Raw genomic sequence first — 144,179 nt, forward strand, 5'->3', positions numbered from 1 at the left:
CTGCTTGCACGATAGTCCGAGCTAAGCTCAGACTTAAATGGTGTCTTTAGTAAGACCAGACTGCTTTAAGACGTCTCGTGTTCACCAGAGTGGCTTCCCTGAATCCCTCAGCAACCACTTGGGGTATTTGTCCTCGTAATACAATCTTAATCTGCAAAAAGCAATTCCACGTATTTTACACACTACAATATTGACGGAATGTTTAAATCCCCGTGTTTCCCGAATTTCTCTACTTAGGTACCTGGCGTCCTTGTGTTTTAACTAAGACGGCACTAGAGTCGTAATCGTACAAGCGACTTATTTATGTCAGGACTGAAGCCCAGTCTTGACTCCAGTCTGACGTCTTGCCTTTCTAGCGGCCTATATATCCTTCAGACTCCAGTTATTTCTGGACTTAGCTAAGAGAATCTTAAGATAATTAGCGGGCCCTGGTGTTGTTTTTACGCGGCTTTTGCTGCAGTAAACCGTGCAAGAATCAACAATGTTTGTATTCATCATGCTACTTGCAGGCATTTCAACAACCTCCACTTCTCAGTGCGCTCAGCGTGCTCCTTGGCAACTAGCTCTCTTTCCTGCCTCCCTCAATTTAGCGTCACTGAGCCTTCACTTGACAGGCGCGCCTTCTACTCCAGCAGTTCTTTCATAACCTCCTTGGTTATCACTTCTATCCTTAGAAGTCCGCAAAGCCTATGAAGGCATTTATCAGCGCCCAACTGTTTCATATCTGCATTCATTCTTTTCGTTATCTCATCAGACACTCCGTCAGTACATCAATCTAGAGGATTTTTTTTTTGCCCCTTTGAGTGTGGTTTTGGCTTTGAATATATCTTAACACGCGCTTTTCAATACATATCCATTCTGGCCAGGATACATATCCTTTCTGGGCGGCCGATGGATGGCGCAGAAATGGCCGCTCCGCTCGCTGTTCTGTCTGTTGCTATGCGGTGGCCGCGTCAGCTGACACTTGTCGGTGGCGAAACCTAACAGACTGCCCCGCCGGGGAAGGGAGATCCCGAAGGGCAGGGGACTGCATCCGCTGTCCGGAGGGATCAGGATGTTGTTGCCAGCCGGGGTCGTCCGACTTTGCTTCTCTTGAGCCAGTCAGCCTGAAGAAGTCCTTGGCAAGTCCTGGTTTCCAAGGCACTCTGCAACTTGTCTGCGGGAGAGTTTTTGGACAACCACAACGTCACAACCACGCTAAAAACTCAACCGGTCAGCCAGCAAGCACGGCACAATCTTCACTAAGTTATGCCAGACTATTTCCCTTTTATGCCCCCATCTATATTAAAGGGCAGCTCAGCAGCACTTGGAACGCGTCCACTAATTTGAAAAACGCATTTTCAAAACATCACTTCAAACAGATAATGAATATAAATGTTCAAAACCCTATGCAAGGAAGAAAAACACCAAGAAGTGAAACAGGCTTCTTCTCACGTTAGGGGCTCCGACTTAAGCCATCGGCGTTACCGTTGAGATCACCCTTTTCACTAAAGCTTCGGCTGTCCGTTTCACGCAACAACCGTACCTTCCTGTTTCTGTGCCAAGGAACGCATGAGCATGAGTCGCTCACTTTTCTAAACAACCTATCCCTCTCCTTACGCTTTGCGCACCAGTCACACATTTTCCCGGCCCGGGCGCATTTGTGCGTTTGGGATAATCTCTTTATTTTTCGCGATAGCTTGAACTTGCTCCATTCTTTCTCGCGCCTGCCTTTCCGCTTTTTTTCTGCGGCAGCACTGGAACACAGGCTTTCCGCTTTCTTTTTGCAATCGTTTGAGTTTGCTCTCCTTACGATGGCAGCAATTTTTCTCGCGCCTGCCTTTCCGCGTTTTTCGGTGACAGCACTTGAATACTAGCTTTCTGCTTTCGTTTGGCGTCATCTCTGACAAGCTAGCGGTAAACGTTCTAGCGGTAACCGGAGCTAGTAGGGCACGGGTGTCGTCGAAGTGAGGCGCCGCGTCTGCATCGTGGCCAGTAGCGCATGACTCACTTTTAGTCAATTCCGAACAACAACGGCTGACGTCAGTTGCGTCAGTCTCCCTTCGAGGCATTTGTACTGGCGACTCGCCACTCAGTGCGTCGCCTCGCTCAGAGCTAACCGGCGCACGATCAAGCTCCTTCGACAGCTGGGGCGCTTCGGATTGTGTGAGGGCCATGTATGCCACGTCCGCGTTCGCACTGGGGTTGTTTTTCTCGTGAAAACAACTTAGCTTGGTATCGGGGCACGAACGATTCTGACACTGCTCTGGTCATTCGCTGTCGCCTTCGCAAGTCTCGCTCTCTACAGCGGACGCGCACTCCTCGTCGGTCTGCCCCGGCTGATCACAACTCGCGGGCTGCGCAGTTTCCCTGATTGGCACTCCGTTTTTCTGCGTGCCCTGCTCTACGACACAGCTGATTTCGGAAACCTAAATTTTCTCATTTCCTAGCTCGTTTCCATCTCCGTCGCGCTCTACACAAGCTTCTTCTTTCAACTCGAGAGGTGGTTCAGTTACTGATAGTTGCCCACACTCATTTGGTGGAACTGTATCACATACAGCTACGTGGGTCGGCGTGCCGTTCAGCTCGCTTAACAGCGTCACTTCGGACTTCGCGCCGTTGGAGCCGGCGCTAATCTTCTCAGCTAGTGGCTTGACCAGGGTAACACGATACTCCTCTGTTCGAGGCTCAGTCGGCCCGCTACTACGGTCACGTTGCTCGGCCGCTTCCCCAAGCTGTAGATCAATCTCTGGTACCTTTGACTTGTCAGGCTCACTTGTCTCTACAGCGTACGTGGTCTTAATCTCAGCGTGCTGTGCCTTCGACCCTTTCTCATTCGTTGACAACCTCTCCGGAACTACCGCCTTTGTAGCAAGCTCCCGAGCTCTAGATCTGGCCAAGACCTGTACGCTACCCTCTCCAACCACAAGGCCATTTTCGCGCAAGAGGTGATCGGACTTGTTTGAAAATAGGTACGGGTACTGAGGAGGAAGCACAGATGACACCGCCGCTTCTGTCTCAAGTGCCCCAAAAAGTCCCTCAATAAGCACTTTGGCTATTGGCAAACGCACGCTGTGAGCTTCCACGGCCTGTTTGATCCACGCGCACTCACCCGTGAACATCTCTGGTTCTACGTAAGAGCGTTGAACCACATCCATGGTAGCCGCAGAATCGCGAAGCACTCGACACTGTTTCTCGTTCACAAGGAGGCCTTGAATGTACGGTTCGAGAAGCTTCATGTTCTCGTCACTTCTGCATAACGACAAAAACACGATCTTTGGTTCTGTCTCTGGACACTGCGCCGAAGATGACCAGGCTTCTGGCACGTATAACAGATGCGCGATTGCCTTGCCTTGAACCTCTTTTTCCGTTCGGCTTCGGCTACCACCGTCGCTTTATTGTCGGCCGGACTGCTTTCACTCGCATGCGCACCATGTTTATTCTCTTTGGCTCTAAAGGGCTTGAACGTCGGCCTCTCAAACTTAGAGCCGAATTCCCCCTGTGGACCGTCCTTAGCTCCACGAGCCTGACGCGTCACAAACTCTTCAGCTAGTTCGGCGGCTCTATCCACCGTACTAACATCTGGCCTATCCATGACCCAGTACCGCACGTACTGGGTCATGGATAGGCCGACTGTAAAACTGTTCCAGCCCGAAACACTGCAGAACCTTAACGTGGTTACCATACGATTTTTCTTCTTTGAGCCACTCATACATGTTTGACATGATCTTGTAGGCAAACTCTGTGTACGACTCACTTTTGCTGTTCTCATACTCCCGAAAATTCCGCCGGAATGCTTCTGCTGACAGCCTGTATTTTTTTTAGCAGAATCGATTTCACTTTGTCGTAATCCTCTGCTTCCTCTTTTGTCAAGCGAACGATTATGTCTGCCCTATCACCGGGTAACAAAGTGAGCAAGCGCTATGGCCACGTTTCCCGAGAAAACCCTTGCTTCTTGCACGTTCGCTCGAAGTTAACCAGGAGCAAACCAATGTCCTCTCCAAGCTTAAAGCGCCGCATCAGGTCACTCATTTTGAACGATTTCCGTTCTCCTGCACCGTGAGCCCGACTTGCACTACCAGCGCGTCCCGCGTCTATTCCGAGACGTTTCATTTCGATAGCGAATTGACGGTCTCGCTCCTCGTTCTCTAGCCTTTCCTGGCGTTCACGTTCCTCTTTCTCGTGACCTTCTTCAATGATCTCAAGGCATTCTGAAAGCTCGTCATCTTCAGCTTTCAACTCAAGAATAGCATTTAACACTTCTGGTTCTCTGAGTTTGTCTGGCAAATTCAGACCCATCTCCTTCGCAAGCTCCAACAATTTCGGTTTGCGCAACAACTTCAAATACAAACCCATGGCTGTTGCGAGTGCTGCCTTCTCTACTGCCCACTATTGCCTTGCTGCAATTAACCCAGTAAGAACGACAACACAATGACCAGCTCTGTTCTCTAATTAATAAAAGCCTGGCAAAACTCAGTAAAAGCAAGTCCATCATCATCATCATCATCATCATCATCATCATCATCAGCCTGATTATACCCACTGCAGGGCGAAGGCCTCTCCCATATTTCTCCACTTAACCTGGTTCTGTGCTAGCTGCATCCACTTGACCCCTACGAACTTCTTAATCTCATCCGCCCACCTAACTTTCTGCCGCCCCCTGCTACGCTTTCCTTCCCTTGGAATCCAGTTTGTTACCCTCAGCGACCATCGGTTATCCTCTCTTCGCACTACATGTCCTGCCCATGCCCACTTCTTCTTCTTAATTTCTACTAGAATGTCGGTAACTTGAGTTATTTCTCTGACCCACTCTGCACGCTTTCTATCTCTTAATGTTACCCCTACCATTTTTCGTTCCATAGCCCTCTGAGTTGTCCTCAACTTAAGTAGAACTCTCTTGGTTAGCCTCCACGTTTCAGCCCCATAGGTGAGTACAGACAAGATGCAACTGTTGTATACTTTCCTCTTGAGCGATACCGGTAAGCTGCTAGTCATAATCTGCGAGTGCTTGCCAAATGCGCTCCATCCCAATCGTATTCTTCTTGTTATATCCTTTTCGTGGTCCGGATCTGCGGTTACTACCTGTCCTAAGTAGACATATTCGCCTACTACTCCCAGTATTTCGCTACCTAATGTAAACTGCTGTTTCTTCCCGAGGCTGTTGAACATTACCTTAGTCTTCTCCATATTGATTTTCAAGCCTACCTTTCTACTTTTCCTGTCTAGGTCATCAATCATTATTTGCAGTTCATCCCCCGAGTTGCTTAGCAAGGCAATGTCATCAGCAAATCGCAGATTACTGAGGTGTTCTCCATCTACCCTTATCCCTAACTGCTCCCATTCCAAGTCTCTGAATACTTCCTCTAAACAAGCTGTGAATATTGCTGGGGAGATTGTGTCTCCTTGCCTAACACCTTTCTTTATGGGAATTTTGTTACTTTCTTTATGCAGAACTATGGTTGCTGTGCAGCCACTATATATATCTTAGAGCACTTTCACGTACGGCTCGTCTACCCCCTGATTTCGCAATGCCTGCATCACCGCCGAGGTTTCAACTGAGTCGAACGCTTTTTCGTAATCAATGAATGCTATGTATAAGGGCTGGTTATATTCCGAGCATTTTTCTATCACCTGATTGATGGTATGAATATGATCGATAGTAGAGTACCGTTTCCGAAACCCTGCTTGATCCTTTGCTTGATTGCAGTCTAAGGTTGTCCTGATTCTATTAACGATTACCTTAGTAAATACCTTATACGTAACAGACAGTAAGCTGATTGGTCTGTAATTTTTAAAGTCCTTAGAGTCCCTTTCTTGTGAATGAGGATAATGTTTGCATTCTTCCATGGTTCCGGTACCGTCGATGACACCAGGCACTGCGTATATAGGGTGGCCAGTTTTTCTAGCACGATATCCCCCCCGTCCTTCAGCAAATCTGTAGTTATCTGATCCTCTCCAACTGATTTACCCCTTTTCATAGTTTCTAGTGCTTTCTTCACCTCGTCCTTCGTCACTGGTGGAACGTCTGACTGTTTTTCCCTACCGCCAATCTCATTACGGTCCTGACTACTTTGGCTACTGTAGAGATCTGTATAGAACTCCTCGGCTACTTTGACTATCTTTTCCATATTAGTGATGACGTTGCCCGCCTTGTCCCTTATCGCATACATCTGGTTTTTGCCTATGCCCAATTTCTTCTTTACGCTTTAAGGCTTCCCCCGTTCTTTACAGCATGCTCAATTTTCTCCATGTTATACTTCCCTATATCGGCCACCTTGCGCTTATTGATTAGCTTTGATATCTCGGCCAATTCGATCTGGTCTGTTGGATTGGAAGCTTTCATACTCTGGCGTTTCTTAATCAAATCTTTCGTCTCCTTAGACAGCTTGCCGGTATCCTCTCTAACTATCCTACCGCCTACTTCTACCGCGCACTCAGTAATGATATCTCTGAAATTATTGTTCCTTGCCTCTAGGGCAATGTCGCCATCCTCAGTTAGAGCTGAAAACCTATTCTGTAGCGAGATCCTGAACTGTTCTGCCCTCCCCCTCAGCGCTAATTCGTTGATGGGTTTCTTTCTTACTAATCTGTTGCGTTCCTTCTTCAGATTTAGGCTAATTCGGGACCTCACCATCCTGTGGTCACTGCATCGCACTTTCCGGATTACCTCTACATCTTGCATAATGGCGGGTGTTGAACACATTATGAAGTCGATTTCATTTTTAGTCTCTCCGTTAGGACTTTTCCATGTCCATTTCCGGTTCTTCCGTTTGCTGAAGAAGGTATTCATGATTCGTAAGTTATTGCGCTCTGCAAACTCAACTAATAACTCCCCCCTGCTATTCCTAGAGCCAATGCCATAGTCACCTACTGCCTTGTCTCCTGCCTGTTTTTTCCCTACCTTGCCATTGAAATCGCCCATTAGTACAGTATACTGCGTCTTTACTTTTCGCATTGCCGATTCTACATCTTCATAGAAGCTTTCAACTGCCTGGTCATCATAACTACATGTAGGTGCATAGGCCTGTACAACCTTCAGTTTATACCGCTTATTAAGCCTAATTACGATGCCTGCAACCCTCTCATTAATACTATAGAATTCATCTATATTACCCGCTGTATACTTATTGACAAGGAAACCTACTCCTAGTTGTCGCCTCTCTGGTAAGCCTCGATAACACAGTACATGCCCATCCTTCAGTACAGTATATGCCTCATTCGGCCTCCTAACCTCGCTAAGCCCTATGACATCCCATTTCATGCCATCTAGTTCCTCTAACAGCACTGCTAAGCTAGCTTCACTAGCTAGGGTTCTAGCATTAAACGTTGCCAGGGTCAGTTTCCAATGGCGGCCTGTCCAGCGGAGCCAGGCTTTCTTAGCACCCCCTGCTGCGTCACAGGTCTGACCGCCGCCGTGGTCAGTTGTTCCGCAGCCGCTGGTGACTGAGGGCCGGGGTTTTATGGAGCTTATCATAGAAGGTTGCGGCCAATTACTGCACCAGGGTGGCCAACTCCTGTTCTGGTGAGGGAGTGCGTTGCCGGAGGTGTTCACCGGCATCAGGTCGCATTTTCATCCGGTGGAGAATTGCGCGGTACCGGGATTTGAACCCCGGTCATCTTGCATGCGAGGCGGATGTTCTACCGCTACGCCACCGCTGCACTAAAGAAAAGCAAGTCCGACACTCACCAAACCTCGCAGCCAAGAATCCAACGCGGTCGTTCCGCTGCAGGCAACCAGTCATCACACAGGACTCCTTGCACTGCTCCCGGCTTTCCGCTGAGCTGCTTGTTGCACGGGTCACGCCTGGGACATCTCCGCTCTTCCCACCAGATGTTGCACCTCGGTCAGGCCTGGCTCGTTTCACCGACCACGTTCACGGCTTGGTCGTCCTCGTCCCTCCGCTGTTGACCAGTTGTTAACGACAGTATCGCCTGGCTCGTTTGACTCGTCCCATCGTCCTCGGTCACGGCTTGGTCGTCGTCGTTCCACCGCTGCCTCCAGTTATTACATGCGGCTCGAGGGATCAGCCCACAGCTTATGCTAGTTGTTAGGTTTAGGGTTGCGCGTGCTTGAGTATCGCACCGCTGCCAGCAGTTTTTACATTCGGCTCGCGGCCCCTCGGTAGCGTTGGCCTGACGGCTCCGTGGCTCGGCGGACGGCATCAACGCTCCCAGCAAAGACGAGGCGTCTTCTAACGAAACAATCTTTACTACAACATCATGAAGGAATGGGCAGAGAAGCTGACCCGGAGAGAATACAGACACTCTCACACAGCTGGTGCCTAACGTCGTCTATACGGCGCGTCAAAGTAGTCTCTGTCGCAGCGGAGTCTGCCGCTGCTTTCTATAGGCTTGCCAGTTCACAGGGAAAAGGAGAGCCCTCACAGGGAAATGGAGAGCCCAGCAAGTATGGGCAAGACGGGATGACTCAATCGCAGGTGGCCCGACCGCATCTCCTCCACTTCCTGCAGACGGGCGAGGGCGACGCACTCTCCCTCGAGCTCCGGCCTTGGCCAGCGTTTGCACACACACGCACGCACACACATTTGGCGCGTGGCAAGATCACCTCGAGACTTGCCCGCGGGAGGAAGCGTAGGGCGGCCGATGGATAGCGCCGAAATAGCCGCTCCGCTCGCTGTTCTGCCTGTTGCCATGCGGTGGCCGCGTCAGCTGACACTTGTCGGTGGCGAAACGTAACACCCTTTATTACGAATATGTTACTCTATGGTTCAGCTGCTCTCAAACTTGCAATAGACAAGCGAGGTGCGATGCAGTCTGACAGGCTAAGTGGAAGCGAGCAACAGGATGTTCTGCCACTTGTACGCATTTGAGCCTCTCTATGTTGCCAAACGGCACAAATGCATTTTGCTGACCGGGCGTCGCAGAAGCGGCAAAGCCTCCAATACTGCGAAGGAAGAAAATTTTCGGACTCTGCTGAAAGGAGGTGATGCTCGGTAAGCATCATCATTTAACACTGTCATCCGACGAATACTGCTCTTTTGTCACCTTGCCAGTCCGCAGCAGTGGGAGGCTGTTGTGTCGAGCACCAGGCTTGATCTCGAAATTCGGCTGGTGACCTAGGCAAAAGAATTCGCGACTATAGACGTGGCCTGGACGACACAAAAGAGCAATAAGGACGCCTGCAACGCTGCTACGTAATCTTTTTATTGCGATGGCAATACTACGCCAGGTTTCGGGCCGTCGCCTAGTCCGTGGCCGCAGTCACAAATGACCTTCAGCCGCAGCAGCGAAAAAGACGAAGCACAAGACGAACGCTCGGTCACCCCCAGGTAATGCTTTAGTTCCATATTCGGTTCAGCAGCTTTGAACCCTTTTCATTCTTTCCACTTCCAGCCTCCTTTTAATAAACTTTTTTCGCTACCCATACAAGGAATAATGGAGGCGCAGATGCATACGACCGGAGCTCTTCCGCTTTCCCATAAAATAACAAAGCCACGACTAGGGTAGATTCGGCCCCTTTCACAGTCGAGCTCGACGTTCCATGCCCAACCTAATAGAGTTGTACGTACCAAACTTACATTTAGGTTTGGGAGAGAGAAAAAATAGACTATCAACGTTCAGAAAAAACAACTGCAGGATTACTGATTGCTCAAATAGAGGCAAGCTTAAGTAAAAAGTATATTAATAGTAGTGTCTAAGTGGTATGCACCACCCCCGCTCTATTCAAAGGGTGTACAATTATTCTGCTATCCATTTATTCATAAAAAGCGAGCAGTGACAGGAGCACAACTCTCACGATTGTGGAATTTTCCCAGTTGAACTGACGCTATCTGGCGAAGAAGCGCAACCGCATGCATTAAACTGCGTGATGCATGCGAAAAAGAAATTAAACAAACTTATAATTGCGGCTTGCAAGTTGTGGTGGCCAACTGCAGCGGGCATCTCTGAAGCTGCCCAGCTTCACCGTCTCTGCTTGGCGTGTTGAGAGCGAAACTCGGCCACAGGGGACCTTGGGAGTGTAGTATCGCAACTGTCATTATATTCTACTGTTTCACCTTAGCCGCAGTTACAGTAAAACCAACCTGATCATTCATTGCATGATCATTACACTGAAACACACGCACAGCTATATATATAGTGTCACGCACTTCTCACGGTCCTGTATTAGAGAAAGATGAGGTTTGGCGGTATAAGCAGAAGAGGAAGTAGAAGTTGGGTCTGTCCGCTATGGCGTGCTAATGTCCAATGCATCGTAACATCCATGTAAATAAACCCCGTAACAGGTGTAGTGGAGCTTGCGGGGTTAGATCCTTACGGAACCTCTCCTACACCGTCGAAGCAGAAGAATTGTTGGGCTACCACCCCTACGGACGGTAATGGCGCGAGCAGATGTTTCAAAACAGCCCATGCCAGCAGCACAACCGACCATCACACAGCCTTATCGGGAACGCCGGAACTATTATGGCAAGCCTGGGGAAGACGTGAATGACTGGCTCACCCAGTACAATCTGGTGAGTAAATATAACCTCTGTGATGCGAATGCCAAGCTTGCAAATGTGGTATTCTTTCTTGCAAAAACTTCGCTAACATGGTTTGACAATCATAAAGCATCCCTTGCCACCTGGAATTGCTTCATGGAAGAAATGAGAGCGGGATTTGGCGATGCCGATGCTCGAAAAAAGAGCGCTGAACAGACCCTTGCTCAGCGAGCGCAAGTACCGAGGGAGACCTGCACAACTTGCATAGAAGTAGTCATCAAGCTGTGCAGAATAGTAAATTCTCAGATGACTGAGGAAGGCAAATTGGGCCACTACGTCAAGGGAATAGCGGAAGACGTGCACAGCCTTCTCGTCAGCAAGGACAATTTGAATACCCCCGCTGATGTAACACAACACGTTTTAAGGTTTGAAGCGACGCCGCATCATCCCAAAATTTGGTCGGTTGCCTAATGTCACAACTGTCGCCAGTGTGGAGGTGTCTGAAGCGCCGAGCATGGCAGATTCAATTCAACAGATCGTCCGCGAAGAGTTTCGGAGGCATCAAGATATTGGGGGCCATGTCAGACTCGTCTACAGCGGGACTTCTTCTGCCTGTTATGCTTCATCTGTTACATCTCCTTGGGACATCCGATGCTCTTCTGGTAATCGCCCGAACATCCAACCTCTCATCATCAACGTCTATAACAGCGAGCACTCTCGTCCTCCTCTTCGACTACATCCAGAACAGGAAGCGTTTAATCCAAGTGACGATTAGCTTCATTCATCGAATGAACATGAGCCGCCAGTGTGTTATGCTTGTGGAATTATTGGCCACATTTCGCGTTTTAGCCGCGGTCGCCGTTCGTACCAGCAGTATTGCCGACAATGAGTGAACTTCCGCACAAGGTTTCCTGCTGACTATGATGATTTATATAGAACAACACCTGGCCGAAATGAGTACAGAGCAACAGCTAGCCGACAAGAACGCAGAAGGGCGCTGAGCCGAAACGAATCACCGACCTCTGACCGTAGCCTGATACCGCCATCTGGGTGCCTACAATACTCCCATTCTCCTCGACGACGGTCACCACTTCCGTGAAACTAGTGAGTGCGGCCGATGGAGTTGAGGTCGCAAATGATTCTAGCTTACATATGCCTCTGCCCGTTCGTTGTTCAAGAACCGAATTGAAGTGTTTGTGGATGGTGTACGTGCTATGGCGTTGGTGGACGCAGGTTAAACAATTTCAATTATAAGCCCCGCTTTTAAAAACTGCCTTAGTCGTAAAGTTATGTTTGGTTGAGATAGTGCGGCGATATTGTGTGGTGCTGGTGCCGAACCACTTAACGCACTTTAAGTGAATCTTATCACCGGCCACACATTCCGAACTGAATTCGCAGTACTTTCTCGATCAACGCATGACGTAATTCTTGGTCACGCTTTTATGTAACAATCTGGGGCCACTCTCGACTTTCGCAACAGAGACATTTTGTAAGTACTCGAATTGAATCTCCTTTGTGTGAAAATTCGAGGACCAATCCTAGAACACTTTCCGTTTCGGACGACATAGTGATTCCTGCAATGTCAGCAGAATTAATACAAGTTGTTATTTCAAGCTGTGCAGTGAGGCGTTCGACGCTGTAGTTTAAGCACTAACCCTCAACTGCGTGAAGATAAGTATTCTGATGCCCCGCTACATCATCTCAGTCATAAAGTGCCATTCTTCTTTGTGGTCGACTAACTGCTCTAAAGAGCCTGTTGTATTACAACGTAGCCTTAAACTTGCCATCTTTAATGAAGATGGTTTTAAATCAGTGACAGTGCTCAGCACAGACAATTCCTAGCCTACCGCATGCTCAGAAGTAAAAACGACAAAATCTCTTGCCATCATTAACAAATCCCTGCCAACAAGTGACCGTCAGTCACAGTTTATGGAACGTTCTGTCGAAACATACTGCGGTTTTCGATTTCTCTCGGAACTCGCCACCATGGATTCCCATTCCCCGTACTCAGCATCGAATCAATACTGGGACTGCTGATGCAATCTATCAGAAGCCTTATCGTGTATCCCCATCAGAGCGCCAAACAGTCGAAGAGCAAGTTAGTGATATGCTGCATAAGGGCATCATTCAGGAATCATCTAGTCCGTGGGCTGCCTCTGTGATACTTGTCAAAACGAAAGATGGCACATGGCGTTTTTGTGTTGATTATCGGCATCTGAATACTGTTACCAAGAAGGACGTGTATGCCTGGCCGTGTATTGATGACGGCATTAATTGATTACATTCTGCCTCCTATTTTTCCTGAGGTGACCTGCGATCAGGCTATTGGCAGATTCCCATGCATCCGAAAGATAACGAAGAAACGGCATTCATCATCCCAGATGGACTGTATGAATTTGATGTGATGCCGTTTGAATTATGTAACGCTCCAGCCACCTTCGAAAGATTCATGAATACAGTTTTGCGCGGACTAAAGTGACACATTTGTATGTGTTATTTGGATGCTGTAGTGATATTCGTGGCTATTTTTTGTTAACACAACAGTCGATTAGAGATTGTTTTCGAGTGTATTGAGAAAGCTGGTCCGGTACTCAATTGCAAAAAATGTCGTTTTGGAGAACGCCAGACAGTGGTACTTGGACATATCGTAGACAAGGATGGGTCAGGCCTGATCCGAAAAAGATAGAAGCTATCGCTTGGTTTAAACCACCGAAATTGTTAAAACAGCTCCGGCATTTTTGGGGATTTTTTCCGGTGTTTTGTTTCGAAGTTTGCTGATCTAGCATGTCCCCTCACTTGTCTTCTGCAAAGATGTGCCTTTCAAGTGGACTGCCAATTATGACCCCGCCTTTCGTCAGTTAACATTTATTTTGACATCAGGACCTGTACTATGCTACTTCTGCCCATCAGCTCCAACAGACCTTCACACTGACGCCAGCGCAGTCGAAGTTGGTGCTGTGCTTATACAGCGCCACAATGGCAATGGACATGTCGTTGTATATGCAAGCCGTTTTTTGAGCAAGTCTGAGCGTTATTACACTAATTGAACAGGATTGCTTAGCTGTTGTTTTCGGTGTGCAATGGTTTCGGTCATATCTTTATGTATGTACATTTAAAATTGTGGCGGACCATCATTCATTATGTTTGCTTGTAAACCTTCCTGACCCCTGTGGACGCCTTGCACGGTGGGCTTTGCGACTCCAAGAATTCAATTTTACTGTGTCTTTTAAGGATGGTCGTAAGCACGCTGATGCTGACTGTCTGTCACGGTTGCCGCTTGAAACTACTGATTGCGAGGAACGACAAAGCATTGGCGCCGCTTTTTTGATGCAGCAAGTTCCCGGAACACTACGACCTCATTCTTCATTCGTGTCGGTCTACTACACAGGAAGAACTACTCGTCAGCTGGTGCACGGCTTCTTCTGGTAGTTCCTACAAATCTTCGGTCTCAGGTTTCAGATAGCATAAATCCCGAAGTTACCCTCCTTTTACACTCTTTTTTTTTAGAGTGCAGAAATGCGATTTCTTGAGCGATTTCGGTGAAGGGGTGCGGGGTTGGTTGATCTACGCATGTCTGGTCATAGCTATACATTTCAGGTCTTTTCAGTGCAATAAACTAGATGTAGTAGCGCCTGTCCCGTGTTCTTTCTTTTCTCTCGTGCGCGTGTGTGTTTTTCTGCGCTAAGAATGCTGTTTGAAGCTGAAAACCATCTAGCCCGTCTGCAAGTTATTTTAGACGCAAGCCAGCAGCTGCTGCAGGAAGCATGGCCCGAGTTTGCATCGTTATCGAAAGTGTCGTTGTCTGCCGGACATCGAGTCACTTCGTTCGTGGAAACGCCGGAACCGGAAGTGGTGGCAGTCAAACTGACATCCGGTTTCGGTGTTTCCATCATTCAGATGACGCGAGTTTAAGGAGGCAGGACACTTTAAATAACGACACAAACTCGGAATGCGGCCCCAGGCATCGAGCACCTTCCAAATGCTTACGATCGTAACAACTGCACACCTCAAGTGGATCCTGTTTAAACGCTGCTTCTTTTTTAGAGGCAGCAGAAATATGCTCCAAGCATCCACGCTTGTAACAAACCAAACAGCTTCTCCAGAAAGCACCTTAAAAGGGTTTACTATAGTTCTTCACCGCCCCAGAAGGGTCGACCACGCCCTTTGCACGACACGTAGTAAACAACACCTTCGTTGTTGACTTTCATTCTCCAGCTCACGTCGCTGTCCTCTAAATAGCCGAGGCCTTTGCACGACACGTAGTAAACAACGCCTTCGTTGTGGACTTTCATTCTCTAGCTCACGCCGCTGTCCTCTAAATAGCCGAGGCCTTTGCACGACACGTAGTAAACAACGCCTTCGTTGTTGACTTTCATTCTCCAGCTCACGTCGCTGTCCTCTAAATAGCCGAGGCCTTTGCACGACACGTAGTAAACAACGCCTTCGTTGTGGACTTTCATTCTCCAGCTCACGTCGCTGTCCTCTAAATAGCCGAGGCCTTTGCACGACACGCAGTAAACAACGCCTTCGTTGTTGGCTTTCATTATCCAGCTCACGTCGCTGTCCTCTAAATAGCCGAGGTTCGTGTCCACTGCCTCCTGCCACACAGGTGCCTAGAGAAAGGAAAATAAAAAGTGCGTAAGAAAAGCTGGCGAACAAACAAAATCAAAACATTTATATGAAATGTTTTTTACGCAACGAAGCCCTTCCTACAATAAACGCCAGCAACCAAACAACCTATCCTAGTTTTAAGAAAATACCACAATCCCTCAGTACTCTAAATGGCCATGAAACTCCCGCCGAAGTCTGGTTCGGTGACAAAAGCGGCCGCGAAGGGCGCCACCGCCGATTGTGGAGCCATGAGCGGCCCACCGTGCCGGCGGCGTACGGTGTGTTTGCATCCGAAAATCCCGCTTTCCCGCCTCTGCTATTTTTTCGTGTTTTTATTGCTTTGTGTGAAACTGAAGCTGAGGCCCTGTATCCGCTGCAAATGCGTAACAGTAGTACAGTTTAAGCTTGTATAATGAAGGCACTCCTGACGGGAGATTTTTTTTATGTGGCACACTAAACCATTGCCGAATAGTGCGGTGTGCTCATTAACCTACAACACACGAGTGACCTCGGAGCAGGTCAGGGCAAGGCAAAGGCCGTGTTAGCAAGCACCACTCAGTGGATTCATATTTACCTTGTTGCTCGCCCGGCTTGCCCAAATGGTCATCCGATATTAACAGAGGTTTCACATTACGTCACTTCGACGTTGATAACTATAAGCGCCCGAGACTGCAGCTCGAGAACATGCAAAAATGCCGCACTCGTTGCTGCGGTGCACGGCATTCAGGCGCTGACTAGTGCATTCTGTAGCTCGCGATACTTGAACAGCACAAAACACCTTCACTTCTTCTTTTGAGTTTAATGTTGTACACTATTGCGCACATAGGTTTGCCATTTTGACGGCGTTGTTCTATGCGTTGTAAATTGAATATTCTACGACACAGTATCGCCAAATTCTCCGACCCCGATCAAATAACAGAGTTTTGATTTCGACGCGCCTAAATACACATTGCTCCTTTGTACCGAGGTATTTAAAATTATTTTCTCCAGCGTAGTCACATCTGGCATGGGCGGTGCACAAGCGCAAACTAAAAGATTCTCCTTGTACAGAATGTACGAAGTATTCATATACTCTCACGTAAATCAGAAGTCAGGAAAAAAAAGCTAAGGTTTTCAGAACGAAAATTTTATAGGGGCTAGCAAGCACCAGCAAAGAATCGCACACACAGCAGTGAAGATAGCAAGATAGTACTTGGGGCTCAATAAAGAGCGGCTAAACGACCGTAAAAACTTTGCTTCTCTCTGGGTATTTGAATGCCCTCCATCTATTTAGCGACGCGCGTGGGGTTTAATGTCATGAAGCTCCTCAAGCTGTGAGAGATGGAGTGGGCTCGGGAAATTTAACTTACATCGCAAGCAGCTCACGGCCGCCTTGCTTTTCGCTCCAACAAAACGCCACGCCCGGTATTCGATTCTGCGCCGTAGGGCCCAACAGTCGAGCACCATAACCACTGCATCACCGCGGCGGGGCAGAAGTTGCAAAAACAAAAACTGATAAGAGGTACAGCTGTAAAGTAACCACGTAAAGTAAGACCAAATTGGTAGACATCAGAAGACCTACGAAATGCAGAGCGAGCTCATAACGGAACTATGGCACGAAACACTCAATGCTTTCGCAACTAGTCGACATTACCGGCTGCTATATGCGATATATCTTGTCAATATTATTTACACCTGCTTCACCGTTCCTCTTTTTCATAACAAAGTGTCTTTTTACATGCCGCTTTAAGCGCATTTTTTTCCTTTCTGTGCTGTGTTATTCTATGTATATTTCCTCCCGCTCCCTTCTGCAATGCCTTCTAGCTTTGAGCTTATCTAAAGATGAATAAATATATGCTGTCTGCCTCCGCTGGGTGGGCATTTATTATCCACAGTCGCTTTCAAAGCGTTGATTTTTTATCCGAGTGTAAACATTTACGAGGCATTTCAGAAATAATAAAATACGGTGCCATTTGAAGACAGGGTGTGACTCTGTCATCATTAAATACCGTGGGATCTCTTCGAAAGTTTCCGTAACTGCTACAGTTACCATTTTTGGGAGTTTTTCAAAAACACAAGTTTGCATTTGCATCGAATTTATAGTAACGCACGATGCATGATGCCTAGAGATCGCCCATTAAAACAAACGTTTGTTATGCCAAATCAGAGGTCACAAATTTCTTGTTCGTGGATGGCGCATATCCACGCCTGTCGTAATTCGATGCCATACATAAAACTACGAAGCGACACCTTTTCATCCATGCTACTAGCACTAGCCCATCACGCAACAAGCTGACATCATCGTTCGCAGAACGCAATGGCTTTACGAAAACAAGCGCATTCGTATACTTTGGCAAAGCGCCAAAAGAACAGCCGCGAAGCGAAGACCCTACAAAGTATCCTGCAACACATCACTTTTCACGCAGATGGACGCCTGCTCCGCCGTCCGCAAACACACGTGCCGCCGTGCGCCCGCTCTGGGCGGCATACCAAGCTCTCCCACAGAGTGACGGAGAAGTTTCATGAAAATAAAAAGTACAGACGAAATATGATAATACTGATTCACTCATCCATTTGCTACAAATCCCTGTTTATCACCAGCACACTTCCAACAGGTCTCTCCCAATTCAATTGGCCCTTTAAAATAATTGACACTTAGTTGAAAAACCCCAAATATGTACAGGGGTGGTAAAAAGTTCCCAGGCCACATGGTCTTCTTCTGAACAGTATAGTGAGGCAGCTACGACTTCCCCAAGTCTCGGGCTGTCTGTGCACGGTACAAGAAGCATTATTATAACCTCCTATATAATTGATCCTTTAAATGGGATCTCAAGGGGCGGAATATGCTGACCAGAAGCAGAATTTGCGGCCTGGGAACTTTTGACTACCCCTGTACATTCATTTTTCTGTTCCAAAGGGTGTACCAAACCGTTTTGAGACAAATTTATTTATTTGAAGATGATGATAGCCTTATATATCCCATTTATCGGTACACATCGAAGTTTCCAGAAAAGGTGGTTTTGGGAAGTTGGCATTATGTCATCGGCACGGCCAAGTGGTGCCAGTGGTCCTTGAGATAGTCTGTGCGGTGTACATGGGTGACTACAACTAGCCAAGCTTAATTTATGTCTTAATCCCCGCAATCTGCCTTAATTTTAATCCTAATCAATCTCAGGCTTTCGCATTCATAGTACGTAGGTTATGTTCGGTTCCGTCAGTCAAGTCTAAAGAGGCAGGATGAGAGGGACTGGCGCTGATAGCGCTAAGGTATCAGAATGCGGCTGCTGATGTCAGCTAACTCTAAAATACGCTCAGCTACGTCGCCATGCTTTCCTTTATTTTCGCCTCAACAATACTTCATAATATTTGCGGCCTACTCTTCTCCTCCTTTGTAGGCACGAGCATGAATGATTTGCGGGAACGGTATACCACACACCGGAGCAGCTTCTGCCTGCTACCCACATACTTCGGTTAACTTTCAAAAAATCGTTAGGCGACTTCATTCGGTTTTGTCCTGTGGCCTCAACAGACTTGCGACAGTATAATATCGTCAACCTGCCAAGCGCATCTTTTCTGCTGCGTTTAACTCAATATTCGAAAGACGTTTCATAACTGACATACTGGATGCCCACTCTCGGACTGCAGTGTCATTGTCGCTGCCGCAGTCGTAGTCAGCGTAGTCGGCGCAACTGTGGATGTAGCATGCTACCTCTCACTTGTGGCAGGGGATAGCATAACTACCACCTGACATGGCTTAGTTAATGCAAACAGTAGAGGTGGAAATTTCCTCGTTGCATTTTGGGGACACGGGAGGGGAAGAGAGGGGAGGTGCAACAGGCTTAGTCTGTGTTGCGACAACGAAGGTGTGCGTCATGGGAAGAACCCGGAAGGCGACTGCCGCGGAAGGAAAACGTTGTAGCAAAAGTCGACAAATGCTCAACCTGAAATTAGCGCTAGAAGAAGCTGAAAGGCGACCGTCGACATGAAGAAGGGTATAGCGAGAGCACGTAGGAGCGCACTTCACAGCTGTCCGAGAATAAAAAGCGGAGGAGCTGGAGGTGGCTGTAGAAGGATGAGGTTCATGTCGGAAGAAGCAAATGTGGAACGGTAAGGAGGAAAGTAGATGAGCAATGTACTGCGGATGCGAGAGTGAAAGCGGTCGTAGTGCTGCGTTTGTTGTGGATGATGCGTTATGTTAGCGCGGCAGAACTATAGAGCTCCAGTCCAGCGGAAACCCCGCAGTGTCACTGCTGCAGTCGCCGTTGTGAACGAACAAATCACGGACCTGCCTCGGGAATGTGAAATTTCAACAGCTTCCAAATGGAGGTTGAATGTGCTTCAAACCCAGCACTCAGACATCCAAACCCTCGATAATGCAGGAACGGCTGTGTGCAGGGCACTGTTGTAACGTGGCTTTCTACCTAATGACAGTGGTCTTTAACACAATGACTGTAGGATGAAGGATGGCTACACAGTTCGAAACAGGCACTGAACAAGGGTTAAAGGAGAACGAGGACTTGAAGAGGGACCTCAGTTCGCAAGCGGATCCAACGTTTTAGCATCGGAATTTGTCGAAACGTTGGCTCGGCTTGCGAACTCTGGTTCCCTTCCCGCTTTGCTTTTGAGGGAATCACTGACGGCCTTCCCAGGCTCCGTGTTAGATCCGGGTTCGCCTTTATCCTCTTTTCAACGTAATTAATCAGGACTTATACCCTGAATGTTTCCCTGTAATCCCATTCTTCTCATGTCGCTTAGGCTGCGCTTGAGCCGAGGTCGATGAGACACAGCGTGGCAGCGCTAGCAGGCTTCATACCGACCCCTTTGTTATAACAGTCGCAAACTGGAAATAAATTCAGTTCTATTTAAACGGAGGTTATGCGGGAAAGCATATGGTAATCACTAACTGCAGATAACGACATCCCTTTACTAAATTTCTTACCTGAGCGTAGCGAAAAAATAAACGCATGAACCGCTTCCCATGTTGTTAATTTACAGCGTATTGTGTGAGTATCCCAATGCCCCCACCCTTTGCGTGATCGAAACACAAACGCTCTCAGCGTGTCTGTCGTAATTACGTGTTCCGGTCAAGTATTTCGAATTGAATCATGCAGAATTGGCTTCAACCTCAGACGCTATTGTTACTGTAGCGCGGGAGGCAACAAATGGAAGGTCTACCTCAGCGTTCCTTTATTTGCAGTTACGTAAATATTTATTGGCTTTGAAGTTGATTTGTCGTGGACTCATTTCTTCAAGCGAGCTAGTGGCCATGGTTCCTGCGCATGCGCGACCTACCAGCTAGACTTTGTTGTCAAAGGCTCCCCTCGACTATGCGACCTTCCATTGCTCGGGTGGAATCAATATGAAAGATACATAAGTGACGGAGTCACGTTCTGAAAAAGAGCTGAACAAGAGCAAATGGGTACGCCTCAGCTCTCGCAGATGAGCCGACGTTTTGAAAAGTGGACTTGTCTTCGTCTGGCCATAGCGAGCATCCCTGGCAGGGGTTTAAATGCGCTTTTGCTTCCGAAGAAGAAAAGCTGGGGAGGGAAAAGTGGGTGTGAAAAAGTGAGGAAGAGAGGATGGGTGAGAAGAAAGTGGGTCATGAAGGAACAGAAAAAAAAATCTTCAGTATGTACTTGTCAGCCTGGAACCAGGGATTCTGTGGCCTGCGAAAGGAGTAAAAGCAGCAGTACCAGGAAAAACGACAATGCCGGGTAGGTGATTAGTCACTATTTAAGCTGGTTTGGTGCAGATACACCTTACAAAGGGACAGGCTATGCAATGGGCCCTGATAAGGCATATATCTAGGGGACAATTCTTAAAAGGAGGGGGTAGGAGAGAAGTACTAAGTCACAGGATATTAACTGCACAGTGAGCCACAACTGACAAATAACATAAAATAATAATCTTAAGCATATATCTCAACCTGGAACCAGAGATCCTGTGGCCTACAAAAGAAGTAAAGGCGGCAGTACCAGGAAAAAACCCACCGTACCGGGTAGACGATTAGTCACCACTTAGGCGGGTTTGGTGCAGATACACCTTACGAATGGAGGCGTTGCGAAGGGCCCTGATAAGGCATATATCTAAGGGGGACAATTCTTAAAACTTTCTGCAAAGGGCGTCGGGGGGAGAAGTACAAAATCACAGGATAATAACCGCACAGGGAACCGCAACTAACATGAAAATGTTTGAGGACAAATTCAAGCAACAAGTGATAAGGAAGAAATGTTATAGCAATAGCATAACCATGAAAGGTTATGCTATTGCGGAAGGGAATAGAGTGTACATGCGTTGTGAATAAACTGTACAATTAACGCTATGTGAGATTGTTTTCCTGAATAGTTATGATGTATAGGGAATATACCTAAGGGATTCTAACGTTCCCTTAGATATATTTATCCCTGCTGGTTCCAATGTTTTAAATTTATGAATTAGATATGCCTCTTTATATTTTCTGTCCCTTGCAGATTTAAAGTCTGACTGGAGAATATATAATTTAATTTCTTCGAACTTATGGTCTTTCTCATTGAAATGCTGGGAAACTGCTATCGGGTGGTTTTTGCCTACGTCTGCCCGATGTCCATTAAGCCGTATGTTCATTCGTTGTCCTGTCTCTCCGATGCACTGTTCATGACAGAAGGAGCATTCCAGAAAGTAGATAACGTTTCAAGATGTGCAGTTAATGCCTAATTTTATGTGAAAAGTGAAATCGCTTGCATTAATTTTAACCATGGCGTCTTTTTGTATATGACTGCACGTCTTACATCCAGGTCGAGGGCAAGGCTGTGGCTGTGTTGGATGCTTGTTGTCGAGTTTAGAATGTACCAGAATATCTCTGAGATTTGCGTTACGTTTGTATGTTACCCTTGGTGCCTCCGGAAATATTTTCTTGGGGCGTTCATTATAGGTTAGCATGGAATGCTATTTCCGCAGAATATTGTTTATGTTTCGAAGAGCATTGGAGTATTTAGTTAGAAAAGAAGGCTGGTGTTCAGTGTTGGGCTTTGATCGTTTCGTGAGCACATCGTTGCGATTTAAAGTGCTTGCTTTTTCGAGGGCTGTATTAAGGGAGTTACCGGGATGGTTTCTCTGGATTAGTGTTGCTTTCAATAAATGTAGTCGTTTAGGTAGTCACCATTATTGCTACATAATCTTCTAAGCCGTGTCGCCTGTCTTACAAATATTCCTTGCTTACAATGTCTCGAATGTTGACTCGTAAAATCTAGGTATTGTTGCTTATCCGTTGGCTTTCTGTACAAAGAAGTTTTAAGTGTTCCATTTTCCACTGACACCATGGTGTCGAGAAAGTCGACTTTTAATTGCGACGACCGACAAGTGAATTTAATGCTAGTGTGCTAATTATTAAGGTACGAGACGAACGATGACGTGATTCTGATCCATGCTGCCATATCATGAAAATATCGTCAATATAGCGAAGGTATATAGGTGGCTTTTCCGGGAATGAATTTAGTATGTTGGATTCTAGAACTCCCATGAATATATTCGCGTAAGTCGGCACGAATGGAGTACCCATGCTGGTTCCAAATATCTGCAAATGATAGGGTGAATCAAACTCGAAACAATTTAAATTTAGGACTAGTTTAAGGAGCAAGAGATAAAATTCAGAGGCATGCGGATGATGGTTGTTGAATAATACTTGGGAGAAGGCGTCGATATCTTCATTGATAGGAATATTAGTGTAGAGTGCCGCAACGCCAAGTGTGACATGTATACAATCATCTGCAAGATTGGTGGTGTTATTAATACGCTCAATAATTTGGAGAAAGTGAGGTGTGTCCTGCACAAACGAAAGAAGCTGGGTCGGGAGGGCTGCTAGGTGGTGATTTAGGAATATTGAGAGGTTTTCTGTGGGCGTACTATTGTTAGAAACAATTGGTCTTCCTGGTATGTCTGTGGTAAACTATGCTTCTGCGGAAGTCTTATGGATCTTGGGCAGTAGGTAAAATCGACCTGCTTGTTTGTTTGACGGCTGAAGGAATTTATGGTCCATCTCTGTAATTAGTTGTCTGGCTAATAGATCTCTTATTTTATTCAGGATGACTTCACTGAACTGTTCTGTCGGGTCGGTATTTACCTTTTCGTAGTGGCAAGAGTTTTTAAGCTGTCTATACGCCTCTTTTTTGTAATTTTCAGCAGGGAGAATCACTATGCTACCACCTTTGATTGCAGGCTTGATAACTAAGTCAGTTCTAGATGCTAGGTTGTCAAGAGTTGCTCTTTCAGCTATAGAGAGGTTTTTGGGCTTTCGAGATAGCTTTGTGTTTTCAATATTTTCTTTTGAGACGGATTTAATGTATAGGTCTAGTTCGGGGCTGCGCTCTGCATCAGGAAACCATGTGCTGGGGGCTCTGAGTTGGTTAGAGGCTTCAGGTACATTCTTTGGATTTTCAGCGAAGAATTCTTTAGTACGCATTCTTCTTGCGAATTCCGTTAAATCTCGGTGAAGTTCATATTCATTAAAGCTGTTATTCGTTGGGCAGGTCAGGCCTCGCCTTAGAATCTGTTTATCACTATCGCTTAAAGATTTAGAAATGTCAATGCATGTTGCTATCGTCTGTGTCCTGTCTCGTAGGTGATATCCGTCCTTGTTGTGAAACTGCAGAAGGTATTCTTCGCTGCCAAGGTGTGTCATTATCTACCGACTGCTGATCCCTTCTGAATTTACGCGGATTTTAGCCTGAAGTGTTTGCTCTTTCCTTTTCACGAATTATTTATTACTTGATGCTCGTCCGCGGTTAGTGCTAGTTTGGCCATTTCGTCGTTAAGTTCATCTATTTCTTCCTGACAGTGTTGTTTTAAAATGGCTATCAAAGCTAATGACGTGTCATCTAAAATATTTTCCAGCAAATGAATAGTTAAGGGCGAAGTGTGCCGAGAGCGCACTTTACATTTATCTTAAGTCCTTTCGGTACCATTGCTTTCGTTAAATAATGTTGTAAGTATCTAAATGCGATGTGTAGTTACTCTGCTTTGCGGCTAATTTCCTAGCAACAAGAAAAGCGCGACGTTTATGCTGGGCGATTTCGTCTCTAGGATCGAGTAATTTCTTCTTCTTGTTCCTAGTGGACCTCCTGACATTCGTTACGTGTTTGGGGGTAGCTGACTTAGGGCTGGTGTTCGTGGTGAAGTCCACTTCGGTGTCCGCCTGGCAGCTGGTGTTTCTCCTAGAATGGGTGGGTGTCTGTGTGAAGAAACTGCGGTATGTCTTCGGGTCTGTGCGCGCGTGTTGTTCCACTGGTGTTGGTTCCATGGACTCCGTTTGTGTGCACATGTCGCGGGTACTGGCAATGGGAGGTCGTGGGCGTTCCGGTTCGTTGTCAGTTTTGTGTGTGTTCAGTTGATCCGTGCTGGCCAGAGGGGTTCGTGTGATAGGTTCACATGGCTGCGTCCACTTAAATGAGTTCATGATTCTATACGTGATCATGTTTGCCATTAGTCGGACGCCTCGAATATTGGGGTGTAGACCATCTCTGGCCAGGTGTGCCTCAGTTTCATAGTGAATTTCTGTGTAGTGGATGACATCTACGTGTTCATGATTGAGTTCCATGTCAAGCAAGAAGTGGTTAACTTTAGATGCGTTCTCTGCGTGTGCTGCTAGGGTGCGTGACTTGGTACATGTACGTTTGGTGATTGTTTGTTAGCCTAGGTAGGAGGGTCATCAGTGTGAGTCTTGTGTCTGGTCTGTTGGCATGAACATCGTGTATGAGCGTTTGCATAGCCTGAATCGTCTGTTCTCCGGTGCTGTTTCAAGTCAAGTCGTTAGTACCGCAGTGAATGATGAAATAGGTAATGTACCGTGGTGAGGCGTATAGACAGCTTAACAACTCTTGCCAGTACGAAAAGTTAAATACTGACCCAACAGATCAGATCAGTGAAGTCATCCGGAATAAAATAAGAGATATCTGTTAGCCAGGGAACTAATTACCGAGATTGACTATAAATTTCTTCAGCCGTCAAACAAACAAGCAGGTCGATTTTACCTACTGCCCAAAATCCATAAGGTTTCCGCAGAAGCATTGTTTACCACAGACATACCAGGAAGACCAATTGTTTCTAACAATAATACGCCCACAGAAAACCTCTCAATATTCTTAAATAGCCACCTAGCAGACCGCTCGACCCAGCTTCCTTCGTTTGTGCAGGACACACCTCACTGTATCCAAATTATTGAGCGTATTAATAACACCATCAATCTTGCAGATGATTGTATACTTGTCACACTTGACGTCGCGGCACCCTGCACTAATATTCCTATCAATGAAGGTATCGACGCCCTCTCCCAAGTATTAATCAACAACCATCATCTGCATGCCTCTGAAGTTTATCTCTCGCTCCTTATACTAGTCCTAACCTTAAATTATTTCCAGTTCGATTCACCCTATCATTTGCAGATATTTGGAACCAGCATGGGTACTCCATTCGCACCGACTTACGGGAATATATTCATGGGAGTTCTAGAATCCAACATATTAAATTCATTCCCGGAAAAGCCACTTATATACCTTCGCTATATTATATACCTTCGCTATATTTCATGATATGGCCGCATGGATCAGTATCACGTCATTGTTCGTCTCGCATCTTAATAATAATCACACTAGAATTAAATTCACTTCTGAGTCGTCGCAACTAAAAGTCGACTTTCTCGACAGCATGGTGTCAGTGGAAAATTAAAAACTTAAAACTTCTTTGTATAGAAAGCCAACGGATAAGCAACAATACCTAGATTTTACGAGTCATCATCCGAGACATTGTAAGCAAGGAATGTTTGTAAGACAGGCGAAATGGCTTAGAAGAATATGCAGCGATGATAGTGACTACGTAAACGAGCTACATTCATTGAAAGCAACACTAATCCAGACAAACTATCCCGGTAACTCCCTTAATACGGCCCTCGAAAAAGCAACGACTTTAAACCGCAACGATGTACTCACGAAACGACCAAAGGCCAGCACTGAACGCCAGCCTTCTTTTGTAACTAACTACTCCAATGCCCTTCCAAACATAAACAATATTCTGCGGAAATACCATTCCATGCTAACGTGTAATGAACGCCTCAAGAAAATATTTCCGGAGGCACCAAGGGTAACATACAAACGTAACTCAAACCTCAGAGATATTCTAGTACATTCTAAACTCGACAACAAGCATCCAACACAACCACAGCCTTGCCCTCGACCTAGATGTAAGACGTGCAGTCATATACAAAAAGGCACCACGGTTAAAACCAATGCAAGCGATTTCACTTTTCACATAAAATCAGGCTTTAACTGCACATCTTGAAACGTTATCTACTTTCTAGAATGCTCCTTCTGTCATAAACAGTACATCGGAGAGACAGGACAACCAATGCACATACGGCTTAATGGACATCGGGCAGACGTAGGCAAAAACCTCTCGACAGCAGTTTCCCAGCATTTCAATAAGACCATAGGTTCGAAGAAATTAAATTATATATTCTCCAGTCAGGCTTTAAATCTGCAAGGGACAGAAAATATTGAGAGGCATATCTAATTCATAAATTTGGAACATGGGAACCAGCAGGGATAAATATATCTAAGGGAACGTTAGAATTCCTTAGGTATATTCCCTCTCCATCATAACTATTCGGGAAAACAATCTCACATAGCGTTAATTGTACAGTTTATTCACAACGTATGTGCTCTCTATTCCCTTCCGCAATAGCATAACCTTACAGGTTTCTCTAAACACATTTCCTCCTTATCACTTGCTTGAATTTTTCCTCAAACATTTTTTTATTATTATTGTTTATTTTTTTTTTTTTCATGTTGCAGTTACCTGTGCGGTTATTATCCTGTGACTTTGTACTTCTCCCCCCGCCACCCTTTGTGGAAAGTTTTAAGAATTGTCCCCCTTAGATATGTGCCTTATCAGGGCCCTTCGCAATGCCTCCCATCGTAAGGTGTATCTGCACCAAACCCGCCTAAGTGGTGACTAATCATCTACCCGGTACGGCGGGTTTTTTCCTGGTACTGCCGCCTTTACTTCTTTTGTAGGCCACAGGATCTCTGGTTCCAGGTTGAATTACATACTTAAGATTATTGTTTTTTATTTGTCACTTGTGGTTCACTGTGCAATTATTATCATGTGACTTTGTACTCCCCCCTACCCCCTCCTTTTAAGAATTGTCCCCTAGATATATGCCTTATCAGGGCCCTTTGCATAGCCTGTCCCTTTGTAAGGTATATCTGCACCAAACCGGCTTAAGTGGTGACTAATCACCTACCCGGCATTGTAGTTTTTCATGGTACTGCCGCTTCTACTTCTTTTGCAAGCCACAGAATCCCTGGTTCTAGGCTGACAAGTACATACTGAAGAATTTTTTTTCCTTTCACTTCATGACCCACTTTCTTCTCACCCATCCTCTCCTCCCCACTCCTTCATACCCACTTTCCCCTCCCCAGCTTTTCTTCTTCGGAAGCAAAAGCGTATTTAAACCGCTGCCAGTGATGATCGCTATGGCCAGACGAAGACAAGTCCACTTGTCGAAACGTTGGCTCATCTGCGAACTGAGGCGTACCCCGTTTACCCTTGTTCAGTTCTTTTTCATACCATGCAAACCATCTTCCTTTCGTTCTACCTAGAGTCACGTTCTAAGGTGTAGCGTTTGTCTACCCGCAGCAAGCACATGGGCCTTGGTATGTGCTTGGGCGGACCTTATTAATAAGAAGGCGCAGGAAAGTGAGCGTCTGCAGTTCCCTGCACTGGTGCGACTGCTCTCTGCTACACGTGTCATAAACGGAAGGGGAAAATCCTTAACGTCGCCCTTGAGAACTTCTGGTAAGTTATCGCACATTTGCTACACTGGATCAGTACCCTCTCTTTGACCAACGCTAGGATATCAACATAGAGAGCCATCGTGAAGGCGACTTTCTTTCCTCTTAGTCCAGCGTGTGCTGGAGCCAAATAAAACTTGTTTTCTTCAGCTGGTGCAACATTTGGTTCAAGATTAGGAGAGCTTCATGTTGAGAATAATGCTTGCGTAATTGCGTGAGGCCGTCTGTGATTGCCGTTTCAGATTTCACTGTTAAGAGTCTGTGTCCTTTGTTGCCGTCGGCAAGAAGTGATCTATACGAGCGCAACCAAGCCCATAAAGAAATGTGACAAGGCCAGACACGAAGCAAGACATGCCTTTCTGTTTATTTGCTCCCTAATATGTGTTCTGTGCTAAATATTACGCTACAGATTTCCCAAGCTTTAGGCTCTATTAAACCACAAAATACATTGGCTAGAGATTATACCGACGTAACTAGGGCCGGGGGGTTCGATATAACATTGTCAGTGGATGTCACGTGATCAGCAATATAGTTATTTGATTCCTGCACCCGAAATCACACATCTCGCTTGTGCGGGGTTACATATGATTAAGGTGACCACAAGTGAAACTTCACCCGCTTTGAAACTGCAGAAGCAGTACAGCAACTTTAAGACTCACTCATTCAAAACTCTTCTCGAAAGAGATAAAAATACCATAACATATGATTTCCTTTCCTTTAATTCTTCCCTTATACGAAGTCTTAAATAGGAGATGCCTGAATCAAAATTAAGAAACGTTAGAGAGAATGATTTCTCTTCAAATATTTTTCATTTTTGCTTGGATGAAACAAATCTTATTGCTGTATATTTTTTTTATAAGAGGTGGTCCTTTTCTACCATCGAGAGGGATTGTCGAACAAGAATGCAACCAACGCATTTTTCTGGAGGTGGGGCACGGTTTATTGTAGGAATTCCTCTAAACGCGACATCACGAGATTCCTACGCGGTCAGGATCGTACCAGGTAATGTGTTACAAAAGTGTTCTAAATGATTAAAGTATGACAGGAAATGCCTGTGTTTAACATGAATCTGATTTATATTCAAGTTACAAGTTTATTTCATACATACAAGAAACTGATTACAGTAAGAGTTGTACAAAAGGAGGTACCGTAGTACAAGACTGTCGGGAGGACCTCCCAGAGCAAAGCAAGTGTGATAGATAAGTAAAAAAAAAATGGAAATCCGTGCAACAAGTAACAGTCGACAAAACAACGTTTAGATAACGCACCAATAAAACTAAAGATGGTAAATATACAGGTCATCATTTTGAGTGCAGAACAGACAAAATGGCACATTCAAACGTGAACTATACCGGATGAAGAAAATTAACTATGTAACATGTTTATTAAACATTCTCTCATACATAAATAGAATACGTGAAGAGTATGCGATGCTTTAGTTTCTGGAGGTAAACAATTCCAGTAGGATATGTCGGCAAAGAAGGTAGAAATTTTTCCGTAATTAGTCCTGACTCTTGGCAAAAGGAGATTATTGCGCTCTTTAAACCTGGTAGGATTAGTATTTACCAGCTGGTTGGTAACGCCATCATTATGAGCATGATGATTTATTAGTTACACGTAATTATGCACAATTTTAGGATGAATAAATTTTGAAATAGAAGTATGTTCGAACTGCGGTACAGTGGTAGAGAGTGTGATTGGAATGAAATGAATGATATGAGCCTGATGGCTTGATTCTGAAGGCATTGAAGTTTTTCAACATGTGTGTAATATGTTTCCCCAGCAAGACAAACAGCAGTTAAGATGACTATAGAAAAGGCATATTGTAACGAATGTATTATGTGAGGTTGAAAAATTTCACGGGTTTTTAATTTGATGTGAATGCCGAAAAAAAATGCGTGCATGAGCGATTGAGCATGGTGATAGAGCTGTACGTGCTTGTCGAGAATTACGCCCAAAATCTTGAAAGTTTCTGAGATATACAGCGCATCGTTATCAATCGTAATTTTTGGAAGAGCATTTATGAAATTGAAAGGATAGTGAAACAGCACGAAATTCGTTTTGGGGGGGATTTATTTCAAACTTGTTATTTTTGCACCACATGGTAATGTTATTAAGGTGCATGTTAAGCATATGCTGAAGAGTGGCGGTGGATCTGTGAGAAGCATAAATGGTTGTATCGTCCGCCTATAACATAGAATTTGTATGATTTAGTGCAAAGGGCAGATCATTAATGAAAATTAAAAATAGTAGAGGGCCTAGTATCGATCGTTGCGGAACACCGTTGTTTACAGAATAAGCATTATTTACAAGAACAACCTGAGATCGATTGCTTAAACCACTGTGGATAAACAGGAGGGATGGGTCGGAGATTCCAAATGATTCTAGTTTATTAGCATGAATGTAATAGTTGATTGATTCGAAAGCTTTTATTAGGTCAAAAAAATAGCTCCAACAATGAAGCCGTTGTAAATGGCTTGCTTCACACATTAAATAAAATTTATGAGTGCTACTTCGGTAGAATAACCTGGTCGAAATCCAAATTTTTGAGGAGCTAAAAGGTTAAACGTACTTAGGTAATTCATTAAAGCTTCTCGGTGACTTTGCTGAAAAAAGGAAGGATGCAGATGGGACGGCAATTGTTGGTGCAAGTTCGATCCCCTTTCTTGAAAATTGTTATTTTACCAACCTTAAGGCAATCCGGAAAAACACCTGTTTTAAATAGCTTGTTTAATAAAATTGCCAGAATTGCGCCTATGTCTTCAGAGATAAGCTTAACTTTAGAGGCATGAATAGGATATAATCCTGCGCCGGTTGTATTGAGGGATCTAAGTACTTGATGGACTTCTTCTGCAGATGTAGGACGCAAGTAAAAAGAGTGGGAGCAACGTGCCAAGGAGGGTAAAATGGTTATACGGCCTGTGAACTCTGAAAAAAGCTGAAGTGCTGGTTAAAAGCATTGGCAATTTCGCTGGGATTACTATAGGTGGTATTTTCACATGTTATTTTTGTTATGCATGCTTCGCGGTTTTCATTGTTGAGAAACTGTTTATTACATTTCAAAATGTATACATTTTTTTATCTATAAACTGGAGGAAAGATGTTTAGAAGGGTGACTGCAGTGATGACCGCAGTTCAGTTCACCGCTCCTTTTTTGACGTTGAGTGCAAACAATACGCGAGCAGTCAAGAGATTAGTTTGCTTATAGGAGCTTCTATTTGTAGTTGCATACCGGGAATGTCAGTTCATTCAGGGATAGAGCGCTTGCTTCAAGACACCCATTGGCCGCGTTGTTAATCCAGCCACAGTGAGCACTTCACTGAAACTCAGAAGAGTTCTATTCTTTGCTTTACAAAAGCATATTAAACTCAAATCCTACCCTAATTATGGCCACGTTTCGGAGTCCCCTTTGCCACCCTATCGCAAGAGTGATCTTTTTGAGCTGGACGCCAGCTAAAGGTACTCCCTGGCTGAAATGCCCTAAAAGGTTTAACCATGACACCCCTGATGCGAGTCTCACTTCGCTGCTGGCAATGTCATAGAACATATAAAGAGAGATGCGGGGCTATAACCAAATGTTTTACCAAAAAACGTATTTTACTTTTTGATGTTTTGAGTTTGGCGTGTATTAAGAAACTTCTCATCAAGTTTGGCGGTCATCTGTGCAGTGGAAAATTTCAAATTATTACTTTTTTTTTGCGAGATGTGGTACACTCATCACCAAAGCAAAGATGAACGCTGATTTCAACACGCAGCCTCATAGCGGGCATGAAGCCTAAGGTGGAGTGTATCTGCAAGTTAGAATGCTCATTTTTTGCGCTTTATAGCCAAAAACCACCTGCTATCGAGACTACAGCAGACAGCTAAAATAAAAGGCAGAAAAAAAACATAAATTTGTGGCCATGGCAGCAGCGGATTGGCTTGTAATTCCATAGAGTCTTTTTTTAGTTAACACGGAGCACGTAACCTTCGAACACTGTTCTCGCACAACTGGGAGCTTGGCTAACCAAAGTGCTACACATGCTGGAGATAGAATAAGGAGCCTCCTTGACTGAACATCTCTGCAGCTGAAAAAGAAAGAGGCAGTTCAAAGCATTCGTCTCAGAGCAGTGCCATGTGTAAAGGAATGCACTAGGCCACTTTGGTATATTAATTCAGGCCCTAAACTTGAATAGCGGTTCTGCAATCTTCCAACTTATTTTTCTCAGTTTGCACGTTTTGCAAGAACACAACCGTTACAAACGCAGCCATTCTCAAACTCTTCCGCCAAAGGCTTCATCTCCATTTAAGGCTATTTCTGAACCAAACGTTCGATAGGACAAATATAAGGTATTTTTGGCTTCTAGTTATTCCGCAAGAAATAAAAATTCCAAATATGTGACATGCAGTGTCAACAGAAAAAAAATTAGGTTCGTTTTTAAGGTACTCACATATTTACAAGAATGTCACAAAGAACCAGCAGTTTGCCTTATCCTGTACAATGAACTACCTAGAAGTTATCTAAGCACAAGGGTTAGCACATCTTCACGATTGCGGAAATGATAGTTTTCTTAAGCTGACACATGTTTCACTCATTATGACAGCTACAACATTTTTCTAATTGTGATAAGTTGATGAAACTTAGAACAGAACATTTGCTTTTTAAGTGCCGTTTTACTTTGGCTTATTGCCTACGCGACAAAACAAAAATTAATTTATAATTGGTGCTGCCAAACGGCCCGTATTTCTTTATATTTAGCTTGACGTGAAATGCTACCAGCGCAGCAGCCGCAAACCGGCCGCTAGACGATATGATAATAGAGATGGCGTTTATTTCTGGCCGCGAAAATTATTATATAGCTTACGCCTGCGCCAGAGCTTGACCCCGACACGAGACTCGACGAGATGCTTTCATTCATTTCTTGGCGTTCAGAAGCCTGTCGCTGCTGTCTCCTGAAAAACACGAAGGAAAATAGACATTAAAGATGCAGCAGCAAAAACGAAGATATTTTCACACTCTCGAACGAGATTGCGAAATAAAAAATTACAAGAGTTCAATGCTGCTTAACCAAAAGCGAAAGCTTTTCAGCCCAGTCCATACGTCTTGTCATACGTCTCGGTTACGTCTCGTCATACGTCTCGGTTAAAGCCCCGCTTTAACCGAGACGTATGAACGTGCCTTAGTGGCCTATAGGGGTATAACGTGAATGCCAGGGTCCTGGCAGGCTGATTCTGACATAACTATCCCATGTGAAACGAGAGACTCAAATTGGCAGCTCCTGCCAACTGAGCCGCGGCTCCGACCGCGCCACGCCGACCGCCTGAGTTGGTAGCCCAGCTCTCACCCTAGTGGCGTGTGACGTCACAGCGTCACGTGGGTAAGACGTACGTGACTACCGCCGCGCTACGCTGAAGGCTCGAAACCTAGAGTACAGTATTGCTTTCGCAATACTGTACTGAATATTGAACATATTGACCGACTGCGAGGTCGTAGGAGTAACATGAATGCAAGAGTCGTGGCAGGCTGATTGTGATATTGATTCTGAAATCAGAAACCAATTTGGAAAGAGTTGCCTGAGTTGGCAACTCCTGCCAAACTAATGTCAGGCAATCTTGCGTCTAGTTAGCGCTCGGCCATGTTAGCTGCCAACTACTTCCGGCCAGCGCCATGCTCATCATTTTTTTGCTTTTAATGCCAATGTCAGCGGATGTACGCCGACGCCGGGTTTTCGGTGAATGGAGCCTCTAATTGCATCGCGTTAAAAGCTGAACGTCGAGATAAATATTTTGAGAAATAGTGTTTACAGTTTTAGATCCTTGGCAGCGACAGAAAAAGGCATATTTTAAACATCATCAATACCGAATTCAAGCACATAATTCCTAACCATGCGACAAGAAAACGAAAATGTGAAATAATTTGTCGCAGTTACAATTGTAATTCCTTACTTGTTATGGATTGGTTGTAAATATTAACATTTTTGTGTAATTGCGCTTCCAATCGATTCCTTCACGATACCGCGGCGTTTCGGGCAATACGGATTTTTCGCTAGCTCCGCGACGGTGCGCATGGATCCCTGACATATTGCGCTCTCGGCGGCTTTCATTTTTGGGGCACCATTTATATATGCTTCTTCCAATAACTACTACCTTGCTAATTTATTATAATAGAAACTGTTATTTCCTTGACTTTATATTTTGTTTGGTCGCTGATGTTTGAAATACAGTCGTTCATCGTTAACATAGACACTTCGGTTCTCGAGCAGAACTGCCCAAATCGAATTGTCCGAATTAGCAATCCGTACAGAAAAACATGAAAAAGAAAATTAGGGGACGCCCAAACTTTGCCTTAAAGGGACACTAAAGACAGCCAAAGATGGTATGAAAATCTAATAAACTACATTTGGTGACACTTTCGCCGCATATCCGGCAGCAAAAAATCGAATAATTGCTGAGATATTGCGATAAGAAGTTGAGGTTTTTTCTTGTTCCCGCCGGTCTAATTCAAACTGTGGCCTCCAACTACGTAGTTGGAGTTGAGTGACGCACACTATGACGTAAGCAGAGACTCTGTGATAGCTAGCGAGCCGGCGCGGCCCGCGGCGTCGCATCCCTCAAGGGCCAACTTGGCAACGGCGAAATAAATAAAACGATGAAGACAGTAATTTACCGAGCGATGGGCCCATAAAGGAAGAAAAAAAAACAGCGCTTGTAATGCACAATACTTTACATGTTTCTCAAGCTTTTGCGCTCCTTCTTGCACTGTGTATAAACAAACCGAGCCCTCGGTCATCGCAACGCTTCCTAACAAGTTTACATACAAATAAGATTTAGTTACCAGCAAAATAGTGTCCTCGCTGCTGCGCTTGTCAGTTTTGGAGCTTCGTCGCACTTTTTTCCTTCAAGGTTTGTGCTACAGCTCCGTGTTCAGCGAAAATTACGCCCACGGTAGCAGAACATGACCGAAGGGCCGGCGCCACAACATTTGCCAGCGCTGTGAAATTCCACATGTTAAAATGATTCCAGTGCACAATATAGTGCGCATAGGCATCCAGAACATTAGTTTCAAGACGTGAGAGCAGGCAGCATGCGCCGATGATCAAGAAGTTGTAATCTTTAGACCGGCAGCAGTGACACTTTATTGTAAATGGGGTCATGACATAAAAACTAGAAATATTTCCAAGGTTCTTGTGGCGCAGCGTAGCTGAGCGGTTAGCGCTGAACGTTACGGAGCAAGCAGTGGCGAGTTCGAGTCTTGCCGCTTGCTTTTTTTTACAAATAGATTTTTTTTAACCTTTTGTAATGTATTTCTGGTGCTTGGTTATTTTTAGTTTTTACTTTTTACCCGAGGCCCTTTTATTTTCGCCGGGCGACGAGCGCAATATATCGACGCTCTCCTTGGTATGAGCGGTAAGTATGCCCGTTTTGTTTACGACGTCTGCAAATTGCACGTTGAAGGTCTTGTTGACGCAGTATATGCTGGTCAGATGTGCCATGATTTAGTGAACAATTCAATGATAATGCGTTTTTCCTTCGGTACTTAGCATATGTATGCTTTTCGTGGCGTACGTAGCTGCAGTCAAGCGGTCAGGTCGCAGTCGAAGCAGCAACGGCGGCGATATGTTGGCGCAGAAGTGTGAACGAAGGAATGTGTCGGCGGTAGCGGATTTCGCTCGCTCGTGCCTCCGAATGCTCAAATGGGAACCATCGAGGCGCATCTGCTGCCCCAAGCTCGTAATTCAGGCGCTGCAGGTTCAAACAAACTATCCGAGTGCGCACGAAATGCCTGAGCCGAAACATAACCAAAACTGAAGTGGGCGCCTGTGGCGCCTCCAAGTATATTTTTGTATTTGCCTTGCAACGTTTACATCGTCTTTTCACCGTCGTTTACGTATGATAAAAGCGTATTATCATCTTTGAGAAAAAACGTACTACCGCATTCAAACATGCAACGTAATTCGCATTTGTCAGCCTCCGGGATCCCTAGCGCGTCACGTGATTTGTAGTTGCGAGCCTCGGCCGTTTGGCTGTGGTGGCGATACCTGTATTTCTGTTATTCTTCTTTACTACCTTATAACAGCTCTGTTTTCAGTAAGAGTGGTCTTTTTGTAATCAGGAACTGGCATTCTATCGATGTAAACCCACTTCCTTTCTCTCTTTAGTGTCCCTTTAAGATAAGATGTGAAAGCGCCTTAAATGGAAGCTGAAGTGGTTCTTTTAACATGTGGACAATATTCAACGATTCGAACGCACGAAGTGTTCGAAGTATTTCGCCGCAAGCGCTTGAAATGATCACCTAATAACAGCCTTCTCACATCATTGTTGCAGAATTTTCAGATTTCCGCTCACTTTACCTTCATGCTGTCACGTGCAATCCGAAGTTGGTAAACAACTTCTCATGTGCTATATATTGGGTGATGCTCGTTTTCTCGCTTCGAGCAGCCGTCTCTGGCCTTGAAGCGTAACGCCACGATACTTGACGTCATCGGTGTTACCTCAGTCCGATGTTGTGCAGTGCACACGTCTCCGCGGATTGTGGATTGCAAGGCAAATGAACGAATGCAAGTAACGCCAAGCGAATTGATATTTTTATTCAATGGTGGCCCTACACAGATATAACAAAAAGCTGGGTATGTATCTGAGCGCAACAGGATTACCACCGTCATAGTTAGCTCAGTCGCAGCATTTTGAACACTCATTTATGAAGGAACACTGGTCAAATAAAGCGAAACGTTAATAGAAACGCGAGCCTCCTCTGATATTTAGTGTGTGCAAGGCTGGTCATAGAGACAAAGCCAGGCAGGGCCAATACTGTTGAATTCGTCACTGTTTTTTTTGTGCATATTGCGTTCGTCCTCTTGTAATATTATAATTATAATCAGCTCACAGGAAAGGAAACGCGCAGTACCTGTCACAGTTGTTTCTGTCGACGCCTGAACCACACCGTAAGGGAGGGAGGGAGGGAGGGAGGAAGGGAGGAAGGAAGGAAGGAAGGAAGGAAGGAAGGAAGGAAGGAAGGAAGGAAGGAAGGAAGGAAGGAAGGAAGGAAGGAAGGAAGGAAGGAAGGAAGGAAGGAAGGAAGGAAGGAAGGAAGGAAGGAAGGAAGGAAGGAAGGAAGGAAGGAAGGAAGGAAGGAAGGAAGGAAGGAAGGAAGGAAGGAAGGAAGGAAGGAAGGAAGGAAGGAAGGAAGGAAGGAAGGAAGGAAGGAAGGAAGGAAGGAAGGAAGGTGGGAGTTAACGTTAAACGAGTGAAAGAGGAGCCGTAGTGGAGGGCTACACACGGACGCATCTTCGTTTCGCCTCCATCGGAACGCAGCCGCCACGGTCAGGTTCGAACCCGGGTACTCCGGCACAATTGTCGGGCGTCTTACTATGCACCACCCCGGCGGCGCTCGTCGCCTTGTGCCAAAGCAAATTTCCGACACGTTTTAAGACACTCGGGAAAAGGAGGGAGGCGTGTTAGTTTGACGGACAAAATATATGCCAAGCGCGTAACACATCTCGATGTAACTGGTGTTCACTTTACAAGACAAGCGAAGCATAACGCCTGTGTGAGGTTGCAGTAGGTATGCGACGCATTATACCCTCACAAATACTCCGCATATGAAGATTTCCCATTTGTTTAGACAGCCCACAGCTACACTGCACGCCACCATCTGGCCCGCGTTGCCAGGCTGAGATGTCGTCCATTGGCCACATTTAACTAGTGCAAATCGTCTGGCAACCGTTATATCGTTTTATCACTGCAGTCCTGCTGCGCTCCCACTGCAATGCATGGGTGAATGCTTACCTTTCTCCCTTGAGTCAGTATATTAACACTTTATATGATCCGTGTACTCCGGTAACGCTTACGGTACTCCGCTTAATGCGCACGGAGGATGCATGTGGCAGCCGGTGAAAACGTCAAAGCATGCATCATGTGAAAAACTTCACTTACCCTTTATTCTCGTCGAACTCCCGCAGCTGCTTTCCGTACTCCTGCCGCTTCTGGTTTTTGGTCATGCCGTACAGCACCTTAAAGTAGGTTGTTTTGTGTGGAACGTAGCCAGCTGGTAAGGGTTCTGTGAATGTCATACGCCCGGGAAAAATATCAGTTTATTTTGTTCACATTTTGCAAAATATAAAAACCTCGCAGATTTCACCCGCCAGCCACCCAATCCGCATTTACTGTCCAGTATAAAGCTTGCTCCAGCCGTATCCACGTGTCATGAACGAGCAGAAATGGTCGTTTGGTGCAATTTGTGCTCTTCAAGTTACGTAGGAGGTCAACAGGAATTTATTTAACAAATTACGTGGACGAAAAGCTGTGTTCCTATGTACTTTACAGATTCTATATCCTATTATTGCAGCAATAACTCCTCGTAAACGTCAGGTCAAAAACCCAGTGGATAGACGTTCAACAGCATCTACCACATTTTCTTTAGAATGCATCTAGACATTCCTATCGAAAACAATTCACTACAGACACAAAGCAAGCAGATATGCAAAGTTGCGTGTTATCTAGATGTATCAGCAGTTAAACGCTAAGCAAACGGCATTAAGTACTGAAAACATTATTTTTCAGAAACTAATTGCGATAACTTTATAATTATAGCCTTCTGAACACAAGTACGCGTGATTGAATCCCACTTACGGCGGCCGCTTCTCGATGGTGGTGACAACCAAGGCACCCATGTACAGTCAGTGCGCGTGAAAAAACCGCATGGGGAGGAACTTATTACTGCACTATCCCGTACCTCACAGAATCTTTCGCTTTGGGGTGTTAAACACTATAAAATAAAACCAAGCCATTATTCCTCCCCGTTGGGCATTCGTTGCTTAGTGCTCATTGTCGTTTTCCTTTTATGACTTGGGCCACAACATATCTTCGCTATTTTTTTCGTTTCGTGAGAGTCTGTTTCAGTACATGCTGCTCTTATAAGACTGCAATAGTCCAAGAACATTGAACGAAAGGTGGGATGCAGGGCTTCAATTAGTAGATGACATGCATTTTAATGCTGGCTTTCCGTAAGAACCTGAAAACGATGGCCCAAGCGAGAATATCTTTTATTCGTTTTAGCAAACGTTTTCTCACTGCATTTCCTGGACATCATAGCATTACGCTTAGTTACCTCCTAATGAGATCATCCTGGCCAAGCTCTATACATGGCCCCATGCCTCTCGATACTGGCTATATTATCTGCCTGCACTGCCTACCCGTCGTTGACAGCCTCCTTGTAAAAAAAATAATTTCCCTTCCAGGAATTGAAATTTTTTTCCCAGGAATAATCATTCAGGCTTAAAAGAGCAGTCTTAACCTACGTCCTTAATAGTTTTAGGCTAGAAATTTAAAGGCGCACTTTAAGCCGATTCCCAATGTGGATCATCCATGGCGTACATGCATTTTACCACATACTTAATGAGTAATATTTTACTGCCCATAAATGTTCGTTCTCAGTGCCGGATCCGGATTTTCTTGAGAACTGGGCCTTTAAAACTAAAGCTTCTGATGCGTTTTCGAAATCTAGAATCGTACCCTGCAAAAGTCTTCCTTCAAATGCCGCATGTATGCGGCGTCGTCAACCGCAGCGGAATAAAAAAGTGAGCATGCAGCGCTCTCCTTCCGTTTTATTACAACGAACCGGTTTTCATGTACGGGTTTCTTAAAGAGCGGCGTGACGATTTTTCATAAAAAAGTGTATTTCTTACTAACCCTTTCTTAATAAGCGATGTGACAAATTTCAATTAAAAAGTGTGATCATTCAATTACAATATAATTGCAATATTTGGATGGATAAGGTTAAAATGTTTACAGATGTCAGGTGGATGCCGCTAGCGCAGGATCGGGTTAATTGCAGGACAATAGGACACGCCTTGGCCCTGCAGTGAACATATTTCAGGTAATGATGAGTATAATTTCTTCAAAGACAATCTTCATTCACGTGACGGAAGGATTGCACTTCAGCACTGAGGTACTCGCTTCGTGCAATCTAGTTACATCTTTACCGTCGCAAGCATGTCGCGCTCTATAAAGGGAGACAGGACCTATTATAAATTTCGATGCAATTCGAGGGTTTGGATGACTACAGTTTTTAGTTTAAGTGCGCGAAATATCTTGAGGCCAGCATTTGAAACAGTAGCGCGATCAGCGATTCAATTCACGGCGGCTGTCATACTTGTCCGCACAGAACGGCGGTGGGTGAGGGCCGCATGATGACGTCATTGATGTTACCAGTACATTACCCGCATCTAAACACACACACGATTCGGAGAAGCAAAATCAACGCTACAGAAAAGAAACGGCTAGAAACGTTGTTTGCCGGCATCAGAAAAGGCATCGAAGGATGTGAGCGAAAGGAACAACGCGAAAAAGAAATATTGTCGTCCGTTACTTCATCACCGACCTTCTCGGCAATCCTTCAGCGCTATGAGAAGAAGGTCGAGATTTACTCTTTGATTACGTCATTTTCAACTTGAACGCGAAAACCCTTTCTATGCGTTAAATACGTCTATGTAGTTTGGAATCCTTGAATATCTAGAATACTCAAGAAATGATGAAGGCGCCCTTTAGTGCGTGTAAGAAACACAATCATATGAGCTGCTTTTTAGAGTTTTTTTCTTGATGCTTGGTTAAGCGACCTCCCGTTTAGGCATTCGTTTTAATAAAAATAAGCCTTAATTAAAGGAAAAAAACGACATGGCAGTAAGTCATGCATTTTTATACTGTCCATTATCCATGAGGCATCTCTTACTTACCGGCGTCCCAATTTTCTTCCTCTTCGTAAATTTCTCGTGCAGCAGCTGGTGCGCAACCTGCATACAAATTACTACTAGTGAAGAATGCTATCAACGTGCCCAGTTTTACTCTTCTTACGTTCTGCATGTGTTTATGATATCAGTGCGTAAAACAGCTTGAACATCGCGACCTCTTTTAAAGCAATGTTGACTTTTCTGTTAGAAGCAACACATTCAAACGTAACATTAAAGCATAGCTAATTGCAAACAATATTGAAACTTCTTCAATCTAACATTTCAAAATTTCTGTATGGTGATCTTAACACTTTGGTAAAATTTTCTTGGTTGAAGCACATGAATCAATCGCCTATGTTATCAGCTTATGACTGGATGGGCAATTACGATTCTGTTGTATATGTCTGTAATACGGTTTATTTTGTTTTGTTGTGCACTTCTTTTTCTGCTGTGGTTTCACGTGTGTAACATTCTTTATGCGGCATATACGTTTATTATTTGTGTTAGGATGTATATGCCTAGATTTATAATGTATTATTTCACTGGTCTGTCAATCTTTGCTTGGGTTCCGAGGCATCATCAGGTTTTTCAACCTTTTGCCTCGGCTGCCCCTTTCTGTAGAAAGAAAAGAAGAAAACAATACAAATATATGATCAATGGAACATTATAGCACAACTTTGTCGATTTGTTTTGCTCCCTGAGGCAAATAGCAATGCGGACAAACCGTAGCAAGCAGGATAAGCCGTAGACTGCACAGTGTTTCAAGTAACAGAAGATAGTGTTTGTTAATATTTTGCCTTTGCATGTCAAGAACTCGAGAATTTCGCTCTTCGCAGATGATCTCAAATTATTTCGTAATATTGGAGATATTAAGGACTGCCGCCAATTGCAGGCTGATATTAACAACGTCGAGAAATGGTGTTTGTTGAATCTCTTAAAGTTGAATAGTATTAAGAAGATTTCCATCTTGTCTCTAACTAGGAAACGCGACGCAGTTGTGCTTCATTATACACTTTTTGCGGATCAGATTTCTCATGTGGCCCATGTACGAGACTTCGGTGTTGTTGTTGATTCAAGGCTTGATTTTAGATTGCATGTAAATTCAATTGTGTTGCGCTCATTGAGACATATTGGTCTTATCTCTAGTAACTGTGCATTTGCTTTCCCTGCAACAGCCTCTCTCAACAGGACTGACACAAGATTGCGATTCTGTGAGTGCACCTCATGCATTCACAGGCTACTAGGGCGTCAAGCACCCACTATTCGCACCACATCGAAAAGAAGGGGCCAGCACAGATTTGACGTGCGCAAGCTACGTTTCCAATTCTGCAGGATAATTGCTCATATATGTTATTTTATCTTGCCATTCAGCAAATTTTCAAACATGCCGTCCGCAAAACGGAGCTCAATTGTTTTCGCCATCAAGTGGTGCAGCACACATCCCGTATTTTTCACGCCGAGCTCGTTCTTCTCTCGTGAAAGCCCCTTCATTGTACTTTCATACTTGAGCCACGTAGACGTGCGCCAAGCGCATGTCTTCCATTTAGGTATACGTACTATCCATAAGTCGCCAGAGCTATACCATAAGGAGCGCAGCATCCCCGTTTATCTTCAGTGGGCTTGACAGCAGCGCATCGGAAACGATGTTCACCAACCCGTTCCAAGTGCAGCTGTCTGTTTTCTCTGTTTTCCGAGAGTACCTGTCTTTCGAGCCGGTATTGTCGGCAACGAACTACAAGCACGTGGCGACTGGATAAAAACCATCGTAATCTTCCAGCCAACGGTGCGGATGTTTCTTCTTGACTTCACATCTGGAACGACGCGGAACACGTGCGATACCACAACTTTTCAAGGAGAACCGCATCCACGTTCATCTTCAATGGGGTTGGCAGCAACGCATCGGAAACGATGTTCGCCAACCCGTTCTGCTTTGTTGTCCGCGTTTGTCCATAGGTGTCTACTAAATGCTTTGACAGCGATTAGCGCTCTTTAGTGCTGCTGCCTTGCCGACTGTCCCTTTCATACCTTCCATCTGAGTTTTGTTCGTTTCCAATGAATTTGTTAATCTGCGGCGACGTTGAATCTAACCCAGCTCTAACGCAGGATGAAATGTTGATTTAGCGTCTTTCATTCCAAAATATTATTACTGTCTCTGTGAATAAATTACTTTCACAGCAGAGTGCGCTTGAAGATAAAATCGTTGGCTTACTTGGGCTCATAACCAACTTGGACGCAAAGTTAGCATGGCTTAAAACATTACAGAAAAGAAGTCAGCAACCTAAGAGCAGTTGTGACTCAGCCAGAAAAATACAAGTGATACATGCTCAGAAGCATAGAATGACTTAGAAAATTGGAGCCTCAAAAAATCATTTGATTTTTTACGGCTTTGAGAAGAAGGATAAAGAAGGTGCTGTTAATTTTCATAAAGTGGCAAGCAAAGAACGTTTTGAAGAAAAATTTAATGTCTAAATTAATAGCGTTGAAAGGTACCACAGGCATTGAAAAAAGAAAGGCGAGAACCTACTTGAATTAGGAATTATCAGGACAAACAAAATAAAATTGCAGTACTATAGGCATGCTCGATACAGACAACTGACTTTTCTGTGACAGAAAACGCCTCCAGCAAAATTCGAGGTTTTGTTTGCGGAGTTTTATCAGTTGAGCCTTTGGTGTAACTATGCTTCTCAAGTTAGCGCTTCTACACTGCTGGAATTCGCATTCGTCGCCACAAAGCTGGAGGACGCCGGGCAGAAGGCGGGCCAGCTCCATTTGCCAAGATGTCCGACATGGTAGAATTAATGCCATTTTGCTGTTATAGAGACACACGTTCTCTTGCGACCCTCATTTTACGTCGGTGTGCCGCTTGCCCTAATCGCCAACGATATTCACGTGGAGCTGTAGCATGCACGCGAGGAAGGTTAATACAGGCGCGCCCTTTTGTTTTCGTTCGATCATGTGATAACAACTTTGTCCAAACTGTTTTCTTGACGATCAAAACAGAGGAAATAGGCAAGTGGAAGAAATTCAGATTGCAAGGGGTTAAAAGCGCATACTTTTTGAATACTCTTGCAAAGAGGTGGACGAGGTAATATGATATAACAGCGCATGTGCTGGTGGTCCTTGTACAATTATTCCTTGACAACCATTGACACTGACAACCATTCGCTAAAATTAAATTGCTGACCGAGTTTTCATAGTCGCGTGCATGTGTTCATGTACAGCCAGCAGATTCTTAAACTGTACGTATACGGCGCCACAGTGGACTGCACGCTGTAGCTCCATGGAGCCAAAGCAAAGCTGAAAGTACCACGTTTCCTACAATTAGAGCAAGTGATGTCCCTGCCGCTACCTCAAGAGGTTGTGCTCTGGTCGTCACTCAACAGAACTGGAACCTGGGGATATAGTGCAACATTGACCAGGGTCCCATGGTTACGATGAGAGATGAGGCGCAAGCATATCAGCGGTGATGTCGAACTGTTACAACTATCAGGTGGACCACGACGCGAAACTGACGGACGAGAGCAATCAACGATATATCGTGGTCACTGAGCGCCGACGAATCAGTGCAGTCGGTTGGTGGGTGTACAGCAGAATGATGTTCGGAAGAAGTTGGAGAGAGTGTGGGCTGCGTTGTGCGATTCGGACCTGCGCTGCAACGCCCTACGGATCCACCATGTTGTGCACTATTGGTGCTACTGTTGCGGAAGTTGGAAACCGGTTTTCGTAGATTATCTCAAGTCATCAGTCACAAGCTAGACGTATAGTACCGACTTCACCATGGTGGTCATCAGAGGCCATTGAGGTGTGACACTATTCTAGCTTCTACCTATCGCTTACCTCGGGGCGTGGAGCGTGTTGCATATTCGCATAGGAATCTGCAATAAGAAAGAAGAGAAGGAAGACGAGGTGTGTGAGAAAGCGCGCGCTGGAAACATTGAGCGCCATGTCGGCATATTAGACATCGTGCGGACAGCCGGGGTTTAAAGATAGTCATAGGCGGCCTTGGTTTTCGCCCTCCTTCTTCTATGTTCAATACACATCGCCTGCGAACCCGATAGACACCTCCAAGATTCAAGGTTCACAAAAGATGAAAGCAGAACACAACGAACCGAATTTTACTGATATATTTTGCAATCCTTTATGCAAAATGGTGAGTAGAAACAAGCGTCACGAGGGGCTCCTTGTAAAAAACAAAAAAACAAATGTGCAGTTTCTGGATTGCGAACAGTTCTCTTCCTTCCTGGCAACTTTTCTTTCCCAAGAGGTGCCCATGGAAAATTTATTTGGCTTTGTCCATTCATGGTATACAAGCGAACCTAGACACTCACCTCCAAAGAAATGCGACTTTTCTCAGCATGGCGAAGATATTTGATAAGGTGCCTCATAACCGCTATTTCAATCAAAACATCCTTTTTTTCTACATAGCAGGACATTGCAATTAAATTGTGATTGAAAGAGGTGGTTCTTTCGTGGATTACGGAGTTCACATTTTTCTATAAAAAAAATGTGAGCCCATTGATCATGTTTTGTTTGACCGCTGGGAGGCAGTTTTCTATAGGAAGTCCCACAAGGATTCTTAAAAAAAAAAACTATTTCTTGATCCTCGCGGAATCTGGCAGCCCAAGGTTACAAAATAGAACGTTATTCCACATGACTGCGTGATGTCAGTGTTGTATGCGTTATTATTGTGTAAGCCTTCAGTGCCTATGTTTTAGAAGTTTGTCAGCAGAACATTGTCGGCGTGATTGCGTCGAAGTAAGGGGAGAGAGAAAACAGCAAATGATTGTAGTCGATAGAAGATGAAGCAGTTACCACGAAAAAACTTTGATTGGTTTGGAGTCGTTAGGCAATTAATTAGAACCAATCATGCCAATTAGAAGTCGAAATAGGCGTACAAGGTAATGCCGACATCCAAAATGATCACATGGTGCCTTACTTCTGGCCGCTTTACTTATAAGAACGTCGGAATAGTGGCGTAGATGTGTCGACATTGGATGCGGCATTAGTGTGTGACGTCATAAAATCGAAAATGGACGTGTTTCGAAGGAAAGAGCCGAATAAACGAGTGATATAAATTGATTAGAAAGTCTTGAAATATTGTTAATTGATGACAGGAAGTATCATTAAATCATATAAAAGAGGAAAAGCGTTAAAAAGTGCGTAAAGATAATAGGAAGTATCAAATACGCCGTTGCTGGGTAGCTGCCAACGTGCCGTCATGGCGTAGCCTAGCAATGCGTGAAGTATTTCCACATTCCACTAATGCAGGTGGAAGCAGCGATTTCAAACTTTTTGTAAAGCATAAGTAGGGGTTGGACTTCTTGGTTTAAACCGAAAAACACCGATAAATGTACACCGAAAGCATTTTAAAATGTTCGGTTTATATCGAAAAAGGTCAGTAGCTTTTCATGCACACCGCAAACGCTTGAAGACGGGAGAACATTACAAGTGTTCAATCGAGGGCCATGATGTGGGACAGTGGGATCATTGGTTTAACCGCAGCGGTTGAGGATTTTGAGGCATTGTTCATGGCCTCACGAATAGGGAAAGAATGGCAGCCGTGCTTCCCGACCCTCATAAACATATCAAGCATTCGAGGAGAGGTGCCTGCAGCAAGGCTGGCACTTTGAGTGGCGGAGGGCATACTTGAGCATTTGCAGTGCAAGTGCTTCCAGGACATAACGAAGACCAAAATCCGCCAGTTTCTTGCCACGTGACACTTCTCAGACACAAGCCGAGAGGAGTGCATTTGTTTTTTAGGTGATTTGGCTTATCCAGAAATTTGATCGCAATGAATAATAATTCAGTGACTCCTTTGCCTAACATGTGAATTTGTTTTACATATGTGTTTTATCACAACGCTAATTTTCATCACAACAATAACATTTTCTTTCAGGAGCTTAGCTGTATATATGACCGACTGTACATTAAATAAAAGTGCATAAAAAAGCATGCAAGACAAAAAAAATCAAAAATGAACTCAACGTCACTTTTAACTGTAGACGGATGCCTCTTACCTTACCGAAAAAGCCCTATATTGCTTCAGCAGATATTATTCACCGAAAAAAAACCGAGAGTTGTGTTTGCAAATAAACACCGAAAAAAGTCAGCCGAATAGCTTGAAAACAAAAACCGAAAACTCCAACCTCTGAGCATGAGCATCTATTGAATGACGTAATTAACAGTACATTACGCTCTCTTTGGTGGCTTAGTGAGAGAAATGTCTCTTAGCTAGCGAGATTTTTATTATAAAATTGTGAGCGCATCGGCCAGGGATTAAGGTGGAGAAAGGCTAGGCATTGAGCATGCTGAAGGAAATATTTAACTACTTATTGTAGCATGACGCCCTGGTACAGGGCAACACGTCTTCGCCGAATCAGCGTACTCACTGTATTCGCGCGGTCACTTTAGACTTGGCCGCTTGGCTTTGGTGTGGTACCCATGAACGATAGGTGGCGCTAGTGGTGACTCTATCTTAAAACCCTTCAATTAACTACAGGTAGCGCCATTTCCTTCCTCCTGCTTCAGCGCCGCCGCTCCGCCTCTCGCGTTTCGACCGTAGCTACACTTAGGGGTGCATGGCTAGCAGACGTACGCCCTCCGGAGCAAGAGTTGGGCTCTGGCGCCGCATGTCACCAGACCCTTTCAACTTGCAATTTGTCGCTGTGTGTTCACGTTAAAATTTTACTCGCTACTGAAACATCAATACAGAATGTCAAAAGGGATTTTGCGCTAAAATAGTTTCAGCTGTCAGTGTCTTACACCATACGCACGCGATTTCGCCGTCGGTTCAAATCGTCTTCATCTCCGTGCGTCCCTTGTTCGTCACCCGTTGGCCAAACTGGACGGCATGCTGCAAAAATATTGCGCCTAGGAGGCAGAGGGGAATAATTTAGAAACTGTCTGTGTATAGTTTCTTTCCAGTTTTTACGTACTTTTAAGCTGCCGGTAAACTTCAGAAGCGTGACAGCAGATGTCTTCCATGTGTTATCGATTTCAACTGCGGATCTATCAGCGCTTGCATGCGTGGTGTATGAAATGGAGAACCAGCACACCAAACGAACGTAAAGCACGAAAGATGTGGCTTTGTCCGACAGCCTAAGAGCCGACACTTCTTCATTAAATGCGGCGACACACTATAAACATGCGGTTAGCTTACATTCACGACAAAGACAGCGCTAAGAAAGCATGACTGGGTCGCTAAAGACCAAGGACATCATTCAATATCTAATCGAGGTCTAACGCAAAACCTAGAAAAAAATTAGGTGAGGTTTAGCTTTAGTTAAACCCGGTAGGTTGCCTAATCAAAGCCGACGTGCCTTCTTCTTTTTCTTCTTCTCCATCTAAGGCGCACCGTGGCTACCAGCCACAGCCATCCGTTGGCTTGAGCTGGGAGACCAGCGGCAGCCGCTCATGGTGACGGCAGCGGCGCTGCTCATCTGCGGCGCACCATGGCTACCGGCCGCGGTCACGCGACGACTTGAGCTGGAAGCCTAGCGGTAGCCGCTCCTGTTGCCATGGCGACGGCAGTGGCGCCGCTCTATCTAAGAATGTGGCTACCGGGCCCGGCTACGGCAAGGGGCTGTGACCTGGAGTAGTATTGCTTAAGCAATAATGTCATATCAGGCAAGAGATGAGCAATTGCTCACTTAACTCACAGAACTGCGTCAATGGTATTGAGCTGAACTCCACCCAGCCGATTCGGTGCAGCTAAGCCTTCCTCCGCGCCGCATCTCGATTTGCAGACGGTATTCTAAACATCAGTTTGTCATCAGGCTCCCGTGTTCTGCCCCCAAACGCGCATCAACAAGCATTATTTCGAAAAAAAAATCAATAAAAAAACGCTCAGACACGAGCAGTACCAAAACACACGGTGATAAGCGTAGCTTGCGTGTTCATTTGCACCGCGGGAAAGGGGGCAGCCAACGCAATAAGCAAGAAAAAAGCTCGCGGAAACACGTGACGGCGCTCGACTATCGGAGGGTTGAAAGTTCAAGGAAAGCGGCGGAGGGGAGGCGGGCGGCAATCGTCACATGTTGGCGCTGCATGTAGTTTATTGAGGGGTTGTAGTCCATCGGTCACATCTCATCTTTTTTTTAGTTAGTCACATAGTTCCTTCGGTGTTACAGAAATGTACACTGGGAAGCTCACTGGAACAGGGAGAATTCTTTCAGTACTGAAGTGGGCGTGACTGGGGATGAAGTGCTGCACGCGGAATAACGTCGCGGTGAGCAGACTGGCCTGTAAACTACACTTCGCGAGGTGTATGGCCGTGAAATGACATGAAGGCCGTATGGTAGCTGTTGAACGATAAAGCAGACCATTTGTCGGTAAGTAGGGATGTCTTGCCGAGTAAGTAGTGGATTTACAGTGACTGCCAAATGCACGCAAATACGCTGCCAAAACCATTTCAAATTCCTTCGCGATATCCCCCTTAAAAAGACTAATATCCACACTACCACGTGACAATATCTGAATGGAACAACTTACAATCACATATTACCACTGAAGTTCAGTTGATCAATTTCACTAAATTTTGCGTACTTTGAACGTAAGATCCGTGTGCTTTTGAGGGTAAGTTACATTTTTCAATGTTGTTCTAATATATTTGTCGTCTTTGCACATTTATTAATGCGGCAGCCTTTATGTGCTCATGGGTGCGCACAGAAAGTGCACATCAGCAGAGCGTTCCACACCATCCCTGTTGAACAACGACGTAATTTGTGAGTGATGATTGTGTGAGGTAGATGGTGAGACGTCTCCATGTAGAAATTTGCATTGATATGAAGCGATTAGTTAATTATCAAATCCAAAAAGTCAATTCGATGTTGAAAGAGCCATGGACGTCGAAATATTGTGTACAAATCGAAATAGCCTCGGACGTCAAAATTGCGCCAAAAACATGCAAAGACGCAGCAAAGCTTCAATTCTTTAAACGTTGGACTTCAGCATTGCGTTACAAAATCAAAAACAATCAGTTGAGTGAAAGAAGAAAATAGTTTTCAGTAGGAAAGTGAAAAACAGCAAAAAAAAATAAAAAGAAACAGCCAAAAGAGAAAAACCTGGTGTAAGAATCCTCCGAGCAGCAGCGAGCGACGATGATGGGTCTATAGAAATGGAAGAGGTTAAAGTTCGCGCATGGCGCTCATCCAAATCCCCCCGGGAAGAAAGCGGCCGCCCTCGCTGATTACAAGGAAGAAAAACGGGGGGCATAGGGCTTCATGTGCGAGACATGGACGATCTCTCCAGAGCGTCGACGCCGATCGGCGATGGTGTGTGAGGCAAGCCGGAGACGTTTGTTACAGTGCCCTGTAAGGGCCAATGCAGCAAAAATCAACTTCTCACAGGCCGGGAGGGCGGACTGGCGTCCACAGGAGAACTTCATAACCGGGATTGAAGGAGGGAGTTCGGTGCTGTTAGACATACTGGGCTTTGCGTTCTTGTTTGGCGAATTCGGTGTTGAAACTGGTAGGTTGGCGGAAGTGGGCCATACTAGTATAAACCTTTTCACCAAGTAGCGAAAACGGAGAGGTGGGACAAAGAAAAAAATAGTATTGAATACCGTGGATGGTTGACAGCCACAAACTAAAAAAGGGCTATAACCAGCAGTGCGCTGAACGGCGGAATTAGAGGCGTAAGTGACGAAAGGTAACACGTTGCCTCAGTTCCTGTGGTCAGGAGCGAATACATCGATATCGTATCGGACGTATCATGAAACCGGTCGATGAGTCCATTGTTCTGAGGGTGGTAGCAAGAGAACGTCTTATGCACGATGATGACGGCGTGCAGTACTTCAAGGGCCTCAGAAAGAAATGCCTTTCCATGGTCACTAACGAGAATACGGGATTCTCCATTGCGCAAGGCTATCGCACACAGGAAAAAATCGGCGACTTCACAGGTGGCACCGTGGCGAAGAGGGACATTTTCAGCGTACCACGTCAGTTGGTCAATGGTGGTGACAACCCAATAGTTGCCATTGTGACCGTGTCAAAAGTAACAAAAGGGCAAGATAGAAGTTGCAATAAGCCAACAGCAAGAGAAGAGATGTTGAACGCTCGGGATGCTGGCAAGACGGACAGCATGAAATCCATTTCACAATGCTGGCCGAAATTTACTCCAGGTCAGAAGTAGCGGCTCTTGATACGGTAGTAAGTTTTATGGTGGCCTAAATGACTAGCAGTGGCGTCGTCGTGATAAGCATACAAATATTTAAGACGAAGGGAGCGAGGTACATCGGTACCAGGCACTGACCTGTAAGGGCGATAAACGTCGCGATAGAATGTTCTATATTGAAATCGGAAGCGACTAAGCTGATACCACAAGCGAATATTAGATACTACTGCTTCGCCACGGAGACGAGCGATGGTGTTTGGCAGTAGGGGTCAACCAGCTGCAGGGATGGAAAATCAGCGTTGTTCTCGAGTGGAGCCACAGCGATGAGTGCAACATTCAGGTGGCCAGCAGATGGCTGTCTTGCATTGAATGTAGGAGAAGAGGCAGTAGGCGGAGCCACTGGAGCTGGAAGCAATGGGCAGTGAGATAGGGCGTCAGCGCCGAGGTGTTTTCGTCCAAATTTATAGGTGATAGTGAAGGGGTGCTCTTGAAGACGCACCACCCAGCGACACAGACGACCCGATGTCCTTTAGCGGTGACAGCCAACAGAGCTCGTGATGACCTGTTACAATGGTGAGGTGGCGGCCATGCAAATAAAAGTTAAAATTTGCACACCGCGCTTCTCCGCGCTTCTGCATTGATTAGCCGCTTGAATAGCATAACGAAGAAGGATGTCTACACGCTTCCCCGCATCGACGACTCTCTCGACCGGCTCTGCAATGCAAGGTACTTCTCATCGATGGACCTGAAGAGCGGATATTGGCAAGTTGAGGTCGACGAAAGAGATCGCGAGAAGACCGCATTCATCACACCAGACGGCCTTTTTGAGTTCAAGGTGATGCCATTTGGCCTCTGCTCCGCACCAGCCACGTTTCAGCGAGTATTGGAAACAGTCCTGGCAGGCTTGAAGTGGCAAATTTGTTTGGTATATTTGGACGATGTTGTTGTCTTCTCGTCAAACTTTGAAGACCGCCTAAAACGACTGCAGGCAGTGCTGGAAGCCATCAAGTCATCGGGGCTAACGCTAAAAGCAAAGAAGTGCCACTTCGCATACGAAGAACTGTGGTTCCTAGGTCACATCGTTAGTAAGGATGGCGTTCGTCCAGACCCAGAGAAAACAGCTGCAATCGCACAATTCCCACCGCCTGTCGACAAGAAAGCTGTGCGTCAATTCCTTGGGTTGTGCGCTTATTATCGACTATTTGTCAGAAACATTCCGCGCATCGCCGAACCGTTGACGCAGCTTACAAAGCCTGACGTACCTTTTAAATGGTAAGCGCCGCAAGGAGAAGCCTTCCACGAACTTAACCGCCGCCTTTAAGGCCCTCCTGTACTTGGCCACTTTGATGAAAACGCGGAGACCGAAATTCACACCGACGCGAGCAGTGTGGGCCTAGGAGCCGTTCTCGTCCAGAAGAGTGCCGGACAGGAGAAAGTAATCGCCTACGCTAGCAGGTCCCTCACAAAAGCCGAAGTCAATTACTCGACGACCGAGAAGGAGTGCCTTGCAATCATCTGGGCTACTTCTAAGTTTCATCCATACCTATACGGCCGACCATTCAAGGTGGTAAGCAACCATCACGCGCTCTGCTGGCTGGCTAATTTGAAAGATTCCTCTGGCCACTTTGCCAGATGGAGCCTACGACTTCAAGAATTTGACTTAACTGCAGTCTATAAGTCGGGCCGGAAGCATTCCGACGCATACTGCTTGTCACGCGCTCCCGTCGACGCTCCTCCGAAGGACAATGACGACGACGCCTTTTTGGGACCGATAAGCGCCAGCAGTTTTGCACAACCACAGCGATCTGACCATGAGCTGAAAGCGCTAGCCGATTACTTAGAAGGAAAGACCGCTTCCCTCATGGTGTGTTCAGGCGACCTTCATCATATTTCGCGTTAATCAATGGCCTCCTCGTGAAGAAGAACTTCGCACCCAACAAGACCGCGAAGCTTCTTGTAGTGCCTAAAAACCTCCGGCACGAAATTCTGCAGGCGTTGCATGATGAGCCCACAGCAGGCCATCTCGAATTTGCGCACACGTTGCGCCGAATCCAGGAGAAGTGCTACTGGCCGCGACTGCCTGCCGAAGTTGCCCACTGTGTGAATACGTGTCATGAGTGCCAACGACGCAAGACGCCGCCGATCAGACCAGCAGGACTACTAAACTCGATTCTGCCCCCAATCCTGCCCTTTCAACAAATTGGAATGGATCTCCTCGGCCCCTTTCCACCTTCGTCTATGGGTAAGAAGTGGATCATCGTGGCCACTGACAACCTTACCCGTTACACCGAAGCAAGAGCACTACCAAATGGTACCGCGGCAGAAGTCGCCAAATTTTTTGTAGAACAAATTCTCTTGCGACACGGCGCCCCAGAAGTGCTCATCACGGACAGGGGAACGGCGTTTACGGCAGAGTTGACGCAAGCCATCCTGGAATACAGTCATACAAGCCATCGACGATCAACTGCGTACCATCCCCATACCAATGGCCTTACGGAGCGCCTGAACAAAACGATCGCGGATATGATCGCCATGTACGCCGACGCTGAACACAAGACATGGGACGCCATGGTGCCATACGTGATCTTCGCGTATAGCACGGCAGTCCAGGAGACGACCAGAGCGACCCCGTTTAAGCTTGTGTACGGCAGGAAGCCCACGACGACGCCCTACGCAATGCTGCCGCAAGTAACCAACGAGGACAACCTTGACCGGTCGATGAGTCCATTGTTCTGAGGGTGGTAGCAAGAGAACGTCTTATGCACAATGATGACGGCGAGAAGTACTTCAAGGGCTTCAGAAAGAAATGTCTTTCCGTGGTCACTAACGAGAATACGGGATTCTCCATTGCGCAAGGCTATCGCACACAGGAAAAAATCGGCGACTTCACAAGCGGCACCGTGGCGAAGAGGGACATTTTCAGCGTTCCACTTCAGTTGGTCGATGGTGGTGACAACCCATTAGTTGCCATCTGGCGTGAAAAGACGAGGTTCGGACAAGTCAATTGTGACCGTGTCAAAAGTAACAAAAGGGCAAGATAGAAGTTGCATTAAGCCAACAGCAAGAGAAGAGATGTTGAACGCTCGGGATGCTGGCAAGACGGACAGCATGAAATCCATTTCACAATTCTGGCAGAAATTTACTCCAGGTCAGAAGTAGCGGCTTTTGATACGGTAGTAAGTTTTATGGTGGCCTAAATGACTAGCAGTGGCGGCGTCGTGATAAGCCTACAAATATTTCAGACGAAGGGAGCGAGGTACATCGGTACCAGGCATTGACCTGTAAAGGCGATAAACGTCGCGATAGAATGTTCTATATGAAATCGGAAGCGACTAAGCTGATATCACAAGCGAATATTAGATACTACTTCTTCGCCACGGAGACGAGCGATGGTGTTTGGCAGTAGGGGTCAACCAGCTGCAGGGATGGAAAATCAGCGTTGTTCTCGAGTGGAGCCACAGCGATGAGTGCAACATTCAGGTGGCCAGCAGATGGCTATCTTGCATCGGATGTAGGAGAAGAGGCAGTAGGCGCAGCCACTGGAGCTGGAAGCAATGGGCAGTGAGATAGAGCGTCAGCGCCGAGGCGTTTTCGGCCAGATTTATAGGTGATAGTGAAGGGGTGCTCTTGAAGACGCACCACCCAGCGACACAGACGACCCGATGTTCTTTAGCGATGACAGCCAACAGAGCTCGTGATGACCTGTTACGATGGTGAGGTGGCGGCCGTGCAAATAAAAGTTAAAATTTTGAACCGACCAAATAACGGTAAGACACCCTTGCTAATAGTGTAGTTATGCTCAGCTGCAGTAAGCGTACGGCTCGCGTATTTGAAGACTTGCTCTTCAGATACGGCATTAAGTTGCAAGAAAATCGCGCGATGTCGGGACTATTGGTGTCAGTGTGAAGTACGGCGCGCACATCTGGGTCAAAATGGCGGAGCACAGGAGTGGAAGAGAGTTCTTGCTTGAGAGCTTAGAAGGCCTCTTCACATTCGGTGGACCAGGCGCAAAGCGCTTGGGAAGTCAAGAGTTTGTGCAATGGGGCCGCAGCAGGAGCAAATTTTCAAATAAAATGGAGGAAATAGGATGCCAAGCCAAGGAAGTACCGAAGGTCTTTCTGACGTTGGAGCCAAGTAAAATTAACGGCAGCTGCAATTTTGTCGGAATCAGGCTGGATTCCTGACTTACTGACGACATGGCCTAGTACTTTGGTGGTCTTACTGGCAAAGTGGCATTTCTTGGCATACAGCTGAAGCCCCGCATGAGCAAGGCACTTCAGGACTTCGGTGAAACGCTTTACGTGCTGGATAAAGTTCGACAATATGATGATCTCGTTGAGATAAAACAGGCATTTTTTTCAGTTTTATTCCGCGAAGCACGGCGTCAATCATGCGCTCAAAGGTGGCCGGGGCATTGCACAGTCCGAAAGGCATCACGTTAAACTCGCAGAGCCCATCGGGGGTAGAAAAGGCGATCCTGTCCTTGTCTGAATCGTGCACGAGAATTTGCCAGTGCCCCGAGTAAAGGTCGAGGAGCACATTGGAGACAGCCTCTTCACCAATGCGAGACAGGGTAATATTTACACGTTCATTAGAGATAGAGGAAGAAAGAGCGCAATCGGACGAAGTAGACAACGTTGAAGTGTGGGCCGCTTCTGGTGCCCTCGTTCACTGGTTCAGCTGTTTTGATGCCCTCGCTCAGCGGTCACACTAGTATCTCTGTTTAGCAACTGTTACACATCTGGTGGAGGTGCTGGGTGTACGCCTCGCGACCTGCATATGCCTACGAGATAAGAACAACAGGGAGCTCACACCGATTCATCAGCGCCCTAGCCGCCGCCTCCGCGGCCAGTCACCTTAATTCGGACCTCTTACCACTCCGACGAGGACGACGCATCCTCGGCCGACGGTCCTACCGGAAATGGCCACAGATAGCAGGTCCCCGGCGCCCATCCTCTACCACTCGCCGCCAACACCGTCATCTTTTCACCGCGATGTATACGAAGATGCGGAGGACTGGCTGAGCACCTTTGAGCGGGTCGCCCTCCAGAACGGCTGTAGCGACGACCGTAAGCTCCATAACGTGTTTTTTTTTTGCGCTTGAAGACTCCGCTAGGACATGGTTCGAGAACCACGAGAGCAATCTGTCGCCCTGGGAAGCATTTCGCTAAAATCTCCTATCTAAATTCCCCAAAGCAGACCGCCGAGAAAAAGCGGAAGCTGCGCTGCACTCCCGCAACGAGCAGACAACGAAATCGTCCGCATGTATATGGAGGATATGACGCGCCTCTTCAAGCATGCCTACCCCGTCATGGCGGAGGAGAAGCTTTGCCACCTCATGCGTGGGGTCATGCAGGAGCTTTTTGCCGGTCTTGTGCGCAGTCCACCACGTACTGTTGCCGAATTCCTCACTGAGGCGACCACCATGGAAGCAACGCTCTTGCAACGAGCCCGGCAATACAATTGGTTTTTGCAGAAGCATCTAAAATCACTTGTTTTGGACGTTCCTTTCCTGACAAAAAAATCTACTGATGTTGTTGAGTATCTACAGAGTACTGACGATATTGGCTTTGGGTTTTCAGTAAATGTTAAATAGTTGTTTTACTCTATTCTTCAAGACCAGCATTTGTTGGATGTAAAGGAATGCATTGAAGCAAACGGCGATGTGTCTTTTCAGAATTCTTCAGGATTGTCGGTGGATACTTTTATCGATTTATTGCAATTTTACCTATGTTCTACTTTTATTCTTTTTGACAATCTGCCTAATCTGCTGCGCAACGGTGTCTTTATAGGGTCTTGCGTGACCCCGGTTCTTTGTGACATCTTTTTAACAAAAGTTGACTAATCTTTAGATAAATGTTTGCATGGGGGGTGGTTTTAAATGTTTTTATGTACGTTGACAATCTTTTAGTGCTTTTAAAGAAGCAGACTTTCATCACCTACAATAGGTGATGTTTTAAGTGTTTTTGACAAACATGGACTTGGGTTCTCTTTTACACATGAACTACCCGACACTAACGTTTTACAGTTTTTAGACTTGAAACTAACCTTCCTTGAAAGACACGTTTGCTGGGGCTATTACCCTCATGCTAAAAAAGATAGTTTGCCTTATGATTCTGTGCACTCGAAAACTGTGAATAGAGCAATAGCTTCGCATTGCTTAGAGTCTTCGCTCAGGAAATTGTGCCCGTATCAGTTGCAAGCCAGCTTCCATAATCATATGAGCCGGCTTTCGGCAGCTGGGTTCCCCTGCTGTGTGTTGTTTGCAGTTTGCGAGACCCTCCTTAAAAAGATCAAGAGCGGAACGCGAAGAAGTACTGGAGAGGATCGTCGGAGGACGCAGAAGCCGCTTGTTGTGCCTTATGTGCACAAAACCTCCACAACTTGAAGAAAGTGGCCAACAGGCATGGCATGAGTGTCCTTTTTTCGGCTCCGAACAAGTTGGGAAAGTTTTGCCCCCGAATTTGTAACCCAAGAAAAGGGGGTTGCCAGATAAAGCACGACTCTCGGCTTACAAAGTGTTCTGTTGGAGTGGTCTATGCTATTCCCTTGACGTGTGGAAATCTGTACGTTGGTCAAACTGGCCGATGCATCAACGAGCGTTTGGGGAACATGCACGAAATTTGTCACATTTAAAAGACAAGTAGGCACATTTGGTTGCGCACGTAATCAAGTGCAACGGATGCGGGGCCAGGTTGAATGTGACGAAGATTCTTGGAAAGAGTAAGGATAGAACGGCACGTGTTAGTTTGGAGGCTTTTCACATTAAGATGTTTGGCATCAGGTGTATCAGCATCCCCTCATTATCTCTTCTGACCTCCGAAATTAGGTTTTTAGATGCTGTTATCTATTAACGGTATTTTTTTCTTGCCTTCTCGATGGTCGTTCCTTGATTCCCCTATCTTTCTCCCCATCCTTCTTTCCCTTTGGAAACTTCATCTATATAGGATCCCTCGTGGTTTTCAATAAATTTAGTTGTGAGTAGCACCTGTGTATCGTCTTCTTTCTTGTGGTGTGTTTAGTTCGGCGCAGTTTTTCACAGTACAAGTATGAACCAACTAGCCCAAGAAACGGTGTTAATACAATTGGCATGAGAGCACGCTTGGCCGTGCGGTTCCTTCGAGATCGCTAGGGAGCGATGTGACCGCTTTACGTGACCTAACCAGGTCGATCGTCAGGGAGGAACTACAAGCCCTCCAGCTACCTTTCAGCGCGCCTTCTATTACATCGCTGTCGGAAGTCGTCCGGGACGAGGTGCGCCTAGCAGCGCAGCAACAACTCCCTCAGGATCCTAGTCAGGCTAAGGTCAGACCTACCTATGCATCTGTCCTCTGCCGGTGGCCATACCACGACTTAAGCAGGGCAGCAGTCTGGGTTTGCCCGTGTGACTGCTCGACCAGCCTAGTGGCCACAAAAATGTGAAGTGTGGCGTGCACCAGACCGATGGCCCCTCTGCTACCACTGTGGTGAGGAGGGTCATATTTACACGGCCTGCCCATATCGGCGAGGGGGCTTGCGTGGTTTTGCGCCCGACGACCCTTTCTCACGGAACGGCGAACGACCATTCGAAATTGAAGCTCACCTCTCGGGCAAAGTTTTGATGCCATGGTTGGGCCTTAGCATTCCCAACGCTGGATGTCACCTTATAAGCCCGGCTGGAAGGTGCACAGCCCGAATCGGCATCCACGGTTTCATTTACGTCGGTGAATTCGTCGTCTTGCACGAGTGTTCGAGAGATTTGATCTTGAGCCGCGACTTTCTACAGGCAAACGGTGTTGTGATCGCCCTACATGAGGTGCGAGTTACATTTTCGACAAAGCAAGCCGTGGCACACAGTGACACAGAAGACCCAAGAGTCAACGCTCTGCGTATTGTCGAAGACAACGTAATACTGCCACCATGGTTCAGTGTGCTGGTGCTAGTGAGGAACGACTCGTTTCACGACTACGAAGGTATTGCGGACAGTAACTCTTGGCTGTTGCTCGAGAAAGGAGTGGCTATAGCGCGCGGTCTTGTCGACCTAAATGACGGCTATGCGACAGTTTTCCTGACGAATTTCACCAATGAAATTCAGCCCGTAGCCAAGGGAACGGCTGTCGCCTTCCTCCACAATGTGGATAGGTTGCCGAATGTGTGCCCCGTGGAGACGAATCTTCACGATGATGCCGCACAACGTAACGCCCTTCAGAAGGTTAAAATCAACCCGGCTTTGTCACCTCATCAGCAGAACCTTCTGTCGTCCCTGCTACTTGATTTTAAAGATTGCTTCGCGGCAAGCTCCAAGGTCAGACAGACGCCGGTAGCCAAGCATCGCATCATCACCGATTCGGCCACGCCACCAGTGTGTCAGCGTCCATACCATGCTTTGCCTAAAGAGCAGGAGGCTATTAGAACGCAAGTCGATGAAATGCTTGCAGAGGATGTTATACAGCCGTCAACAAGTTCGTGGGCGTCGCCGGTCGTCCCGGTGAAAAAGGAAGACAACACGTTACAATTCTGCGTTGATTACAGGAAACTGAATTATGTTACTAAAAAGGACGTGTACCCACTCCCCAGGATCGATGATGCGCTTGACCAACTCCGAGACGCCATGTTCTTCTCTTCCTTAGATCTGAAAAGCGGATATTGGCAGATTGAGGTGGACGAACGAGACAGCGAGAAAACGGCTTTCGTGGCACCCGACGGTCTGTACAAATTTAAGGTGCTCCTGTTTGGACTTTTCTCCGCTCAGGCCATGTTTCAACGCATGATTGACACTATTTTAGCTGGTCTGAAGTGGCAGTCATGCCTTGTGTACCTTGACGACGTGGTCATTTTTTTTCGCCTAGCTTTGAACAACACTTGTAGCGATTGCGCATTGTCCTACAAGATCTCCAGTCTGCGCAACTATCAAGCCAGGGAAATGTCATTTCGCCTGCGAAAAGCTACGTTTCTTGGGACACGTGGACAGCGCACAAGGTGTTCTCCCAGACACGACAAGACTTCCGCCGTCTCCAGTTTCCCACGCCTAACCGACAGAAGGCCTCCCGACGTTTTCAGGGCCTCCACTCCTATTACCGCCTCTTTGTTAAAGCTTTTTCTCGCCTAACTGAGCCATTAACAGCCTTGACTCGAGGTGACACACCCTTTTTATGGGGGAGTGCCGAAGATTAAGCCTCCAAGGAACACCGCCGCCGCCTGCAAAGTCCACCAATACTAGCTCCTTTTGACGAGAATGCCGACACAGATATCCACACTGACACCAGCAATGTCGGCCTCGGTGCGATCCTGGCAGAACGGTGCAGAACGAGTCATCGCCTACGCGAGCCGTACACTATCTCGTTCTGAAAGGAACTATTCGATAACAGAAAACGAGTGCCTTGCCGTGATCTGGGCTCTGAGTAAGTTCCGACCGTACATCTACGGGCGACCGTTCCGTGTCGTCCGTGGTCACTTGCTATGCTGGCTAGCCAGTATATTAAAGATTCTTCTGGGCGGTTGGCCAGGTGGAGCCTTCGGTTACAGGAGTACGACGTGACAGTCGTCTATGAGTCGGGCCGGCAGCACCAGGACGCAGACTGTTTATAACGAGCGCCCGTGATATCGCCTACGCAAGACGTCACCGAAGAGTGGCCCATTCTTTGTTCCGTTAGCGTCTCCCGTATAGCGCAGCTTCAACGGACCGACTCTGAGTTGTCGCCTCTCATTGAGTACCTGGAGGGTGTTAATGCTAGTGTACCTCGTTTGTTTCGTCGTCGGCTGCGGTTCTTCACTCTGCGGCGTGGAGCACTCTACAAGCGCAACTTTGACATCAGCCAGAGGTTTCTGCTTGTTGTGCCATCCCAGTTACGGCTAGAAATCATGAGCGCTTGTCATGATGAACCATCCGCTGGCCACTTGGGGGTCAGTCGCACACTGGCGAAGATTCGGCTGAAGTACTGCTGACCCAATTTCCTACCATCAGCGCGTAAATACGTAGCAACATGCCGCGATTGCCAACGGCGCAAATCTCCTCCTCAGAGCCAGCTGGCTTTTTTTTTCAGCCCATAGCACCCCCAAAGACACCATTTTCAGCAAATTGGCATAGACCTCCTCGGCCCTTTTCCGAAGTCGTCCACTGGAAAATGGTGGATTGTGGTCTCAAAGGATTACCTGACACGATACGCTGAAACCGGGTCACTTGCAAGCGGTACTACTTCTGAAGTCGCCGAATTCGTTGTCCACGACATCGTCCTGCGTCATGGCGTTCCTGCAGCTATCGCTACCGACCGTGGAGCTGCATTTACAGCCCGCTTCACTCAGGCTGTACTGAAGCTCACGAACACCAGCCATACCTAGGCATACAAAAGCCTACAATTACCCTCAGACAAATGGCTTGTTGGAACGCCTCAACACGACCTTGACCGACATTCTTTCCATGTATGTTGATGTCGAGAACAAAACATGAGACCAAATTCTTCCATACGCGGCATTCGCGTATATAACCCCGCAACAAGAAACCAAGTGGTTTACTGCGTTTGAATTGGTCTTCGGTCGCCAGGTCACCACCCCCCTGGATGCTATGCTACCCGTGGACCCCCCTGACAGTGAGACTGAACTTGACGTCGACGCTTATGTTCAGCGCACGGAAGAAGCGCGGTAACTAGACACCGTATTCACCGTCAGCAGCAGATCGACGCTGACCGCTACAACCTTGGACGCCGCTACGTTACCTACAACCAGAGATGGGCAACCTCATGAGGTCGACCTCAACTTTAAAATGACCTCAACCTCACAGAGTGAGGTGAGATTGAGGTGAGGTCGGCGATAGCTCGAAATTTTTTGCGTGAGGTCACGAAATTAGACCTCAACATCATGCGTGAGTTTGAGGTTGAGTGAGGTCGTCATCGTGAGAGGTCGAAATTGTGAGGTCCAGGCTTTTTACTGTTGCCGCGGCTTCCTTCGATTCATTGAAAAACGCTTATTCTCGGTAACCACCCTCGCTCCCTCTGACTTGTTTGTGCCGATGCTTGCCGTCGGCTCAAACCCGGGAGCGCGCGAAGTACATAAATCGCGGGGCTTTTGTCGGACGCCGCAAACAAACAAGCAAACTAAAAAGCGAAGAAAATTGTCTTTGCACAGACGGCGCGAAGGAGTACTGTTCGTCGTGTGCATGCCCGTTTCCAGGCGCTGACGTCACGGCTGCTGCCTTACATTCGAGGAAGAAGGATCCCGCTGTATATTACACGGAAACTTAACAGAAACTGGCACAGCGAAACTGTTAGAGAACGTGGTACTGACAGATAAAAAAAAAATGGAAGACGCGAACAAACCAGAAAAACCGGCACACGAACATGTGAGCATTTTATCGAGGTCTTCCCTTTCGAATTGTACGCTATCTTTCTTATTCCGGTCCTGTGAATTTACATTCTTATATTCTCCAGAATAATTGTTCTCTTTGGTATTGTGTTCTTTGTTCCTTCTCATAAATTCCCAGGTGGCCGCGAATAACTGCAACACCGAATCTTCCGTACATCTTCCTTAGCATTCCTTACATAACCAATATAGCGGCAAAACATGCAAGAGGATGGGACGGCTCAGCTTATAAGACGCAGCTGGTATACCTGGATGGAAGAGACAAACAATTATATGGCCTTGTATACAGTAAAGACCAATAAAAAAAAACGTTTTTGCTACGCAAGGCCCTTTGTTCATCTCTCAGATACGAGTGAAACCAAGCAATGTAGGAGGAAGGAGGATGGTAAGGGATACTTAACTTCATAATATCAGGTCTCTCTTGAAATCACTTTAGGCGCAGAAAAAAAAATATAAAAGCGTTTTCGTACATGTTTTTATGAGCTAGAAAAGTACTGTGATGCTTTCTGGCTCTACATTTTAGTGTCTAGACGGAAGAATTGGTGGGCAAACTGAGCAGGTCTCTTTTGTGCTGCCGTCTGCTCGAGGCGGACAAATTAATCGGATGAAATTTTTTGCGGTTAGATGTCGGAGTAATAGATTCAGACATTCGTTTTTTTTATCAATTAAGGTATACCTGAATAAAACCGATTACACGCTAACACTGAGGAATGCAGTAATAAGTCGGTGTCTCAAGCCTTCTATACGCTCTGGGAAGCGCAGTTCTCTTCTGTTTTTAGTGTGCAACACTTGTTAGTACTTTCGTCTACATGGTATTTTTTTTTATATACTTTCTGGTATGTCATTACGCTCGCCCACTGCCCAACAAAGAACTGGCTTCTTCCCTCACAGTTGGCTCTTTCTTTGGCATCTTTACTTACCGGCACGGTAATTTAGTTTTTCTCTCTTTTTTTGTTGCATATATTGCAAAGCGCGATGTAGTCTCTTAAAACGGAGCTGACACAGATGCGCCACTGCCTTTTGTGTGTATTGGTGACAGTTCGGCATTCACCGCATGAACAAAACCAGAAGCCTAGAGATGGACGGCGAATTAAGGAGCGCGTGCACAGCAGGGAGCGCGGTCCCTCTTGGCTGTGTGCTCGCTTTATTTCTGTTGTTTTTGTCTTCATTTTACGTTTGTGCTGTAATTATATGATTATACAGGGAAACGCCTTCTCTGGATGCATGTGCGGTGCATACGGCGAAGCAGCTTCGGAGACACCACTGCGCAATTTATTAGTTCAGTCTTTAAAGGAAAACGAGTGAATACCACAAATAAACTCGTCTCAGGCTTATTGGTGAAATAGTATCTAATATTCTGTTCGGACGTACTACAAGTATATGTCATCATCATCATCATCAGCCTGGTTATACCCACTGCAGGGCAAAGGCCTCTCCCATATTTCTCCACTTAACCCGGTTCTGTGCAAGCTGCATCCACTTGACCCCTGCGAACTTCTTATCTCATCCGCCCACCTAACTTTCTGCCGCCCCCTGCTACGCTTTCCTTCCCTTGGAATCTAGTTTGTTACCCTCAGCGACCATCGGTTATCCTCTCTTCGCACTACATGTCCTGCCCATGTCCATTTCTTCTTCTTGATTTCCACTAGAATGTCGGTAACTTGAGTTATTTCTCTGACCCACTCTGCACGCTTTCTATTTCTTAATGTTACCCCTACCATTTTTCGTTCCATAGCCCTCTGGGTTGTCCTCAACTTAAGTAGAACTCTCTTGGTTAGCCTCCACGTTTCAGCCCCATAGGTGAGTACAAGCAAGATGCAACTGTTGTATAATTTCCTCTTGAGCGATTCCGGTAAGCTGCTAGTCATAACCTGCGAGTGCTTGCCTAATGCACTCCATCCCAATCTTATTCTTCTTGTAATTTCCTTTTCATGATCCGGATCTGCGGTTACTACCTGTCCTAAGTAGACATATTCGCCTACTACTTCCGGTATTTCGCTACCTAATGTAAACTGCTGTTCCTTTCCGAGGCTGTTGAACATTACCTTAGTCTTCGGCATATTGATTTTCAAGCCTACCTTTCTACTTTTCCTGTCTAGGTCATCAATCATTATTTGCAGTTCATCCCCCGAGTTGCTTAGCAAGGCAATGTCATCAGCAAACCGCAGATTACTGAGGTATTCTCCATCTACCCTTATCCCTAACTGCTCCCATTCAAAGTCTCTGAATACTTCCTCTAAACAAGCTTGAATAGTACTGGGGAGATTGTGTCTCCTTGCCTAACACCTTTCTTTATGGGAATTTTGTTACTTTTTTTTTATGCAGAACCATGGTTGCTGCGCAGCCACTATATATATCTTCCAGCACTTTCACGTACGGCTCGTCTACCCCCTGATTTCGCAATGCCTGCATCACCGCCGAGGTTTCAACTGAGTCAAATGCTTTTTCGTAATCAATGAATGCTGTGTATAAGGGCTGGTTATATTCCGAGCATTTTTCTATCACCTGATTGATGGTATGGATATGATCGGTAGTAGAGTACCATTTCCGAAACCCTGCTTGATCCTTTGCTTGATTGCAGTCTAAGGTTGTCCTGATTCTATTAGCATTTATATCTAAGTATTTATATCTTTTTTTGCGGGGCGGGGGGGGGGGGGGGGTGCGTGGACAATTTGCTCCTGCAAAATGGTTCACGTTTAACAGCAAAGTGGTTCACGTTTAACCCTCTATCCTAGCAGTTCCAACCGCTGTGATTTTTTAATGTAAGCGTGGTGTTCAAAGAACTAATTACTTCTCTCGTAATACGTCACGAGATGACATAGTTATCGACAAAGACTTAGTGATTGGCAGGTTGGGACCTCATAACATCAAAAGCATTCCTTTTCGAAATTTTCTGAAGGTATTAATATTTTTTCCTAATTTAATGTATTTGTTCGCAAGATAATGTACAATTTATAAAAACAAAAAGCTTGGCAAACCATGAATTTCTTTTTCAAATTAAGAAAAAGATTTTATCGACATTGTTGTCATCGTCACTATGGTCAACAGCGCTTGTCTTTTCAGTATATAGTAAGAACTGGCTTGTTTTATTGCTAATAGGAATCTTATTCTCGTGGAATGGCTTGGATAAACTTTTTGTATTGCATTATGGGCCTATGCGTAGTAATGTGGCACTCATGTAGGCCTTAGAATGAAACCGACCAAAAAAGAGTAGGCGAGGAGGGGGAGAGGATTGCCACTTTAGTGCAGAGTTGGACATGTAGCCTCCGAAGTTTTCTGCATTTATGCGGGATATTAATTGTTATATAAAATTAAGAGTAAAACACAGCCTTCATACGACGAACTTCTGGCTTGCCTATATATCCCAGGATTGCTGAGAAATGTATATTGCTTTAAGTTACGGTTTAATTTAATGATTCTTCTTTTTTGAGGTAGACTGCCCGACCTCAACCTCACATTTTGAGTTTGAGGTGAGGTTGAGTGAGGTCGCCAATGGTCACCTGAAAAGTGAGGTGAGGTTGCCTGGGGGACCTCAGCCTCAATTGCTGAGGTTGAGGTTGAGTGAGGTCGTCGAAAATGTTTTGAGTTTGAGGTGAGGTCGAGCTTTTTGAGGTCAAATCCCCACCTCTGCCTACAACACGGACGACTAGGTGTGGATCTGGAGGCCTGTTCGTCGCCGCAGGCTACCCGAAAAGTTACTGCGCCGCTACTTCGGCCCATAACTTGTTGTTCGTCGCCTCAGCGACGTTACGTATGAAATTGCACCAGCATTCATCGCACAGCAGCAAGCGCAGCGACTTTGTGCATGTGGTGCGAATGAAGCCGTACTACGAGTGAACCCCCGACTGACTTTCAGGCTGCATGTATCTATTCCGTGATGCCAGACTCGTGGTGTAACTCTTCAACGCTTTTTCTCCCAGCTCTTCTATCTGACGGTAACACCGCATCGAGGCGATGCTTCAGAGGAGGGGGCAGTGACACGTGCATTAGAGGTAGAGGAAGAAGGAGCGCAATCGGACAAAGTAGACAACGTTGAAGTGGGGGCCGTTTCTGGTGCCCTCTTTCGCTGGTTCAGCTGTCTCGGTGCCCTCGCTCAGCGGCCGTAGTAGCCTTTCTGTGTAACAACTGTTACAATATTCCTTGTAGATGACCTTGTTAAGGGCCCGCAATCCACGCAGAAACAGTCTGAGCCAAGTATTTTACGAACGAGAACCACAGGCGAGGACCAAGAGCTCACTGAGGGCCTTATGACCTTTCGACCAAGCATGTAGGCAATTTGCTTTTCGATGACTTTTCGTTCTGATACCGAAACATGATACAGCCATCGCCGACTAAAAGCTGAGCCGTGCGTTTTTATTCGATGAGAGGTGGCAGAGGTCTTCACTAAAACTGATGTGGACACTTCAAAGATTCTTGGTGCCGCAAGAGGATGTCTAGCAGAGCTGTTGACTGCTCGGATACGAGGCCCGGGCTGATGATGTTTGCGAGCGAAGAGTAGGAAGTCGGAGAGGGTGGCTTGGCAGCAAGCGGTGGTACACAGAATGTTGAGGGGATATGATTGCCATCAAAAATAAAGAAAACTGTGGCACCTCTGGAAGTAAGAATGGCTGGCCAGTTGTATTCAGGGCCGCAACCATCGCGCAATCGGGGGAAGGAGGTGAGGCACGAACCAATAGCTAAACTGTCGGAGGTCCACTGTGGAGATGGCATAACCAGAGCTTCGCTGTCAATTACATAGTTAATGCCACAATGATCAGCTGCGCGCTTCCAGGGGACAGAATGAAATCAACAGCCGCGAACACATGTGGTGGTGAACAGTCTTACATGGGTAATATATCAGGGTCCGCGAGATAGATATAGGCGCTCGTCGCAGTAGATGAGGGCGGACGCCGACGACAAGGAATCCCACCCCAAGATCAGTAGATAACGCACGCGGGTTTGATAACAGTGCCATTAGCTCCACGAAGTGGCGGACCGATATATGGAGTAATAACTTTGCGCAGGAGAGAACAGAGACAAAAATGGGACAGATTAAACGGCGCCCGTGTCATTGAGGGTCTCAACGCACATTCTTTCCATACTATATGTTAGAGTATTCGGCGGTCGCATAGGAGGAATTTCAGAGTTCCTAATCGAAGCAGCTTTCCCTTCAAACCCTGCTCGAATAGTTTCCCGCTCAAGGCGCGAAGGGTTGCGAGGCAGGACGAAGCGGTCAAGTGCGGTGAAAAGGCGAAGGGGTTCGGCGTCGAGAAGGACACGACGGCAGGGAAACATTGGGGGAGTTCGGAGGCTGGGAAGAATGCCAAAAAAAGCTGAGTAGGTCACAATAAATTCGTCACTCTGGCGCACACAGGCATGTTATAAGGGGGCAAAAGCCCTTTGCTCATCATGCTGGCGGCGCCGAAAAACACGGCAAATGTGGCCACATATCCTACAATAGTAGCACATATTGCGAAAGGGGCGCCAAGCTGGAACATGACGGGGCACTGGAGAATATGGTGCCATGACAGCGATGTGAATGTACATGGGCGTTGGATACGTCGGAGGAGTCAAGGTGGGTTGGCGTGAAGCATTCTATACCTACATAGAAGAGCGGCCGAGAGGCAAAGGAGGCGTAGCAGGTGCCTTAGCGCAGTTGAAAGAGGCCAGTTCATCCCTAATGATGCAGCGAAAATCCATGGTACCTCGCGGGAGAGTCGGAGATCCAGGGGCTGGAGTGGGGTGGCCAGAGCTCCTCTCGTATCGTTGTGCGTACGAGGGAACGCAAGTTCCCCTCTATGAGGTCGCCGCCATCACCGGCGTCTTGCATGCGGCAACACGACTGAAGCTAGTCTAATCGTTGACAGGTCGAGGCTATGTCAGATAGAGAAGACGCATTCTGCGCCAGCAAGGCGTGGAACGACAGTTCTGATATGTCATTGTGTCACAACCCCCCCCCCCCCCCTTACGGTCAATAGAGGCGATTCCCTTTACTGTTACCCGTCCTCCCTCTATGGGCTTTGATAACACGTTTCAAAGTTAGGCTGATCAACCCGTGAAGTACCTGCGTCGGTGTGTGATTGAGGAATAAGTTTAAGAAGGTCACTTTCTTTTACAAACAATTGAACATAAGTAGATAGTAGTCCGAATTACACTGCATAATAATAGGGTACAATAAAAAAAATAAAAACGCCACGACATGATAGTGATAAACGACGACTCGGTAAATGACAAATGGAAAACCCGACAATGAACAAAACACTCCTATAAAAAGAAGACTATAAAGATAATTAAGCAAGTATTCCAGATATAAGTATGGGCAAGGGTTATTCCCGTTCCGTTACGGTCTCTCGAAAGACAACAGCGCCGAAATCATGGTTAATACAGGTAAGGCATTCGCTGGGAATAACCGCTTCATTTTATTAAACATTTATGTTCACACAAATTTACTGTTTACGACTACCAGCACATTGTGGTATAGCTTGTTGAAGTAATCTAAATTTCTCCTCCTTTTTAATGCTAACGCTGCGTCGACATTTACTTTGATCTTTTTAATAAAAGGCCACATGCACATATCAATTGACATGAGAAAAAAGTACCCTTCTATAGAGTGTAGATTAATACTGATAAAAGCAATTCGGTATCCATATTCTGAGGGCCAGATATGGACCAGGGGCTGGGCTTCGCACCAGAGACTCGTTCAGTGACGTTATCTCTCAACTGATCTCTGGGCAGGCAAGCGAATTTTGGCATGTCACCATGAGAGCTTGGTTCATGTTAAGGTTGCTCATACTTTTCTGCTCTAAAATTTGTAAGGGCTCTCTTCGCTGCCACTATTTTATCCCAGAAAAACGTCCCTTGTTATCGTCACTATCGTTCAGTTTGGACGGACATGCGCACTAGAAGTTGCTCTGGGATGTCATCTTTAGCGACCGTAATGAATACTGTATACACTTAACGTAGTGAATTTTATGTAACTGGGCATCAGCGAAGAACTCGGTGAAAATTCTGTAGCATACTAAGTTGTTTATGTATGTGCAGACTTGCGAAAGTGTGCAAAACTATTCTGGTAGAGCTTTCTCTTAAACCTCAATATTTTTGTAGCTCAGCTGGACAATATCCCTGCAACTATGCAGGGAATAACAAAGGCAAGGAAATTCTGGCATGGTTAACTCTAGCTACTAGGAAGAAATAACTCCGGAAAGAAACGCCAAGAGAGAAACGTTGTGAGCCGGATGGTAGAAAAGTGAACAACTGACCAGAAAAAAAAAAAAACAGAGTGGATAATTGGTTCTGCAGAGTAGAGTTGAGAGTTCCGTCAATGCTAAGCGGGGCCCAAATTGGAAATTTACGACTGAAGAAATATTTTCTTTATTAGAGGAAGTTTATATTTAGTGTTTTTGTCACGAGTACCTTATATATATGGCCCAGGATATCTGTGCCGGATTGAGAAAACTGCGGTAAATATCAGTGCTCCTGTTATCCAAGTGCATTGCCGCACAGCTGAAATATTTGTCGGGATGGCACAAAAAAGAGGCTGCAAACTTCTACTGTTAATTTCAGTAAACAGAAGCTCTCCTGAAGGAGCATACACACGCAACAGTTTTAAAAGAAATCGAGCACGACGTACAGTCTTTGTCAAAAGTGTTGAGCCCGGGGGGTCTGCTTCTGAGCCATTTCATGTGGCTTGTAATGCATTTCCCGTGTTCCCAATCTTTAGGTGGTAAGATTTTTTTCCCTACCCTCTCCAATGGAAAGGATCTTCACTAATGCTAAAGTAGCGCCCCTACACGGCTCAGAAGCAGACCCCCTGGGCTCTACACTTTTGACGAAGGCTGTACATGGCCTATAGAAAGCTTATTCGTGACTGTGACATAAGAAGAGTTCTCAATCACGTTTTAACCGTGTGCCTATCTCTTGTTTACAAACTTCACTGCAGAACAGCTGAAGAATACAAACAACATTTCACCTTGCAACATTTCAAGCAGTTTCACGCATGATCTAGTCCTTGAAAAATAAAATATACATTGTGGGAAACGCCTACAGAACAAACCTAGGGAATGTGGAAAATACAAGCATGCCGCATCGGAAGTTCTTTATGTTGTGCCTCTATAAATATGTCAGGTTGCAATGTCGGTCATTGCATGCTGATGAAAAGAATGAATAAATAATTCGAAATCGGGGACACGAATTATTGCATAAGCAAGAAAGAGCGAAAAAAGAACGAGGGGGCAGAAGTACATAATTTTTTGGCTAGTTGAAAACGACAGTAGTCCATGTTTGTACTCGCCTTATTTCATGCTGTTCCTATCCCACATGAGCCGCTATGTATGTGACGGTTTCGTCTAGATTTCCTTCAAGGAGGGCAGAGGCTCTCTCCACTCACTCCTTCACCATTGAAGTACCATTTCCATGAGCTGAAGGTAATGAGCCAAGATTGCAGTCTGGCTTCGCCTAGCGACAGCGTGTTTTGCAAGGCTATACGTTAGTGCAAAATACGACTGCAGAGTTTTTGTAAGCGATGAGTAAACGAATGGCGAAATTTGTCCATACACTACATTTAGTCTTGACAAACTACGATCATGTCGGATGCTTTGCGCCTAACGGTGTGATTTGGCACACACGGTATTTAGTCTTGACAAACTGCGATCATGTCGGATCTTTTGCGCCTGACAGTGAACGTTGCCCATACACGGCATTTAGTCTTGAGAAACTAGCATCATGTCGGATCTTCAGCGCCTAAGCAGGCGTGCTGATACACTGCCTTTCTGGTGAGAAGAGATATAGTGATCGCACCCGTTAGCAGCACAAATATGCTCGCAATGGTGCGTGCAAATCATCATTGTGAGAGACGGCTTTTCTGCAACAGGCGCATTTCGTTGTTGTATGGATTACGTTTCTATTATCATTGCCTCATTGTTATGGCATATGTAACTAATATTGTGATGAATGGTTTGTGCATGATGGTACCAACTCTCTGTAGAGCATTTCGTGCTCTGTCCAACCCATTCTGTGGCTTTTTGAAGCCCCACCCAACATTTTCATGATGTTGAAAAAGATTGAATCGAATAACACTTTTAATGGGTCCATTAAGGCTTTTCTGAGAGCGCCGAACACAAGGTATATAATATAATTGTGTCATAAAATGTACGAGCAATTTTCAAAGAACGGAAGTGACATTAATATATTTCGAAATTTACCAGTGTTACGGAGAGCAACTAAACTTTTTCTGGTCACATATTTCGATAAAAAGAAACACTCACCGACATAGGGTACATACAACTGATATTTCATTCACCAACCCCTAAGAATGCATATCGGTTTTCAAAACAATTCATTTCTTTTCGTACTATCAAAAAGAAATTAATATTGGCTGTTGAAGAAAAAAGCTCTTTCACCTTGATAACAGACTTAATTTCTTCATTTTCATAAGTTCCCGAATAAATCAATAAATAAATAAATCATTGGATGACCAAAAAACCCAATGCTTGGTGAAGTGTTCCATTCACCTTTAAGCTTGCGCCTGAGCCCCTCCAGGCACCTGTGGCTAATGAGACTCTCTGACGGGAACAGACCGCAGCCCTTTTCGCATGCGACCAGGCACCAACGGTTGACTTCGAGGCCAGCTGCATTGCGCGGTCTTCTGAGCTGACCTGCCTCATTGGGATTACCCAGCTCACGGAACACGCACACGCTGGCATGGCTGGCGTAGCTCTCCGCAGCTACGTGTGCCGTGCAACCAGCATTGTGGCACCTGACCTGCGATTACCGAGACAGAAGGTTACTTAAGTGCACGCAGCAGGCATCTGGACTAGTTGCTCATTTTTAAAGCGTACAGCAGAGTAGACAATAGAGATATTTAGAATAGAGCAAGGAGTTTTGGAGCGTCAAAATGCGCACGCGAATAACGTAAGCCATGATGGGGGTCTTGGGATAACGCTTGGGGCGGCTCCTATTTTTCGAGAATAGGGTTCACCGCAAGCCGCCCTTGTGTCGCTTGGGTTACAGCGCATGGTGGCATCCGGCCAAGCGGCGGCCGCTTCCCTTGGCACATATTCGTCGTTAACGCTCCATGGTGTCACGCTTTCACGTTAAACGGCGCACGGAGCTGGTGCTATGTGTCGTGATGCCCACTTTATGGATAAAACGCACCAAAATTTCTGATTGCTTCCGTATTTACCAAACTGTTAGGGTTAGAGAGTACGCCTTGCATCGTTGCCATGGCGACCAGACGTCCGAAAGCGCGAAGGTTCAAATGAGGGTTCCCGGCTAAGCGTATACACTGGCTATAAGCCGATTTCATTTCGCCTGACGAAAACTGTTAAGACTGGTAATTTTGAGATAGCTTTTTACAATAAGAGCACTTCCCAAAGAATAAAATAACAAAATAACATTGTTGGCTTTTATATATTTAAATACTTTTTCACGGTCTACCGACGGGGCGCTTCAATCAACGAACGCAAGCTCGGCTCCGATGCGTCGGGATAACCCCTATTTTAAAACTCGCCGTTCGCGGTATACTATTTTCTTGGGGGCCCCAAACCTTGGGTCCCCCAATTCTGAAACTCCGTAATAGATAATTAAGAACCAATTAAAAGAGCGAAGCCTCGTCTCTAGCTCTTCGGCTTTCGTTGGTGTCTGGACAGTAGGGCTGAATGTTTCTTAAGATTTTCAAATGATGCAAGCTACAGCATTTCATCCTTCTTGCTATTAACAACCAGCCAAAACCTGAGAGAGAATGAACTCAAAATGTTGGCAAAACCTAGAAGTTCCCGGTTTGTAGTGAGCCCGTGCTCAAGCGTTTCACTCGATGGTCTCGGAATGGGCAGCGAAAATCTTGTGACCATTGGAAGGCTGCTGCATTCCCGGCGGCACCAGGAACCGAATGTGGTACCTCCCATATACGAGACGTATGTTCCACCAATAGGCCACCACATTTTCGTACTTCAATTGCAGATACAAGGGCAACACTTCTAGGGAAACTTGAACAGAAGGGTAACCTCAGTTGAAAAAAGGGCTACATGTGGGCTTTACCCGTTTGAGGTTGATAACGGAACGCATCAATTATCCTTCACTGCAACGGTTTTGTCCAAGACACCTTTCGATAGCATTCCGAAACGTGCCTAGTGTCAGTACTGGGTACGAGTTACTTATTGGGGAAACGGAGGGTAACCAGTGGTGCCAAGTGTGGAACCTTGTGCCTCCATAATGTGAGGTACAGTCTTTGTCAAAAGTGTAGAGCCCAGGGAGTCTGCTTCTAAACTACGTCGTACGGCTTGTAATGCATTTTCAATGTTCCAAATGTCTTGTTGGTAAGAAGATTTCTTTGTGCTACCCCCTCCAATGGGAAGGGCTCCTGTTAGTGCTAAATTAGCGCCACTATACTGCTCACAAGTAGACCCCCCCCCCCCCCCCCCCCCCCCCCGGGCTCTACACTTTTGACAAAGGCTGTACATGCTCTATACATATTTTGCCGTATGCCTCTATGACACATGCACATTTTCCCATATGAGCAGTATTTAGGAGTGTCTTACGATGTAACGAAGCCCGTCCCATCAGTGGTATGGTTTTATCCGTAACCCTTTTCCGAAACGCCCCTCCATAATGTCTCAGAGGTTAGGTCGCTTGACTGCTGAACCCAGTGACGAGTGATTAAATGCCAGCAGCGTTCAGAGGCAGGGGATAAAAAGTATTCGTATACTGTGCGACGTCAATGGGAATTAAAGAACCCCAGGTGGTCGAAATATTCGTAGCCTTCTCCTACGACGTCTCCTAGAACCTGAGTGCTTTTGGGACGTTAAACACTATAAATCAAATCAAACGAAGCGTTTCTTAAGCATTTAACCCCAGATCAGGTGCGAATTAGGTCGGAAGAAATATTATGCCTATTGGACAAACTTTCGCTACCCGGCAACGCAAGAAATAGGACCTCTTACCTCTTGATTGCAGGGTACTGAATGGAGGTACCGCGAACCCCCTGTTCGGAATAAGATTATATTTGCTGTATCAAAATATTCACTTATATTAATTTCGAGTCTCTGAACTCCATAACAAAGCGCCGAGACACTCTGGTGCATTTCTTACATCGATATCTGAAATAATCGCAAATGTGCACTGACGTCCCCTTACTGCCCTAACTGCGGATATGTGAACGCATTTTCAGGCCCGTGTCTATTTTCGTTAGGAGCTCTTTTTGCATTGCGTTCCTTTTCCGATGTTTTCATTTCTACCTTTACATCAATTAACTTTTTTGTCAGTTTCGATTTTTTGTAATTTTGTTTTGATTTTGGTGTTTGGTTTCATGGTTATTGTCTTTCTATTTGCTACATTTTTATTTGCTTCACCTATTCCCGCTGCTGCTCTTCCCCTCAACACTCTTTGGCATCCATACTCTAGTCAAGGAAAATTGTCGAGATCTCGGGAATTCTGCGTAGAGAATATGTGTGAGCGCTCAACTGGTTTACGGAAGGCCGGTGATTCGTGTCTCGGCGCAGACACGATTCATTTACTCTTTTCATTTTTTTACTTATGATTGAATTGAAATCTCTTGAAGACGGTGCGTTGGAAACGTGTGCGCCGCTTGTCAGAAAGAAAAAAAAGTTTTGTATTGAACACAATCGCTTGCTGAAGAACTATCTCGACCTCTGTGATGGTTTGCTTCTCTCTTTTAGACATTCTAAAGAGATTTGCTGTGGAAAAAAATTAAAGAGAGGCATTTCTTTGTTTATGATGAGCACTTGTTAATAGCTGAGGCGTACAAATTATAATTCACACATTTACTAATTTTGTCATTCAGGGTGTCACAAACTAATGATTTCACAACTAATATTTGATTCGTTTTTACATGCATAATTCATTGCACAGTTATGTGGTTCTTCAGGTTCCAGGTTCCAAAATATTACAGCAGCTTTGAACAAAAGCTCTACACGCAGCCTTCCCAAATAAAGCATATATAACTATAGGTATTCATTCTAACGTGGCGCCTTCCAGCATGACATGGTGGCCCATTTGAAGGTGCAGATGACACAGCAATATTAGACCAGACCAAGGTATTTTTGCGCTCGTTGAAACCTTGTCTAGTAATCAGTTTATATTAACGTCCTTGACATTCAAAATCGGTCCAGTAAAGGATAATTTTCTTACTACCCAATGATACTCAGTTATCACATTTCCTGATATCATGCAAGTACAACCCCTTTGATGCTTACCATTGAAACAATAATTTTAGAATTCAAATTTAATTCTTTGATACACTGTTGAAAGTTTTATGCACTGAAAGCACTACACGTTTTAATTACAAATGTTTTTCGTTACGCCTAATGCCTATATATGAGAGGGACCTACACATTAGTTAAAAGCATGCAGATATATAGAATAATGTGAAACTATTGGAAACAATGTAAACTACAGCACAACCTGTGTGCCAATGTTAGGGTAAGTTGGCAGTTTGCTAGAGTGAAGTAAGGCTAGACATTTTCAACACACTCAAGATATTGATCCACTGGTGAGAGCTGTATGGGGGTCTTAGCATATTAATCACGCTTCTGATCTCAAAATAGTGTTTTAGTGCGTGGCATTGATACCGCCTTTTGCACAACCATCGAAGCACAATGAGGTATAATTGCGCTCCGCATTATCGTATTACGGCAGTACATTGTAGCACATGACGCTTACGTAGAGCAATTTTGCATAACACTCATAATACACTCTTTGTTTGACCCTCTCAACAATGAATGTTTGCACTATCGGCAAAAATGATGTGGTATAATCAATATAACACCTATATGAAGCCACCTCAGTAGTGCATACATATGGCTGTAATTTTTCTGATAGATCGAACACACAAGCAACTGCGCGTAAGAGCTGCATGTAAAGAACCCTTCATGCACTGTTTATTTCCACTTTCCTAAGCACTCAGGAAGCAGCAGTAAGCAGGTACAAAATAGTGCCAAGAATTGTCCCTTCTAATTGCCGTCCCTTGCAATTCTTTAAATATTCACTTTAGTCACGTTATATTTAGAGCTACGTGTGAAGGAAACAAGCACCGAGGATATTATATCTTTGGTGCAGGCATATACAGGGTGTTACAAGGAAGATTTTAAGTAATTTTGAAAAATAGTCGGTACACAATATAAAAGAAATGTTTCCGGGTTCATGCTCCCTGTGCTGGCCCACATAATATTCTGAAAACGTCTCTAATTATTGATAATTAACAAAAAAAACCCTAATGAACTTTTTTATTATTAGTCACGAGCTAGGTCTTCATACATCACACACCCACAAGAAATCACTAAACCTTTTTTTTCTCCAAGAGGTACACTATAGCTGTTCAGGTGAGGAGAGAATTGCCCATGCCGCGGTCACGGCCTTGGCCAGAATGGTCCAAGTGGCATTTCTTCCTACCTCTTCGCCTAGACGAGATGTTACGACGTGGTTTGAAGAAAAAAAAAAACTTTTTAAACACATAGTACAATACAATACAATGTTATACAACAAGAATGCGCTGCGCGCACATAAACAAATAAAAATAAATAAAAAAAGTTGTAAGGTCACGTGGTTCGCACGATGGAACCTCCGTTAAAAGTCTCCCTTTACTCACACATTCACACGCTCTAACACCGCGCACGCATCTCGCTCTTTCGCCCACACTGCCACTGTCCTTGTAACTCCCAGCCCCGTTGAGAGAAACGCACTTAAAAATACCTAAAACGCACAAACACACAGGGGGAACTCCAAAACACAGACAGAGGCGTGCGCATTTGCAGTGGCTTACTTTCCAAGAAATGCCGAAAGGTTCCCGGGTCCGCGCTTCGTCCACAAGTTGAGATCGGACACCGGCTGCGGAACCTAACAAGCACACAGTCACTTTGGCTGCAAGCTGTAAAACGGAGTGGCCCTCAGAGATACAAGCATTTAAATAAAAAAGGCACTTGCTCACTACTACCCTACCAAGCTTTTACTGAATTGTCTCGATGCGTTCAAATATGCGTGGATCCGTGGATCAGACGAAGTGAGTGTCTGCATGAATTTTCGCTCAAACCGTACTAGGAAAACAAACTTCACTCGCAAAAAACAGTACCTCAAAGCCTTCTGCGATTGTCTGCATCGCGAGCTGCTTTCGGGCGACACAGTAAAGTTTCTAAAAACTCACAACCTGAGCGACAGCGACGAGTGGCAATGCTCTGGCGGCCCTCAGCACAACGCGCGACGGCGTCCCGCCGCGAATTGTTGCCTCATGCGATTTGCGTTTTAGAGTTTGCGAAGGTTTTCTTCAATTTACAAACCCGCTCGAAACGGCGGTGGGATCTTGTTTCACCTTCTTTCTAGCCTTTTGCAGCCGTCGTCCGGCCCCACTCGTTTGCCGCGCTGCGCTTTCCGACCGCAGCCCCCCCCCCCCTTGTTTTTTTTTTCGTGTCGAACACACACGCACACACACAAACCGTTCGGTACGTGTGCGCTGGTAACCGAAAGAGTGTACACGACAAACATTACGAAAGGTGATTTGCCGGTTGTTTGTTCGCTGTCGGTAACCAATAATAATTTCGACCTCACAAGCCATCCTCACTAAGTTACGGCCTCACTCAATCTCAAACTCACGCATGCGGTTGACGTCTCTTTTGCCGACCTCATTCAAAAAATTGCAGCTGTGGCCGAGCTCACCGGAATCCGTGAGGTTGTCCTCATGAGGCCGAAACTTAGTGAGGTTGCCCACCTCTGTTCGCGGCTGTGTGCACTGCCCTGCGGCCACAAGCACCGGGATATTTTTCGGAAAGACACCCCGTCTAAGACCAGGAGCATTTTCATGATCGACGCAGTTCCACCAACGCGGCCGAGTGAAGGAGCTGGTGGTCCGACGTTTCCACCACACCAGACGTAACCATTACACGCATCGATTGTCGCGAGTCCTTCAAAGCGGTAAGCAGTTATTTATTGAATACAAAAAGCAAGAAAACGAGTTTTGCCTGTCGCTGCATCTGCCATCGAGTAGGGAGGCGCCTCGGCTGCGAAGTTAAGAGAAAACAGGGCGAGGAAATTCATGAAGGGACAAATGGATAAACAGACGGGGTAGGTTATGGTGAAATCCCGATCGAAAAACCCAACAGGAGTTTTTGTAAACACAAAAGAAAGGTTTGTTGTAACGACAAACTTTTCGACCTCACAACAAACATGTCTTTCGATACTACAAAGTGTTTTGTTGTCGCAACAAACTTTTCTTTCCATACTACAAACGTTTTTGTTGTTACAACAAGTTTTTTCTTTGTCGTGACGAAAAGCGTGTTGTATGCTTTCGTTGTTGACGTATCTTGTCGTCGACGCTCTTGTAGTGATCCAAAAGAAATTTTTCCAGCGGCCGGCGGTCTTGTCGCGACTACAAGATATCTTCGCAACAGGTACCGTTTTCGCAACAAAACGTGTGTGTTGTCGCAAGCAGATAGCCAAAACAACCCCAGCCCACCTTAGCTGCGCGAGAGCCGTGAAGAAATTGTTCGTCGCCGTATGAGCAGTTTTCCTTGTCTCCAAAGGCGCGGCCGCATGATAAATATGTGGAGCTGTCCATGCAGCTGGTCCTACGAGCAAGAGCAGTTCGTGTGCATCGATTTGTGCGCTGGCGTTGAAGCAGCTAGCTCGCTTATGCTGGAGTGTTCTCGATCGCGGAGAATTTATTTTATTTCAAGCATCAAGCATGCATGGTAGGAGAATACCTCCAGTGATTGTGAAAATTTGCTGGTTCAGATCGCGCTTCTGCGCTGCCGAGGCGATACATATATAACGCGAAAATGCCGAGCGGCGTGGCGGATGTCATTGCATGGCGTTGTGCGGTAGACGATCGGCACCTGCCCTTACTGTTATGCTAGCCAAGAATGGCGTTTATTATGCAAGTGGTGTCTTCAGGCACACATCTCAAAATCTGCGCAACGTAAATTTTTGCACCAGCATATGCAGCGCTAGGCTAACGAACGCACGTGCACGTTCATCGCACGCGAGCCCGGTGCAAAAAAAATAATCGCTACATCAGCAGCTGATGTGTTCTCAGCTTTCTTACAATAGCTCCATGACCTAGTTATTCGAAAATCTCTTCTGCCGTTGTGCACGCATCCATGAGAGTAAGCTGTCGAGCTAATGGTATATAAATTGCAAACTTTCTGCGCATAATATGGCTTGTTCCTAGCTGCAGTTCTGGTTACCTAGTATATATTACTGGACAACTTAAGTGGTAAATTTGGACAGTTAATATAGTGCAATTAATCAAAATTGATTTTCCGTTATATTCCTCTAATGGATACTAAATTGATAATTGCTTAATTTTGCGGGGTGGTACGTTATAGTGCAGCTGCAATAAAACTACCATGATTGTTTTCTGCACTCGAGTTTTAGCCATGTCGTTAGTGAAAAAGTAAGTTGATGAATTAAAAAGCTGGTCTCAGGGAATACTTTAACATTACATTTGCTTAATGCATGGTGCTGACATATCAGGAATTTGCTTTCTTCTTTTCATGTGGTTGAATTTTATAAACACACCGGTGATTTTAAAGGACTTATCAGTGTAGATCAATCTGCCGATCAACATTCAAGGACAATTACCATTGTAAAATTGCTTTAGAAAGGTGGTACTCAAATAACTGAAGACGTCTTATGTGTTCTTCTTTGTCCTTTGTGTTCTTTTTTTGCGCTAAATTTTTACTTAACTGAAGAATGAATGCCAAATGTATGTATAAGTTACATGCAATGAATGGGAACTATGTTAGGGGATATGTGTTTTTTTTAACACAGCTTGCCGAAACTTCACTCACCGCTTTTAGTAATGCTGTATTGCTCTTGTAGTTGGGCTTCACGAGGTCAACACTCAGCCAGTAAAAGAAACTTTTCCATGGAGAAATGCTCTAGAATTAGTGAAAATGGTATATATGGAATTGAATAATGTATAAAAAGCAATAAAACAAGGGACAAAGTGGAGAATTTTCTTATGAAACCTCTTTATTTGCTGCCTATAGTTTCAAAGTGCAAAAACAAATGAAATGCAATCATCACAAGCCAGTGCCACTCTATATTACAATCATATCATGAGGCAAGCAGCTATAACAAATGGCCCATCTTCCCCCAATGCATTGCCTTTTTAAGAGGAGAAATAAACGTACACATTAGTCCAGAAAAGCAAAGCACACAATCCTTGTTACTGACAAGTTCATCAAAAAGTTGGACTATAGAGCATACCAGAATAATTCTCGATTGACAGCCCCTAGCAGAACAAACAATAAAGTTCTCAGTAGGCTTCAACCTATAGAACCAGATGTCAAGTTGTCGTAGCAGTGAGATAAGACTTTAATTGTGCAGAACCAGTTGCACATTCAATATGATTAAATGTGACTGAAGTATCACTGAGGTCTCCATTTAAATTGTCATTTTACAAAACGTTGCGGGGAAAACGTTGCGAGCTAGTTGGTTCATCGCAAGGGGGAACAGCGCAAGCTACATACGGACAAAAGGGGAGGACGAGACACACACAGCGCTGTAAGACTGTACAACACAGCAAAACTTGTGATATGTAGAACGCAAGAAAAGCCAGAGAAAGTTTAGGATGAGCAGTAAATGGAGCAGTAAATGCAGTACAATTAGCACTTATCAGCTCTTACTCCATTGAAATCGCCACTTTGCTATATAACAAAAATGGAGATCTGCTAGTCAGTGGCGCCCCTCACCCCCTGAAAACCAATGAAACTAAAAAACTGTGTGGTCAGTTTCCTCCCCCCTTTTATGCTGAAAACTGTACTCATATCAATGAAGTTCTTAAGCTTTGCAGTTGTATAGTTGGTCCCTCCCAAAATGCCAAATCAACACTGGATCTCCTGACATGTACATTGGCACTAATTGGAGTCCTTTTACATTTCTTGTGACCAAGACCCACCCTTCAAGAGAATTTGAGCAATTTGGAAGTGAACTTGGTTCCAAACACTGCCATGTGAAGCATCTGTTACCTCATACCAAAAATTAAGCAAAATACTACATTCACACCAAAACACAAGCAAACGGAACCCATCGCATCCAAGTAAAAAACGGCACCAAGCATCTACAACTGTGTAACAAGATGCAACACTTGTCTGCACACCAGCCAAAAGTTTCTCCATATGAAGTCCTCTTTGGCAGGCAGATGCAAAATTGTTGCTGGCAGCAGTTAACATGGGCATGCGTGAGGACAGCACAGAGCACTAACCGACGTATTCACAAACTGGCCTTACACTTATCTTTTCACTCCATGCACTTAACAGTGGCTTAACGTGTTTCAGAAACCAAACTTCTACTTAAACCGAACCTTTCGGCGATCTTAAACCTAACGATAAGTAGCCATTTTCAAGCTAGCTACATCCAAAGAATTCAATGAAATGTGCCAAGCTTGACATAGTCTCAAGCAGCGTCAAAGGAATGGGAATATTACCTTGTGCAAATTAGGGCAAATACTATACTGAGTACATAATACATAATAAACGATTATACAAAGTAAAATGAGGATACTGCTTTTGTTTTCAGTTGTAAAACACAAGTAATATTTTAAAATTGCAAGCATATCCCAAAGTAACCAGACTAGAACATCATATAGGATAAAAATACACCCCAAAACAACTCTTTGCAGTAGTGGAGAGGAAGCTATGGAGCTTGAATCCACAGTTTCTTCTTGCACAATGAAATATATACATTACAAAAAAAAATTCAATACATCGTCAGTATCTTTCATGGAAGCTACATTCTAACACCTAACACAATCAGCAACTTTCAATAATGAAAATAGAGGTATAAATGACTTTCTCTATTTCAGTGCAAGACACATCTAGTTACAGGAAAGTTTCATTGATGAGACCACCAATGCTGCACCAATGACAGACAACATTGAGAGAAAGGTGGTTCTGCTGTGTGGCAAAAATTGGTGGTTATCGATGCCATGGCCATCGACAGGATTTTGTCCTGGGGTTTGCGAACCTATTGAATCATAGCAGGGGGGGGGGGGGTTATTTGAAATGAGAAAGAAGGGATGAGGGGGTGGCAGGTTCTCCTTTCACGCGCCCTTGCCGATGCCCACGATGAATGCTTTGCACCCCGTGGTCCTTCTCTTAATTGCCAAGCAAGCTTGTCACTGAGTATAGTAATGGCACAATTTTCAACATGTTTACAATATTTAACATACCAAAGTAACATCATTTGAAAGTTAATCTACATCAAGCCCTATTGCCTTCACAACACAGGAAAGAACAACCAGCATAAAATTGAGTTCTCAGAAATGCTATGAATTGTGCAACACGAAAACTGCTAACACTCACCTAGATCGGGGCTGCTATGCAATTCATTCCTGCCACCAGTTTTTTGTAAGGCCTTCATGATGACGATGAACTGCAGTTAAACCCACTTATAACGATACCACTTTGAACAGTATATCAGATATCACAATGAACAATCATGGCACTATCATCTTTACCATGTATTCTATGGTAAAGTAAACCGTTAATAGCAATGTTCGCATGGCTGATTATCGGTTATGACCATTAAATCTGGTCACTAAGTGCAAACCCTAGCAGGAAAAAAAGGGCTCACAAATACTATTGTGACCACTTTGGCCAAACCACTCCAGGAATCACTAAGAATAATCAAATCGGTGCCGGGACTTCATTTCTGCTCGAATCTTTCACTCGGCTACTTGCAGAAATTGGATACTTAGCAGAGAGATGTCAACAAGATCACCATGAGGTAATCAAAGCTGACTGATTACCGATTTCTGCCTGGAAATAAGTGAAAAGTGTGAGCCACACTTTCAGAAGATTGTCATACCTTCTCTATATTTTTGGCTTAACCCAGTTGTAACAATTATCGGTTATAAGAGTGGTGCTTTCATGGCATTTCGGTATTTTTATAAGTGAGCTTGACTGTATATGTTTTACCTCAGACAGTGCACTTCATAAATGTGCTCCAGCTAATGGATTTACAATGTGCACACCTGGGAAACTAAACTGACCTTTAACTTTTACATCATTAGTGATGTCATAATTCATGGGCTAAAGCACAAAGGTAAAAACACAAAGTAGCAATGTAGCTAGGAAATTGACAGCTTGAGAACATTGCACAAGGCTACCTAGCACATAAAATTTTGTACAGGCATTTGAATATAATTTGCAAGTAAAAATAGATTATTATGAGTTCCCAATCAGCAGAAAGTAAAAGGTCTAGGCTAAAGAGAAGTATGAACTTATTTCATGACACAACAGCAGTGAGTAATAAGCACTCGTTTGGAGCTTGTACAAGGGAGCCGACTTTAAAATTTTTCTGCTAGAGGTTTGCTCCAAATCGTATCACGTACATTAGCTGTTCAAAGGCCTGCCATGATGGATCTGTGGTTACGGTGCTTGACTGCTGAACACGAGGATCGGGTTCAACGCCACCCATGCCAGATAGCTGCTTGTCAATGGAGGCAAAAAGAAAGGTGCCCTGTGCTGTGCAATGTCAGTGCATATTAAAGAACTCCAGATGGTTCAAATTTCTGAAGCCCTCCACTATGGCATCTCTCATAGCCTGAATCGCTTTGGGAAATTGAACTCAACAAACCAAACAACTAACTTTTAAAGAATTTTTGTAGCAGATCCCAACTTTCAGCTTGCTTCTCCACTATGCGCAGTGAACATAATTAGTCAATTTTATAGTTGTTGGGCACATCAGAAACATAGCTAATGCCAGCACTTTGAAGAAAAACACACTGGTCTGAAATATCATCACTTGAATACAAACACAGATTCCTTCCTGGTGGAGGGCAGTAACACTTGTGGATGTATGTTATTCCTTTGAAAGTGCTATGAGTTGTTACTAGCTCCTGGCAAACTAATACAATCTTCCTGGTATCAAGTAATATAGAGCAAATGTCATTTACTAAGCAGTAAACACCATCTTTCATTTTGACACAAGAAGAAAACGTTTTCACGGCTCGAGTATAGGAGGTAGTGGTAACTGTTACGTTATTAAACTGAAGACGAGAATAGTGCACAATGCTTGGAATAGTGACATACTTTTGCATGAAAAGGCATTCTACTGTGCTGCCCACTTGCACAGACAGCAGTGGGGCTCCGAGGACACGGACTTTGGAGTTGACACAAGAGCGTGTGTTCATGATCTTGTTCAATTTGTTTTTCAAAAAGGTTGACAAGCTTACATACTTGCTCACTGTCTCTAACCATGCCCTCATCACACACCGTTCAGAAACCTGGAGTGGAACTCCCTGGGCTGCTTTTACGAGCTTGAGAAGCTGTCCATTGCCATTCTCAAAGGGAAATGTGGATGTTCCCCATAGTGGGCCTTGCATTTCCACACTTTTAGCAAGGTGAAGAAGTTGGTGCACATTATATGTTGCAGCAGTGGCTCCATATAATGTGTACACCCTGCTAACAAATGATGACAACATGCTGTCGGCTTCCTGCAAGTTGGCATCGGTGACAGATGTCTGCAGGAGGAGGAACACTCCCTGACACAGTGTACTAAAGTGGCTCAGATAGGTCGGTGGTAACACATCTTTCAGACAAGGTACCGAATAATAAAGAAGCCAATAGAACCACTCAGTGGCTTTCCAATGAGCCCGGTCAGAGATAGGCCGTGGGAGTCGAGAGAAGGCAATTGGGGGTTTCATTTTAGTGATGGCACTGTCCAACTCTCTGATGGAGCGTCCAATGTAATATGCTTCCCCGACTGCTGAGAGCCACAGTTCGAGCAATTGTTTAACAACGCCTTCAAGGACACAATGCATGTAGTCAGCAGGCATACACCACACAAGATTGAATCCTTCAAGCTTCATGAGTGGTGATGGCCCCTTCACTCCATTGATTGGTTCTCTTCGTAGGTATGCTTCATGCATGTCCTCCAGCATGCCACTGTGCGTCCTTGGTGCTGGTGCATTTCTTCCTGGGATATAGCGAAGCACCCCTGTAAAAAGAAAACTAGTATTAGAGTGTTAGCCACATGGTCCGCATGTTCTCGCAATGAAACTTACATGGGCCAGGTTTTTACGGTGATACAAATTGAAAACCCAGTTAATTTCAACATTTTTCTCGGTCCCAGCGAATTAATATCTTACTGTAATTCAAGTTTGTCATGTTATTTCCGAAGTAAGTTTTGTTACTAAACATTGATTTTGCTACACAAAATTGCAGGCATCACCAAGTAACGACATGCGAGGAAAAAATTTGGTTTTCCAATTTATTACACATTATTTACTGAATATATTATCATAAACATGCAATATACTTTGCAATAATTGCTGCAGTTACCTACCTGTGCTGTAAAGCAATCGTTTCTAACGTGCAAATGCTTGGCAGCAGGCCTTTGTTAATGAAGGTGCCCGGTAATGCAATGACAATAAATGTTAAGTAAGTGCTTGGGTTTGATTTCTTGCTTTTACCAGGTACTGTACTTTTTAAACTCCTTCATGAATGAGGTTATGCTATAGATAACCTTGAAAAGGGGGTTTGAAGCAGTTGACACCACACCAGAATTAGTGGTGCTTTCAGCTGTATCAACCAAATAGCTTGAAGGTGGCATAAGAACTGTGAACATACTGAGCATATGGATTTCAAAATTAACAATTAAGAGGCCCTTTTAAGTGCTGCCCCTGTTCCAGACTCAACGTTTCATTACATCGTCTCTGCTGAAACCATCCAATTGAAATAATTACTTGGCCACACAATAAAAAAACAGCCACAAGAGGTCGATCAGGTGAGTGCGAAAAATCACAGCACAGTTAACTTCAACACTGGAAACATTATACAGGTGGCACACAGTGAAGCTGTAAGCTTTCCCGTGGCATATGTCACAATAATATTTTAATATAAAGTAAAATGTTGTTATCGTTGCACAAAGAATTGATGCCTTGCAGCTCTTTTCTTCTCAGATCCGATATGGTAGATCCTTGCCACATTTTTGCATGTAAAACATTTTGTCTGAAGCACTACCTATGTTCTTATTACTACAATTTGTTGGTATTCATCATCACACCTTCCACAGGTCTGGCTATCTGTTAGCAATATTTCAGCAATACAGATGTGACAGCACCTAGAAACATACCACCATTTTACAGCTTTATTCACTGCACATATTTGACATGTCAAATTATTATATACATATGTATGATTACTTAACTTCGTCTCATGATAGTTTTTCCATCAACCTTACCTATGTCTATAACCAACGGCAGATATAAGTACACACAGCCCAGCTTTTCTGTTTCTCTCATGCTAAAACAAATCACTATATCTTTCAACAAACATTTTTGTTCAATTCAGGTTTAGTTAAAAACAGAAAAGTCGGTGCGTAATGTAATTAGAAAGGCACCATGACAGTGAAAAGTTGTGCACCATCTACGTACTTACCATCTACAATGGTTCCTTCTTCAAGACACCAGGTGCATCCAAAATATCCATTAAACTGTTTGATGTTTAGTAATGCAGCCCTTGCAGGCGAGTCAACGCAACAGCAAGCCGCATACACCTTTGATGTTATAGTCTGTCCAGCATAGTGCCAAGTAATGCCCCCAAGCTTGTTGAAGGCCTCAACAAAAGCTTTCATAAACAGCAAGGCTGGTGGATGGAATTTGGCAAACCACAAGGCCGCAATGACCACATTTTGGAATCGCACATTAAATGGAAGCTCATTGATGAGCAGTTGCACAGGCCACACGCTGGACTTGTTCGACTTGAACACTGGTGATCCATCAGTATTCAAAGTCACAGTCAAGTCGCACCACTTCATCTTCAACTGCGACCTAATGCTTGTATAAAGGCGGCCATTTGTGATGTCGCTGTAAACGCCATAAGACGGCGATGACAGTTTTTGCAGGTTGCTGTACAACTGTTCTACATGTTGCATAATTTTATCATGAAGTTGGCGCCTGATGTCAAAGATAAGGAAGAAGCTGCCTTTTCTAGTGAGCTGTTGATGGCTATATGAACTATGACATGAAGTACACCTAAAAACCTGTTGGTCATCATTGCCATTCCATATGCCAAGGTGTACTCGACAGGTGGCACAAAAGAAGTGCATATCCAGCGATTTCACCTTGTTGTGCCACAGTTTTCTAAACATATGTTTGCTCTGTAGTAACACATCAGTGCCACAGAGTGTGTTCAATAGGACCAGCAGCCCCTCCACTTGCGACCATGACAGGCCCGCATGTACAACATAGGCCAGAATCAGCAGCAATGCTTGGGCCTTGGCTAAATCCTGATTTGGTAAAGTTTCTTCTGAGCACTTCTCCATATAATCTTTGAGCTCAGAGTTTTTCAGGTCTTCACCGTTGGTTCTTTCATCGCGATGTTGCGAACTGCCGCTGTCGTCCGTGTCATCATCGCATTCCACGTAGTAGTCATCATTGTCTTCTCGCGGCGATGCGTTCCCGAGTGTCGGCGACGGGGGCAGGAGAGCAGGGGCAGGATCAGGAGACGCACTGGAGGCGTTGGCACGCATATCACATCCATTTTCCGGGAGGTCAGCGGGTGCGTCGTCAGCGTGCTGCTGCTTCTGTTGGTTTCGTTGGTAATGGGCAGTCTGTTTAGGGATCCGGCAAGGCTCCCCCGGCTCCAGATAGCGGCGATACCTCTTCTTCGGTGGCATGCTGGTACGCAAACTTCTCGGCGTACAGAAATAGGAGGTACAGAGCCACAAGATGCTTCCAGCCAACCTGCAGACTAATTAACCTGTACTGCACACCTAGTGTACGGCACACCTAGGAAAAAAGTTTTATCCGGATTCATAAAAATGCACACTCGCTAAAAAGCTCTTCCGGGGAAGTTCCGTGCGCACTGGTGAAGCACCGATGGGATAAAAGGCTGGACACCCTTGCTGGGCGGATGAACAAGGCTGAGCTAGTTGAACCAAGGAGGAGGAGGAGTTGTGGCTCCTTTGTATCGGGTGAGCGCAGGTGCGCGTCCTCGGAAAGTAGAAATAAGAAAGAGAGGTGAGAAAACGGAGAGGAAGGCTCGAGTTGATGGTTGAGGGGAGTGGCGGGTAGGGGCTCTTGGCACCGAATGAGGGCCCACCACTTGCGAAATCGGACTTTCGTCGCGTGGATGTTACGGCGCGTCTGTTCAAAGCACAGTGCACTCGGTCTTTGAACGGAACACGTACAACACGTGCAGTGGCGTACGTCATATCGCGCGACGAAGCCGGCTTCATATATGTGGCGGGCACTACCCTTCAACCTCCTCTGATCCAATTTCATCCCTCTCCTCCATTTTCTCATCTCTTTCTTATTCTTTCTATTTCATTGAGCACGTTTTTGCCTTTATTATATTCACCAGTCAGATAACCTAGCTCCATTCGGTTATAGCTCGGTGAGCCCATTTCTCCCCCGTTTTCGCTAACATTGCATCCATTAATCAACCTTGGGAGCACAGCGACCATGCTTTGCTCTCAGTGGTGTTGCGATCGATGACAGGTGAAAATCCCAACTGGTGAAACTTTAAGGGATAAGTTACAAGTTCGTTCTAATTATTGTAGCTAAAAAAAAAAACTGCGCTCCCCAGATCAGGAGAGTGGTAGGAGAAGGGACAAGAGCCGCGTGCCATGAGAGCTCGGGCTCAGGAGTGGCGCTCAGTAATGAAATAATAAATACTTCTGGTTGTTCATAGAACTGCTAACCTTTTTTCTTTCATTTCGTGCCCGTTCTAATTTCATTTTTACATATGCCTTTATGCCCTGAGGCAATAAACGAAGGTATTAAATAAAAAAAAAAGTTGGTCCAGGTCCCGTCTCCGAGCAGCGCTCTACAGCATGGTGACCCCCGAACGTGATACTTGCGGCCCTTGTTGAAACGATCGAAAAGAGCTACAGTTTAAACTCTGAACTTGTGCTAACTGCGCGAAAAAGTAGGACAACAGGAAGAAACCCATACGACACTTCCTGTTGTTTTACTTTTTCGCACAGTACAATTTCAATATGAATGAACTAGCCCGGCAAATCTTCTCTATTTAACGAAGTTTATGGGAGCTGCGAAATATTTTGTTAAATCGGGAACTTCGCTAAATCGAGGGAGGCATTTCTAGGTCACCTGATCTGACACAGTCGATTATTATATGGTGTCGCGGAATCAAGGAAGTACCGCGTGGCATCACATTTACGAAGTTCAAATGCGCTAAAAATGGAATCCCGTTTGAAAGGACGCAACAGCCAACTCAATTGAACGAAGGCCCAGGGAAGCTGTGCTGTTACGTCATCTTTAAATGCAGTATACCAACTTGTCCACTATATGCTATGTTGCTACAATGAAACTGTGGTCCGCGCAACCACTAACACGGACAACCTCGGCAAGAAGGGTGGGTGAAAGTCATTTGTCAGAAAAGAGATCGCTGATCTTTGCTTGCTTACGGTTCGTAAGCAACATCTGCCCGGAATTTTCGTGCGTTCTTCCTTCATGTGTTTCGGCAAACTGCCGCAGCAGATATTTGTCCCGGTGTTGACATGTGGTACCGCTGGCGAAATCTCGGGAATTACAATCAATATAACTCGCGTTTCGGGAATATAACAATCAATATACGTAGTTGCTGACGTAGTTGACGTAGTTGCTGCACGGTGTTACCGTTGTCTCGCAAACAGCACATTCTTGAGCGTTTTATGCTAAATAGACCAAAAATAGACTTTTTCTCCTTCATTTTTTATCAAAAGGTTCGTTAAATCGGAACGGGTAGCGAAATTAGTTTCGTTATTTCGAGTTACTCAAAGCATTGGGCCATATGAGCGCCTGAGGGGAATAGGGATATCTTCGTTAAATCTGGTTTCGTTATATCCAGTTTTGACATATGGATGAACAGCTCTACGCAGAACACGAATTGCAGCATTCAGCTCGGTGCCAGCCCGCAGGGGGCATCTGTTAAAGCAGATGTTTGCGTGTGCTGTGCGACACCACGGACCCCGAGCACCCACGCTTAGCCGTGCGTGGCATCGCCGTGTCTGGGGAAAAGGGGATCCTGGTGGTTGAGCCGATGCCGAGTGTTTTGGACCTTTAAGGCCCCTCGGCGGAGGCAACACACCACTTTGGCCCACGCTTCCCACAGACGGCACCTCCGGGCTGACCCACCCGGGGGAAATCGGCAGTCGCCTTTTCCTGTCCTCCCCTCCATCTTTCACTTTCCTATCCCCTCTCTTACAACTTTCCTGTCTTCTCTTACCTTTCTTCGTTTCTTCCTACTTCCAGGCGGCGAGGGTTAACCTTGTGTGGCTAACCACCCTGAGTTACGCCATATTGGGTTATAGTTACGGTGTACAGCTGGCGTGGGCAGGACTTGATTGCCAACTCCTGTCCCGTCCCCTCGTTGGGCTCCATGGTGGGTGGCTGGCACCGCAGCCGAACAATATACTTTTTTTATGGCTTCCTCTTCTTCTTCAACTGATCGCCCTCCTTCGAAACGAGGGCGCACCGACCAAACTGCCCAGTTCTTTTTGAAAACGAAGAGCACTTTCCCACACTTTCATGTAGTTCATAGTGAGCACTCAGAAAAGACAGCAAGACAAGCCTCACCGTTCATTGTTGCAAAGACACTGACTGAAGCTATAGGCAAGGGTTACAAAATCAAGAAGCTTGCAAATGGAGACCTGCTGTTGGAACTTTTATATCATCATCAGTATGAGAAACTCTCAGGAGTCAGCGCTTTTGGTGACATTCCTGTTGTGATTAGCCCACATCGTTCTTTGAATACTGTTCGCGGTGTTCTTTCTGACCAAGATTTAAAGTACATGACAGAGGAGGAGTTGCTGGAAGGGCTGAAAGAGCAACACGTGACAAATGTATACCGAATAAAAATAAGACGTGACAACAAAGAAATCGAGACTAAACACTTTGTCCTTACCTTTGCACTGAGCGTACTCCCCGAGTCTGTGGAGGTGGGGTACACAAAACTCAACCTGAGACCATACATTCCGAACCCACGACGTTGCTTTAACTGCCAGAAGTACGGTCACGGTGCTCAGAGCTGCCGAGGCCGACTCACTTGTGCAAAGTGTGCTGCACATGAGCACCAAACCGATGACTGTCAAGCTCAACCCCATCTCTGTGCAAACTGTCAGGGCAACCATCCTGCTTATTCGCGTAACTGTCCGGTGTGGAAGACTGAAAAGGACATAATCACTCTAAAGGTAACAGAAAACATCACGTTCACCGAAGCACGCAAACGATATTCAATCCAACACCCTTCCTATTCCTCTGTGGCGCAGCAGGGCGCGGCACCACAGGAGTCTTCAGCACCTACCCAGGCAACGAAAAATGAGTCTGGGGTGGTGCCATCCGCGCCCCTGGTGGAAGTAGCTGGTGCTGCTCCACTACCCCCAAAACAGGCTGCGCTGACCCCCAGGTCAGCAGGCCCGAAGGCCTTGTCCCAAGGGGCAAGGCCTAAAACAAGTGCACCCGTGCCTTCTGCACGAACGTTCAACACATCTGAGGATGTGATGGACACATCTCCCTCCTCGCCGCCGCGTCAGCGGCGGCAAAGCTCTCTCGAGCGAAAACGAAGGGACAAAGTCCCAATAACAGGTCCAAAGGACCCAACTGCCTAGGTTTTTAAAACCATCCTCAACTAATATTTTATTATGGCATTTTTAGTTCACTGGAACTGTCGTGGACTTTTAAACAATTACACTGACATAACAGATATATTAGGTTCTTTTTCCCCAGTCGCATTGTGTCTCCAGGAGACAAACCTTGGACCACAGAATAAAAACATCCTTAAAAAGCATCAAGTCTTTCGTTGCGATCGACAGAACCCAAGCAGACTCTCAGGCGGCACTGCTATTGTGGTCCAAGGTGGTTTTCCAACCCGAAAAATCGACCTTAAAACCACATACGAAGCAGTTGCAGTCACAGTGCTCCATTTTAAAGCCATAACAATATGCTCCATTTACATTGACCCTCATCTAACCGTTACACTTCATGACTTAGAAACTCTTTTAATACAACAACCAGAGCCATATCTTTTAGTTGGGGATTTTAATGCTCACTCCTATTTTTGGGGAAGCAGACAAACTGACGTCAGAGGTCAGGTTTTAGAAAGTTTTATTCTGTGCAACAATGTCTGTTTGTTAAATACGGGGAAACACACATACTGCTCTCCAAGCACTGACAAATTCAGCTGCCTAGATTTGTCTTTTTGTTCACCAAGTGTTTTTACCGATTTTAAATGGGACGTCCTTGACAACCCCTATGGAAGCGATCATCTTCCAGTCATTATCAGCCTAGCATCATCACCATCAATCACCCTAACAAAACCACGGCGCTGGAAGCTAAATTTGGCCGACTGGGCGCTCTTCCGCGAGGAAGCTGCCCTAGAAGAAATCTTTTCGGACAGTTCTGATGTGGATAAATTAAATGAAACTTTCACAGCACGTATTATTGCCGCCGCTTACCTAGCCATTCCACGGACTTCCGGTGTGGTGCGACAAAATCGTAAAGCATGGTATACGCAAGAATGTAGAAAAGCAAAAAAGGAACAAAATAAAGCATGGGGAATTTTACGCCGCTACCCAACACATGAAAACCTGATAAATTTCAAGAAGGCAAAATCTAAAGCTCGGTATATCCGCCGCACAGCTGAAAAGCAATCATGGCAGAGGTATGTATCTTCTATCAACAGCTCAGTTACATCCAAGGACATGTGGGAAAAAGTACATAAACTAGATGGAAAGTACTCCCCCTTCACAGTTCCATTTTTCACAACCTCTGGTGCACAAACCAGTATAGAAGAACAAGCAGACATATTGGGAGAATATTTTGCTGCAGTTTCAAGCTCTACGCACTATACACAATCTTTTTTAAAGTATAAATCAACAGTTGAAAAACAAAAACTCCCAATGACTGGTAGCATGAATGAACCTTTTAATGCTTTAATTACACTAGAAGAAATACATAGAGTACTGTCAGCTGGCAAACACACTGCACCAGGACCTGATGATCTGCACTACGAAATGTTAGCCCATTTATCAGAAACCTCTGTAGAAGCATTGTTAAAACTGTTTAACAAAATCTGGATATCCGGAAAAATTCCTGAGTCCTGGAAGAAGGCCATTGTAGTGCCAGTTTTGAAGCCTGGAAAGTCTCCAAATTCTCCAGGTAGTTACAGGCCAATAGCCCTGACGAGCTGTCTTGCAAAGTGCTTTGAAAGTATTCTAAATATAAGATTGATGTTTGTCCTCGAATCCCAAAAACTGCTTGACACTCACCAGTGTGGCTTCAGGAAAACATGTTCCACTACTGACCACCTTGTCCGCCTCGAAAATACAGTTCGAGAAGCGTTTCTACATAAGCAACACTGCCTTGCCGTCTTTTTTGACCTTGAAAAAGCCTACGACACCACATGGAGGTTTGGGATCCTGCGAGATTTGGGAGAGCTTGGAATTCGCGGCAGGATGCTAAAATGTCTAGCTGACTTTCTACATAATCGATCCTTCCAAGTACGTCTCGGTTCCGTACTTTCTAAAAACTTCACACAAGAAACTGGAGTGCCCCAAGGGTGCATTTTAAGTACCACGCTTTTCATAGTAAAAATGAACTCTATAGCTAAAGTAATACCGAAATCCATTATGTATTCAGTTTACGTAGACGATTTGCAAATTGCGTGCACATCATCAAACGTAACTACATGTGAGAGGCAGATTCAGCTAACTGTAAATAAGCTGGCATCATGGGCAGATAAAAATGGTTTCAAGTTTTCCACGCAAAAGTCTGTGGCTGTTCTCTTTTCTCTTAGACGAGGACTGCACACTGACCCCACCATCTACCTAAATGAAATCACACTACCAGTAAAACACGAACACAAATTTCTAGGTTTAACATTTGATAGGAAGCTCTCTTTTCTTCCTCACATAAACGTCCTGAAAAAGAAAGCTTCCAAATCTCTGAATATACTCAAAGTCCTCTCACGCAAACACTGGGGGTCTGACCGGACGTGCCTTTTACACATCTACCGCACAGTCATTCGCTCTTGCCTAGACTATGGCTGCATTGTATACGGATCAGCAAGACCTTCATATTTGAAGCGCTTGGACCCTGTACAAAATTCAGGCTTGCGTCTTTCTACTGGTGCTTATAGGACATCACCTATCGCAAGCCTTTATGTAGACACCAACGAACCATCCCTAGAACTTAGAAGGACCACCCTTACAAAAATGCATGTAGGGTTTCTATAGAAATTCGAAAGCGTTGTGTCAATACACGCTGTTGAAAGTCTGTCGATAATCGGCAACATTTTGGATGATGCAGTGTTGGCCTCTTGTTGAGCGCTTATGAAATAGTGGCCCATGTGTTTCTTAAGAGCGCTTTTGGAATTCGCGCAACTGAAATTCTGTTGATTTCAGGCTCAAATGGTTCAGAAACTCTGCAAGTGACGCTTTTTGGTTTTCTGCTACCTTTCCACTCCTGAACAACAGAAAATAGTACACGACCATCGGTTTGCCAGGAGCAGACACGGGGTGATTTTCATTAATGCAAAAGTAGTACAGTACATCTCCTAGCTGAGATAAGTCACCACATTCTATGTTCTGCCCGACCAATCAACAATCCTGTCTGATCAGTGCTGGTTAATGATAAGCATAGTGAGGCATAAAAGAACAAAACAGATGTTGATCTTTTGAGCCCCATTATACTTACTCACTCATTAACCTACACTAAACTGACTAAATTGTTGATTGGTCGAGCAGAACATAGAATGTGTTGACTGACCGCAGCAAGGATATGTGCTGTGATACTTTTGCATTAATGTAAACCACCTCGTGCCTGCTCCTGGCTAACCGTTGATCACGCAGCATTTTCTGTTAATCCGCAGCGGAAAGGGAACACAGAATAAAAAATGCGCGTTAATGAGAAAGAAAAAATATGCATCTTTGGTGAACCCATAACATGAGCTGGGTTGTTTATTTGCTTTATTTCAATTCATGTGCAAGGTATGACGTCAGGCTGTTCTTTGCGTAAAACGCTGATACGTCCGGGAACTCCTCGCATGTGATGCTGAAATAAACAATATAAATCATAATTAAGCTGCGGTATATACTAACCTAAAAATAGAGCAAAGGCATTTGTGCGCTGCTCCACGTCATAGCTCAAGAAATTTCTTGTCTAAAATGAGTTGTCACTCTCTTTCACTGCTTAGACGGCATCGACCGCCGCCTCCACAGCTCGGCAGCACTACCACATCGTTCATTTCTCCCTGATAAACAATATATGCTGCCGTCAAAGATCCCATTGTGAATATAAATAGCAAAGCGCAGGTCACAAGCATTACTACCCAGAAAACTTGAAGCAAAATTACCAACTATAGGCACTAAAATGAGTGGAAACAAAAACAAAGACTGCAAAAATGGCGGAGCTGCACAGATTCAATAATCCACAATGTGTGACAGAGGCATATGATCTCAATAATGTGTCCGTCTCAGCGCGAGTAGCGTATCGAAAGAGTACAGCACTGTGCCGAACAATCCGTCAAAAACGGTCACCGGTAAGAAAGAAAATGTCGCCATTCCAGCTGGCGTTCCATCGGCCCCAGCGTCCGCGTAGAGACAAGCCTCATTCTCTCTCTCTCCCCCTCCTTTTTTTTCCGACGAGGCTGGTTTGTCTGCTAGAAATATTTACATGCGGGCTTCACCTTGTAACACACACTGTACAAGACTGGCACAAACACGAATAGGAAAAAGTAAAGCACTCACCAAAGTGCAGACGCTCCCTCCGCTCGCGCCGGCTTTTCGCTTAGAATCCAAAACGCCTGCGACTGTTGAACTTCTTAAACAAGTCCTCCTTGCGCAGAAGCTGCCGCCCAAGAGCGGGGTCCTCCGAAGACTTAAATTCGTACGTTCGCGCTCCAATTTGAACAAAACGATCTTCGTGATAATCACCAGCGAAAAACCTACATACGGTGCTTCGTTCACAGTGCAAGATGCGACCACGGTGGCGGGAAAACGCCAACTGAACTGGCACATCGCCGCACTCGGCGTACCCGCGTCTGCGTGCAAAGAAAACGGTGCGCAGAACAGCTTCGGTGAAAAGCCGCCACCCCCGCTGCGCGACTGCTGAAGCCAAGGTCATCTCCGTGAAAACAAACCACGGAGAAGGCAGAGAGCGGAGACCAAGCGGGAGCAACCCCTCCTCCCTCCCCCCTTTTTTCCCCCCAGCCGACAGGAAGCGACCCTCGACCTCTCCGGACATGCTGGCGCCGTTCGCGGGGCACGGGGGAAGTGGGATGCGGACAGAAGCAAGGCGGCGGCCGAATGCTTCTTTGAAAAGAAGAGTCGCCGTTAGAAGACGCATGCAATCTTGTTTTTTTCTTCTTTTTTTTTCATACGCGAATGTTTTTGCTATGCGTGTTAACTCTATAGTATCCGTGGGATCAATCGGTGATTATTAGAACCCCTCAATGTTTAAAGTGACTTCATTTTAGCATGGTGTCCACTTTAAGAAAGGAAAGAAAAGAAAAAATTACAGTAAAACTCTCCAAAGACATAGAGCGGTGGAGGATTCCAATACAGACTGCACCTCATTTTGCGGCAATAAGCTACGGGCAAAAATACCTATGCTTGGGCAGAATGTCAGACCCTGAAGCATATATATAGTGAACTTTGGAACTGGTTTAAAAAAGCTCTGTCCTGCCCTACATGGTAGGTTCAATCTAGGATCCTGTTTGTTAGTATGATGACTCACTGAACTTGTTTTATGATAAATATAAAATATGTCCTACCACTAAAGTTACCTTCTGCGACATACAGAAGCTGATCCATTACGGATTCTGATTGACATTCAACGATGTATTTGCATTATTAGTGGAGGCTTTGCCATCATGAAGTTTTTAGGGCATATTTTCACTGTGTTGCGAAGCTTGAGCTAAGTGTGCACCGTTAATATGTACTTTTATATAACATGAACGAGCACGCAACTGCATGCTGCTCTTATATTTCCCTTTGCAGAATGTGGCCAATAGTTGATTACAAGTGAGACCAAAAATTCATAACGAAATTGTCACATCATCCTCTTGTCATTTGTGCCTAAAACTACTTAAAAACATGGGTCAGCATGAACAGTACACGCTAATTGTTCGTGAACGTTGAAAACTGACAACAAAAAGCACATAGAAAAAAAAGCACAAAAAGTCTATTGGGTAGAACACAATGAAAATTCTGTTGGCCCTGTAAAGATTGCATTCAGCTGGGGTTGAATGTCTATCGAAATTCAGTAAATTCAAAAGGCGGCCAATAGTCCAACAATAGAGTTTCAAAACTCATTTTTGTAAGGGCATGCTCACATTTTCATATATCCTGAAAATACGCTCCCTACCAAAACATATATGCTACCCCATTGTCACTAAATGTGCCTCCAGAATATTGTCCAAAAATAGGCCTCAGTCAATCAAACCCTTGTTACTTCGATTTGAGGATAAATGCAAAGAATTAGGAATACTAAACGCCCTCCCCAATATTGCATCAAGGCAAAATTCACTGCCACCATGGTACAGCCTTCCTGTTGTGTGCGATTTCACACTAACTCAGTTTTCTAAACATAAAACACCACCTGAACACATCCTGCAAGAATTTCTAGCTCTTAAAGGAAAGTATGACAATTGCACACAATTTTACACGGATGGATCCAAGACAACAAAACACGTAGGAAGTGCAATAGTGCATGGAAAATGGGAAAAAACTGTGAGATTACCTCAGTGTGCAAGTATTTTTACAGCTGAATGTTATGCTCTGGCAGTGGCTGTAAGCAAAATAGTAAACGAGAACATTACAAACAGTATTATATACACAGACTCCTTAAGTGTTCTCACAGCCCTTCACCACAAAAATGCAGTTGTACCACTACTCGGAGAAATCATACACAACATATCAACAGCTTCTGCTCGAGGACATAAAATAACGTTTTGTTGGGTCCCGAGTCATGTCGGCATTGGAGGCAATGAGAGAGCAGACTTTTGCGCTGCCCAGGCCCATGGAAAACGAATAAAGAACATAGACATGCCATACAGAGACTGTATGATGCTGGTGCACAACAAGCTAAAGGACGAATGGCAGTCATCATGGAGTAAGGAGGTAAATAATAAACTGCAGTTGGTGAAGCCCACTTTAGGGGAATGGAAATCATGTCGCAATCAAGAACGTTTTATAGAAGTGATTTTATGCCGTCTCCGCATTGGCCACACGCATATGACGCACAATTTTTTGTTGAGAAAAGAAAACAAACCTTTGTGTGAAGAATGCGGACAGCAACTCACCATAAACCACGTTTTACTTTCATGCACAAGATTTGAAATGCTAAGGAAAAAGTATTTTACTCGATTTTATGATGAACACATTCCTTTCCATCCAGCTTTGATTTTAGGTGAAAGCGGACTTGTCGATCTATCATGTGTTTTTAGCTTTTTAAAGGAAGCAAATGTTTTACGGAAACTGTAGAATAAATAGTGTACGCCATTTACAACCTTGTGCTTGGCGCATGATAGCCTGAGCTGCTTATGCGCCATTAAACCCAACACAACACAAAACACTCAGCTCGGTGCCAACGCCTCGGCCCCCCTCTCAGCTAGAGTGCTGTTTGGAGACAAGATCTGAACTGAAGAATTTTATTGTTTCATCACCGACCGCCACTTTAAAGCGGGTCCCTATAGCGCTCACGGCCATGCGGCTCCTCTATCTTTCTGCACCGCTCTCCTGATCAAAGAGCGCTGCTGCAATATCAACCGTTTGGATCAATTCTCGGAGCCGAATAGAGCTAAAGCAAGTTGGTAAAATAACTGGCTCAACTCTTCCGTGATATATATATATATATATATATATATATATATCACAGCGTCCTTTGTGCAATTGAAAATGAAACCGAAACTAGTCACCGTAATTTAGTTGAACCGGCTATTTTACGGCGTATTACACTTCAAGGCAGCAACGAGAGAAATCGGAGCGTGTAATTTGCATGAGTGTTACAAGAGCTGTAAAGTCTCCCACACTGCAGCTAGGCATCCATGGGATGCTCGCGGGATGCTGGGATGCTCGCGGAAGTGCGGTGCACATTTCTCACTTGTATTAACTCTACGATTTCTCAGAGTTGCGCCGCCTAACCTCCAAGGGGCAGATCCATACTGGTATAAATAAGGATCGGCACTTGCGGAGCGCCCAACCCAAATTTGAAATAGAAGACCGTACGGGACAAGATATAGATCCTCTCGCGATAAAAAAAAAAAAAAAACAGTTTTGATTACCATAAGGCATAAGGAGCGTTGATCGAGAAAACAGCTCAAATGCTCATTAGGAAATCTCATAGTACAGGCTTGCCGCCGGAGGAAGTAGATATAGCTTCGTCGATGTTGCTGCGACAGCCGAACGGCCGAACTGCCATGTGAAAGTACAGCCGGGAGCCGTCCTCCGCCCCAAGCGACGGAGGGCCGGAGCGCCTTCATCCGCTGGTTCAAACTCTTTCTATCTGAACTTATTAGTGTAGTTCTTAGAATACACTGGCAATACAGTGCAGGCTTCTTCGCCGCATACATTTTGCACTACAATGTAGAGAGCCGTCGTAATATATATATGGTACATGGAGCGTTGGGACGAGGATGTCTTAATTACAGCGCCCTCTACGGCTAATCCAACTGCGTTGTTGGCTTCGCCTTGCCTTGTGTAGTGAGCATCGAACGTGAGCCATCTTGATCGTGAGCTCGTGAGCCGCTCGCTTGTTTTTGTGTGCATCGCCTCCTTTAAAGTGTTAAAATGTTCGCGTTAATTCGCTATGAGAATGAGACGGAGAAACACATTGTGCCACACAGCGCAATAACTAACTTTGCACCAAAGGATGTGGAAGACTTTAAACGGCACCAAACGTATGAAGCGTTTTGGGAGGGAGATGATGCTACCCGCGCTGGCTATTACAATGCCAGCATCCTGCACTTGACAGGTGAGCATTTATGACGTTGATATTAATCTTTCGCATGGCTACCCAACTTACATTTTCGCGTTTATATGCGAACATTTCAGAAACAAGGGAGGAGATGGAGGGCTGGCTGAAGAGCCGTTGCAAGCGGCCCCGCAAACGTGGCGACGAAGTTCCATCGAAAAAGGTCAGCTGCAAATCATCCTAGTCACTATGCAGTGTTTACACTTATAAAATCACGTTGTTTGACCTTGCAATGACTCTTCTGTACCCGCAAGTGGCCAGAAAGAAAAGCTGGACAGCTTTTTACTGTCGTCCACAGATCTATACGGAACTCGTGTTCTCGGTAGAAAAAAAAAATGTAGCTCTGCTTTGCGATAGAGCTTGCATGTCTCGCATACCTTCACGCATTTCAAGTGAATGGGATATATAGCCGCCCCGAAGTCAATTTTTTGCACACTCGCATCTCGTGAGCATTGTGCTACCTGGAGTGTGTGCATTACATATATTTCGCAAGCAGCGCTAGATTAAGGTGTCGGCTAAAGAGGCTGCAAGTCAGGTGTAGTATCCAGTGCTGCATGTTAGGGCCTAATCTCTGAGGGCAGTGGAAGGGGGCCTATTTATTCTAACCTGCTTTACTTATAGAACCACAAATAATGGAATCATGAGCAACAAGTATGGAGAGAGAAAATCAGGATGATGAGCCCCTCCTGTCTAATCTGACTTCACTTAGTTTTTGCGGAGACCTTGTCGATCTGCAAGTACATCTATTCCCCACCACTCTTGGTGATCCCTTTATTGTGAGGTGATCTGCACTTGCTTAGGAATTGGAGAAAAGTTTGTTATTGCTTCCTGTGAATGCCCCCATCCTCTGGACATAAGCAACATTGAAAAAGTGTCACAGGAACAACAGATGAGATAATGAGGAAATATTTATTCACCATCACCTTTGCCGTAAATCTCAAGTAGTTCCAGGACACTTTCTTCCGCTTCGGGAGAGGAAAGTAGGCCATGTCAGAATTCCGGGCTAATCCCTTATTTATTATTTGTAATGTCCTCATCTCAACGTTGGCGGTTGGGCTGTGTTCTGTGTGTTGCCAAACTAATGCATCATTCTCGCACTAATCATAATGATCATGCCTTTTTTTGTACTTGAAATGAGACGGGGTATATTGCTTAAGTATGATATGGAAAAGAAGGGGGGGGGGGGGGGTTCATGCGCTGTAACCCAGAGCCCCCATTTTTCTTGTTTGCCTTGTTTGCAAGTGTATATGCATGCAGTTTCCTCCTTAGTGTTGCGTGCAGTTTATTAGCTTTGCGTAGTGAGTACATCAGCTCTAAAGCCTTGAGAAAAGCTCTTTTAAACTGTGCCAAACATCCACGCTCACTAGTAACGCTTGTTGCTAGTTTGTTCGGCGTGATGCAGTCCAGAAATATGTATGTGTCAATATGGTCTTTTGGTTCGGCTTGGAACAATAGGTCGATGCACCCACTTTTGAGTGAGTGATTGAGTGGTCAAGTGTGAATGAGTGGACGAGAGTGTGAGTTGATGTAAGAGCGAGTGAGTGGGTGTGAATGAGTGGTTATGAGTGCGAGTGAGTCGTTTTGTAAGTAGACATAAGTGTGAGTGCTGCAGTGGTTGTGAGTGTAAATGGCAACTTGTGAGTGAATGTGAGCCATTGGGGGTTGTTCTGAGTGCATATGAGTGAATGATAGGGAACATGCTGTTGGATAGCCACAGTGAGCAAAGAGAAGGCAACACTGAAGATATCATGTTTAGTATCATTTATGGTGTTTAAATTTTCAAAGTGACTCAGAATATACTCGACATCATAGTGGTGGCCTCCAGGTGATTTCGACACGCTGAGGTTCTTTAGCGAGTGCTGGCATGACTCAGTACACATGCCGCTATAATAACGTGCTGCCACAGACAGGCTGGAGGTGATAGCAGCCTGACTGAGAGACATTGGGTTGACCGAGCTTATTTTATTAGATTGGTATAAGTATCTACCTGATCTGGTCTGAATGCTCATTTAACTGTTAGTATTGTGTTGTTATGCTACTATGTGAATATATGGCATCATAGGTTGGCGCACGCATATCCACTCTCTGATTTTCGAACTGACATTTTTGAGGAATGGTTGTGAGTGACTAGATGTCAGTGTAAGTGGGCGTAAATGTTGGCATGTGAGTGGTTAAGAGTGTGAGTGTATGTGAGCCCGAGTTCCCGAGTTGTGAATGTTAGCACCAGTGATTGTCAGTGGCCATCAGCGTGGGTGGTCGTGATGAGCATGGGTGAGCCACCGCTCATGGTGCTGACCTAAGGGGATACACTTTTGTAATCCAGTTGCACCGACTGTCAAGCCCTTATGAGTATTCATGCAATGCAAAACAAGTGAGTGGTGCATACTGTGAATAACTGTGAGGGGCAGATAGTATCATTGCAATAAAAAGCTTCGTCCAAAGTTCGGCTGCCAGCGTAATTGCCTTCAGGATCCTTGTGCCAAATCGAATGGCTTCTTTGTGGAGTGCAGTGTATTCTTGCAAACCGTGATTGCGACAGGGTACTTTCAGAGCTGCATATTTTGCGACTATCAGCGCACTTGTATACAGGAGTTGGGCGTGCATATAAGCCTGCCTTTGGTTTAAGTGTGGGGTTGCATTGTGCTAGCGTTGTTCATGCTGAAAGGAATCAAAAGTGCAACGCCGTACATCTACTGCAGAACGTTTTCTTTGGGAATCGCCAAGTGGAGGATAAAACTTTGCAAGATAAAGAGTTGCCTTCATCCAAGTCTACTTTTCTTTACATCTGAGAACATTAAATTGTTCTCCAGTGGTTCCTAATTGGCTCCCCTAGGAGAATGTCAGATTATGCAATATGGGATTATAATATGCTCCACACATAGTGGTATCCTGTTCATATTCAAGGTGATGTTTGTGAAATGGCTGGTTGTGTTACAGGGAAAGGTGGACAGGCACACAGTAGGTCTTGCACAAAGAGCTGTTGAAGAGGAGCTGCTCTTTTCAACAGTGAGCCCGGCCACTCAGATGGCAACGAGAATAACAGAACTTCAAATAAAGTCAAGTTTCTAGAACAGAAACTTCGCCAGCAGCGAGCCGAGACGGAAGAGCTGAATCGTCTTAATAGGCAATTGCAAGAGGCTCTTTGCACCAAGATTTTCAGGGCTGGTGTGTAAAACAGTGTTTTTAAAATTCTGAATGTTGCCATTTGGTATGAGGCATTGTTTTACCGAGGGAATTCTGATTTTTTTGCAGGGATTGTTAGGCGTTAAAAAACGGAATCTTCGTGGGTTATCAATTTTAAAAAGCAAAATATTTTTCTTCACACTGTGGACTTTCCAGACAGTGCGGGAAATGATGGCCAGAAATAGTATTTTAAAGTAATGAGAGCAACCCTGAAGATGTCTAAACACTGCAATTCAGTTGTATGTTTTCTTGTTAATGATGCCTAAGGTATTACTGTATATGGATCGGCATTTGGTATCCGACTAAGACTGGTAAATAATTTTTAAATGTATTTTCCCTCATCTCTCTGTTGGTTTCACTAGGTGAGCAAATGGATGTCATCAAAGGTTCCTGTAGGTTGAGCGAAACATGAACAAAGTTCTAATATAACTACTGCTACATCGCTTTTGTTTCCGACTCTGAAGGCATTGTAGAGAATCCTATATTATGCCACCTATACAGATCTTTGACATTATAGCTGTTGCTCAGCTGTTGAAACCAGAACAGTTGGGAAGAGAAATTTTGTTCTAAATTACACAACAGTCAGGCCATATATTCTCCATGTAATAGTTTCCTACTCCTATACCATGAGGAAAATGCACAACCAGAAATTTTATTCTGCTCAGGGGGATGACTCATCATTTTTAGAGGCACCTTGCACTGGCTATCTTACTGTGCAGGAGCAAGTGGCATGGGCATGATAAAGGGCTGTGGGGCACAGTTGTTTTTTTTTTTGCTCTTCTGTGTCATTGTGCCTTTCAATTGTGGCTTGAGAGAATATCTTTGGCATTAGGACTGACTCTTGAAAAAGGCAGTACCTATATGAGAAGAGATACATGGCAAAAGAAGTGACATCTGTCACATGTACTGTGTTTCACTTCTGAAATGTTTCCTGTTAATGAAGCTGGATTTAAAATTTCGTGGTGAAGTGGGTGATATAATACTGAGTTTTTGTGCGCTTTTCTAGAATTAGTAAATATGGCTTAATGATCCTTTTTTTTAGAATAAGTAAGCATGGAATAAATTGTGTATGTTACATAAATGTTTTGGCTAAAGAGGAAGTAAATTTGGCACATCAAATATCTGATTTACTGTGCCAGTGGCTTAAGCAGTGTTTTTTTGCACATTCTGTTCTGTCACACTAGAAGCTGTAACCCCGCTTGGGTGTATTTCTTCAAATAGCAGAGCTGGTGCCTACTGCTGACGGTCCCTTTGCAATTGAAGATGTCCTGAATCATACTACCACCACTACTGACCACATGCCGATTTTGCTGGCATCTTCATGTCAAGGTGAGCCCACTTGGCTATTGTACGAAACTCCCATGTGCACCACATGTACTGCATGAAGTTGTATTGACAAAGGAGCCATAGAAACTAAAATGTGTAGGCACGAGGGTATAGCAGGTATTGTGGCTGGCACCAGATTTTGCTTTCTGTGCCTATCAAGCGTTACTCTTACTACTACTGTTCCCACAGCCACCGCAACTGCTGCCGCGGCAAGCGCTGTGCCGCTCCCAACAGCGTCGCTGTCAGAGCCGGTGATGGCCTTGGCCTCTTCATGTGCAGGTGAGCCTTCCTGAATGATATTTACCAATACTTGTGTGTGACACGTGCACTGCATGAAGTTGTATTGACAAAGGAGCCTAAGAAATTGTAAAATGTGTAGGCACGAGGGTATCACAGGCATTGTGGCTGGCACCAGATTTTGCTTTCTGTGGCTATCGAGTGCTACTGTTGCTACTTTTGATCCCCCAGCCACCCCAACTGCTGCCGTGGCAAGCACTGCGCCGCTCCCAGCAGTATCACTGTCAGAGCCGGTGATGGCCCTGGCCTGTTCATCTGCAGGTGAGCCTTCCTGAATGATTTTTGCCAACACTTGTGTGCCGACACTTGTACTGCATGAAGTTCTATTGACAAAGGAGCCGTAGAAACTACAGTGTGTGAGCACGAGTATATTGCAGGTATTGCGGCTGGCATCATATGTTGCATTCTGTTGCAACTGAAAGTGTTCGCTCATTACTTTTGTTCATCCAGCTGCCCCAAGTGCTGCTGTGTCAAGCTGTGTGCTGGTGGAGACAGCATTGTCAGAAGAGCCAGCAATGACCCTGGGCTCTCCATCTTTAGGTGAGCCTATTTGGCTGATGTGTGTCAAGTCTTAAAAAGCCATAGAAGCTGTATAATGTGTTGGCACAAGTATATATATATAAGCTACTTGATTGGTCCCTTTGCAAAATGTTTATTTTTTTGCATGGCTAGCTAAGCTCCAGTCTTTCATATAGGCATTCAACTCCCACTTTTTTCTTCATCTTATAAAAATACTTGGTTCTCTTATCCTTTTCTAGCCCGGCCTGTAGAAAGGACTGTGCCCAGGAAGCCGGTTGCCCGTGTGCCTAGAGGTGTGTTCCTATTTTCTTTGTATGAATGCAGTCATAGCTTGTTAGTTTGAAAGGTGTGAAGCGCCCAATTTGTATATACATTAGAAGGAACAAATTTGGTTCCTTTTGGTTATTGCCGTAAGTGATGCTGATGCTGAAACATTGAGCGCTTGAATTTGGATCTTTCATGTAACATTAAGCCTGGCATCATCCAGAATAGGCTGAAATAGACCGAATGTGAGACTTATTTGTGACTTGTGTAGTTTCATGTCAATGCTGCACATGTAGTCGAGAAAAATTCTTAAATGGCTAACTTTGTTAAGCAGGTGGGGTAGTGTATCAGACTGCTTAACTTACAGGCAGCAAGCAGGTGGTGCTTTCCAGTCTGCAGAGGCATGTAAGATAATGGAGCAGTACCTGAAATTGCATAGTGTGCTCATCCAACATTACCCCTATTGCATCATCATGCTTCCCCACTTTCCTTTAATTAGTTGTGAGCACTGACTGACTGTAACTCGTGCTCAGCAGCCAAGTAGCTATGCTTTGTATGCCACCAATATGTATCTTTTTGTTTAAAACAAAATTTTAGAAACTGAATTTGGTGTATTTCAATCGTAGTTAATTGGTTTAAACTGAAGTGTCAGCCCATAGTTGTTACCATGGTCATTGCAAGTGATCTCAACTGGACAAGTTCTAAGGTCTGAACCTGTGCACCAGTGTCAATTTGTGTTGACGAGGGGGTGAAAAATTGCTACAGGTATGTCGAACCAGCAAGAAATAAGCAAACGTTTAGTGTTCTGCACTGACAAATAACTTTTAATGCTTAAGTGAAAAGGAAGCTGGTAGAGCAGGAGGAAGTTACAGTAAGTGCGCTGAGGCTAACGGGATGACTTACATGGATTACAATTAATAATACCTTTATACGGTATGAAGGAGCACTGAACAAGGGTCAATGGGGTATGCCCCAGTTCGCAGGTCGAGCCAACGTTTCGACAAGTGGACTTGTCTTCGTCGGGGCAAAGCGATCATCACTGGCAGGGGTTTAAATACGCTTTTGCTTCCGAAGAAGAAAAGCTGGGGAGCTGGGGAGGGAAGAGACTGTGAGAATAAAGTAGGTGTCAAGGAGGGGGGAGGTGGGGAGGACGGGTGAGAAGAAAGCAGGTCATTAAGTGAAAAAAAAAATTTTTTTCTTCCATATGTATTTCTCAGCCGGGAACCAGGGATCCTGTGGCCTGTAAAAGAAGTAAAAGGGGCAGTACCAGGAAAAACTACAATACCGGATAGATGATTAGTCACCACTTAAACAGGTTTGGTGCAGAGACACCTTACAAAGGGACAGGTTTTGCAAAGGGCCCTGATAAGGAATATATCTAAGGGGGGCAATTCTTAAAACTTTCTGCAAAGGTGGTGTGGAGGGGGGGGGGGGGGGGGGGGGAGCACAAAGACAGAATAATAACTCCACAGTGAACCACTACTGACATGAAAAAAAAAAGTTCCAGGACAGACACAAGTAAGAAGTGATAAGGAGGAAATGTGTTTGGAGAAACGTGCAGGTTATGCTATTGCGGAGGGGAATAGAGTGTAGATGTGTTGTGAATAAACGGTACAATTAATGCTATGTGGTATTTTTTTCTCGAATAGGAACCAGTGGGAATAAATATCTCTAAAGGAACGTTAGAATCCCTTAAGTATATTCCCTCTGCATCATACATATTTGAGAAAACAATACAATGTTAATTGTAGTTTATACACAACACATGTACACTCTATTTCCCTCTGCAATAGCATAAGCTGCACATGGTTCTCCAAATACATTTCCTCCTTATCACTTCTTACTTGAGTTTGTGCTCGAACTTTTTTTTTTTTTTTGCACTGTGCGGTTATTATTCTGTCTTTTTGTGCTTCTCAGCCCCCACACAGACATCTTTGCAGAAAGTTTTAAGAATTGTCCCCCTTAGATATATTCCTTATCAGGGCTCTTTACAAAGCTTGTCCCTTTGTAAGGTGTATCTGCACCATATCTGCTTAAGTGGTGACTAACTATCTACCCGGTATAGTAGTTTTTCCTGGTACTGCCGCTTTTACTTCTTTTACAGGCCACAAGATGCCTGGTTCCAGGCTGAGAAATACATAAGGAAGAAATTTTTTTTTCACTTCATGACCTACTTTCTTCTCACCCGTCCTCCCCTGCACACTCCTTCACCAACTTTCTCATCCATTTTCCCCTCCCCAGCTTTTCTTCTTCGGAAGCAAAAGCAAAGGCAGGTCTGATAATGACAGTCATGCATGGGGCAGGCATATCTTTTCATTGCAGTAAAAATATGTATAAACCATGGAATGAAACAACCCTTCTTTTTCGCAGCTCTCCCAGAACCTCCCGAGGTTGACAGTTCATTTGGAAGAATGGGGGAAAACGGTCAGGTCAGTGTGCGCAACTTGCGCTGCTTACCATATATTTCTGTGCTTAAGTTAACTCCCAGTTTAAAATGGCCCCCAATTCTCGGCCCTTGGTGACAAAAAGAAACAAACTTCAAACGACACGGCAAAACTCTCTGCATGTATACATTGCCTGAGGAGCATGGTGCTCACGGGTAAGAGGGAAGCTCCTCACCTGTTTATCTCACCGTGTAATTTTAAGTTTATTTTAATTGTGCATTTAAGTAGTGTCCGTTGTTTGGGTGGGATAATTTCGAGCATTTAATTATTCCATGTCAACATGCCATTTGAGGTACAAAGCCAATACAGGAAGAGCTCGTTAATCCGAAACGCAATCATTTCAATTTTCGGATAACTCGAACTACACTACTTGGTCCGTCTAAGCTCCATAGAGATCTGTGTACAAAACAGCCCATTAATTTGGATGCGAGTCGGTCCCGCTATGGATATTTTAAACAACGTGCCGCTGCGTCTGGGCGGCTTGGCCCATAGCACGTGTTAATATATATATATATATATATATATATATATATATATATATATATATATATATATATATATATATATATATATATATATATATATATATATATATATATATATAAATATATAAAACATCTCCACAAAAGAGCGGAACAGTTATAGGTTGCGCGCAGACGTCCAAAACGGGCATGAAACAATGGAAGAGTGGGTGAAGCCTAAATGATGCCATAACTGGCATGACAGCTGGCAGCGCTGGAAGGTAGGGGCGGCGGCCGCTGCGGCAGATGCCCATTCTTTCTTCCGCGCAACCTCCGAACCTCTCAGCTAAATACTCATTATATGAGCCTTGTTAATTCGGAAACATGGATAACTACTGTCGGCACGGTCCCAGCCAATTCCCATGAAAGACTTATGTTTTTGGACGGGTGCTACAGGTTACACTGAAAAGTTTTTTTTCTTTTTTTTTTTTGTGAGAGTCATCCGTCCTTCCACCCATCAGTCGTCAGCGGAAGCGCTATCATGAAGCCGGCTTTTCAGCATCGTTTGCTTCAAAAGGCGTTTGCTGCTATGGCGCCTTTTAAATGAGTGCCAGTATAAACGGCGCCCCCCCCCTAATCGCTAACAGCATGATAAAGTGAACATACTGAAAATGAGGCTTGCACAACCGCACAAGCACTGGCACTCTGCCCAGTTCGCTTCAACCCCCCCCCCCCCCCCCCCCCTAGAGCTAACGTCAAAAGGTGAACACACCATGATGTTATCGCTGCCCAGAATCTTGGTGCACTGTGAAGAAATGCGTTGTGGACCAAGGCGGCACGAAACAGAAGGACGCACTGATACCATATTTTTTTTTTAATTTCTGGGCAAAAATTGGGGGTGGGCAGGTTCATTTTGCGAGTTGGTTCTTTACGTAACGCAAATTGTCCTTGTCAGTTTTCCTAAGGCCATTCGATAATTGGAACATCAGATGAATCTAACGTTTTTCTAGGTCCCGTGAAGTTCGAATTAGCGAGCTTTTACTGTACTGACAAGTCATTGCTTCTCTGCCCACAGTGGAATGTAGCTGCTGATGAAAATGAAGTAGGCAAGAACAGGTGGCTTCACTGTGCTTCAGTATGTGTGTGTGTTTATGGAGAGCAGTGGGTGTTTTTAGCCAGTAAAATAGCCAGTGATGGCTTCCCTTTTTGACATGTAGAACTAAGTGCAGTTTTGCCAATCATTGAGAGGTAATTAGCATGTTTCAACAGATACACATAATGACCATATTATTTATAAGACCACTTTCCCATGTGGCCATGAGTTGTAGTAAGTAAGAGACGCCTCCAAATTGCAAACTGCTGCCTTGCATGCAGTCACTGACTGACGTTACACAATGTGCTGATCTCGACACCAGGAATGCATTGTCAAGTGGCATCAACATGCAGTGGGTGATGTGTAACTTGGAGGAACCCCTTTTACTTTTGCTCACAATTCTATATTAGCCAGAGTGGCTTTTGCTTGAACATCAGCTAGAGATCCCTGAAAGTAGCAGTTCGAAGCCATTTGGCTAGCCACAGAATTTATGGCTGCAAGCCACTCCCAATGACTGGCGTGTTTATAAAGAAAGTAATGCACAGAAACAGCCCACCAGATATTTGAAGTATGATTGTAAAAGAGTATTAGGGATTGTGTGAGTGCCATTTGAGGTATATTTATTACAATAGTTCATTATGTTTTTCTCCTAGTCCTTAATATTTCTTTCATAAAGTCACATGGCTAATAGTTCTGTGCCCTGGTTTTATTTTTGTTCTATTTTTCATGCCGTGACCTTCCCTGCGACCTTGACTGTTGAAGGGCTGAAAAACAACTTGTAGTCTTTGTTGAATTATTTTGAGCAAATGTGCAGTACAGCAGGATGCATTGTCGGGTAAGTTGGATGACTCCGATGGGAAGGTAGTGCGCAAAACAAGAGTCACAATTAAGAGAAAGATTGCACACATCCTGTCCTGTCTTCTCTCATGATTGTATTTTTTCACACTGTCTTCCCCTTAACTATGCAACAACTCTGTCTCATTTGTTCTAATGTTAGACTGTGTGTTCTGCCTTTCTTTTTCACTTCTGATATCATTGAAAATATGTGCAGGTCCACCTGGGACATAATGTCTTTGTGAACGGGGACACATGGGTGGCCCTGATGGCGCAAACCAGTGATTCTGCATTCTGCAAGCGCCTCGCTGTCGCTTTATGGGGCAACGAGGTGCTAGCCAAACGCAGTGTATTCGGCAAGCAAAGCAATAGGGATGTTGCCAAGGGGAAAACTACAGTTTTTCCCTCACTTTCTCCTACGAAAGTGGTGGGAATGTCATGTAAGTGGAAGCAGCGATCTGTTATAATTGCAGATATCTATATTAGCCTGTTTTTTGGTATGTTGCTGTTACTAACATTTTAGAGAAGCACAGAACTTATAACATGCTAGTAGTAGTATTGGTAAGACGAACAGTTGGACCCTGCTCTTTTCTTCCATCAGCATGAGCGAGAAGAATGCCCTCCTATCAATGTTCAATGAAATGAAAATATGAGCCTACCCTGCAATCAGTTTTTCGTTCCAAGCTCGATATGGCTTTGTGCATATGGGCATGTTATCCGAATGGGCAATGAGATTCTTGCCCAGTGTGGAGAGCGAGACAGGCTTCATAGCTGATAGATGCACCAATATCACTGACTCAGTCTTTTTACCAGCTTTTGGAATTGATAACTACTGTGCGCTGGCTATTAGCATAGGCATAGGTTTTATGCAATGGACCAAGGGCTGCGAATGGCATGTCAGGCTGCACCAACACTTGTGCCAGCCTTGCGTGCTTGATCTCAGGTGCGTGGTCCCCGCCTGCCCACCACTATGATAATCATAGTTGTGAACTCCAAATCTGCCAGTCTGGCAGTGCCCGCTTCCACGAATGTGCTGTGATGCACACTATGTCACATTGTCTTCCCTAACACTCCAGCCTACGATACTGTTTTTCCTCCAGCTCATTTCGAGTGCACAATGAAATTTCATTGCATTGCAGTGTAATGAAATCTATTCTGTTTTACTTGTAATCTTACTAAAGCTGAATACTGTTTTTACTTGATTCTAAGCAACTCCTATTTATGACGACTGTGATGCCCCCCTCCACTTTATCGCGAATATTGGAGATGGGCGCGAGGAATAGAATTAACATTTTGTGCAACAAATTCAGCAAACACTTTCGGCAAACACGATTACAATTAGCTCAAAGTTCTAGCTCTGGTAGCCCTCTTCAAACTCTTTCCAACTTTTGTTATTACTGCCAAACAACTGACAACAAACACAGCAGTGTGGGCCCGCTAAGCCTGCGAAACCTGTCAAGCTCCACTGAACGGCCGCCGATTCCAGGTTCACTTTGCAACATGCCATTAGAGTTGCTGAGATCGCTCTTGGCAGGCTTTTGGTATTGTACGCCGCTGAGCAGCATAGTGTTCGAACAGCGCAGTACAAAAAGTTGGACATCGAGCCGTGGATGCCATGCCCCTTGGGACTCAGATGGCTCTGGCTCGACGACTGCGTGAGCAAGCATGCTGGCAACCTTGCCAATGCTCTCTTCCTTTCAAAAAGAGGGGTTCGCATTCAAACTTTCATTACCAAAATTTATTTGTGAAATTAGGGGGAGTGCTTAGAATGGGGAGAGTATATAGTGTACTTTAAGGATATGACGTTCTGAAATTTGGAACTCTTAGTTACCTCAAGCATTTCTTTACATTGGTTGTATCAAGGTTGAACTCTGTCTAATTACATGTATAATCTCTTTTTCGTGTTTAGCGGCCTTCTCCTACTACCTGAGAGAGAAAGGGTGCCCGGCTGCTGACCTCGCCAAAAGGCACAAGCAGCTGGTGCGATACCTTGCACAGAAATGTGCAGACCTGCGACGCTGAGGTAAGATTTGTACTAAAGCAGAAATACAATTTAGCCAGCTGGTGCACGCATGTCCTTGTGTGTGTGATATATGTATGTATGTATGTATATATATATATATATATATATATATATATATATAAATATATATATATATATATATATATATATATATATATATATATATATATATATATATATATATACACCACATGCACCAAGTAAAATAAGTCATTTCGGGCTTCGAAGCTAGGGGTCATATTTCTGGATTTATGTACGAGTACAACTTATTGCAGCTAGCTATGTAGCCACAACAGCTTCTGTAGGGATACTAAATTTGAATCATTATTGTCAATTTTATGCTGGTATGCAGGTACGAAGACCTAAGGAGCCTCAAGATGGAGAGAGCAAGAGGCTCACATTGCAATTTTTGGAATAAAGAAAAACATTAAGTACCTCCTTTTATGTACATTCATCATTTTAGCACCAAGGCAGCTTTCAGACTGCAATGTTGACATGCTTTTGTACTGATACCGTTACGCAGAGCAGCATAGTGCATGAACACTGGATGGCTGCAGAGGATACAAGCAACAAATTACGACAGGCTACACACTACTACAAACAACACACTGCGACACAGTACGCTACGACTAACAACATTCTGCGACAAAACACGCAACAACATTCTGCGACAAACAACGCACTACAACAAACAACAAATTACAACAAACAACAAATTACAACAAACAACAGATTGCGACAAACGACAAGGTCCCAATTTACGACTGGTTCATTTCTTGTAGTATATTTTTGTTGTTTTTTCGATAGGGATAAAATGAATCTAATTGAAAATGTACCACAGTGTGATGCCCGCCGGCGTATGCCAGTACACCCAGGGCTTGGCGCGACGGGTAAGGATCCACTGGGGAGTCTCCCTAAATCAGGTACCCTCTGGTGGCGAAGCGCCGCCACACAACCCAATCCCCCCCTCCCTTCCTCCGCCCAGCGAGGGGTCAAAAGGAGTCTCCCTAAATCAGGTACCCTCTGGTGGCGAAGCGCCGCCACACAACCCAATCCCCCCTCCCTTCCTCCGCCCAGCGAGGGGTCAACGCGGCTACGCGGAACGGAGAGTGAGAGGCGGCGCGTGCCTGAGATTGATGCACATGGGGCTGCTCGTGCGGTTAGAAAACAGAAATGCATATGCCGCGCGCGCGCGCTGTCTATCCTAGTCATCGGGTGCAAGAGAGCTTCGGCACAGCGGGTTTTGGCTGTTTTTTTCTCTTGCGCCCGCCGCCGCGTAGACAACTCGTTCATTGCGTAGGCATTTCTTCGCACTTTGTTGCGGATGTTATCCCGGGAACCCTAAATTTCGAGCTATCCTAGCGCAACGCGCGGGCCTCGCGAGTTCCGTCCAAAGGCTGCTGCTATAGCCAGTGTGCTGCCGTTCCGAATTATTCCATAAGGACCCGCCGTAAGGGCGCAGTGGTTAGGGCGCTCAACTGCAGTATCCAAGGGTGTAGGATCGAATCCCAGCCGCGGCGGCTGCTTTGGTGAAAGAGTAGACACTCTCAGTTGGGCGTACGCGGTGACAATGCGTATGCGACGATGCAGATAACGAATGCGCACGCGCGGATCTGTACGTAACGCGGCCTGTCTTGCGGGCGCACGCACGCATCAAATCCTGGCGTACGCCCGTTGCTGCGTGCGTCGCGGGATGCGCTGACCCCATCGGCGCGCTGGCCGCCCGCTTCGGAACGAATACACCTCGCTGCTGCTTTCTTCGACGCCATCATCATCATCAGCCTGACTATACCCACTGCAGGGCGAAGGCCTCTCCCATATCTCTCCACTTAACCCGGTTCTGTCCTAGCTGCATCCACTTGACCCTTGCGAACTTCTTAACCTCATCCGCCCACCCAACTTTCTGCCGCCCCCTGCTACGCTTTCCTTCCCATGGAATCCAGTTTGTTACCCTAAGCGACCATCAGTTATCCTCTCTTCGCACTACATGTCCTGCCCATGCCCAATGCACTATAAATGGCGCCGTTCTTTTCTATTGCACTCTCTCTTATAGTATATACTACTTCGTCTCACAAGAAGGGCCTCTCGCCCCTGCGCACAATAATAGAGAACTGTGCTTCTACTGTCACCCCCCTTCAATTTGGGGGGCGAGAGGCGCGTAAAACTACAATTGCCTACTGTAGTGCGCGTGATCCTGAATGGACCGGGGTGCATCTGCCTTTCCGCTCTTCGCTCATTTCGCTCAATCGCTTGCATGGGAACCACCCTCAACCCTTTGTTGCATGCTGTACACTGAAGTGGACAAATTTAAATGAATTTTGGAGAAAGTTCATGGCATTGCAGGTACCCATGTACGTACTGGTAACAGCAGTGGATAAAAAAGCTGTGCCTCTACCGCGATACCGCCAATTTTTGAAAACGTTTCTAATAATAGGTGCATTCTGCTCGAACGGACAAGTGACGTCAATCTCCAATTATTTTCTTAAAACTCGCCTTTACTTACACTTTGAAGCACATAATTATATAAAAGCGATACAAGAGGCACTTAGAGACAAGTGCTATAAATACTGTGGCTGAGTAAAGCGGAGATAATTTTTCATAAGAACTTTTGTAAAATGTTGACTACAGTGGACACCATTCATGGCGGGATAAAGCGCCCGTACAGAACAGTTTGCGCCGTTATCGAAAGTGTCGTTATCTTAGTTACCTCGAGTCATCCGATTGATTGAAACGCCAAAACCGGATATTGCCACTACTGAATCGGAACTAGTGTCAACATTATATTCCTGTGTTTCAACCAGTCATATGACTCGAGGTCGGGAAGAAAGCGACACTTTCGATAACGACGCAAATCCGGAATACGCAGCCATGTAAACACCTTCTGTACTCTGTCACTTATAGCATCACACGCATGCATGGTTTCTGATGTATTTTTGTGTGTGTGTTATGCACTACTAGTCCGTTCTAAACGCACCTGAGTGGGCTGCAAAATAAATCGTTATCTGATCCCGAAGTCGATGAAATGTGGCGTTGTTAGGTCTGGCGGTTATCAACGCATGGTTCCGTCTCACAGCAAAGTGCACCATCAAACTTCGTTATTTCAAGCTATAGATGAGGACAGATCTGATAAAATACGAATCAATTGCCACAGCTGATGAAGCTGATTTTTCTGTGGACTTACAAGCAGCTTCTGCCGCAGTGAAACTAAGGACACCTATGAAATCAAGCACTGTTTTTAACGATGTGCATGTTGTCTGTGTCATTTTTCGCTGTCAACAGGCATATATTCCTCAATGATGTTAAATGAGCAACAGGAAGAGCAAGACTACGTATCTCTGTGGAAGGGGAAAGGTGTACATGTGCGTTGACGGCAAAAGTTCTCTTTCTGTTTTATAAGGCAGAAAAAACACCGCATCTAGCCTATTGCATTCACGCCTCCATGTGTGCAGCAGCAAACCTTGACTGCTGATTAAAAAAACACTACTCTGAACTTCCGCTCTCGGAGCTCGGGTGCATGATGTCCACTATAGGTGACATCCTATATCTTAAGGAATAAACACTTTGCAAGGAGCAAAATTTTGCTCGGCGTTTTCTGGATACGCAAAGACAGAAAACACCTAAAAATCTTTCCACACGTAATCTTTTATCATGCAACAAAGGGTTAAGGTTATTCCGGATGTCCGCGCGTCGGCAAAGGCGAGCAGCAATTTCCCGACGATAGGTTCGGAGATCGCGTGCGCGCGCGCGCGCGCGCGCGCGCGCGCGTGTGTGTGTGTGTGTGTGTGTGTGTGTGTGTGTGTGTGTGTGTGTGTGTGTGTGTGTGTGTGTGTGTGTGTGTGTGTGTGTGTGTGTGTGTGTGTGTGTGTGTGTGTGTGTGTGTGTGTGTGTGTGTGTGTGTGTGTGTGTGTGTGTGTGTGTGTGTGTGTGTGTGTGTGTGTGTGTGTGTGTGTGTGTGTGTGTGTGTGTGTGTGTGTGTGTGTGTGTGTGTGTGTGTGTGTGTGTGTGTGTGTGTGTGTGTGTGTGTGTGTGTGTGTGTGTGTGTGTGTGTGTGTGTGTGTGTGTGTGTGTGTGTGTGTGTGTGTGTGTGTGTGTGTGTGTGTGTGTGTGTGTGTGTGTGTGTGTGTGTGTGTGTGTGTGTGTGTGTGTGTGTGTGTGTGTGTGTGTGTGTGTGTGTGTGTGTGTGTGTGTGTGTGTGTGTGTGTGTGTGTGTGTGTGTGTGTGTGTGTGTGTGTGTGTGTGTGTGTGTGTGTGTGTGTGTGTGTGTGTGTGTGTGTGTGTGTGTGTGTGTGTGTGTGTGTGTGTGTGTGTGTGTGTGTGTGTGTGTGTGTGTGTGTGTGTGTGTGTGTGTGTGTGTGTGTGTGTGTGTGTGTGTGTGTGTGTGTGTGTGTGTGTGTGTGTGTGTGTGTGTGTGTGTGTGTGTGTGTGTGTGTGTGTGTGTGTGTGTGTGTGTGTGTGTGTGTGTGTGTGTGTGTGTGTGTGTGTGTGTGTGTGTGTGTGTGTGTGTGTGTGTGTGTGTGTGTGTGTGTGTGTGTGTGTGTGTGTGTGTGTGTGTGTGTGTGTGTGTGTGTGTGTGTGTGTGTGTGTGTGTGTGTGTGTGTGTGTGTGTGTGTGTGTGTGTGTGTGTGTGTGTGTGTGTGTGTGTGTGTGTGTGTGTGTGTGTGTGTGTGTGTGTGTGTGTGTGTGTGTGTGTGTGTGTGTGTGTGTGTGTGTGTGTGTGTGTGTGTGTGTGTGTGTGTGTGTGTGTGTGTGTGTGTGTGTGTGTGTGTGTGTGTGTGTGTGTGTGTGTGTGTGTGTGTGTGTGTGTGTGTGTGTGTGTGTGTGTGTGTGTGTGTGTGTGTGTGTGTGTGTGTGTGTGTGTGTGTGTGTGTGTGTGTGTGTGTGTGTGTGTGTGTGTGTGTGTGTGTGTGTGTGTGTGTGTGTGTGTGTGTGTGTGTGTGTGTGTAAAGTTCCAAAGCGACCCAGGTTATTGAAGACGGTGTTTAGGTGTACGTGGATTGAGAACATTTCGACAATCAGGAATTAATTAACTTCCACTGTACATAGTCGCCCTTCTTTTTGACTGCATGAAACGCACCCGCTGCGGCGGTTATTGATCCCACATTCTTATTAGCCGGTATTTGTTTGTTTGTGCTATTTATGTCTGTGTATGCGTTCGCGCCTTTATACAATAACACTTGTACAACCTGTGTACAAGTATTGGTCAAAATGTGTAATGCAGGAACATAAGTTAAATAAAAGAACAATGCAAATTGTATTTTTCAAAATTTCGCAATATTTTCCAGCATTCTTTGATCTATTATCCGAAGGAGCCACGTGATCCCACCAGCGGCACACAATCAACGCTGTAGTAAGATATAACTTACAAAAATTCCGAGAGCACTGCAGAAGTTGCAGTGCAGAAATGCGAAAGCTTGAGCGCTGCTGCTGCACCCGGTACATCGCGCGCTCCTTGTCGTGACACAACCAGCGTTCGATTGAACGCATCAAAGTTCACCGGCATTTTGTAATTGGTTGAGGGGATAGGAAAGGCGCTGTTTATGTCACTCGCGGAATCGTGGTCACACATCTCACGGGCAACACAGCAACGCTCAGGCTTACGCATTTCTCTAGTGCAGATTCTGCAGTGCTCTCGGAATTTTTTCGCTCTTTTACGTCCTGATTATATTATTTATTTGATTATATACCTGACACTCATTAAACACTTCTGATTACTATCACGCATTTATTTGGCTCGTTAACTCAGAAACACATCCACTTCCGGTTGGCGTAACGTAACACCCCTTTGACGTTGACATTCGTCGTTTGGATATTTCGGTGTCTGATTAATTTTGCGTTTACATTTAAGACTTTAATTAAAACGGAAATGCCTGGTCATCCAATATATTGCAGTTTTTAGTCTGGCAGATAATACGGGACCTTATTATTTCCGAAATTTGATAGCCCTAGACGCATTCTTTATTTCAGATGAAGTGACTGATGTTGAGACAACAAATCTTCTCGCACCGACAGCGACTGTCATATTGAGACGATTGGTGACGCCACCGATAAGTTGCCGGCGCTGAGAGGCTGCCGATACACTGCTGTGCTCGCGCTTGCTGAAAGACCAGCATGACTCCCAATGAGTTTACTCAGCATGTTTATGAAAATAGAACACGGACTGTCGTGAAGTTCGGCTTAGTTCTTGCCCACACATCCACCTTTAATGCGACCGCCCCCATCATCCGTGGCAGCACTGCCCCCATCGCAGTAAACACCGCCACGCCGGCCGTGCCCTTCGAGCCTCCGCAAGCCGTCCACGCCAGCTATACGGCAGATCTTTTAGGTCTGCGTCGGAAAAGCATGTTAAAATGTTTTTCTTGTAACAATTTAGGCCCCGGAAATGGAAGTTAAAAATAATGCTTTCGAGAAATGTTGAGCCGTACGAAGGTAGTTTTTATACTTACATCCTTCCGCCGGTGCGGTGCCGGGCCGTGTGCCAGGCCTACCGACGATTAGGGAGAAACAGACGGCCAGAGTGACGTCCTCCGCCGCGCTCACGGGCGGCACCATTGCTGTAAGCTTGCGGAATCCTGTTTGTAAGCCTCATGAGTTTATCGTCTAATTATATCATGCGGCTGGGTGCAGGCTTGGCGTTTACGAGCAGCGTAAACGATGAGACTGGATGGGGTATTGGGTGCCCCGATGTAGCGCGCCGCACCTGATACGTTAGGTTGTTCATTTTCGGGTAAAACTCAATTTTATCCGGTTTCTAGAAAAACTGTGCCTACATAACTTGTTGAAAGCTCGTACGAAAGCACCAAAGCAGACGTTATTTAAGCGATACTTTCTGACAGAGAGATTCTTTATGCGAAGGCCGTCTTATTGACAGATGCACTCGAGCCACTTGTAGATGTCCAGAAAACGCTTGAAAGCAGGAAACATCTGATGCCAAGCTGCTATCAGCTCTTAAACGTCAAACTACAGCAGACTCAACGAGTTTTCAACAATTATCGGTAAAAGCGATCGAGCAAAAGGTGTTTTGTCCATGTTACCTATAGAGCAGTGCCACATTAGTAAGAATTTGTAGTGAATAGTATTGTTCGATCTCCACAAAATGGCGCTGCACTCTGAAGCCGAACGTCTCAGAAAGAAGAAAAGAATGCGCCAATGTGGAAACCGGGTGCCTTACTCGATCCATTCCAGAAGCGGCTGCTGAGTCATTCGTTTGATGACTGCCGCTCTCTCTTTATTTCCGTGACGGGCGATGTAGGCTCGCTTCACCGGAGTGTAACCTGTACTTACTGAAAGCAAGTCTCATAAATGAAAGTGTTTAAATGATAGACTATTGAAACGACGCAACTGTGCGCTATCCCAGGCTAGCAAATGCAGCGTTGACATTGCTGTGTCTAGCTAATGGGATTTGTGACATTGAGCGAACGTTCTCTCAGCTGAGATACCTTTAGAGACCAGACAGGTCTCGGATGTAAACCGAAATGTGGCGCATGCAGATGATTATGTAAGGATGTGTAAATCGTCGATGACAAGCTCACGTGAATAAAACGTTTCTCGTCCAAAAGCTGACCGGTGCAAATAACTGAGAGTAATAATGACGACAGAAACTCCGAATTATGAAATACTTTCTTTAAAGCCTAACCGTAATCGCTACCCACCGGTTAGGAGAAATAGAATAAATAATTAGTTTGTAAATTCAACCCGATAAAACCCGAATTTTGGAGTGGTTCCCCGAAAAACCCGATTTATCCCCTATTATCAAGTCGAAGAATAACGCCCGAATTCCGCCCCCCCGAATTTGAAAAATTATAAAACCCGAAAACGAATAACCCTACTTATACACTACGCTGCTGCGCTGTCGGGTGGTACTCGAAGGATGCACAAAAGCGTCGTCAGACGTCACTCTATGCGCATTACATGTGTGGCTTTCGAGACGTGTTTCAGTGTACAGTGTGTACTTTGTTCGAGCGGGTCAGCTCATGCGGCTTTCGTTCTCGAGCGCCGACGTACTCCTATCCCACCCACAGGCGACGCGCTATTGCCCAAGTTAAAAACACTAACAGAAATCGAAAAGCTGTTTGCAGTTAGCGGCATGAGTGCTGTTCAGTCCACCACATCGGCTTCGCGTGACCGCGGTTGACGGTGCTCGTGCACAGAACATGCAGCAGACGACACGCATTACTTTATGTCGTCACTGGCTAAGCCGGTGGCCAGATCAGTAAGTTGTTCACGAAGAAACCAAAATACTATAGTTTTAAAAATATCTGCAGCTCGCGTGGAGCCGAAACTTTCAGGTTTAGTTAGCTGGCGCATCGGTGATAAGATTTAATAAACAGTTTATAACCCGAAATTGGTGTCACGACCCCTTTAATTACCTATTCCTCCTATTGACATAATTTTTATTCAATGTTCTCACAACATCCTCTTTCGATTACAACCCCTCGTTTGATCCGAACTCTTACAAGAACGACACGAGACTGTACGAACTTTCTGTACACACGTCTTGCACACACGACCTTGCCGACATAGCCTATAGTAATGCTTTCGCATTCAAAAACAGCAGTTTCAAACTGCGCACCACAGTGCTCGGTGTGCTTATTAGTGCGCTCAATATCAAACGAATTCATCCTTTGATATACGACTGCAGCAAACAAGCTAGAGACATTGAAATCCTTGTAAATGCGTCTGATGCCTAGCATTTCACTTAGGCGAGAAGAGAAGCTTTAATTGCAGAATACGTTGTGTCGCGGAGCAATCATGTGTGGCGGTTACTGCAGTCGTATAGTTTTCATCCCTCCAGAGTGGGGGTTCACACCCTATAGGGCGCACCATTCTCGCTTCTTTTCATGAGAAATGTGCAGTTATTCCCATGGGTAGCATGCATAACCCTTGTGTGCAAGCAAGGGCAATGAAACGTTTGATTCCTTTCACCCTCCCATCTCAAAAAGAAGCCTGAGTAGGCAGCTCCTGCCAAATTGGCAATGTCGCGTGACATTGCTCTTGCAATGTCACGTGCAAGACCGAACTATAGAAGAGCGATCTGTAGCACTTCTGTAGCTTTCAGTAGCCCCTGCCAGGGTCAAGCCTGTGATTTTTCACTTACGGTAATGCCGCCGCCGCTGCCGACAAAGAAGGCGACAACGCAGAATTTTTGGGAGAGTGAGACTAACGTTCACATTAAGGTCACAGCTTAGGCCTCCGCCTTGCAGCTTGGCAGTCTTTAGTTGTCTTTACTGCAGCTCTGTTTTACCTGGCCTTCTGTTGAAATTACAAGCAATGCTTGACCATGCAGTTCTTGTAATATTCCATAAAACTTACAACGGCAGATTACTGAAATACAAACCATAGTTTTCCTCCTTTTAGCGAAGCGTATTATGCCACCTGTGCCTGCACTATACAAGGTGTTGCACAATTAGACGCGCGCTGTAGAATGCTTCTCCCAGCTAAACCGCGGAATCCTTGAAGTTCACATTTCGCACAGAAATCACATTTTGTCGCTAGTATTTTTTAATATTAAATTTGTTTGTGGTACTTGCCTGATTCGATCAGAAGAAGTAAAATATTCCCATCGCCTGCGGCGGCGGCGACGCCAGACGAACCGCTGCCCCAGCAATGGGACTGGTGGCGCCACCTCATGCTGCTAACAACAACTCTGTAGCAGGAAAAGAGGGGGCGAGCGTTTCTGGCAGAAGGTTTGAGTTGTTGTTAGCAGCATGAGGTGGCGCCACCAGTCCCATTGCTGGGGCGGCGGTTCGTCTGGCGTCGCCGCCGCCGCAGGCGATGGGAATATTTTACTTCTTCTGATCGAATCAGGCAAGTACCCCAAACAAATTTAGTATTAAAAAATACTAGCGACAAAATGTGATTTCTGTGCGAAATCTGAACTGCAAGGATTCCGCGGTTTAGCTGGGAGAAGCATTCTACAGCGCGCGTCTAATTGTGCAACACCCTTTACATTGCTTTCTGATGTTAGCCGCGGGCAGCAGGGACTCATGGGGTGAGCTGCACAATGAAAATATCAAGCCGGGGCGTCGACCTCTCTGAGCTCACGTGAGTGCACTAGCTAACGTCATCAAGCCATCGCTTAAGCCGTGGTGAGCTTCTAGGAGCCTGCGGGGCAGACAAGTTCCCGAAGGAGCATAACATTATGGCAACAAAATCACTCATTTCCAATGAGCGAGTGCGCTGGCGTTGTCATTTCCGCACGCCTGATCGCAAATGGAACTCGTTTGGCAGGAGCATCTCGGGCTTCCTGAGCAAACCATGGGCATCGGACTTGCCCGGTGAAGGCCTCAGTAAGATACCAAGTATGGCTAGCAAAACAAAAGAAAATTTCACGCCGTGCTTACCGAGGCTGCAGGAGCGGTTCTATAGTACTCACAGCGCCCACGTATTGCGCTCCAGAACGAGAGCAAATAGCATGGTGAAAAGTCACAGTCTTTTGTTTTGGTCGCTGCAGCGGAAGCCATCATATGCCGCGTTTCCGACAGAGAAGGCGTGTTCACTGTAGTGAAGGTTCATAGACAGAGATGCAAAAATTCCGGAAAAGTTGTGAGACTTGAAAAAAGAACGGTTTCTTTTTTCTTTCGAGTTGTTCTTCATGAGCAAAAAAAAAAAATTGCCTACGATTACGTTATTTCCTAATGCGAAATTTGAGCGCAGCTCATCAGCTGTTTCACCTTTTCGATAGATTCAGGCAAAGATTTCGAGTAAGACACGTATGTACAATAAAATACATTTTTTTTTTATTTTTTCACGCGCATTCTATCAAGAAACACTCCACTAACAGTTCTTGGCTGTCATGAAAGAAGCTTTGTGGAAGGTTGCGGGAAGCAGCGCGTGGGCCCATAGGAACGTTACGCGGCGAATAGATAGCAGCGATTTACTAATGCCTCACCCCTCACCCCACGCAGGAAGAGGGGGGGAACCCTTCTCTTTCTGCACGGGGGCGACGGTGTTCTACGCCTTCACGTTGTCTTGACTCGCTAGCGGCGGCAGCGGCAGCGGCATCAAGAGTCATTCGGCTGGCTCCGGCGATCCCCCCCCCCCCCCCCCCCCCCTTCCTTTCCTCGTGTTCTCAGGTTGCTGCGCGCGCTCCTGCCCCCCTCGTTCGCGGCTGAGTGTACTCTCCCCTCCTTTCTTCCTGTGAGGCTCCAGTTGCAGAAGCGCCGGCTCGAACTGGGAGTGGCGGGATGAAAGATAGGCGGAGGTGGTTACGATGCCGACGACGCCGACGCGAAACCCAGGAACGGGCGCCAAAGAGTTGCGCTCTAAAAGGAAACGCGTCACCCTTACAGCGTAGAATTTTTTTTATTAAAGCCTGAAGATCAATAATGTGTTTAGCTTCATATAATATTAATAAGCAACCTTAGGCCGTGAATAGCACATCCAATTAGAGTGATTGACGCAAACCGCTTGCAGTACTACCGCAGGTTGCTTTGTTGGTGACGTCTGTTTCTAAAGCCACTACCTTATCGCTTCCTAGCGTATGGGTAATTCCCCATGTCTCGCCAGCAACATGCACCGCAGCGTGGTGGTATAAATGCCAGTTTGTAGGGATCACCAGAATAATAGTTTTTTCGTAGCCAAGACCAAAGTTATGTCTGTCAAAGTCAAAAGCTCACAGACGACACATTTCTCGATATCTCTTCCACGTGTTGCTTCAGTGGCATCTACTCCGAAGCGAGCAGATGTCCATTCAGAAGGTGTTGACAAGCTTGGGTCAAAACTGCAACAATTTGGCTTTGCAGCTGTGTAGCCTACAGTTTAGAAAAGGTGCAGCCCCATTAATTTTTTTGTTTTTGGTAATTGGGTGTCGTTCTTCGCCTATGTAATATACTGACATACGATCCTAGTGCTCCTAGTGCTTGGTTTTATTTGGCTGACGCAAACTTCCTTGACATCTAGTCGAAATTTCTTACATAACAACAGGTGCTTTGACAAACGCACCGCATTAGGAAATCTGTGCTTTACATTACATGATTACTGCTCACTTCTTTTTTGAGAGAGTGGCTATCTCACGCGCAGCGGCATGCTCGAGGAGTTCGAACCCAAGGCTAACTGTTCTCACAATTTAGAACAATCTACCACGCTAACCAAGCCTCATGCACTATGCGCACTCCCTTTCTTGCGTTTGCTTTCTCAAAGTAAACATGGTAGGGTAGCGTGGCTTTATAAGTTACAGCTATTCCTGGTGTTGCCTAATGCCCGTTGGATGGCAGAGCGACTCCTTATCGCATACACTTACTGCGAAGCATTTTTGTAGGGAACCTATATAGCTACTAGTCTCGCTCGTCTGAAGTCTTGTGTTCGGAGAAAGCAACCTTACTTAGGCGTTGGAGTTTTGGGCGGTGTGAGTTATGCGGTTGCAGGCTCAGCCATTTGGTTCTACTTATGCCGCGATATAAAGTATTAAATTTCACTTGTATTCAACCCGGCGCATCCATGTGACCTGCAGTCAGCCTACATCCTTGCAGCACGAACAACGGATAGAAGCTGCATTACAACAGACGGTGATTACTCCACCGCACTGGCTAGTAGTCAAGCCACTGGAATAGACCAAGCGCCGCGGGTTCGATTCCGACCGTGGCGCTTGCGTTTCGATTAATGCGAGACGCGAGGTACTCGTGTACATTGCGATCGCAGTGCACGCTACACATTTACATGTAGTTCAAATTATCTGGAGCCCTTCTCTGTGGCGTGCTTCTTGGCATAATTCGGCTTTCGGTCGCTAAACCACAAATCAACTAACCTAACCCAAATACACACGATTTCAGTGGCGCTCCATTCGCTCATTGAGCAGCAACTCTGTAGTGGTTTTCTAAACAAAACGTTATCCGAAACTGAAAGCAAGTTCTCATAAAACTTTGAAGTAGCATTATTAATCGTCCGAGTTTTTATAATCTAAAAACACAACAAAGAAAATAATCATTTTTCACGCTTCCCGTTCTTTTCTTGTTCCCTCACATCTCTACTCGCAGAGGAGGCGCTGAAGGCACGATGTAGTTGGCATTTGGTGACGAATGGGGACAGTGGTATCTCTTGTCATGTTTACATTCAGTCAGTTTTCAGTGAGTAAGTTACGTTACTACATGCTTTAAAGGAGCCCGACAGATGCTTTAAGTGCGTTGCTAAAACTAGTTCAGAACTTTTTATAGTCATTGCTAAGCGGCGTGCGCGTAACCGTGGATTCGTTTTTAGGCCGACATCGCTTGCTTTGCCGGTTTTTCGAGGTCAGTCAGCTGTGTTTTCGGAATTACAAAGCGAGCAAATTATGTAATTATAGTGCAAAATTCTACTGAAGCGAAGATTAGCTTTAACAAAGAGCACAGAGCCACAAGGTGAGTCTAGCCAACACAAGCAGTGCTGCCGAAAGGTATGTACGAGCAACTTATATTGAAGCACAAACAAAACAAGTTGAATCGATATCTTTGGGCTCGATATACCAGAATGCGGATGTCTTACAATTTTAAGCACAGACAATTACCACAACCCTAAACAGAGCAGATAAACAATTACACCTTTATTTCCACTCTGATAAATGCTTAAACGTTTTGCAAGTTTTACTTTTTGCACTTAAACAAAGTCTCTCTGCTTTATTTTGCTGCTTTTTATTTCATTTCATTTATTTTCCTTAAAGGCCCGGTGAGGGGCATTACATAAGGGGTGGGTACATTATTCGTAGGCGGCAAGTATTAACACGATGAAAAATGAGCATGAAGATCGTCAGCGAAGGTCGCGGAGCCCATGATGGCTGCAGTGACTCTAGGAAGGTCGTTCCAGTCAACAATGGTAGAGGGCAAAAATGAGGCTGCAAAAGTAACCGTGCGGACACATGGATGAGAAGCCTGGGAAGGATGACAAGTGCGATGAGATATGTGGGTTGGCGGGACGATGTAGGGCGCGCAGGAAAGTGAACTGTGATAAAATTTGTAGAATAAGCAAAGGCCGGCGATGCGACGACGAACTGAGAGGAGTGATAACCCTGATTTATCTTTCAACGCTGACGCACAGATGTTGTAGGAATATGAAGAATGAATGAACCTGGCTGCTCTGTTTTGTACTGCTTCAAGTGCGTTGATAAGGTAAGCATTATGCGGGCTCCGAATAGGTGAGGCATATTCTGATACTAGTCTGACTAGTGTTTTTTTATGCTAGCAGTTTTACATGATCGGGGGCATGGCGGAGATGACGTCGTAAGAAACCTAGTGTTCTATTAGCAATTGAGATAATATTAGTGATCTGTGCACTCCAGGACAAGTCGTTACACAAGGTGACACCTAAATACTTATATGATAGATAAAACTGTAGAGGGACGTTACTAATTACGTATGGGAAATTAAGCGGATTGTGGCGGCGGTGAAAAGACATGCGTTTACATTTATGTGGCTTAAGTTCCATTAACGAAACGTCACACCATTCCTGAATGCGGTTAAGGTCGTGCTGGAGAGAAGTTTGGTCAATAACAGTAGTAACTGAGTGGTAAATGACGCAGTCATCTGCAAACATGCGAATTTTAGAATTGATGTCTGGTAAGTCATCAATATAAATCAAAAAGAGAAGGGGGCCGAGTACAGAGCCTTGAGGGACACTAGATGTTACAGGAATGGGGTTAGAATTGTGATCGTTAATAGTGACAAACTGCGTGCGATTAGTGAGGAATTCTTCTATCCATTTTAAAATATCGGTAGGCAAGTTCAGGTATGACTGTTTTAGTAGTAATTGTTTGTGTGGTACCTTGTCGAACGCGTTTGCATAATCTGGGAAGATGGCATCGGTCTGCAGCTTAGTGTCAAGATTACCATGCAAATCATAAGAAAAATAGCAAGCTGTGTTTCACATGAGTGGCCTTTTCTAAAACCGTGTTGTGGCGGATGAAAAAATTTGTTAGAGTCGAGGGAGCTCATGATGCTTGGGTAAATGACGTGTTCTATGAGCTTTCAGGGTACTCTTGTAAGAGAAATGGGTCGGTAATTTAGCGGTGAATTTTTTTTTGCCTGATTTGAAGACTAGAACGACCTTACTACTTTTCCAGTCGCCTGGCGTTCGTCCCAATGAGAGTGACTGCGAGAAAGGTAAGCATAAAATTCGGCAGAAATATCCCTGGTATTCTTTAGGAGCTTCGAGTCAATATTGTCAATACCACGATGAAGATGAAAGTTTCATAGTTTCTCATCATCATCATCATCAGCAGCAGCAGCCTGAGTATACACATTGCAGGGCGAAGGCCACTCCCATATTTCTTCACTTAATCCGGTTCTGTGCTAGCTGCATCCACTTGACCCCCGCGAACTTCTTCACCTCAACCGCCCACCTAATTTTCTGCCGCTCCCTGCTACGCTTTCCTTCTCTTGGAATCCAGTTTGTTACCCTAAACGACCATCGGTTATCCTCTCTTCGCACTACATGTCCTGTTCATGCCCATTTCTTAATTTCCACTAGAATGTCGGTAACTTGAGTTATTTCTCTGACCCACTCTGCACGCCTCCTATCTCTTAATGTTACCCCTGCCATTTTTCTTTCGATAACCCTCTGGGTTGTCCTCACCATAAGTAGAAATCTCTTGGTTAGCCTCCACGTTTCAGCTCCACAGGTGAGTACAGGTAAGATGCAACTGTTGTATACTTTCCTCTTGAGCGATACTGGTAAGCTGCTAGTCATAATCTGCGAGTGCTTGCCAAATGCGCTCCATCCCAATCTTATTCATCTTGTTATTTCCTTTTCATGGTCCGGATCTGCGGTTACTACCTGTCCTAAGTAGACATAATCGCCTACTACTTCCAGTACTTCGCTACCTAATGTAAACTGCTGTTCCTTCCCGAGGCTGTTGAACGTTACCTTAGTCTTCTGTATATTGATTTTCAAGCCTACCTTTCTACATTTCCTGTCTAGGTCATCAATCATTATTTGCAGTTCATCCCCCGAGTTGCTTAGCAACGCAATGTCATCAGCAAATCGCAGATTACTGAGGTATTCTCCATCTACCCTTATCCCTAACTGCTCCCATTCCAAGTCTCTGAATACTTCTTCTAAGCAAGCTGTGAATAGTACTGGGGAGATTGTGTCTCCTTGCCTAACACCTTTCTTAATGGGAATTTTGTTACTTTCTTTATGCAGAACTATGGTTGCTGTGCAGCCACTATATATATCTTCTAGCAGTTTCACGTACGGCTCGTCTACCCCCTGATTTCGCAATGCCTGCATCACCGCCGATGTTTCAACTCAGTCAAATGCTTTTTCGTAATCAATGAATACTATGTATAAGGGCTGGTTATATTCCGAGCATTTTTCTATCACCTGATTGATGGTATGGATATGATTGATAGTAGAGTACCGTTTCCTAAAACCAGCTTGATCATTTGCTTGATTGCAGTCTAAGGTTGTCCTGATTCTATTAGCGATTACCTTAGTAAATGCCTTATACGTAACAGACAGTAAGCTGATCGGTCTGTAATTTTTAAGGTCCTTAGAGTCCCCTTTCTTGTGAATGCATTCTTGTGCATTGTGAATGTTTGCATTCTTCCATTGTTCCGGTACCGTCGATGACACCAGGCACTGCGTATACAGGGTGGCCAGTTTTTCTAGCACGATATCCCCCCGTCCTTCAGCAAACCTGTAGTTATCTGATCCTCTCCAGCTGATTCCCCCTTTTCATAGTTTCTAATGCTTTCTTGACCTTGTCCTTCGTCACTGGTGGAACGTCTGACTGTCTTTCTCTGCCGCCAATCTCGTTACGGTCCTGACTACTTTGGCTGCTGTAGAGATCTGTATAGAACTCCTCGGCTACTTTGACTATCTTGTCCATATTCGTGATGACTTTGCCTGCCTTGTCCCTTATCGCTGGTTTTTGCCTATGCCCAATTTCTTCTTTACCGCTTTAAGGCTTCCGCCGTCCTTTACAGCATGCTCAATTTTCTCCATGTTATACTTCCTTATATCAGCCACCTTGCGCTTATTGATTAACTTTGATATCTCGGTCAATTCGATCTGGTCTGTTGGATTAGAAGCTTTCATACTCTGGCGTTTCTTAATCAAATCTTTCGTCTCCTTAGACAGCTTACCGGTATCCTCTCTAACTATCCTACCGCCTACTTCTACCGCACACTCAGTAATGATATCTCTGAAATTATTGTTCATTGTTTTTAGGGTAATGTCGCAATCCTCGGTTAGAGCTGAATATCTATTCTATAGCGAGATCCTGAATTCTTCTGCCCTCCCCCTCACCGCTAATTCGTTGATCGGTTTCTTTCTTACTAATCTGTTGCATTCCTTCTTCAGATTTAGGCTAATTTGAGACCTCACCATCCTGTGGTACCTGCATCGCACTTTTTCGATTACCTCTACATCTTGCACAATGGCGGGGGTTGAACACAATTTGAAGTCAGTTTCATTTTTAGTCTCCCCGTTAGGACTCTTCCATGTCCATTTCCGGTTCTTCCGTTTGCTGAAGAAGGTATTCATGATCCTTAAGTTATTGCGCTCTGCAAACTCAACTAGTAACGCCCCCCTGCTATTCCTAGAACCAATGCCATAGTTACCTACTACCTGGTCTCCTGCCTGCTTTTTCCCTACCTTGGCACTGAAGTCGCCCATTACTACAGTATACTGCGTCTTGCCGATTCTACATCTTCGAAGAAGCTTTCAACTGCCTGGTCATCCTATCTACATGCACGTGCATAGGCATCTGTAGGCAAATACAGATAGTTTCCATTAAGGACGAAATACCTGATGACAAGAAAATGACTGGTGGCTTGGCACAACCTGTTTGTGAATGTAGCATCGAAAAAGACATTTCAGTCTAGTTAGTTAATACAGATGCGAAGGCAGCATTGAAGATGGTGACTTCAGTGGAGACTGACTCATCTGAGAGCGTTATCTCAGTTGCATGATGTGGGTTTGTGACTTGCCAAATTTTCTCAGGTTACTTTTTAACAGATTGGGTAAGTGAGTAGAAGAACATGTGTTTAGCGTAGCAAATAGCGGAGAGATATGATTTTTCAGCTTCGTGATATTTTGCTCATGCGCAATTCGTATCGTGAAACCTGGCTAAACGGTAAAGCCGCTTCTTCTTGTTTTCTAAACTCTTAAGTGTTTTATTACACCACGGCTTATGGGAATTCTCCTAAAGACTGAACAGGGTAATGAACTGATTGGTTAGAATTTCTAGTTTATTTTTGAACGAACAATTTTTTTGAATAGAATGAGAATGAAAGCGTGACGCAAAAACTGGGAAAAACGTATTGAGTTCATTAATAATCATGTCATAATTTCCTTTCTCATAAAGGCGAATAGTTTTATTGAGTTTCCATCGGCGCGTTGGTTTGAGGACAATGTTAGCATGAATATCTTTGTGATCGCTGATTTCAGGCAGATAAGTAATCGGCTGAACACTATCTGGGTGATTTGTTAATAAGAGATCTAGGTTATTCGCGCAATTATCAGTTATGCGGGTAGGTTCTAGTATAACTTGAGTGAGGTTCATGTTATTGCAAAAATCTAAGAATTCCCTTGCTGCGCTATTATTATCTATGTGCGTGGTATGGTTTTGCCAATCAATATTCGGAAAATTAAAATCGCCAAAGAGGAAGACGTGCGAATTAGGGTGCTTTGTGATCAGTCGACTTAGTGTGTTATTAATTTGGCGGGAAAAATCAGGGATGCTGTGAGGTGGCCTGTAACAAACACCGAGTAGGACTGTGTTAGGTGCAGCGTGACAGTGTAGCCATAACATTTCTAAATCAGAAGAATCACCTATTAGTGAACATATAAGTTCATGGCTGACAGCTATAAGCACGCCCCTTCACGTCCTTCGCTGCGGTCTCTTCGAAAAAGTTGAAAATTTGGCAAGTCAGCTTGTACTTTATTATCTGAGACGTCACCGTTCAGCCAGGTTTCAGTTAGATTACTACTTGATGATGAAACGAGACAAGAAACAAGTTCCCGCTTGGAAAGAAAACTGCAAATGTTAGTGTATATAACGGAAAACGGGATGCTAGATACGGGACGATTATTTGTTCGGCGGAAACGGGTGCATGGCGGGATGATTGCTAATCTGACTGAGACTGGGTGGCAGCTGCTGACTGAGAATGGGCGGCAACTATTTCGTGTGTTGTTTCAGAGCTTTCGTCAAACATGTAGCGCCTAGAACCGATTTGCAAAGTCCTAATTTAAAACGAATTTCGCAGAGTTTTCATTAGCAAACGCAATTAGCTGCTTTCGAGCGTGTCGGACTTTATTTGAGAAATCTTTATCGACGCTAAAGTCGGTGTCTTTAAATTTACGGCAATTCGAGAGTATTGTCCTTTTAATTTTGTGTGAAGTAAGCTTGACAATGATTGGACGAATGTGTTTAGGTGAGTAACGCCCAAGGCAATGAGCGCGTTCAATGCTCTCTGGACTGACTGTCAAGCTCATGTTCGCGAGGCAATGTTGGATAACTATTTCTTCGGACGGGTTAGTATCGGGAATACCATAAAATATGAGGTTATTACGACGTGAGCGATTTTCTGCGTCATCGATCCGTGCCTCCAAGAGGTCAATCTTGGAGGTGATTGCAGCATTTTCAGCTTTGTGTTCAATTCACTCTGCAACGTCGAAAAGGCTAATCTTCCAGATCGGCTATGCGCTTAGACAGACTAGCTATAGAATTGTCAGTTGAGATGATCTGGTTCTTAACATCCAGTACTTCGGAAATTAGCTTAGTCTGACCTGCGGATAGATTTGTTAATTCGGCAAGCACCGCCTCGGTGGCGCCTGGATTAGATTCAATGTCGCCTGCTAAAAGTAGTAAGGCGCGCACAACATTACAACACTCAACAACAATGGAAACGCAACACTGTGGGCTCGGCAGCTGAATAAGGAAGCAGTTACTAGATCTTTTTTAAGCAACGAATACTGGGCACCAACCTGCATGATGAATGCGAATGGGTTAGTGAACTGCGCGGGAGCGTAGCCACCGAGCCCACAGAGAAGCACAGAAGGTATTCTCTTTTATATCGGCTGCTGATGTCTGTAGTGATGAGGCTTTCCAGTTGTCGTCCGGGAAACGGTAATCTGGCACGGGCTCCGTCGGACATGGTGTAGCTTCGGTTCCGGGTGGATAAGAGGACGGGACGGCGTAATCACTGTAGCACGAGGCCACAGGCTCAGCAGTAGCTGGAGAGAGGGCTAGCAGTGCGGCCAACAGTGCGTTGGCAGTGAACGTGAACACCTGCATGATGAATGCGAATGGGTTAGTGAACTGCGCGGGAGCGTAGCCACCGAGCCCACAGAGAAGCACAGAAGGTATTCTCTTTTATATCGGCTGCTGATGTCTGTAGTGATGAGGCTTTCCAGTTGTCGTCCGGGAAACGGTAATCTGGCACGGGCTCCGTCGGACATGGTGTAGCTTCGGTTCCGGGTGGATAAGAGGACGGGACGGCGTAATCACTGTAGCACGAGGCCACAGGCTCAGCAGTAGCTGGAGAGAGGGCTAGCAGTGCGGCCAACAGTGCGTTGGCAGTGAACGTGAACACCTGCATGATGAATGCGAATGGGTTAGTGAACTGCGCGGGAGCGTAGCCACCGAGCCCACAGAGAAGCACAGAAGGTATTCTCTTTTATATCGGCTGCTGATGTCTGTAGTGATGAGGCTTTCCAGTTGTCGTCCGGGAAACGGTAATCTGGCACGGGCTCCGTCGGACATGGTGTAGCTTCGGTTCCGGGTGGATAAGAGGACGGGACGGCGTAATCACTGTAGCACGAGGCCACAGGCTCAGCAGTAGCTGGAGAGAGGGCTAGCAGTGCGGCCAACAGTGCGTTGGCAGTGAACGTGAACACCTGCATGATGAATGCGAATGGGTTAGTGAACTGCGCGGGAGCGTAGCCACCGAGCCCACAGAGAAGCACAGAAGGTATTCTCTTTTATATCGGCTGCTGATGTCTGTAGTGATGAGGCTTTCCAGTTGTCGTCCGGGAAACGGTAATCTGGCACGGGCTCCGTCGGACATGGTGTAGCTTCGGTTCCGGGTGGATAAGAGGACGGGACGGCGTAATCACTGTAGCACGAGGCCACAGGCTCAGCAGTAGCTGGAGAGAGGGCTAGCAGTGCGGCCAACAGTGCGTTGGCAGTGAACGTGAACACCTGCATGATGAATGCGAATGGGTTAGTGAACTGCGCGGGAGCGTAGCCACCGAGCCCACAGAGAAGCACAGAAGGTATTCTCTTTTATATCGGCTGCTGATGTCTGTAGTGATGAGGCTTTCCAGTTGTCGTCCGGGAAACGGTAATCTGGCACGGGCTCCGTCGGACATGGTGTAGCTTCGGTTCCGGGTGGATAAGAGGACGGGACGGCGTAATCACTGTAGCACGAGGCCACAGGCTCAGCAGTAGCTGGAGAGAGGGCTAGCAGTGCGGCCAACAGTGCGTTGGCAGTGAACGTGAACACCTGCATGATGAATGCGAATGGGTTAGTGAACTGCGCGGGAGCGTAGCCACCGAGCCCACAGAGAAGCACAGAAGGTATTCTCTTTTATATCGGCTGCTGATGTCTGTAGTGATGAGGCTTTCCAGTTGTCGTCCGGGAAACGGTAATCTGGCACGGGCTCCGTCGGACATGGTGTAGCTTCGGTTCCGGGTGGATAAGAGGACGGGACGGCGTAATCACTGTAGCACGAGGCCACAGGCTCAGCAGTAGCTGGAGAGAGGGCTAGCAGTGCGGCCAACAGTGCGTTGGCAGTGAACGTGAACACCTGCATGATGAATGCGAATGGGTTAGTGAACTGCGCGGGAGCGTAGCCACCGAGCCCACTGGAAACAAGTTTTCTTCTCCTTTATTTTTTCTGGCATTTACTGTATATAGACAAATTCAGAGTAGTGAACAAGGGACACTGGGGTGGGTGTACTGGGATTTGCTCAGAGAAATGATTGAAGCTGTTTCTCAAACGTCCGGAAGGTGCATTTGCTACTGCCGCTTGTGCAACAGCGGTGAAGTCTTTATCGCGCAGAGGAAGCGGCATCCCCCCGCTCCTCTGATCATTTTCTGAAATGATGCGGCCGCGCTATCGACAGGAAGTGCGCGGCGCAACCGACCGAGGGAATATAAAAGGGAGGCCCCATCGCGCCAGGTGCCAGCGTGCTCTGGGGAGATTCAGTTTCTCGTGTGTCACTCTCACGGCAACCCGCCTGGTAAAGGCAAGCTTTTCGAGCCCGCGATCAACCCATCTCGTCTCCTCGTACGTCGACACTACCGATCGACTGCACAACTGCAGAAAATAATCGACACTTCAACGCTGTGACAGCGGATTTTGCCACAGACTGGCTATTAACTGATTAATGCTTTCACTCTTTTTAAACATGGATGCAATTTAGTATTTTGTTCACTGCATTTTATGCGTAACTCTTCGCTCTTACTTACTCTAATTTGAATACTTATTTTCTTGTATTTAATAGCCATCTTTTGTCACTGTACTTGTTCATTGTTGGGATTCTCTTCTAGAATTAGCCGAGTCGTCTTTTATCCGAAATTTTTATCGTAGCTTTTGCAGTATTCTGGCTATTATACAATGTCATTCTAACTAATCGATATAAATACGCAACAAAAGTGCCTCTTCTGAAATTATTCCTCAGTCCAACACACGCGCAAACTACCAACTGTAATAAGAATCTGAAAACACTTCTTATTACAGTTGGTAGTGTGCGCGTGTGTTGTGTTGTGTCTCTTCTCTTGTGTTTGTGTTTGTTGCGCCACATTTCTGAATACTATGGAGCACCAACTAGCCCCTCAAGCCGTTATTTTGATATTCCTCAGTCACACACCGACACACGTACTTCACGGATTGACCGGCTCAACTTTTGTCCATAGTAAAGACGAAAGAGAGAGAGAGAGAGAAACAAATTTTATAGCCAAAAGAGTGTGATCATTAAGGCATGCCGGCCTGGCGTCGCCCCCAAGTTGGGGCGACGCTCTGGGCCCACAAGACAAGCACCAGCTGCGTCTTCTTGTCTGAGCAGGTGAACCATGAACCGACTAGCCCATCACGTCTTAGAAGTTGGTCCCAACTCTCTTCAGAAGGAGCTGGCAGTAAGGTACGATAGGGTGGTCTTCCCCTATATCGCCAAAGGGTGTGTGTCAATGTGGCTATTACTGCACAGTCGCAATTGGGGCAAATAGGGTCGTAGTCCCCGTCCGTAATCAGTGCCAATCTCGAATAGCTCAGAATGAAATGTGTTTGAAATTTACACAGCATGGTGGCCTGCGCTCAGCCCAGATCAGGATGTGGAGGCGGGAAGCGTCCTCTCGTCTCTCTGTATAGGTTAGTGATTTCAGCAAAAGTCAAGGGGGCCACTGCGAAGGCCTCTGGATACGTGGGGCAGCCCGCCCGGTTTGTAGACCTCGGGCTAGTCGGTCGACCCCTTCGTTCCCAGAGTTCCCCGCGTGGGTGGGTACCCAGACTAATTGGATTTTGTGATCGGGAATGCGGCCGCGGAGTATGCGCGCGGTGGTTGGGCAGATAAGGCCTTTCGAATAATTTTGAATCGCAAATTAAAATCACTAAAGACTGTGCGCGTACGTGGGTCGGCGATGGTCAACGCGATCGCAGTTTCCTCCGCCGCGGTGGGAGAGGGAGCGCTAACCGTGGCAGCGTAACAAGTGTGGAGTGTGGCGTAGCTACGCATGCGACATAGAGATTGTCACTTTGTCTCGGTACATCCACGTAGCATGCGTGGTCATCTGTAAGGTAAGTGGTGTCACTTGTCTCGGCCTTGATTCGACGGCGTACGTCGTGGCTCTCAGCCAGCATAATCTTAGGAATGGGTTAAACCGTGAGTCGACCTTTTTAGTTTCGATGCCTGGGTGCAGCCATCTTAGTTTGATGGTGGTGCCCCGTATGAGCCAAACTGGGAAAGTCCGCTCCGGCTCCTCCTGACGCCATCTTGGGCTGTGCTGTTCGTGTTGATGCTGCGGTGCCGTAGTGTAAGAGTGCTGTTTCGCGGTGCTCGTGAAAGCTATCCGACACCTTGGTGCTATTTGTGCTTCGTTTGAGCGCGCGAGCAAACCGTAAAGCATTCGTTTGGCATGGCGGCCGCAGTTGGAAACAGCACTAGCGGCCGGAGTGACTGCAAAGGACTGCGCTTCACTTCCGCAGTGAGGGTGTATCCGTTGTATCTTTCACGATACATGTATTTTCAATTATATTTTATAATCGCAATGGTAACTGTACAAACACACAGCGAATGAACCGTACGGGCAGCTACCGAACGCGGAATACAGATATTACGAAAGACGCTTTCCAGTTGTCGCCGCATTGATTTAACGTGAAGTGCGACCGATTTCGATATACGATCGAACTGTCGTGCTTCAACAATGTATACTTTTAAGTTAAACCACGGTTCCAGACCAGCACATAAATGAAGTAGTGTCTAAAGTACCATCCATCAACGTTTAAATGCAGCCTTAGTGTTCGTCCTGCAGCGCAACAACATCGCATACCCCCGTCCCGTACGTCGTAGCAGCATCCTTTGCATGAAATATTGTTGAGAAAAACGTTGAAAAACCTGCCCTCTCAGCTGCACCATGAACGAAGACGACAAATTCGCAACACAAACAGCAGCGCTTACGAAAGCGGTGCCGCCCCCTGGTGCGTGGACTACGGCCCTCTCGTCAAGCGCTACTCGCTAGGCCTAAATGTTTCGCATCGAAAGCACATCCGACGGCGCTTTGTAATTGCTCAGCGCTACAGTAAATCGTCTCACATGGAATTGGCTTACCGCCGATCCCATAGTATCAGTAAAAGAAAGATGTAAATTTCGGTTACGCCTTAGCCGCGGAGCCAGTGTGCAGATGATGACCCGCGCGCTGCACCAGCGGCAACGTGTCGCGTAATTTATTTGTATTGCAATTATCAATAACATGGTATGGGTCAGAAATCTGCAAGAAATATCTTTTTTGCTGTTGGCTTATTGTTTAAGTGAATAACAGATTTTAGCACGCTCTTATTTCGCTGGCGGAAGAAATCCACCGTATCGTTGGCGCGGAGGGCTTGGGGGAGGCACGGCCTACCCAGTGCGCGTGGTTACTACGGCGTAGGAAGCGAAATGGGCATCATATTCGTGAGTCCGTCATTGGTGCTAAGTCTATCTGGCTTACATAAAACGTTCATAGGCGAAATTAATCAGGATAGACTGGAAAGCAGTGAAGCAGAAACATATCACAGCCGAACTCGGACTGTTGATGTATGCTTCCAGCATACGCTCTCGGCAATCATCTTGCGATTTTTTTCATTGTTTCTGCATTCCAGGATCACGCATTGCGGTCCAGATGATATTACCACTAAACAATGGGCGCTAATAAAGGTATTTAAGTCTCTCGAACGACAATATACCGAGGTGCGAGGCCGCTCTGCTATGCATGAAGCGTGCGAATGCACTGCCCACTCGGTACTGGCAACAATGGGCCGGAGCAAGGAATCTGGTTAGAGAGTATGTTCCTCCTCTACTGCTTGATATGCATCCCCGATAGGAGTTATGTGTAGGCGGTCAAGTATAAGGCGACCATATCTGGCGCGGAGAGGTGGTTAAATTGGGCAATTTTATGTGCTTTGATGAGCTCTGCATGATTGTTGTAGACACCCACGTGGAGCAGTCGCTATACTGGGGTAGTCCTAGTGCCGCCTTACACGCGGTACGGATTACGCTGTCCACGGCTTCTACATCCTTCTGGCGTAGGTGGTACTAAGAGAAGGCATAAACAATGCGGCTAATTAGAAAAGCCTGGGTTATTCTACAACGGTCCTCCTCTTTCATGCCTTGGCGGCGAGTGGCAAAGCGCCGAATGAGGACGCCAATCTGATGGGCTGTAGTCCGGAGACGTTTGATAGCCTCCGTGTTTTGGGTCTCATTCTGCACCATCATACCGAGGACACGGATGGTCGGGACGGAAGGTATGAGAATCTTATCCAGATGGAGCGCAATCGGTTCAGCTAAGACTTGGATGGGCCGGCGCACCCTCCTGTCTCTGATGATCAGTGATACTGATTTCGTGGACGAGCAAGAAAGATTGTTAGGTTTGTGACAAACGATATTTTGGCACCACAGAGAAAAGTAATAATGAAATGCCCCTGTCAATGCGAGTACGTATGAACAAGTAGAAAATAAAAATGAATGCCAGAAGTGGGGTTCGAACCCACGCCCTCTTTCGAGGACCAGAGCTTAAATCTGGCGCCTTAGACCACTCGGCCATCCTGGCTTGATTTTAATCATCATGGTGTTTGTCATTTCACTAGGCCATCTTGACAGGAGCTTTCCGATGTTCCCGATCTCTCCCCCCCCCCCCCCCATCATGCCACCGAAGTATTTTTCCTTTCATTGATGTCAAAGCATCGGAAGGGTGAAAACAGAAAAATAAAATTTGTTACTGAGCTTAATTCACCCGACGGTGCCGACCTGTAAGTCGCCTGGCAGAGCTTTGCACCATAGTCTTTTTTTTTTCTAACATCAAGTGGCCGCATTCTCTGGTGAACCTTGAAACCTTCTCCACTGCTCAGTGGTGGCATGTGACCTTCACTTGTACTTCGGGAAAATCAGGCCCATACCTAACGCCAATATTTTTATTGATGGTTCGTTATTTCTGTTGCAGACTATTTTGTTATTACTTAGCGCTATCCGTACCCCTTTAACGCTTGGATCGAGGATGAAAGTGCGTTTATCCAACCTGTCACTTTCGTCTTCAAGTTCAGCCGACAGGCATTCCCCACTGGTGACGAGGAAAAGGAAAAAAAGAAATACAAGTCGCTCACCAAAGGGCACGTGCAACGCTCTGCATTCGAAACGCGCTACGCGGCGCACCACCAGCAGCGGCGGCGGAGGCGGCAGCAGCTGGTTTGTACCCAGGGCTAGCAGACCGAGCGAAACCGGGAGCAGCTGAGTCTTGCGAGTCCCTCCTCTTAGGCTAACACTCAGGTGTGTACAGAGAGGAAAGGCCATGCTGACGCGCACAGGCGACACGGTCCAGTTCAGAAACGTCGCCATGGCTGACGACGGGGCGAGCACATCCTACAGCAGCAGCATGAGCTCCTTGGACTCCGAGTCGGGATAAACTGGTGGCACGAAGCACTTCGTACGTGCACAGCGGCGGCCAAGCCTGCAGCGTCTCAGTCTACGGGAAATGGTGCAACTGGCCGAGATGCGCCGGGACGCCAAGAATGCTGCCCTCCAAGGAGATGCCCAAGGTGCTGCTGCTTTACGCCGGGCCCAGGCCCCCCAGCAGCTGGCACAAGTCGCTCAAGTACTGATCACTTCTTGGGTATAGCCGACGCACTTCTCGCTTAGACTGCTTAAGCTGGCTACGTTCTCCGTGCACTCGCGCACGGAAGGAGCGCTACTGAGGTGTTAATTTGTAGGACACTAAAGCTCTTGCGCTGGGTAATAAGCCGGATGAAGAAAAGCGTTCGTGTTGTATTGCAGGTACAGGACTGCCCACAATTAGTTTGGACAGGTTCACTGTCTTCAAAGCGTCATCGCGCCATTGCGTCTGAACCGACGGCAAAACGACGCCAAGTGGAAGTCATACGAAACACCTCCTCGAGGTCCTGCTGTGCTTGGGTCATTTTGCTTCGATATGCGGCGATGTCGAACGCAATGCGACCTAGAAGACAGCGGCCGTGTTCAAACTAAATGTAGACAAAACTGTGCACTGCTCTCGTGATGAACAGAAGAGTTCTGGTGTAATTAGTACAAACTGCAAGTCACGCCATTTGCTCTGCTCTTATATGCACTTTGCGGAGGTTTGACGCCTAATTCTACACGCGTTCAGTGGAGTCTTATATCACTGACCAGCGTGTAGCATTCAATAGCCACAGTTTGTGAAGGTTCTTATACAGGCAATTGTTCTGGTTTTTGGTTTTTCCTCATTGGCAGCGAGTGGTTATTCAGAGTCGACAGCCAAAAAGCAACGTAGTTCGTTGTCGCTGAAAAGCGTGCGTGACCAAAAAGAGGGTTGGCCAATGGCAAGCAGGCAACATAATGGAATGGAAAATATTATTGCGCAAAGTAAACCCAGATATATGGCAGTCACAGGAAGAAACCCTATTCTTTGACTACGAGAGAACACTAGCTCAAAAGAGCTCAATGCCGACTTCTCAGTACTCGAACCGCGTCGCGAATTGTGCGCAGAAGCCATTTAGAATCAGGTAAGCAGATATATCGGAGCACTATGCCCTCCTAAAGGGTCCTTGGAAAATAATTCCTGAAATTCGCCGTATCAATTAGGTGTTCAAGGCGGCTGTTACGTGAATATTCCCAAATTTCTATTTCAGTATGTTTTATAGGGACACGGTTATTGGCAAGCAAAATTTTTCTTTTCCGCTTTTTTTCTTCTGGCTGGCTCTGCCCTGTCTCGATTTCTACGACGCTCTAAATTATACTCTTGTTCACTGACCTCGGACAGTGAAATGTCATTGTTGAAGTTATCTTGTTTTTCTTTGTTTCCCACTTTAATTTATTTTGTGTACAAGCTACACTCCCACTACTGGCATCTGTGACTGGCCGGGCTTCGCCGGCACATCACATGCCTCGTATGCAGTGAAGGCCTCACTTTCTAGAAAACGGGTCCGCAAGGCATGGTCTCGCCAGACGAGTGACAAATCCAGTCTGTCTTAAAAAAACCCGGTTTATTTCGGACAAAATAAAAACGTCTTCAATAAAAGAAACAACCGCGAGTGTCACTGCGCTAGAAATATGCTATCAAGGAGCGCTACAATTGATCACCATGAATAAAACAGAATGGGGGTCAGGGCTTCACCGCGGCAAGACAGAAACACTGCGGTCGAATAGGGCGAGCGATAGGGCCAAAGCGCTAACGGCGGAGCAAGAAACATTGCTGCTCGCGTGGCAGCAACTCACTCAAAAATACGCCTATTCTATTGCGGCAGGCACTGCTTCTCTCTTCCTGTGACCAGTCTTCATTTTGTTGTCCGTGCACATCTCGCTGGCCCATGACGCTCGCTGGCCGCTCCTTGCTGGCCTACCGCTGGGCAAAGGCCGCGAGCCGTGCTTCCGACGCGCTTATCTACACGTGCTTTCCCGCTATAACATGCCGCCCCTCGATGGGCACTTCGCTCATGCGCATTCGCGCTGCCCGAGCAAACACAATACAAATAGGAAAAAGTGGGCGCGGTTTGAAAACGCTAAAAGAGGCTGCTAGGCCCCACAGCAGTTATTTTAGCATCTGCTTTGCCGTAGGCTCGGAGTGACATTCCTCTGGCACCGGATTGTATCGCTGAATAGTCGTTTCGAAACCCATAAACGTATTAGTATTGTAAAATATAACCTCAGTTTTATAAGGTGAAGGGGGACAGCAAACCAACTTTGGAGCGTGACTAAGTGTTCGATGGATGTTGCTTATCAAGGTCCAATTTTACGGGCATGCGCTAATGATTAGTATGAGTGCACTGGCGAGCCACCCAAGACAGAGGACCAACACACAGCAGTTGTTGCCCTGATCCGTCCCTATGATGCTTGCATTGAAGCCACAAAGCGGCATAAACTTCATAAACATGTTAAATGAACTCCTTAGTTCAGAAGCCCAGCGCGAACTTTGGGGGTCATGGTCATCATCATCATCATCATTAGCCTGTCTATACTCACTGCAGGGCGAAGGCCTCTCTCATATTTCTCCAATTAACCCGGTTCTGTGCTCATGGTAGGGTCAGCCAAAAGCATGAATAATGCAGCCGCTCTTCATCATTATTTACAGTGATATATTCATAGCGATTAAATACTCATATAGTCGAAGTGACTCCCGGAGCCCAACCAATATAGCCCCGCCGGGGTGGCGCAGCGGTTACGGCGCTCGACTACGGTGCCCAAGGGAGCGGGATCGCATCCCGGCCTCGGCGGCTGCGTTTCGTTGGAGGCGAAACGGTGTGGCGTCCATGTGCTGTGCGATGTCAGTGCACGGTAAAGAACCCCAGGTGGTCGGAATATGCGGCCTCGGCGGCTGCGTTTCGTTGGAGGCGAAACCTCGAATTTATGAAACTTGCATAAACTTAAATTCTACTAAGATACTTTGTTGGGCGAGTTGGTACTGTGGCTTTCTTGTTCCTTGTCCCTTGTCTTCGTGTTCGCGCTGTTTATATTAAATTCTACTGTTTTCCTCCTTATTTCCACATGCAGGGAAGCGGCTTTTTCAACAAAATCTTTCGTCAGGTCAACTGCCAGGCGTGGCCATGGACTAAATCCATACTCTTCACGCTGGCCGTGCTGTGCACCAGAGATGTTTAGGTCTAATGCACTGGATCCGGATGCGGCATCGGGACGTCCACCGCGTCAGCCTCCGACGGTCCCATGTGGACCAAGCCAATCTGCCATTTTTCTCCAGCTGTAACAGTGTGATATGCCATAAATATACAGCGAACATTGAAATGTCCATCAACCGATCGCAAGACCCCTGCACCAATTTCTATCGATTTGTGTGCGATGACTGGAAACAAAATCACCGCCTACTTTTTATTTCAAATGTTGTCGAAGACTCAATGTACCACCAGGCTCTGAATTCCATCACGTCGGTTGCATGGAACCTGAGTTACCTCCATGTTGCACCGTCGCAAGCATCAAATGTACAAAAAAGGGCGGTCGCATTAGTAAAGTAATGCATGAAACTCAGAAAGCAGCCTTGGCAGCTTGAAGTGGTTTATGACCAAACATTACCTGTCGATCATTGCCTCAGACGTCATGCAAAGACCTGCTGGATATTTTGCGAGACCTCTGCGGGAAATATGACATCCACCTGTGGTTCCAAAATAGCTTAGACATGTCACGTTACCGCAGCAGGACTGGGGAGCCCCTACTTAAGATCGGACCCAGTCCTAGTTTTCGAGTTTGGATGGCACTAATGCGCACTTTCGGCAATCAGCCGAGAAGAACGACACCATCCCTTTGGTACAAAAAGTACGTTCGTATCATGCTCCGCCTTTTTGACGCACTAGAATTGCATGCTGAAGAGGTACTGGCGACGATTGAAGCAATGAATAGTCTGACTGGCAGTTCTGGGTCTCGCGATGTCCAATCCCGAACAAAAACTTTGCGGTTCCCAGCGCGAAACTTCACTTGACACTATAACTCCAGGCATCTCTTTCGGCCGGTGGGTACCGCTACTCAACCAGTATTTCATCTGGGCCAGGAGATCTCCGCCGAAACCATGGTTCAAGTCGATAACCTCGAGCTGTTTCGATCTTTCGTCTACCTCCTTGGTCTGAACACAGAGATGCGGGAGGCTATGACGCTCAGCTTGGGACTTCGATTGGTAACAGAGATAGGCTGAACAGCTGACCAAGAAATCGCCAATGCCACACTTGAACTAATGGGGCGCTCCCCGTCGGCTAACATTCGTCGCTGCCTGGTGCAAGTGGAGAGCGCCGTAGGCGTTGCTTGGCTCAGCTTGTTCTCTGGGAATCGTAGAGCCGAAGCTCTAGTTAAAGATCTGCAAGATGCCCTAGTTGGTGCCGTGGTGCGCCACACCAGAACCTCATTCGATTTCAGGACGAGAGGCAACGGTGCCTACGTAGACGACGAAAGCGTTTTCGCCGACGCACTCCCGGAAACAACTTTCGGGCCCAGCTTCTTTGGCGGCTGGCTGAATTGGACGAATTCGGGCTGGCAGCTTCAGGAGCCACGCTTGAGCAACGTCCTAAAGCCAGGCTGTGCCATAAGCCAGTGATGGAGCCTACAGGGTGCAATAACGCCATCGGAAGAGTATTTCCTCTTTACCCTGTTTAATCCGGACCTGCCACTTGCGGCCATCTACGGTGGCGCAGGAAGGCTCATAGCGGACGAAGTCCTCAGGGGCCTCTTTTTCGAACTACTTGCAAGCGACAAGCGGTCATT

The 144,179-nt window shown here is 45.6% G+C and overlaps 4 protein-coding genes and 1 non-coding gene across 5 annotated transcripts; 2 read left to right on the forward strand and 3 right to left on the reverse strand.

Moving 5' to 3' along the window:
* Positions 1-14,558: 14,558 nt before the first annotated feature.
* On the reverse strand, positions 14,559-40,592 carry LOC146183705 (uncharacterized). Its single transcript, XM_084608748.1, has 4 exons — positions 40,540-40,592; positions 37,742-37,865; positions 32,674-32,761; positions 14,559-15,031 (listed from the first exon to the last, which is right to left on the reverse strand). Exons 2-4 carry the CDS (start codon positions 37,804-37,806, stop codon positions 14,714-14,716), a joined length of 471 nt encoding a protein of 156 aa, XP_084464874.1. The 5' UTR covers positions 37,807-37,865; positions 40,540-40,592; the 3' UTR covers positions 14,559-14,713.
* A 10,277-nt stretch (positions 40,593-50,869) lies between these two features.
* LOC146183706 (uncharacterized) lies at positions 50,870-84,850 on the reverse strand. The gene is made up of 3 exons (XM_084608409.1): positions 84,035-84,850; positions 71,469-71,718; positions 50,870-51,051 (listed from the first exon to the last, which is right to left on the reverse strand). The coding sequence occupies exons 1-3, from the start codon at positions 84,848-84,850 to the stop codon at positions 50,870-50,872; spliced, it is 1,248 nt and encodes a 415-aa protein (XP_084464535.1).
* Positions 84,851-99,688: 14,838 nt separating this feature from the next.
* LOC146183707 (uncharacterized) lies at positions 99,689-102,952 on the forward strand. The gene is made up of 3 exons (XM_084608410.1): positions 99,689-99,883; positions 99,964-100,046; positions 102,821-102,952. Exons 1-3 carry the CDS (start codon positions 99,700-99,702, stop codon positions 102,950-102,952), a joined length of 399 nt encoding a protein of 132 aa, XP_084464536.1. The 5' UTR covers positions 99,689-99,699.
* Positions 102,953-105,142: 2,190 nt separating this feature from the next.
* On the forward strand, positions 105,143-111,060 carry LOC146183708 (uncharacterized). Its single transcript, XM_084608749.1, has 4 exons — positions 105,143-105,229; positions 105,448-105,501; positions 107,843-107,901; positions 110,522-111,060. Exons 1-4 carry the CDS (start codon positions 105,205-105,207, stop codon positions 110,825-110,827), a joined length of 444 nt encoding a protein of 147 aa, XP_084464875.1. The 5' UTR covers positions 105,143-105,204; the 3' UTR covers positions 110,828-111,060.
* A 27,399-nt stretch (positions 111,061-138,459) lies between these two features.
* Positions 138,460-138,543, reverse strand: TRNAL-UAA (transfer RNA leucine (anticodon UAA)). The gene has a single exon. It is a non-coding gene; the product is annotated as a tRNA-Leu (tRNA).
* Between the last annotated feature and the right edge of the window lie 5,636 nt (positions 138,544-144,179).

Source organism: Amblyomma maculatum, chromosome 7 (assembly GCF_055883805.1).
Source record: "Amblyomma maculatum isolate TAMU_Amacu chromosome 7, ASM5588380v1, whole genome shotgun sequence".
In the NCBI taxonomy this organism is placed as follows: domain Eukaryota; kingdom Metazoa; phylum Arthropoda; class Arachnida; order Ixodida; family Ixodidae; genus Amblyomma; species Amblyomma maculatum.

Coding starts and splice junctions, on each gene's coding strand:
- LOC146183707 (XM_084608410.1), top strand. CDS start 99,700: ATGTTCGCGTTAATTCGCTATGAGAATGAGACGGAGAAACACATTGTG. Junction 99,884..99,963: donor CAGCATCCTGCACTTGACAG/GTGAGCATTTAT, acceptor CGAACATTTCAG/AAACAAGGGAGGAGATGGAG. Junction 100,047..102,820: donor ACGAAGTTCCATCGAAAAAG/GTCAGCTGCAAA, acceptor GTTGTGTTACAG/GGAAAGGTGGACAGGCACAC.
- LOC146183706 (XM_084608409.1), bottom strand. CDS start 84,850: ATGCTGGAGGACATGCATGAAGCATACCTACGAAGAGAACCAATCAAT. Junction 71,719..84,034: donor CCCCACTGCTGTCTGTGCAA/GTGGGCAGCACA, acceptor CGGTAATCGCAG/GTCAGGTGCCACAATGCTGG. Junction 51,052..71,468: donor GCTCAGGCGCAAGCTTAAAG/GTGAATGGAACA, acceptor CATTGCTTCCAG/CTCCAGTGGCTCCGCCTACT.
- LOC146183708 (XM_084608749.1), top strand. CDS start 105,205: ATGACCCTGGGCTCTCCATCTTTAG. Junction 105,230..105,447: donor CCTGGGCTCTCCATCTTTAG/GTGAGCCTATTT, acceptor ATCCTTTTCTAG/CCCGGCCTGTAGAAAGGACT. Junction 105,502..107,842: donor GGTTGCCCGTGTGCCTAGAG/GTGTGTTCCTAT, acceptor TCTTTTTCGCAG/CTCTCCCAGAACCTCCCGAG.
- LOC146183705 (XM_084608748.1), bottom strand. CDS start 37,806: ATGACCAAAAACCAGAAGCGGCAGGAGTACGGAAAGCAGCTGCGGGAG. Junction 32,762..37,741: donor GAGTTCGACGAGAATAAAGG/GTAAGTGAAGTT, acceptor CGTGTTTTTCAG/GAGACAGCAGCGACAGGCTT. Junction 15,032..32,673: donor GGTCAAGCTCTGGCGCAGGC/GTAAGCTATATA, acceptor TCCTTTCTCTAG/GCACCTGTGTGGCAGGAGGC.